The 144,179-nt window shown below is 36.8% G+C and overlaps 1 protein-coding gene and 1 long non-coding RNA gene across 3 annotated transcripts; one reads left to right on the top strand and one right to left on the bottom strand.

The window, feature by feature from the left end:
• Positions 1-74,200: 74,200 nt before the first annotated feature.
• LOC131962481 (receptor activity-modifying protein 3-like) lies at positions 74,201-130,371 on the bottom strand. Of its 2 annotated transcripts, XM_059327495.1 has the most exons (5): positions 129,959-130,371; positions 123,715-123,798; positions 90,232-90,261; positions 89,287-89,443; positions 74,201-74,959 (listed from the first exon to the last, which is right to left on the bottom strand). In XM_059327495.1, the coding sequence occupies exons 1-5, from the start codon at positions 130,071-130,073 to the stop codon at positions 74,704-74,706; spliced, it is 642 nt and encodes a 213-aa protein (XP_059183478.1). In that variant the 5' UTR covers positions 130,074-130,371; the 3' UTR covers positions 74,201-74,703. The 2 variants fall into 2 exon arrangements, with proteins under 2 accessions (XP_059183478.1, XP_059183479.1); XM_059327496.1 differs by lacking the exon at positions 123,715-123,798 and having other exon boundaries at positions 129,959-130,363.
• LOC131962493 (uncharacterized) lies at positions 90,482-92,393 on the top strand. Its single transcript, XR_009389932.1, has 3 exons — positions 90,482-90,529; positions 90,644-90,701; positions 92,328-92,393. It is a non-coding gene; the product is annotated as an uncharacterized LOC131962493 (long non-coding RNA).
• Positions 130,372-144,179: the final 13,808 nt, after the last annotated feature.

Genomic DNA, 144,179 nt, shown 5'->3' with positions numbered 1-144,179 from the left:
AGTGTTAGTTTTAGTTTTTTTGTAATGGGCTATGTGTTGGGTGCGAGATTCAAAGTGGTCATAATAAATTTTGCCTTTATTTCCTTTGGTTTATCATCTCAGCCCCAATAAGGTTATTAACTGTTTAGAATTTTGTTTCGAGTGTAAACATCCCAGTCTCAGTAAACATATTCACCATGTGTTGCATGTTCAAATAGAAACACTGAATTATGAATGAAAAAAGTTGACAAAAACGACAACTAAGGACATTTCCACTATAATTTTAGTTAGTTTTAGTTAGTTTTGTAACCACGCAATACAGTTTCAGTTAGTTATCGTTTTTTTAAAAAACTCTAGTTTCTGTTTTTATTTCAGTTAACGAAAATGTTTTTTCAATTCCAGTTTTCGTTACTTCGTTAGTTTTCGTTAACTGTAATAACCTTGGTCTCAATGACTGAGGTCTGGAAATATCAGGACTCTTCTTGTGCCTTTTGAACAGGCTAATAAGTAGCTGGCACACATCCTCACTCAGATGGTCGACAGCACACCATCCTGACTCCCCATTCCCCTGAGTCATGCCCATCTTCTCACCTTCCTCCACCCTGCAGGCCACTTCTTGGTCTTATTCTTATAAATTAACTTCAATCAGGATGCTACCACAGTTAGCCCTGTCACCTCTCCAGAGCGGGTTACTCCCATACGGTTAGAAAGAGTCATGTTCTTGTTCTAATCTGAATACGGGGAAGAGAAGGGAAGATATACTGAAGAGCTATGGATGACAACCAGATAGATGATCTTTTGTTTGAGAAGGACACAAAGACAGAATCTATGTTGACCAGGGAGGACAAATGTTTTGGCAGGAGAGAGGAGAATTTTGATAATTGACATTAACTGTATGACGTTAATGTCAAGTATAATTTAATCATTCTGACTCAAGGCTGGGTAAAGAAATGACATTCCAGTGATTTTATTAAGTTTCTGCCTCCAACTATTTTTTAATGGTATTTCTAATGAGGATGACACATTTTAAAAGCACTATGACAACATAGCTCCAACGTTTTCTCTGCATTTTGATCATTTGAGTTGGGAAATGTCAGAGCAGAAAAAGTTTGTGCAGAATCTGCATTTACTAATCCTTGGAGAGCCTTAAATATACCTCATTTAATCAGTACTTATAGTCTAATCCAGACTCCAAAAATAGTCTGTGTCCTGAATGTAGGAGAACCTCAATCAAGGGAGCGCTTTTGGTTCTGTGTTGTTTTGTATTCTTGGTGTGTCTTCGGACCTTCTAGAATTTCATAGCTTGTTTATTTATCATTTCTGTCTATGAGAAATCTATTCAGTAAAATAAAGCCTGTCATTACTACTGCCTATCTGCATCTGAGTCCTCCTTTTTGCCCAAGCCTGACACTTAAGAGGGTTTAGAAGATTTATAGATGGTTAGAAAAGGACAAAGATTCAGAGAGAAGAGGAATCAAGGATGACAGAGGGGCCCTGCACGGCTAGCAGCATTGTTGGCTTGTCAAAACTCTACACATCACATTGCTCTGTGGGAAAGAGAAATCTACTGCACTTACCCCATTAAGAGATTATATTCATCTTCACTAAGAGTGTATGGATGAAGAGATTTGCAATATGACTTCTCTTTACACCTTGTCAAACAAAAGGATAAAAGCTGAAGACATCCAATTACAGAGAACAAACTTACACAAAGATTGAATAAAAAAACCTACAAGGAAAAACTAACTGATATGCTATTTCAATTCACATTCAACATTATTTTAAAAGCCATTTGTTTAGCAGAAAGCCTCACAACATGCCATCTCAATCTACTTCTTTCAGTCTGAAAGGAGGTTATTATGTCTTTTTCTTTTTTCTAACCCAAGCCATTGTAGGATCCCATAATCCGTCTGACTGAACCCCTTTGGGGAAATCTTGGATCATTTGTCACAACAGTATATTCATAAGTCATACTCTGCTGGGGGATAATGACTGAATAATCCAAGCTGTGTTGGGAAAAATGTGAGGATGTGTCCAGGAGAATAAATGGTTATTGGAAAAAACTGCGAGATTGGCTGGTTGGATGGAAGCCTTTATGTAATTACACCGTTGCTTCTTCTACCGCTTCTCTCTTTCTAGCTTTCATTTTTCCTCCTACAATTTATTGTTGGAACACTTTTACTCATAGCTTTCATTAATTCTTTGTTGCTATTATACAGCTTGTCTGTCTTCCATTGTGTTCCCACACCCTATTCTTGTTTTCATCTCTTGTCTTGCTTGGTCATTTTCTGTGTTAAGCGCAGAGCGTCTTACACTGAGTCAGCAAAGAAGAGATTTCAGTGCATGTCCCATTCTCTACCATCACTCTTCTCTTACCAAATCAAACACTCTATCCAAGAACCAGCTGGGACTTTTTGCAGCAGAAGCTCTTTCCTGTATGAAAAACAGCGAAAATCCACATAGGCTTTTTTATTTTGGGTTGTGACATGCTTGCTCTTTGCTGTTACTTAAACTATTTTATTTTATTTTTGCAAGAAATTAAGATTTTGACTTAATTTTATAATTCATTTATTCAACGATACACTGCAAAAAAAGAAAAGTTGGGTGAACTCAAAATTTCAAGGCAACAAACTTCGGTAAAATTTTAAGTTGGACAATTAAACTAAATATTTTAAGTTTTGTTTTGGAGTTTGCTCAACTCTGAATTCTGATTTTTGTCAACTCAACTGTAAGTTGTACTAATTTTACGTTGTAATAACTTTTAATCCTTACTTCTGCTAACTTCTGCAATGTGCTGAATTGGCACGATTGTAACGCCGCTATGAAATGTCAGCTAATGTTGCGACCACAATTTTGAGTTAGCATTGATACGCTAATGGCTACTCTTGTAGCTGTAACAAGCAGCGCCGCTAGCATCAGTAAGCCGCTAGCATCAGTTAGCCGCTAGCATCAGTTAGTCGCTAGCTTTCGCTAATGACCGAATTTCACCGATTTCCCGCATTTCCCAACAAAGAAATAAGAGTTATCAGAACTATTGTCCCTTGTTGTGAACCCCAACTTAAAGATATAAGTAACAACAACTCACCAACTTGTTTTTGAGCAGACAACTGGCTTCCTTTGTTGTGCTAACTTACATTATTGCCCTAAATGTCAATAATTTATATTTCCAAGTTTTACCAACTTAAATCACTGTTTTAGGCCAAAAAATATAAGTTGGCTTTTTTGCAGTGCACAAGTCGTTGGTCCGAAAACGCTTACTGTTACACCTTTACTTAAGAGAGAGACGAGGATCAGTTTTTTTATTTGCCTCTTTATAGACTTTATTGACCAAGGAATTCCTTTTACAGGTCAGACAACGGTACCACAGTAACAACATACAGTGACAGACACTCAGTGAGGCCTATTGTTTATGGAGGCCATGGCTGCAGGGATTAGGCTCCTCCCACAGTGAGCCCTTCTGCTCCTCAGTGCTCTGTACCTGCTCCCAGATGGCAGTCGGGTAAGGTTGTTGATTTATTGTGGTTGCAATGCATGCAATGGTCTTACGGTGTGTTCAGACCGGACGCGTAGCGAATTTTCGCGTCACGTTACTCGCGCGAGTTGATTGCGCGAGTAAATAACTCGCGAATTTTCACCGGCCGGCGAGGGCTGCTAATGCTAACTTTGTAGAGAAGTAGCTACAACAGATAGCTGAAATCACATTGTCACAACTTACCAGGCAGACCGGTGACCTCACTCACCCTCCTCCAGGCAAGATCTTTATGGTTCCGGTTGGAGGGTGATGATGTGTCAAAAAGCTCGGGAAGCCCACAGACCGCAACAATAAGTTTCTCCTCCATTTTTCCGGAATAGGCGGGTTCCCGGGATGCATGACGTCACTGTCGTCCAGAATCTCAACGCTGATAGGCTGTCCCGACACAGCGTCACGCGAATGTTTCGCCAAAGTTGAATTTATCGAATGCGAATTCGCGTTGTTTCATTCGCACCACGACATTTGCGCCAATCGCGTCGCGCGAAACCCGCGATTCGCGCCGCCGGCAAAAATTCGCGTCTATTCGCGTGTTTGCATTGACTTTGTATGTAATCTTGTCGCGCGAAATATTCGCTACGCGTCCGGTCTGAACACACCGTTACTGTTTTTGTTCTGCATGGTTTGCTGTGGGAAGACCAATTATCCTGGCAGTGGTGTTGGTTATTCATGTGTTTGGCCCAATTAGTAACAGAAAACATGTTAAAGAAGGAGGCAGAACATTACAGTACAGTGGGTTGAACAATGATCTAGTACAATATATAGAACAATAGCTGGTGGATGACTGATAGTGGCTCCTTTTTACATGTCATTAGTAGGCTGGTCCAAGCTCAGCTCATTGTCCACATTGAAAATGTCAACAATTTCAGCTGTTTGGCTATTGATGACAATGGGATGCTGAGGTTAAGGGGGGCCCATTATTATTTCCTTTGTCTTGCTGACATTGAGGTGAGGACGGTTATCCTCGCACCACTGGGTGAAACGTACAACCGTGTTCTGCTGCCGGAGCAGAGTGGTTATCTGTGTAAAGGCCAAGACACACTGTGTTGTCTGAGCTCTTTCCATTGACTATTCTCTTCCCATTGCTTTCCATCATGTTAAAAATGTCAACGTTGACTTATTTATAGCATAATTCATTTATATTGTCTTTGCTAATGTTAGTTCCATACATTTCTGAAAGCAACATTAAGCATTTGGAAAATTAGTTCACAAATAATAAACAAATAATAAAAAACAAATAATAAACACAAATTGAAACTTAAAACTGTGACAGAGTTTAGCTAACTCAAATTATCTTTTGTGAATCTGGGTTGAATGAATTGGTCATAATCTGAGCTCACTTTCACGTAGAATGAATAACGACAAGACCTGCTGCTAGTCTCCTAAAGGAGGAGTGGTGGCGGAATACAGATACAAGAAATGACCGTATAAAAGACCGTAAAATTATAAATAAGTTAATTCAGTTTCAGTAACAAAGAAACACTGTAAATGTATATATCAGCCACAACAGTATTTTTTACAGTTTTGTTTTTGAAAAATACATTACTCCACTGTAAAATACACTGTAATATGTATTTAATGTAATATATATACAAGCATCACTGTCATTTTTGCATTTGTTTTTTGTAAAAATACTTTTTCTCACTGTTCAATGTACCAAACACCATATTTTTAACAAAAATATACTGTAATATTTAATGGTAAAATCGTTAATTTATGCGTTTTCATTTATACAGTATTTTCTTGTCAATTATATGGCAGAACAGCATTTCTTTTGATGGAAAAACTTTTTATTTATACAGTAAAAAAATGGAATGAAATGACAATCTTAAACATGACATCAACAGTGCCAATGTCTTTTTACCGTAATATTAAAAACAGTTGCACCGTATTTATTACGGTAAAGTTCTGGCAACCACAGCTGCTTGTTTTTCACTGTAAAAACAACAGCTTTTTTTTTTTTTTTTACAGTGTAGGGCTTATGGAAATGGTGTTCGTTAGAGGCAGAAAAAACAGAAATATTAAAGAATCAATTATATTAGTAATCATATAAATGTGAAGCAAGTCATGCAACATACAGTACAATACTTTTTTTTTTAATGTCGATCTGGTTTTGAATGCTTTTCTCAGTTCTAAGTTTACTGAAGTATACTCTTGTGTAAGAAAGGCAACGTGAACGTACCAAAGAGTCTACAGTGGCAAGGCAAGGCAAGTTTATTTACACTACCGGTCAAAAGTTTTAGAACACCCCAATTTTTCCAGTTTTTTATTGAAATTCAAGCAGTTCAAGTCAAATGAACAGCTTGAAAGGGTACAAAGGTAAGTGGTGAACTGCCAGAGGTAAATAAAAAAAGGTAAGCTTAACCAAAACTGGAAAATAATGTACATTTCAGAATTATACAAGTAGGCCTTTTTCAGGGAACAAGAAATGGGTTAACAACTTAACTCTATGGAGTCTTGGGCTATTTTGTCCATTTTTGAATTCTTTTCATGTCTTTGTAAGTCATTTTGTGTCTTTTTTTGGTCATTTTGTGTCTTTTTAGTAATTTTGTGTCTTTTGGTGTCTTTGTAAGTCATTTTGTGTCTTTTTGGGGGCATTTTGTGTCTTTTTTTAGTCATTTTGTGTCTTTTGGTGTCTTTGTAAGTCATTTTGTGTCTTTTTTTAGTCCTTTAGTCCAACATAAAATGTGATTTTGAATCTTTTTTTTACATTCAAAACACTATCATGCTCAATAGAGAATTTTAAATGTTGCAAATGTGCATTCATTTCAGAGTACACTGAGACATTAAACTGCATAATTTTCAATTAAATTCTGGAAAAGTTGGTGTGTTCACAGGGCCATTCAAAGTGCTTTACAGGGGCAAGATTAAAATACATAAAACACATTAGAAGACATTTAAAAGCGAATTAAAAAAAAAAGTGAATGAATAAAACATTTAAAAGCGAATGAATAAAAATTACAGGTTAAAATGGAAACAGAAAAGTCTTCAGACTTGTTTTAAAAGAGCTGAGAGTTGCAGCAGACCTCAAGTTCTCTGGGAGATTTGGTGCATAGAAGATTGCTATAGCAACCTCTTAGAACGGGTCAGCTGGCGAGAGAGAGAAACCATTCTTCTTCCTGTTGCTGATAAGTTTCTGTCCTTGCTTTGTTACTCTTAAGACACAATTGTATTTCCTGGCAAAGCGACACACAAGCACAAACACAGAGAAAGCCAAAGCCCTGACCTGCTTTAATAGCTTCTTTTCCACAGCGTTCTGTCCGGTCGCAGTTCCCATGTGCTGGTGCAGATGGACGAGGTCAGAATCCACTGACCTGTGTATAACTGTAAATGTTTTCCTCGCCGTGGTCACCTTTTCTTATCCATCTGTAGTCAGATGTGTGCTGATGGGAAGGTGCAGTAATGAGCTTTAGTTTATACTGGCAGTGACCACGACCCCCCTCCCGCTGTTAAGGCATTGTGTGTGTGTCTGTGTGAGTGTGTGTGTGTGGAAGGAGGTAAAATAATGAGTCAAAGTTTAGCTTTGCTTATGCACCTGCTGGGTTCAGATCACCCTGCAATGTGCATGATTGAACACATACATCAGGAAGTGATGCGCATGGCTGAACGTGTTGGTGAGTGTGAACACCAAGGTTATAATAGTTTTGGATTTTTCATTAGTTTTAGTTTTAATTTCGTTGTGAATTTTGTTTTCAAATTCAGTTAGTTTTAGTTAGTTTTTAGAGTGAGTTTGCTAGTTTTAGTTTAGTTTTTATTTTTTGAAAATGCTTAGTTTTAGTTTAGTTTTTATTAGTTTTAGTGTTAGTTTTAGTTTTTTTGTAATGGGTATGTGCCTTTATTTCCTTTGGTTTATCATCTCAGCCCCAATAAGGTTATTAACTCTTACAGTTCGGGGTGTTTTGTATTTTGGTTGGAGTGTAGACATCCCAGTCTCAGTAAACATATTTACCATGTGTTTCTGCATGTTGAAATAGAAAAACTGAATTATGTATGAAAAAAAGTTGACAAAGACGAAAACTAAGGACATTTTCACTATAATTTCAGTTAGTTTTAGTTAGATTTGTAACCACACAATACAGTTTCAGTTATCGTTTTTGAAAAAAACTCGTTTTTATTTTTATTTCAGTTAACAAAAATGTTTTTTCAATTTTAGTTTTGGTTATTTTGTTAGTTTTCATTAACTATAATAACCTTGGTGAACACAAGGAGCACGGAGACGAGAGTGAGAGCTGAAGGTCATTCATCAAATGTGTTCTTTTATACACTTATACAGTTAAATCGCTTCATTTAACAGCCCCACTTGCATTTTTTCCCTCATTGGTTTTTAATTTAACGTTAATGAAACATGTTTTTGCATTTTTCAGTTGAAGCAGAAATTGATTTTGACTCGTCGTCAGGGAGCATCAGAATTAACATAAAGCTGTAAGCAAACATCAGAGAATATTAAAAATGTGTGCATATAGACACAAATTCTTGATGCGCTCCCCATTTCTCATATGGATGTGTCTTCTAATTAACGCTACATTTGGCCCAGCCTCCGAGGAATTCTGCCAAGTACAAGTTCTGTTCAATGTCAGCGTTCAGTGCCAGTGAAGGAAGTGAAAAGTAGAATTAATGAATGTTTAAGTGACACAGCGGAATATTGGCCAAAACCAATTTTAAGAGTTTATGAATTATGTTGCAATATTTTGACTCTTTTGTCAAAATGAGAATATATATGTGCTTTTAAGAAAAAAGGCACTACATTAGAAGAGAGTCATGACTTTTTGAGGACAAACCATAAGAATATAAGTATAAAGTATAAGTATAAAGTTACAATATAATGGAAACATCACATCAGAAAAAAGTTATAATCTTGTGTTTTTAACAAAAGATATATATTTTAATTAAATATTTTGAGAATAAAGTCATATTATGTTGAGAATATGTAATAAGAATATGACAATAAAACACAGACTGTATAAAAATTGCCATAGCCAGCATGACATCACCGGTTTGTGGACTATGCCATCTTGTTTTGTTGAAGCCAGAAGTGATTATATTTATATTTAAGAGGGTATAGCTTGGGAAGAGGATGCTAAATTACCAGCTAGTGAATGTCTTTTTTTTTAGGCCAAAAAATGTTACACTTAACTTTCATGAACTGAAAACTCAATGTGAAAGGGTGACATTCTAAGACAGAAACACACAGTGCACCACAGTAGCGACATAGTACACTGCAAAAAAAGAAAAGTTGGGTGAACTCAAAATTTCAAGGCAACAAACTTCGATAAAATTTTAAGTTTGACAATTAAACTAAATATTTTAAGTTTTGTTTTTGAGTTTGCTCAACTCTGAATTATGATTTTCAACTCAGTCAACTCAACTGTAAGTTGTACTAACTTATAATTTTACATTGTAATAACTTTTAATCCTTACTTCTGCTAACTTCTGCAATGTGCTGAATTGGCAAGATCGTAACGGCGCTATGAAATGTCAGCTAATGTTGCGACCACAATTTTGAGTTAGCATTGATACGCTAATGGCTACTCTTGTAGCTGTAACAAGCAGCGCCGCTAGCATCAGTTAGCCGCTAGCGTCAGTTACCCGCTAGCATCAGTTAGTCGCTAGCTTTCGCTAATGAATTTCACCGCTTTCCTGCATTTCACAACAAAGAAATAAGAGTTAGCAGAACTATTGTCCCTTGTTGTGAACCCCAACTTAAAGATATAAGTAACAACAACTCACCAACTTGTTTTTGAGCAGACAACTGGCTTCCTTTGTTGTGCTAACTTATATTATTGCCCTAAATGTCAATTATTTCTATTACCAAGTTTTACCACCTTAAATCACTGTTTTAGGCCAAAAAACATAAGTTGGCTTTTTTGCAGTGTAGACTTCTATACAATCGCACCCCTTTTTGCAACTAGTAGAGTCACACCCTGCTGGCCATTAAAAATAATGCAGTGTAAGGCACTTCTGCATTGGATTCACCTTTTCATACCCAGAGATTTCTCCTTGAATAAAATCATACTTCTGAAGAAGTACAATGCAAAAAAAGAAAAGTTGGGTGAACTCAAAATTTCGAGGCAACAAACTTCGATAAAATTTTAAGTTGGACAATTAAACTAAATATTTTAAGTTTTGTTTTTGAGTTTGCTCAACTCTGAATTTCTCTGGCACGATTGTAACGCCGCTATGAAATGTCAGCTAATGTTGTGACCACAATTTTGAGTTAGCATTGATACGCTAATGGCTACTCTTGTAGCTGTAACAAGCAGCGCTGCTAGCATCAGTTAGCCACTAGCATCAGTTAGCCGCTAGCTTTCGCTAATGACCGAATTTCCCAACAAAGAAATAAGAGTTATCAGAACTATTGTCCCTTGTTGTGAACCCCAACTTAAAGATATAAGTAACAACAACTCACCAACTTGTTTTTGAGCAGACAACTGGCTTCCTTTGTTGTGCTAACTTACATTATTGCCCTAAATGTCAATAATTTATATTTCCAAGTTTTACCAAATTAAATCACTGTTTTAGGCCAAAAAATACAAGTTGGCTTTTTTGCAGTGCAGATTAAAGTGAAGGAAAACTACCTTACAGTGAGTAAATACAAAGTTTTACTATTTTCCTTTGTTTTTAACCTTTAAAAAGTTTTTCAAGAAACACTGAGTCGTGTCTGGGAATAGAAGGCATTAAGAACCTTTACATGACAAGAAAAAGCTATTTGACAGAGTGTCACCGACTTGCTCTGTGGGCTCACTGGCACACACACACACACACACACACACACACACACACACACACACACACACACATTCTTGTACTTCTATCTTTGTGAGGACCCTCATTGTAACAGTGAATTCCCTTGCAAGGTTATTATAGTTTTGGATTTTTCATTAGTTTTAGTTTTAATTTCATTGTGAATTTTTGTTTTCAAATTCAGTTATTTTTAATTCGTCTTTAGAGTGAGTTTACTAGTTTTATTTTAGTTTTTATTAGTGTTAGTGTTTTGTAATGGGGTATTTGTTGGGTGGGAGATTAAAAGAGGTCACAGTAAATTTTTCCTTTATTTCCTTTGTCTAATCCATCTTCATTATGTATGAAAAAAGTTGACAAAGACGAAAACGAAGGACATTTTCATGATAATTTTAGTTAGTTTTGTAACCACACAATACAGTTTCAGTTAATTATCTTTTTTTTTGTAACATTTACCCTGAATAAAAACTCTTAAATCTAAAAAAAAAGCCTTTAAAGAAGTGAGGACCGGCCGAAATGTCCTCACTTTGCAAAAATGTCCTCACTCTGTTGGTTAAAAACCAACCTGGTCTCACAGAAATCCGTGAAATAGCCACGGATTTCGCTTAACTCAAAATCTGTGGAATAGCCACGGAATCACTCAAATTTCCGTGAAACTGACACGGATTTCGCTACAATGCAAGTTAATGACAGTCATATTTTTCTGGCAAGATCTTCACCACAAAGTGATTATGTACATTCACTGAGTGAATATTTAGAAAATAAAACATATATTTCTCGCTAGAAATGTGATCAAAATCCATTTTTATGCAGAAACAAAGTCAAAATATTAATTTTCTCACTAAAAATGAGAGAACTGTCCGCCATGTTTTTTGTTCTGACCGCCGGAACCTTGAAAGTCACGTGACTTGGAACAAACCAATAGGAACAAATATCCATGGAATAGCCACAGGATATGACTGTCATTAACTTGCATTGTGGCGAAATCCGTGTCAGTTTCACGGAAATTTGAGCGATTCCGTGGCTATTCCACAGATTTTGAGTTAAGCGAAATCCGTGGCTATTTCACATATTTCTGTGAGACCAGGTTCTTAAAAACGTGTTCTGGTCCTCACTATGTAGGAAGTACAAGAACACACACAGGAGGTTTATGTGAAACCTTTGTGTAGGCTGAAGCGGCAGGTGTTCAGCTGCTCATACAGAAACTTGGAGCAGAAGCTGTCTCATGTCACTGTGCTGGATGTGTAATTGCATAATGAAAGATGGAGGCCCACACAGACGTAGCTGCCATGAGGCGTTCAGACGGAGCAGTGTGGGAGACGAGGTGATGAGTCAGACACACAGGTCGTATTCACAGGAGGTTTTAAAAGTCTTTTATCAGCACGACACCTCACTGCTGTCTAAATTCTTCACATTTCTTTCCCTGTGTGTGTGTGTTTTGTGATTGCTTTTAAACTCTGGTATCAACCACATCCAACCAGACTTCAAAAAGCCCACAAAGATATATGCTTTCAACAAACTCAGCCTGTCAGATTGACTGTGTTATGATGGAATACAGCAATATAAGTCCCTGAGTTAATGTGAAAATTTGCATTCATAACTCAAAGGCTTTTCTGTTTCCTCTAGGCGTCCATTATTCTTCTCCGTGTCTCGATATAAACAAACCACAGATTTACACTGTTGAGATTGATGTCTTTCATAAGAGCAGATATAACAATGACAAATATACAGCCAACAATCTATACATCTACAAATCATCCAGTACACACCATCTGTAAGCTAACGCTGCGGAGCGTTATCGGTGAGTTAAAGTAATCAGGGACATCTCAGACTGTCAGGGAGCAGTGTAGCATCACGTCACTTGTCACAAAAAAAAACTTTTATTAAGCACACAAACAGACTCCAAGTCTGTTCTGTCAGCCAGAAGCAGTGAGCAGTAAATTGCTGTCATTTGTTTTGTTTTTCCCCGCAGAGAGTTGAGAGCTGCGAGTTTGTCCGGAGGGAGGAAATTAATTTAGCATAAAAGTTTTTACATCAGAGCCAAGAAATATGCAGATGTTTTGATTGTTTCTAAGTTATGGTTTTAATTTAAATGAGTTCCTCATTTGACCTTTCTGGAAATACAGAAAATGCTGCATTTTATTTAAAATTTCAGCGTAAATTTTTCAGACATATGGGTCTCATAATTACATATGGGTTAACTACTGGAGAGAAGGAAGTAAAAAGTCCACCCCTGTATGTAAAAGCAGCTAAATGCGACTCATATTTACGTTTATTGTTATGTGGCGACCTCTAGTGGCTGCAGTAAGGTGACATAGTATAAAAAACGACAAAGTCCCCGGAGGAAGGAGGCTGGGGTGGTTGAATGGGTTAAGCAAACATGATACTTTTACCTAGAAAATGGTTTTGTGCCCCCGGTGAAATCATTAATAATGGTTGACTCATTTTAGGTCACTGTAACCACATCACGGTCTATGTCATAATTTCAAAACTACGACATATACCCCCGATTAAAAGTGAAATAACTTAACTCTAACCTAACCAAGACGTTTTGCTGCATACACCTAACCAAAAAAACTCTAAGCCCTTTATTATGTCTAACTTTAAGCCTTCACAGTTGTCATGAACGGGGAAATTAGCTACAAAGACCAAAACTGTTCTTTTGCACCAAGCTGTAAACATGTTTATCCCTGCGGTAAAGTTAGACATTTTAACATAGAAGTCTATGAGGATTGACTCCCTTTTGGAGCCAGCCTCAAGTGGCCAGTTAAGGAACTTTATTTTAACACACTTCTGCATTAGCTCCATATTTCAGCCCTCGAGGTTCTTCTTTAACATATTTGTTGGATGTAGGTTCCCAGAAAACTACTTTATCAATACCCCATATGTATTATTGTATTTCTTTTACTCTCTGGGTCCAAGACACAGATATACACATCATACAGATATAGGGATGGGTACCGAATTCGGTACTTTTATAGGTACCGACCGAATTCCGTTGGTACAACCGAGTACCGATTCATGTAAAATCAAACGGTACCATGTTTCCGTACCTTAACGGCGTTAACTTTAAACTGATCATTGATTTCAACCCGTTTTCATTTAATGTCTTTGATTAACAAGCGTGCTGACGATCGCACTATTTTTTCTTTTTTTCTTTACCTCCTCGTCTGGTCCTGTCTGCTCACCGCGGCCACTAGCTGCTGCCCTCTTCCACCCCGGCGCAGAGACGAACAGCCGGCTCTAGGCCTGCTAGCCACTAGCTGCTATCTCTCCAATGTCTCTACCCGGGCTTGGCCTTCGTCTGCCTCGAGATTGGACCTTCCTTACTCCGTTTGCTCTCTCCATTCTTCTGTAGACCAGTCATTAGCAGCTAGCAGCTAGCTGCTGCATCTCTGGTCCTCCGCTAATACTCTGCTCTTCAACTCAGGAATATTACCTGCCACTTTCCTCCAAACTGCCTCGCTGAAATTAAATCCCTCAGACTCCTGCGTCATCCTCGGTATGTGCAACTTTGTTTATTCCAACCACGCCATGCCAACCACGCCGTGCCCACAATACTGTCTGACCGGTGCTGCGCCGCACAGCTACGACGTCATCACAACAAATCACACGTGCACTTGCAACCTTTTTTGCCACCTGAGAGCTCCTCTGCATTCTTTGATAACACTGCAACCTTCATGTTACAAAATGCACGTTCGCTCAACAATAAAGCACTGCTCATCCTGGATTTTATATTGTTTTGATATATTTTTTAAAGTTTATATTTTGAGAAATAAATATGTTGAATTGAAAAAAATAGATTTTATTATTAAACAAATTAACATTTATTACCACATAAACAAACGCAAAAGTACCAAAAATTGGTACCGTTGAGTACCGGTACCGATTCCCAGGTACCGGGTATCGGTACCGTATCGGTTCAAATGTGAAAAGGTACCCATCCCTAAACAGATATCATTCTCCATGGGAACCTCAGCCAGTAGCCTCCAATCAACTTCCTGTTTCCCAAGAGATGGAGCAGGCTAACAAACTGTAAAACTGACAAATGTGTGTTTTAAGTTATGTCCCTGGTTTTGTGTGTGTGTGAGTGTTTTTATCACACAGGCCAATGCTCTTTTGTCATAGACCGGGTTAGGTCAGAGAAAAGTTTAGCCGCCTACAGAAAAGGTTATGCAAGAAACATTTAAGGCCAGAGAGGATAGTGTGGTGAAGTGGAGAGAGAGTTAGAGGAAGGAGGGAGCGAATGAAGGGAGTGAGAGGAAAGTTATGGAGAGTTAATTAGCATGTAGTGCAGATTGGGTCTAGACAAGCCTCCTAAAGGATGGCAGCTTCCCTCTATAGCCTCTAATGAGTCTGTGGGATTACTGTCAGTCTCAAAAGATTTTTCTTCGCTCTTCTCACTCTTCATGAAGCTTACTGCAAACTGATTTCACATAAACAGAAGAACTGGCTCTCGATGTGTTTACATAAAACAGCAGTGATTTAAAGTTGCACTATGGACGAGTTTTAAAAAATATACCCATGTTATCATATTAAATCAGGATGTGGGGCTGCAGTAGAGAAGAGCACCCCTTCCTTATTTAATGAGACCCTGTAAATCCTCCTGTTTGCTTATTGAAATGCTGGTGCTGGTGCATGAAAACGTCTCTAAACACAGGAACCGAAGAACTAAAACTAAGAAGAGAAATGCACCACTTTATAAACATGCTTCAACAGAGAGAATGTCCTGTTTTATCATTTCTGGGCAATGAAGTACTCTAAATATCTGAACGTGTAAATTATTGACAAAGCTAAAAGGCCAGAACTAAATATAGATGATAGATTAATCTGAAACCATTCTGTATATAAAGTCTGTGTTGAAATCATAGACTGTATATAAATAATGGACGTAGTCACCGTGACGTCACCCATTGGTTTGTGGCCCGTTGGAAGCCTCGAGTTCAGCGTTATACTCATCGCCATCTTGCGTCGCCATCTTGTTTCCGATACAGGAAGCAGACCATATTTGGACTGTGGAGGAGGAGAGGGATCTGATCACTGACTACAGCCTCTCTACACCTCAACCTGACTGAGAGAAGCTGCTGCTAATTCATGTTAGCATTAACTGGAGCATTAACTGGGATGTTAGTTTTGGCTAGCAAAAAAACAAAAACAAAATGTATCTTTCTTACCTCAGAAAACTGAGCAGCGACTCCTTGGAGTGTCTGTTAGTCCAACCAAACACTGAACAAGACATTTACTGAACAAAACGTTCAAATAAACTGTCATTAAGTGAAAATACAGTGAAAGGGTCAAAGTTATGAGACCAAATCGGTAAACGTCCTCTTTTCTATCTATATAACGTTATATATAACTTTATTGACACGTTGCCGTGGATACGCATTGTTCTGCTTCTCTCCTGGTGACGGCTCGCCTTGTCAGTGACCTGTCAATCAAAGGTAGCCCCGCCCCAAATCATACGATTCTTTATCTTCTATTTTCTTCTAAATGGGGCCATTATTAGAACTATTGACATCAAATTGTCTTGAAGATGATTTTTTACTAGCGATTGAGACCATAATGTTGTCCCTAAAAAAAATTTCTGAGGTAATAAATCAAGTGAGAAGTTTTCAGATTTAGCACTGAAATGAATGGGCAGATTTCTTTTGCAGCCAAATTTAGCGCCCCCTACTGGAATTTTCGGTGAATTGCAGGCTTTATGCACTTCCTGGTGGCCTCCATGCTCAGACACGGAGATTGCCGCCTGGTTGAAATACGGTATTGTGTAACAGATGTCACGCTACTAATTCTGAGGTGAAGCCAATGCTAAAGTGCCTTAAACCTTCATTTTTTAATGGCCAGCAGGGGGCGACTTCACCATTGCAAAAATAAGTCAGATTACTTCTAAGAGAAGATCACCCATGGTTTATTACCTCAGTAAATATGTTCCTAATGAGTTTATGGTCTCAATTGCTAGTATCAAGGCATTTTTAGCATGATACTCATTTTGTAAATTATGATCCCATTTACAGTAAAATATATACAGTATTATTATTTACCAATGCTTTATAGAAAAATGTGTGCGATATCCCATTTGGCTACCGTCCTGTATGACACCTGACACGCTGAATGTTTTAATTGATGCCGTATAACTAAATATAAAGCAATGGTGTATTCAGTGGCGGTTCTAGACCAGTTTTACTGTGGGGGCCAAGCAGGGGCCAGTATTTAATCAGAGGGGCACATTAATCCTCTGGAGTCTATGATTTGTTTGACGTTCCGAGGTCGTGTAAAACCAAAGAAATTATCGTTTTAATTTGATAGTATAATATTATGTATTCAAGTGTAAAAGTAGGATGGGACGAGGCAGGCAGTGCATTTGGCAAAAATGGAAAAAAGGGCTCTAATCATCCAACACTGTTCCTATAAATAAACATGTTTTTATGGTCATTTTTTGTGTATAGTTTTATTATGTTTGAATTTTACCTTTATATGTTCATATTTGTAACCTATGTTTACATTTTTTCAGGTCTGAAACAGTTCATTGAGCATATTTGTGGTTTTATTGTCTTAAATTGTGTAATTTTATTTCAGATTTCATGATTTTTGTGTATTTTTGGGCTCAATATGTCAATAAAGTGGGTTAAAGTGAAAAAATAATTGTCAGATCATGTTGAAGTTGTGCTGAGAAAATACCAAATACCAAACATGAGTGTAGTTAATATTATGTGGTACATAAAGGGCAAAGAGGCTCAGACCCCAGAGGGTTAAAAAACGACAAAGATTATATTTAAGCATTCAAAACCTTTATTTTAGCTCATTTAAAAAAATCTCATTTAAGTATATTTGGAAGATACAATTATCTTTTTTTTTATATACACAAGCTTTTATTGCACAATTACAATGGACACATTCTGGGTTCCTTTTGTGTACAATGAGATATTGTTTGAACAAAAAATAGGTAAGAATTGTTCCGTCATTCATGGTTATAAATTGATCATTTTATTATTAATTTGACACAGGGGCCACAGCGGGGGCCAAAGGCTTCTTCACAGGGGCAGGGGCCCCTGTAGGCCCCTGTGTAGAACCGCCACTGGGTGTATTACTTTCAAATCCATTAATTACATTTAGCTCAAAAATCAAATTTAAAAGTGGTTCCATATTATTGTCCTGTGTCCAACAACTTAATGTAAGCGCATAAATTGGGTTCAGAGTGTCTAACTGCCTAACCATCTACAATTAGCAATGATGATACAGGTGCATACCAACTACTAATGGCAATAAATTAAAATCTGACCTGCTTTTAGCACAACTCATCTTCCTTTCACTTCAAACTCTCCCTGTTGAGTGGTGTTATTAAACAAGAATGCCTTGAATAATCTGAGCAGGAGTTTTGTTGAATATAAAACACTTCTGACACTCGTTCTAATCATAACACACAAGTCCCTCGACCATTAATCTAGAGGAGCAGCACACAGTACATTAGGTCTGATGAAGTTCAGTGATCTGGAGGAATTCAATGATAGACTTTGTGTGTGTGTGTGTGTGTGTGTGTGTGTGTTCTTGTACTTACTACATAGTGAGGACCAGAACACGTTTATAACCAACAGAGTGAGGACATTTTTGCAAAGTGAGGACATTTCGGCCGGTCCTCACTTCTTTAAAGGCTTTTTTTGAGATTTCAGACTTTGTTTTAAGGGTTAAAGGTTACATGATAATGATAATTAACTGAAACTGTATTGTGTGGTTAAAAAACTAATTAAAATTATATTGAAAATGCCCTTCGTTTTCATCTTTGTCAACTTTTTTCATACATAATGAAGATGGATAAGACAAAGGAAATAATGGCAAAATTAACTGTGACCTTAATCTCCCACCCAACAAATACCCCATTACAAAACACTACAACTAATAAAAACTAAACTAAAACTAAAGCATTTAAAAAAAATAAATAAATAAACTAAAACTAGTAAACTCACTCTAAAAACTAATTAAAACTAACTCACTTTGAAAACAAAAATTTGCAACAAAATTAAAACTAAAACTAATGAAAAATCCAAAACTATTATAACCTTGCAAGGGAATTTACTATTACAATGAGGGTCCTCACAAAGATAGAAGTACAAGAATGTGTGTGTGTGTGTGTGTGTGTGTGTGTGTGTGTGTGTGTGTGTGTGTGTGTGAGTGACAAGCAATTGTAAATTCACAAAGACCTTGACCCTTGAGGTTTCACTCCCTTCAGTGTAGACGGCGTCTGTGTGTCTGTGTGTCTTTTTATGATCACAAGCTAATTGCAAGTAAGTAACTTCATTAGTGGCACGAAGCCCAAATATCACACAATAACTATGACTATAGACTTAAGTCCATTTTCACTGCAGCAACAACTACAGTACTACTCATACAGTACACGTTGTCAAAGTTCTGGATGTTTGACATTTATTAATATGCATGACTCACTGAAAGACGTGCATTAGACGAATAGAAGATCAGTGTGACTCAGCTAATTTGCAAGTTCCATCCACCTCTCTCGAGTTAATGTATTTTTCAGTTGAAATCCTTAATATCAAAGAAATGTATAAGCTATAGAGGCTATTCACTTTTATATTTATCATTTTTTTTTTACTTTTTCCATCTCTTTACTTACTGAACCATCCAAAGGTACATGCAGTCCATAATTGGAATGTAAATAAAACATTGCACATCTACCAAAAATATGAAAGTACAAGCTTGGAACCTGCCAGATGCACTGCAAAAAAAGAAAAGTTGGGTGAACTAAAAATTTCAAGGCAACAAACTTCGATAAAATTTGGACAAGTTAAAGTTGAAGTTGGACAATTAAACAAAATATTTTAAGTTTTGTTTTTGAGTTTGCTCAACTCTGAATTCAGATTTTTGTCAACTCAACTGTAAGTTGTACTAACTTACAATTTTACATTGTAATAACTTTTAATCCTTACTTCTGCTAACTTCTGCAATGTGCTGAATTGGCACGATTGTAACGCCGCTATGAAATGTCAGCTAGTGTTGCGACTAAAATTTTGAGTTAGCATTGATACGCTAATGGCTACTCTTGTAGCTGTAACAAGCAGCGCCGCTAGCATCAGTTAGCCGCTAGCATCAGGTAGCCGCTAGCATCAGTTAGCTGCTAGCATCAGTTAGCCGCTAGCTTTCGCTAATGGCCGAATTTCACCGCTTTCCCGCATTTCACAACAAAGAAATAAGAGTTATCAGAACTATTGTCCCTTGTTGTGAACCCCAACTTAAAGATATAAGTAACAACAACTCACCAACTTGTTTTTGAGCAGACAACTGGCTTCCTTTGTTGTGCTAACTTACATTATTGCCCTAAATGTCAATAATTTATATTTCCAAGTTTTACCAACTTAAATCACTGTTTTAGGCCAAAAAATACAAGTTGGCTTTTTTGCAGTGTGGGTCGACTGATTGAGCTTCTACCGCCAGATTACAAGTGAAGTTAGTAGATTTTATTCATGCAATTACAATGCATGCACTACAGTGTGACATTTTATAGTGGATAAAACAAAAGTGACCTTCGCACGCACATAAGTAGTAAGTAGTGCATTTGTCATCTGACACAGCAGACATAAACTCTCCCGTTTTATTCATCACTTAACAGAAAGCCAGGAAATCATTTTGACAGTGAAGGTCAGAGATGTAGTGCTCTCCCACTGCCTCACTCACAGATTTAATCAGAACAGGTTTCCAGCTGTAGAGGTGGGTTGTTTTTATATCAACAAATATGAAATACCAGCTGTTGGCTCAAGTTGTAGCGGGCAGTGAATCAAAATCATCTTATCTGACATTGATCCCAATCATAGCTGTAATAAAAAAGACTAGCAATAGAAGAACAATACTGTTTCTTTATCTCCATGTCTTCAGAAAAGATTTTCAGTGTATGAGGATGCTGAAATATAGCTTCACATCAGTCTTATATGCCATCAATCTTATTTTTTCAGGAAAGGTTTTATTCAACATCAAAAAAACAACGGCAAATCAGAAAACACAACGACAAAACAGAAAACACAACGACAAAACAGAAAAAACACAACAACAAATCAAGAAACACAACAAAACAGAAAACACAACAACAGATAAAAAACACAACAACAAATCAAGAAACACAACAAAACAGAAAACACAACAACAAATCAAGAAACACAACAAAACAGAAAACACAACAACAAATCAAAAACACAACAACAAATCAAGAAACACAAGAACAAAACAGAAAACACAACAACAAATCAAGAAACACAACAAAACAGAAAACACAACAACAAATAAAAAACACAACAACAAATCAAGAAACACAACAAAACAGAAAACACAACAAATTAAAAAACACAGCAACAAAACAGAAAACACAACAACAAATAAAAAAACACAACAAAAAATCAAGAAACACAACAACAAAACAGAAAACACAACAACAAATCAAGAAACACAACAACAAAACAGAAAACACAACAACAAATAAAAAACACAACAACAAATCAAGAAAACACAACAACAAATCAAGAAACACAACAACAAAACAGAAAACACAACAACAAATCAAGAAACACAACAACAAAACAGAAAACACAACAACAAATCAAGAAACACAACAACAAAACAGAAAACACAACAACAAATCAAGAAACACAACAAAACAGAAAACACAACAACAAATAAAAAACACAACAACAAATCAAGAAACACAACAGCAAAACAGAAAACACAACAACAAATCAAGAAACACAACAAAACAGAAAACACAACAACAAATCAAGAAACACAACAAAACAGAAAACACAACAACAAATAAAAAACACAACAACAAATCAAGAAACACAACAACAAATCAAGAAACACAACAACAAAACAGAAAACACAACAACAAATCAAGAAACACAACAACAAAACAGAAAACACAACAACAAATCAAGAAACACAACAAAACAGAAAACACAACAACAAATCAAGAAACACAACAAAACAGAAAACACAACAACAAATTAAAAAACACAACAACAAAACAGAAAACACAACAGCAAATAAAAAACACAACAACAAATCAAGAAACACAACAACAAAACAGAAAACACAACAACAAATGAAAAAACACAACAAATCAAGAAACACAACAACAAAATAGAAAACACAACAACAAATCAAGAAACACAACAACAAAACAGAAAACACAACAACAAATCAAGAAACACAACAACAAAACAGAAAACACAACAACAAATCAAGAAACACAACAACAAAACAGAAAACACAACAACAAATCAAGAAACACAACAACAAAACAGAAAACACAACAACAAATCAAGAAACACAACAAAACAGAAAACACAACAACAAATCAAGAAACACAACAAAACAGAAAACACAACAACAAATTAAAAAACACAACAACAAAACAGAAAACACAACAGCAAATAAAAAACACAACAACAAATCAAGAAACACAACAACAAAACAGAAAACACAACAACAAATAAAAAAAACACAACAAATCAAGAAACACAACAACAAAATAGAAAACACAACAACAAATCAAGAAACACAACAACAAAACAGAAAACACAACAACAAATCAAGAAACACAACAACAAAACAGAAAACACAACAACAAATCAAGAAACACAACAACAAAACAGAAAACACAACAACAAATCAAGAAACACAACAACAAAACAGAAAACACAACAACAAATCAAGAAACACAACAAAACAGAAAACACAACAACAAATCAAGAAACACAACAAAACAGAAAACACAACAACAAATAAAAAACACAACAACAAATCAAGAAACACAACAACAAATCAAGAAACACAACAACAAACAGAAAACACAACAACAAATCAAGAAACACAACAACAAAACAGAAAACACAACAACAAATCAAGAAACACAACAACAAAACAGAAAACACAACAACAAATCAAGAAACACAACAAAACAGAAAACACAACAACAAATTAAAAAACACAACAACAAAACAGAAAACACAACAGCAAATAAAAAACACAACAACAAATCAAGAAACACAACAACAAAACAGAAAACACAACAACAAATAAAAAAACACAACAACAAATCAAGAAACACAACAACAAAATAGAAAACACAACAACAAATCAAGAAACACAACAACAAAACAGAAAACACAACAACAAATCAAGAAACACAACAACAAAACAGAAAACACAACAACAAATAAAAAACACAACAAAACAGAAAACACAATAACAAATCAAAAGACACAATGACAAATTACTTAACACAACAATAAATCAAGAAACACAACAACAAATAAAAAAACACAACAACAAATCAAGAAACACAACAACAAAACAGAAAACACAACAACAAATCAAGAAACACAACAAAACAGAAAACACAACAACAAATAAAAAACACAACAACAAATCAAGAAACACAACAACAAAACAGAAAACACAATAACAAATCAAAAGACACGATGACAAATTACTTAACACAACAACAAATCAAGAAACACAACAACAAAACAGAAAAAATACAACAACAAAACAGAAAACATGATTTGCCGTTGTGTTTTCTGTTTTGTTGTTGTGTTTTCTGTTTTGTTGTTGTGATTTGCACTTCAGGGCCACCGTAGCTTGATCACAGCTAAACAGTACAAAAGATCATTTCATTAGAAAATAAAGATAAACATCAGTGAAAGATAAACCATCAGTGCAATCATGCTTCAATTTGTGTTCAATTTCAATAGTGACAATGTTATCTTTCATTTGTGGTTTACATGACAACATCTTGTTGACCTTTTATGCATCCTTGGTTCCCAAACAAGCCATAAGTCAACAAGAAGGCCCCACAGAGGAAACTAAACACTAAATGGATAATAAATGTCAAAAGCTAATAATGAAACTTAATGAATGGTCCAGCCCTGCTCATAAATCAGCTTTACTGTCAAGCTGGCTGGTTGAATTTCCTTTCACAGATTCATTAAAGATGAACTACACAAATGTTTGTATTTAAGAGGGAGGGACGTCACACGACTGGATGAGCAACATCTCATCCAGATGAGATTCAAATGAGCATCTCTGTTACTCTGGTGATATGACATGCAATTAAAGTGAGTTGGTTAAGAGGGAATATTAATGAGTTAATGTAGACTCCAGCTCCCTGTCTCCCCCAACAGAAAAAAAAGGATGGACAAAGGACAAAATGAATGGATGCATAGTTAATGCAATATCTTATCTCAATGTCTTCCTCTGCCTATATTAAATACAAAGGCAATTTAATAGTGTAATACAATTAATAATAAAATTAAGTTTCCTTTTATTCTGATGGATGAAATATTATAGGTGGTATGTATAAAGGCCTTTACACACTGGTGGCAGTTGTTTTCATGCTATTAGTTTGTGCATGAATATATTTAGTTTGAAGAACTTCAACAGAAAGTGATTTCAGAGTTAAAAAGTACATTATTTTAGAAAAAAATTAAATGAAACATTAGAGTAGAGAACAAAAGTTCTGAGAAAACTAACACAAAAACAAAAACAAACTTCTTTCTTTCTTAACTCTAAATGGTGTAATCCGTTGGGTTCAAGGTTATTATAGTTAACGAAAACTAACAAAATAACGAAAACTAAAATTGAAAAAACATTTTAGTTTTAAAAAAACCCATAACTAACTGAATAAAGTTTGCCAGTGAGAATAATTCAATTTTGGACTCATCTGTCCAAAGAATATTATTCCAGAAGTCATGGTCTTTGTCTATGTTCTCACTGGCAAACTTTATTCTGGCCTTTATGTTTTTCTTAGAGAGCAATGGTTTCCTCGTTGCACACCTCCGATGAAAGTTAAACTTGTGTAGTCTCTCTCTGATTGTAGAGGCATGCACTTTCACATCAACAGTAGCAAGAGCCTGCTGTAGGTCCCATAATGACATTTTAGGCTCTTTGGTGACTAATTTCAGCATCTTGCGGTCTGCTCTCCGGGTGAACTTGCTTGGACGGCCAGACCTGGGCATGTTGGCAGTTGTTTTGAATGTCCTCCACTTATAGATTATTTTCCGGACAGTGGAATGGCTGATGTCAAATTTGTTTGAGATCATTTTAAATCCCTTACCAGACTCACTAGCTGCTACAATCTTCTTTCTGAAGGCCTCAGACAGCTCTTTTGATCTCACCATGGTCTTCACTCTCACGTCAACAGTCAGGAGCACACCAAACTAAATGTCTGAGGTTTAAATAGGGCAAGCCTCCTTCAAAATGCTGAGTAACGATGTTCTAATCATGTGCACCTAATGTGATACACATGTGTGTGATTTTAGCCATTTAAGTGGGAATAAATGTGGGGGTGTCCTAATTTATTCCCCACCAGAAATTTCATTTTTTTTAAATTATATTTTACAGAAGGTTTTAAAAAATAATTTATTCAGTTTAAATTGTTTAGTTGTATTACTTGAATCTCTCAGTATTGTTGAAATTGATATTAAATATCCGTATGTCCAAATATGTGAAAAAAAAACACTTCTTTCATAGGGTGTCCTAATTTTTTCACATGACTGTATATGTGCCACTGAGGATCCCGTATGTGCGATAACATCATGTAATATTTGCTAGACCACATAGCCTGGATTTGACCCCCTTCGGTAATTACAAACACAATGACTGCAAATGTGTTTCATTGATGGCCACACGTCGAGAGTCAACACGATCTGTAATCACCACAACATGAACTGAATGTAATGTCCATCTATCTGTGCCATCCACATCACAGTGGGTCAGTGCAGTGTCCCACTCGTTGGAACAAAGGCATTTTTTGTGTGGGATGCTATAATTAAGCATGTTGTTCTGAGGGTCATGTGTGCTGATCCTCGCTCCTTTTGTCTCCTTGGGGTTACACTGCGGTCAGTGTAGTTAATAGCTTTGCAGCTTTAATGTTGTTGCACTATTCAAGCGCTAAATTGCTACACTGGAGATCTCCCCAAATGCTGTTTGACATATCTACTAGCACTGTGTGTTTTTTTTTTTTTTTTTGTTTTTTGTAGATGAGCAGAACCATGACCACTGGTTCACTGGTAGCTGCAATAACGGTCAGATGCAGTATCAGCCAGTCTGATCACACACTAATATGTCAGTTATGATCAGGTATTTCTTTGTGCATGTACACATTTCAGAAACAAAGACGAGCCCTTTGGGGAAAGGTGTGGGAGGCAAGGTTATAATAGTTTTGGAATCACCCATATATGAGTCATCCTTTTTCATTTAGGATCTTCAGTGTGAGTCACTGAGGATGTTTTAATTAATGTTTGCCTTTTTTAAAGATGTGCTAAAATGGGAAATAACTTGATTGTTGAACAACTTGCACCACTTTGCGGTAAAAGGGAGGTCATACTGACATACAGGCCTATTTGTGCTTTTATCATAAGATAGAACACATCATGATAAACACCTTGAGATGTATCATCTTGTTTTCCAAAATGACACGAAATTACATGAACATGTGAAATCATCCTCTGCTAAGATTTCCCATAAAACCTATTTATTCTGGCATTGATGCAAATTTGCGACAGTTGCAACAGTTGTAAGTTGTTTAGGAGTTTGTTGCACACACTGAATGACCTCCTGCTGTAGAGCTTCAGTGTGTCCACCAAGGTTATAATAGTTTTGGATTTTTCATTAGTTTTAGTTTTAATTTCGTTGTGAATTTTTGTTTTCAAATTCAGTTAGTTTTAGTTAGTTTTAAGAGTGAGTTTTCTAGTTTTAGTTTAGTTTTTATTAGTTTTAGTGTTAGTTTTAGTTTTTTGTAATGGGCTATGTGTTGGGTGCGAGATTCAAATAGATCATCATAAATTTTGCCTTTATTTCCTTTGGTTTATTCATCTCAGCCCCAATAAGGTTTATTAATTTAAGTAACATGAGCCTCAGTAGCGTTTGGAATAACCATATACAGCCACAACAGCCTGGCACCTCCTCCTCATGCTGGTCACCAGCCTGGCACCTCCTCCTCATGCTGGTCACCAGCCTGGCTCCTCCTCCTCATGCTGGTCACACGCTGCTGTGAATGTTGAATTGTGTTGGTCACTCTGGCAGGAACAGCACGCCCAGAATGTGGAGATACGGGATTGCCACTGGTTGCAGAATCTCATCTGGATATCTCTCTGCATTGAGATTGCCTCCAATGATAACGAGCCTCGTTTTTCCAGTGAGGGAGATACCGCCCCACTCCATCACACTGCCTCCACCAGTGTGATGGTGGAACAGACACCAACTGTACTGACTGTACTGACTACATACTGTAGCAGGGCCCATTCTCCCAGGTGCTGCCAATCAAGTTTCTGATTGGCACCTGATTGGCATCACCTGGGAGTACCAAAAGCTCAAAATAAGAGTCAATAGCAACAGCAAAATAATGAGAATTTTTGGCACATTTTTCTTGGGCACAGCCTACATACTCAGCTCTGCTGCTTATCCCACAAATGGATGTTCCTTACAAATGTGGTACCATTTAAAAGGGGAGACTTCAGGCTTTCCAACGGTATAAGATTTATTGCCAAAAAGCATTGTTGCAATCACAAAATAATCTACCCGACACAAATTGCCTTACTTTTTGTGCGTAGTTTTAGTTTACAGATGCGAGTTGATGGTACAAATGGTCTTTTGAATTAACTGTGATGTCCCAACCAAGCTAATGAGCTAACAGTTAGCATGCCGACTTGGACAGCTCTCCTTCCTTTTTTAATAACTTTTTATTGAATATAATCACGTACACATTCCGAAAGCAAACAAGGGAAAGGAACTGTTAGCTTGGCAAAGGAAATACTGTCTGGATCCTAAGCTGAATGGAAATCCACCTGCATCCACTTCACTGTTAGTGTGTGGGCTTTATTTTTCCCCATTTACAAACAAATTACTGATACTGATAATTCAGTTTATGTGCATTAGATATCTGAATCAATGAACAGCTCAGATATCTGAATCAATGAACAGCTCAGATATCTGAATCAATGAACAGCTCTGGAAGTGACTGAAAGAGGTATTCAGTATATCGGAGTCAAATCCACACTGTAAAAAAAATGTTTTGTTTAATTTACGGTAAAATACCGGCAGCTGTGGTTGCCAGAATTTTACCGTAAAAAAAAAAGTGAATGGGTTTTCTACTGTAAATTTAAATGTAAATGTGATCAAAAACTGTTTAGACTGAATATTCCTGTTGTTTTTAGGGTAATTGTGTCCTTGTGACATTATGGTATGTCTCCATTAATTTTACATGAATTGTTTTATATTTTTACAGTAAAACTGTGTGTTGTACTATTCCTTGATTTACGGTAATTTAAAGTGTCTGTTACGGTGATATGCAATTTTTTATTTTACGCCCTATTTCTCATGCAATTTGACAGAGTTTTACTGTAATTTCTACAAATATTTTTTACAGTGCATACTCACATTCACAAGCAAATGCATACAAACACTTTTTCAACTTTTTCTGTTTTCCCATCTGGGTTGGAGACCCTGCTGTGCTGTTTGGAGCTGGAACACATCTGCTGCTCTATCTTTCTGCAGTAGATAACATAATCAAAAGGAAAAGAGTTCTTTTTTTTCAAAGGTTCAAATGTTAAACATGTTGAACGTGTGTGACCTAGATTTATGCAGCTGCTAAGCCCTTTAAAGGTTAGGTCTTCCTTTTAACCTTTAAGGACAAGAAAGGAAGAGCATTAGCAGATTTTTCTACATCACTGATTGCACTGTCTACAATAGAAGCAGTCTATAATGTGAACTGTTCATCCACAGAATGTATGCAGCAGCAGAACGCCACAGCTGGGGAGAAAGGAGACTGTTTCTGCCCTGCTTGCTTTTGAGTTAAAAGATAAAACTTTTGCTTTTGTTCTCCTTAAATTCGGCGCGTCTGAAACGCCTTATCATCTCATTTCAGCGGCTATCAATCCCTCGCAGTTATTTCCTCCTGGGTGTGAGGAAAACCCTGACAATGAATCAAACCCAGTGGGATACAAGGCCGTTTCAACAATGCATCTGGCACACATCCCAAAAACCAGTGGCTATGCCCTAATATAAAAAGCCAATGCATTATTGATATCATATGGTGGAAATCAGACAAAATGCAACTGCAACATCTTGAGAAATGTGTGGAAAAATTCCTTTTGTTTTCCAAAATCAGAGCTCTGCAGGCCAGACTGTAGCACAATGTGCTGTTTTAACCATAAAAGCAATCACAATCAAGGAAATATTGCCTAGCCTGAGGGACAGATTCAAATATATCCCAGAACAAAGTACAATAACTGGTTCTGTTTGGTTATTGTTTTCTTTTATGTGGCAACAAGAGAAAACATGGCTGAGAAATCTTTTCAAAAGCTAACAAGAGGAGGCTGATATAATTAGCTCTCCAGTTGTCTGGCCCCATTAAATCGACATGGACTGACTCAAGGTTGTTTATTAATAATGACCAAACATCAGGGAATCTCTCCTATATGAGTATTATTTCTCAAACACACACAGCAGTCAGGAGCCGTGATGGCTGACAACAGTTCACTGAGTAAAGAGCTGCTCACTGCAGCAGCATTAAAAGCATGAGTAACTCCAGTAGCTCACCTTGTGGACACTGTGTGTGTGTGTGTGTGTTCTCGTATTTCCTACATTGTGAGGACCAGAACACGTTTTTAACCAACAGAGTGAGGACATTTTTACAAAGTGAGGACATTTCGGCCGGTCCTCACTTCTTTAAAGGCTTTTTGTGATTTCAGACTTTGTTTTAAGGGTTAAAGGTTACATGATAATGATAATTAACTGAAACTATATTGTGTGGTTACAAAACTAACTAAAATTATAGTTAAAATGTCCTTTGTTTTCATCTTTGTCAACTTTTTTCATACATAATGAAGAAGGATAAGACAAAGGAAATAAAGGCAAAATTTACTGTGACCTCTTTTAATCTCCCACCCAACAAATACCCCATTACAAAAAAATAACACTAATAAAATCAAAACTAAAACTAAAGCATTTCAAAAATAAAATACTAAAGTAAAACTAGCAAACTCACTCTAAAAACTAACTAAAACTAACTGAATTTGAAAACAAAAATTCTCAACAAAATTAAAACTAAAACTAAAATCCAAAACTATTATAACCTTGCAAGGGAATTCACTGTTCCAATGAGGGTCCTCACAAAGGTAGAAGTACAAGAATGTGTGTGTGTGTGTGTGTGTGTGTGTGTGTGTGTGTGTGTGTGAGCATGACCCCATGGAGATTGGCAGTCTGTGACGTTTCAGCAAATGGAAGTAAGGAGAGCTAGCTCAAGGAAAAAAATAATGCTGTCAGAAAAAGGAAAAACCTGGTTATAAGCAACATTCATACAGCCGAAGCTGCTGCTGACTCAGTTTGTTTTCTCATATACAATTTCTATATTGCAGAGGGATATTTGAGAGACAAGAAATAAAAAAAAAAAACAAGTCTCAACTGGACTCAAACTAAATAAGTTGCAATTACAACCCCAGCTATAGGAAAAAACTGTGGACCCCAATTCAGAGCCACTGATGCATAATATTGTTATATTTATCTAAATGAGGTCTAATCATTGAGGTTAGTTATATATATATTTGCGTGTCTTTTGGCGTATTGATGAGCAAATTCCCATTACACCCTCTTCAAGTCCAGACTGCGCGCATGTCAGTTACAGGTAGAGTGAGAAACAGCTTAATAGCCGTGGCAACATCAGGCACACTTGCTAATATGGTGCTTTATGAAAAGAGTGTGTGCCAAATCTTGAACTGAGCCACGCTCGATTTCTTTTATGGTGGACATGAATGCGGTTCTAAATGAAAGCACTTGTTCTGGAAAATCCACAGACAAGTCATCTTTGTATTGGTCGGCTAAAGCACTTGCTGATTTATACAGTTCATCACTGGATTTTGACAAAAGTTCCTGTGGGCGTAAAAACCCAAACCTCCGTGGGAGCCACCTCTTGCATGCCCTGAAACCTGTGTGTCACCTGCACAATGGCAATGTCTCGAGCTGCGTAACATACTGACACTTTGAAGTGCTCCTCTGCATTCGATAGCCTTTCATCCTCGCATAACTCATCAAAGTGTCTTTTGGTGCGCCTTGCGCGTTTTTGTGGAAATGAAGGCGGAATACCCCATGACTGGACAAGATTTTGCGCAGTTTCTTTAAGGCTTTGAAACTCCCCTCTGAGTGACACAAGGGTCTCAGATGCACCTGCTAGATATTTGCTTGCCTGCAAAATATCAATATTTTGTTTTTGGAGACTTTGTGAAACAATAGTTTCCAGAATTTTACCCTGTATCACTGTTTTTATTTTAAATATTTGTTTTATTTTACGCTCAAAATACAGACAATATTATGACCTGAACCCTAAATGTTACGGTAAAAAAAAAAAAAAAAAAAAAGTTAAAAAAAAAAGATATTTGTTTTACAGGCAGGGGCGGGGCCCTATGGTATGGGGAAAGGAAATGAGAACAGTCTCATCAGAATTTGAACTGACAGATAAAAAGATGCTAATAATTTAAACAGAATGTGCTGTGATCTGTAATCCAGGGTGTGTAATCTCACAGAATCCCATCACTGTCAACAGAATGATGAGTGACTCAGTGGACATCTGCTGTCAGAGACGTAAAGCAGAGAGCTGCTCCATCTAATCTAACGCCACTGGGCTGACAGCTGAGTGTTTCCCTGGGGTCATCCAGTGGTCTCCTCCCATCACTAATGCTTACTTGACACGTCAAGAACACTTGACAGCGATATCTTGCCGAACCAAAAACAACTGCTCTCTGCGCCAAATATGGCCGGAGTCACTTTAACTATCCTGAACCTGGACCTTTCCCCTAGTTTGTCACATTCTCAGTCAGTGGCGGTTCTAGACCAATTTTACTGTGGGGGTCAATGAGGGGCCAGTGTTTAATCAGAGGGGCACATTAGCACATGAAAAAAATGGCATTCATTTAAGCATTCAGAATCTTTGAATGTCTTGAAAAAGACAGAAAATTACCAAAAAAGACACAAAATGACCAAAAAAGACACATAAATGACAAAAAAAGACACAAAATAACTAAAAAAAGACACAACAACAGACACAAAATTACCAAAAAACGACACAAAAAAGACACAAATGACCAAAAAAGACACAAAATGACTTTCAAAGACACGTAAACACATGAAAAGGATTAAAAAATGGACAAAATAGCCCTTTAAGACTCCATAGAGTTAAACTATTATACAATGTTCACATTCTGGGTTCATTTTGTGTACAATGAGATATTGTTTGAACAAAAAAAAGGTTAGAATTGTTCCATTGTTCATTGTTATAAATTGATCATTTTATTATTAATTTGACACAGGGGCCACAGCAGGGGCCAAAGGCTTCTTCACAGGGGCAGTGGCCCCTGGAGGCCCCTGTGAAGAACCGCCACTGTTCTCAGTGACTCCCATAATAGATACAGGCTGAACAGACAGCGTTGCTCCACGGTGTTTCAGGATTCAAATCAACCGTTGGTCATTAAAGGAATACTAATCCTCTAAGTTTATCATTTGTATATCAACCACTCATGCTATGTCACCTTAGCTTGGCTAACAGCAGACTGTATCACAAATGAGATAGTAGCTGTATCCCAATGTCAAGGATCCTTCCTTGGTAGGATCCTTCCTTCGGAGTCGGGTCCTCCGGAGGCGAGGCAAGAGTCCTTCCTTTTACTGGTGTAACGCATAAATGGGACAGCCTTCAGAGTGTGCAGCTGTGCGTCATTGCGTAATTGGACGTCCTGCTTAAATTCACCGTATTCAACATATTTGTGAAAATGGAAGAAGATGCTTTAAGGTTGAATCTCCACGATTTATCAAGTAAAAACCATAAAGTGGATTAAACCTGAATATTTAAGTGATCCTGGCTGAATTCGGCCGCTACTTAGTGCCATGAATGCAGCGGCGCATAATTCATCATGGAAATATGTTCTGTGATTTTTTATTTTTTATTTTACAGTACAGTACAATAACAGTTATTTATAAATAACAATAACGGATAATGGCGGACTTTCGGTCCCTGTAAACATAATAAAGAAATGTATAACTTTCTGAATGGCACAGTTGCACATAGTACATCATCATCTGACGCATATAAATTAATTAACAATAACTTTAGCGACTGAGACGGCATTAATTAACTTAACCGGCAATGTATCATCCTCGACATTGGGACAGTCCTTCGGCGGATGTCGATGACGTAGTGTCCTTCAAATCCAGCCGTTTGAGCATCCTTCCTTGACTTTGGGACACAGCCTTTGTCTTCCCCTGTCCTTGTTGCCAGAGTATTTCATCATCCTGTCGTTTGCTTCCAGCCCTGTTCACAGTCCTGTATTGAGTCAAAGTTAAGTGTCAAGTTTTATTTTCTGAATTGTCTTTCCTCTGAAACAGAGTGATTTTTTGTTCATAGTTTTCTGGTTAGCTTTTTATTATAGTAATTTTTGTAGCATTGTTTTCCTCCTTTTGGAGCGTTTTCTGTTTGATAATTTTGTAACATAGATTAGAGTAGATAATTTCATAGCCTGTGTGCTTTTTCTCTTCGGAGTGATTTTTTGTTTCAAAATTTTCATAGTGTTTTCCTGATAAGATCAGAGTAGTTTATTTTCCTCCTTCGGGAGCGTTTTTGGTTCTGTGTTATTTTGTGCTCTTGGTGTGTCTTCGGACTAGAATTTAATAGCCACGGGATATGACTGTCATTAACTTGCATTGTAGCGAAATCCGTGTGAGTTTCATGGAAATTTGAGCGATTCCGTGGCTATTCCACGGATTTCGAGTTAAGCGAAATCCGTGGCTATTTCACGGATTTCTGTGAGACCATGTTGGTTAGACTGTTATTTCAGATTTCTATATTACTGTTCATATCTAAAACAGTATCACTTAAGAGAAAAATCACTACCCAACACTGTATAACCTAAGACTACAGGCTGCAGGCACTGAAAGCTTGAAAAGAGCACACACACACACACACACACACACCAAGGGACCTCTGTGATAGACTGTTGACCTGTCCAGGCTGTAAATCCCTCTCACCCATTGCATGCTGGGATTGACTCAAGCTTCCCGTGACCCTGAGCAGGATAAGCGGATATAGAAAATAGATGGTGGGTTAAAGAGAATATAAACACAGCACTTGATGTCATATACAGTACACACACCAAGCATACACACACACACTGCTCCAGCAGACAATAAAGAAGGCCTTCAGGCATTTCTGGACTGAAAATGGAATCAGGTTAAGTGGTGCTTGGCCCTCCAGAAAAACTGAGACACTGTGCTGTTGCTGTGTGTGTTATCCTGCACACAAACACTGTTTGTTTATTTCACCGCCTACTGAAATAAAGGTCTTATTGCATACGTTTGATGTCTTCATCTCTGCACATTTCATAAGCCTGGTGGTTGTTATGGAGTCTCATGAGTGTCTTCAGTCCTTCATCTTTCTCCACATAAGTGCCTTCGTCTCTGGCAGCCTTTTCTAGAAAGCTTCTCTGGGAACCACAAACACAGTTCAGTGGTTGATGGACAGGGAATTATACAGTACATGGCCATAAAAACAGGAATGTTTTTATTTATTTTGATCATATTTCTATAAAAATGTATTTTTTTTTACATATTTCCTGTCATGTTATATTCAATAAAATGAGAAGCCATGGGAGTTTCAAGTCCCTGATATTTTCCCTCTTTTTCCTAGATGGAGGTTAATATTAAAGACTGAATCTCTTGCTCGCGATATTGCATTATACATTATAATGTCATTGAAATGTGTCTGTCTGCAGCAATATGAGAGCACCGTGGTTGTGTAACACAGATTTTGTGTGTCCATTAAAGAATATTAGTTTTAGCACATGTGCACGCAGTGAAGAGTGATGACGATGGTGAGTAGTGGAGGAAGGGTTTTTAAATGTAATGACATGAAGCAGAATGTACATGGTAATCTCTCGAGAGCAATATCTACATTTGAACGCAAAATCTGTACCCAACTGGACAAGCATTCTGGTTTCCATTTGTAGTCTGTGTAGAATTGGCCAATCCTGTTTAGGCAGGGTGTACCTGAATGCAGGTAAATTAAATTCATTAGCCAAAAATGTGGTTAAAGGCTGGATTGTAACCCAAGGTTGTCAAAAGTCCTGTGAGATGGTTTAGGTTATTGAGGTATTAACCTCAAATATTTAGGTTAGGAAAAGTCGTCAGGCAGCAATTGAGTTTTCACAAATCTTGGGTTACCATCTAGAAACGACCCTTAAATACAATCAAGGAACCTATCGGCTATCATCTGATAACATTCAAATGCAGTTATCTTTTAATAATTGTCAAGAAGTTTATTATTTATCATTATTTGTAGCTCTAAATAATTGTTTAAGGGTTTTGTGCCTCTCCGTTTTATTTTGAAAAGTCTGTGTTGCTTCCTGTGTGTTTGCTTGCAGCAGTTGCATACAGGTTTTTGACAGGAGCACATCGCCCATTGGTAAGCTGCAGCTAGCTAAGAAATAGACTGCTAATAATGTGTGTCTTATAAATATAATGTATTGTTGATGTTTACTGCACTGTTACTGCTTGAGAGTGTTATTTAGCGCTCGCGGTTAGCGTTAGCATCGCCGCTAGCTCGCGGTAGCATTGTCGCTAACTCCCGTCAGCATAGGGCTAACTTCATTAGCTTTCAGGCTAGCACTTAGTTAGGTGTTGCTAGCAGTTAACTGCTAATGTTTAGCTAAGACACTGTGTTTAAGTTTTTGGGTTACTATGTTACTGCAATTCATTACTTTAATTCATAAGAAGACATTTGATTATATTTAAAAAGAGTAAATGCTTGTTTAATGTAAAAAGTAAAAATAGCTATTTAAAGCTACAATTTCATTAATATTATTGTATGTAACTTGTTGTTTTTGGATTAATCATTTCAGGTTTATGACCTGTGGTCATTTTGTAACAAATAAAAGAAGACCAAGGATAAAACACGAGTTATTGCTTCAGTGTGCTTGGTGTCAAGCCTTTTCGGAGGGCTGAATTTTTAAAATCCGAACAATAATAAGATTAGCAGAAATGTCACATGGACTTAAAACACGTACAAAAAGTTTCAATGATGTGCTAACTGTTTTCAATGACCAGCAAACAGAGAAGAAAGTCTTGGCCAGATTCTCCAAAGATCCGCTGGTGACATCAGAACAGGAAGTTTCCTTAAGAGGCTACACTGTCGTCAGACCAATACTGATTGGTTCTGAGATTGGCTACAAGGTCCATGAAAGCAACACAATAATAGACTTATGTCTGTGATGGAGGTTACTAATCAAAAATGATTTAATCATAGAGCACAAAGCATCACAGAGGACATATTCCACTGTAGATGAAGGACTTTCATCTTCTACTCAGGGGGCTTTACAACCCAGCGCCAGGCTGATAAGGAGGCTGTTCAGCCACTTTTACCCACAGAAACAGTCAGTAGTAGTTCTCAACATGATCTCCCACACTGAAGTGGCATTCATTGTGGCTTATGGCTGTGTAAAGTTCTCATAAAACCAATCTCCACCTAGTAATCGCCTCTTTATATACGTGCAGAACGCGCCTGCACACACAGGTCCTATAAATCACAAACAAACACCATTGAGCTCTCTGTCAAACCTTCCAACACTGTTCATGGTCTCATTGATTATTGGCTGTGAGATGCCTGAGGGGGTGAATACCAATGAATAGCAATGAAAATATGAAATCATGTTAAGTTGAACTCAAATATGTTAATACATCTGCATTGAACGTCATGGTAAAATTTATGCTTACCTCGTATACTCTACTCTATAATCATGTAACTCTTTTTATAATCATACCTTGTACTACTTAATTTATATTATAATCATGTTAATATACATTATAATCATGTTAGGATGAATGACTTCATGTTATTATCTGTGTAAATGCTGTAATGATGTAATTGTGTAATAATTGTTTGATTTAATGTGGACCCCAGGAAGAATAGTCTTCATCTCTATGAAGACTAATGGGGATCCAAAGGATACAATAAACAATAAACAATAAACAATAAACCAAGCATGCAGCAGTCACAAAGGAATCAAAATACTGTAGAGAAAAGATGGAAAAAGATGAAAATGAATAAAAAAGTCAGAAGCTCGTGGGAAATAAAACGACAAGCTAAAACTGAGTGGATTGTCTACTATGCAGAGCTCACTATGACATGGTAAGATGTGGTAGATGAGGCATGTAAAATAAATGAAACACAGAAGAACACCACAGTACACTGAGTGATGTTGTGGCTTTGTTGCCACATCTAAAACAAGTTTGGGATTTGTGGTCAGGCCATAACATTCAGCTGCTCCAGAAATCAAACGGAAGACATGCAAGTTGTGGTTGAAATAAATATTAACAAGTAGGAGAATATGTAGAGAGGAAATGATGGGGTGAAGTGGGTGGTTAATGCTCTCTGCTGCAGTTTTCTGAAGGTCACATTTAAGTAGAAATTGCAACTGAGAGCTCTTCCCACCACAAGGATCCTACACTAGACCTACTACTTGAACCCAACATCAGCATGCTGGTGTGCCCATCTTCACAGTAATTCCATGTTGATGTTCAACAGGTAAATTGGTCACACCAAACAGAAAGCAGATTTTTGCTTTGTGCTACTTATGCAAGTTTGATCACAGGATCAATTGTGTCTGTTTGCATTTCTCGTGTTACGGCTGCCTGCCGTTCTTTATTTCTTGTATTGTTTCGCTGCATTACTCTGTCATTTATGTAAATTCAGCTGTGAGGTTGCCTGGAGTTGGTTGCACCTTTCTGGAGCTGAGAGACCGCCTACTTCCTGGTTCTACTGCCTCTACTCGTCTGTGATTGGTGCGGCAGAGATTCCTGCGAGGCAGCCAATCAGTAGTCGTCAATCAACAGGCTGCACCTTATAAAAGGCTCATGTGTTCACAGTTCATGGCGGCTGTGAGACAGTGAGCAGTCTGCCTGTGCTGTTGGGTTATATCAATTAGTATAAATTAGGAGTATTGTATTAGTGTGTGTGCTGCAGTATTGTTTGACTGTCTGAGGGGTTTCAGACATCGTGTTATCTTGGACACTTTGTTAATTTTGTAGTTTAGAACTTTGTTAGTTAAAGAACACCAAGACTTTGGACACCCTTTGTTTAAAATCCCAGTTTGTTTTGTTGTTTTGTGTAAGCTCATGGTTGCTGACCTCCTTTTGTTCTACAGTGTTTTCTTTAAGCCAAGAGTTTGGTAATTTATTTTATTTGTATATTGTATTGCCTATTGTCAGCCCCATACAGCCTCTTTTTGTTAGATTTTGTTGTAAAAGCTTTCTCTTACTGGTTAATAAAAACCTGATTTAACCAGAACCTCCCAGTGTTACGTTCCACCTTCATTTCTATACCTTTTTACATGTTACTTGCAAAACCAATTTATTCTCCTTGGCGTTCAGTCCCAGCTAGGCAAGAATCCTTGGCTTTCTTTTTTACTTTTTTTACCCTTTTATTTGTCTTTTTTATCTCTAACTCTGTTTTGGATTGAGCTTTTATTACTATTTTATTTTATTGTTTTGCTGTTTTTAGTATTTTATTGTTTTTCATTGTTTTTATTTATACCTATTTGTGTATGATGCATTCTATTTTAATAACTGTACAGCACTTTGGTCAACTGAGGTTGTTTTTTTAAATGTGCTCTATAAATAAACTTTGACTTGACTTGAAACAGCAGCATTACATGGTGTATATTTCATGCCCAGCAGCATGAGAAACCCATGTTAGGAAAGGAGCAGAAACATGGTTTGGGACCCCTGAGTACGATCTCTGGGGGTCTATTGTCTTCCTCTAGTTTAGTCAGCGACAGGCAGGATGCAGGCCTGTGGTCAAACCAAACTGCATTATCTGTGTGTATACACAATAAATCTCCACAGGACCTTCAGGCCAAACACAAGATAAAACTAAACATCCTTCCCAGAACTGCAATACAGTAAAGAGAGGGGGTGGGGGAGCTGTAACATCTGCACACAATGTGAGTAACAGTGGCCTTTCATTTTTTCCACTGAGGCTGTGTATTTGGTGGTAGTTGTATGTTGGCATGAATATCAGTGTGAGGTCACACGAATTCCCACCTCCCTGTATTTTTGTGAAGAAGAGGGACAAGATGTACTGGTTTCTTGTTGAAAACCTATCACACTGTTCAGGAAGTGCTGTTAAGAAAGGTAAGAAGGGATGTGGATTGAATACAGCAGCCTGGAATCAACAGCTTCACCCATGTACAAAACATTACAACCAATGCTTTTCAGCTTTTTCGCCTTGGCTTGACCCCAATATAGTTTTGCCTGTGTTGTATTTCCCAAAACTCTGCAGTAGAGTAAAAATAACTAGAACATTTCCTCTGGGGAAATTCTGAAAGGGCCACGGGGGCTACTGCCGGTGTGTGTACACTATGATGAGATTCTCCAGAGATTTATAACTATGGCCTTTAACCTCAAAATGTGTGTGTGTGTGTGTGTGTGTGTGTGTGTGTGTGTGTGTGTGTGTGTGTGTGTGTGTGTATGTGTGTAGCGAAAATCGCATAAAGTTACCTGTGTGTGTGTTTGAAGCATATGTATGCATGTGTGAGGAGTGTGCGCGCTTACGCTCATGTGTGTGTGTATCTGTAACTGTAATCACATCAAAGATCAAAGGCAATCATATCAAAGCAATCAACAGAATTAACTGACACCTGTTAATGATAGTGACAGCAGCCAGAGGTGGACTGGAATTTCTGGCCTCGAACAGAAAGCATTTTTGGCAAAACCATAATACCTATCATTGATCCGACTTCACTTTGAGCGTCCTGAGTTCTTCCTGAACGTCTACATATGTTTTTTTTTTAAGAAAAATGAAAAAATAGCTTTGTTAGAGCGATCTCAAAAAACTGTTCTATCTTTGTTGTTTCGAAATCGTCCTGCTTTTTTAATATGGGAGCCAATGAGGCTGTTGGTGGTGTTGGTGGATCATCTGTGCGTCCTACACCCAAACTATAACTCTGACAGCTTTACCAGAGGATTGTGAGTGAGAAGACAAATTTTCCTACGTTTCTATGTATAAATTATTTCTGTAGAGTGGAATTTGCGGCCTGGAGCACAGTTTTAAAATGTATTTTTTGACAGTTTTACCTCTCCCTCTACACTCTGGCGATGACATCACACACTCTGACACGAACATTCCGTGCAATACACACCCATTATAATCTCAGAATTTCTCCAAAAATGATCATGGTCATTGAACAGGGATTGATAAAAAACTATATGACCTATCGAAACGTGGATTAATACACCGATACACAAGACTTGTGTCTACTGTTTAAAGTTTAAATGGAGTCTCTAGGTGAAATTATGCCGGAGAAGTAGACGTTTAAAAATCTCCAATTATTGTTCTTTTTCGCTCATTTTTTGTCGGCCGTCCCATTCATTTCAATGCAAAATTTTGGGCAGTTTTTCGCAACTTCGCAACTTTTCGCAACTTCGTCTTTCGCAAGTTTTTCGCGAAAAATTCGTATTCTGTAGAGAAAAGTAATAGCACACCGATCCCGATCAAACCGCATGTTTTGATATATAATTTGTCCTGCAACTCTTCAAGTTGTAGGACTAGTAGCGGGACGAAATTGCGTCCGGAAGAGGAAGAAGAAGAAATCCACAGTATAACAGTAGTGCTCGGTGCGATTGCCCCGAGGCCCTAATGACCCAAAGAAAGAAGGGACGCATTTAAAGGCTCGTCTGACCAGCAGTTAAAATGGCAGTAAATCCATCATATCTTTTTGTAGCATCAAGTTCAGCTTTGGTGAACTTTGCCCTGCACCACTGACCAATAACAAGCTGTCTTCTGAGAGATGGAGAGTCAGAGTATTCAGCCTGTTCCATTTCAACTGTGTGATAATAGTGTCAGCCCATCAATTTAAACATGTTAATTCTATGAATGCTAATTTCAGAGGGATTTCAGTTTCTGTTTCCATTCATCATTGACATCAAACTCTTCCCTAGTTAAATGGGCATTAAAATGAGCAAATGCTGAATCCAAATCCTTTCCAAATCATCCACTGATCAGCCTGGATTGGAATTCATTAGCTAAGTTAGAAGCTCTTTGCTAGAATTGAAAAGAGATGAAAAAATGCTTTGTGTGGGGGGTAATAAAATATGCCACGTATTCAGATATAATAGCAACTTTTGAAATACAACAATTTATGTCTTAAAGGTGCAATTTGAAGTTACTGGCCACATGCTCTAATGAAATATAGGGGGCAGTATTACCCCTTGTGCTAGTAATGCATGGTTTACTAAATACAACCATGACACTGGTACAGTTATACACAATAAACCTTGCAATTTATTTTTTTTAAAGTACTATAACTGAGACAAAACTGATATTCCCTATTTCACACTGTGATGGACAGGTCCCAAGGAGTCTTCTCTCCATCCCAGGAGAGGTTGCATGCTCAGTGCTGCAGAGGTAAACAGCCCAGCAGAGAGCAGTCACAGGTGGATGCTATGCAGAGTTGGGTGTGGTGAGACTGCTAGCTTCAGGTCTAAGCTATGTCTGGTTGTTTTCATGCAGCTGTGATAGTATGATTTCATGTGTGGTTAAAGACACAGAATAAATAGAATAAATATGTTTGGTAAAATTATATTAAAAAGGGTTAAAAACTCATAATTCATTTAAGGTATTAAAAATATGTGTTCATAGGTTAAAAATGGAGTAAAATGCGCTAAAATACATGTTCAATGGTAAAAACTTCATAACAGTGCACAGTGATGTTAAGAGGATGTGTTTTCGGTGATTGATTAATTTTGCCTACAGGCCTGAAGAGGGAGCCCTTGCCGCTCGATGCTTCACTTGTAATGAAGCTGGCAAAAGGGTTCAATCGTGTCCTGTCTTTCCATTTACATTTCCCTCTTCAGGTACGAAAAACACAGTAATTGTGTAATGTGGTTGTAGGTATATTTTGTTAATAATTCATGAGTGCCCGGACGTAAAGCAGAGAGTTGTCGGAAGTGTTATTTAGTATCTTTTGTTGTGTGTCGCTGGTGAAGCACTGTCAAGTAGCAGTAGCTAAGCTAACTAGCCACCTGTGGCTCCCGTGTTAAAAGTCTGAGAGAAATACTGTGTGTACATTCTCAGTAATGTTATTCTCGTGTAGTATTGTGTGTTAATGAGTACATAAGAATGTTAAATGTACGAATTATGTTTTCTTCACTTGTAATGAAGCTGGCAAAAGGGTTCATTACATTACATTACATTACATGTCATTTAGCAGACGCTTTTGTCCAAAGCGACTTACAATAAGTGCATTCAACCTGATGGTACTAGACATAGACCATAGGAATCAAGTAAGTACATAACTTTAAGAGCTAACTGTCATTGCTAAGGAGTGCTATATGTTAAAGAAGAAAAGAAGAGAAAAGAATAAGAATTTTTTTTTTTTTTTTTTTAAATATATATATCTGTTAGGTGACCATGACTTAACCGAGGTATTGTTGGAAGAGATAGGTCTTCAGCCTGCGGCGGAAGATGTACAGGCTGTCTGAGGTCCTGATGTCGGTGGGGAGCTCGTTCCACCATTTGGGAGCCAAGACAGAGAAAAGTCTGGAAGTGGTTTTGAGGCGAGTTGACCCACGGAGGGTGGGAGTCGCCAGCTGTTTGGCTGATGCAGAGCGTAGAGGACGGGCAGGAGTGTAGAGTTTGACAAGGTCCTGGATGTAAGTAGGACCTGAACCATTAGCAGCAGAGTACGCCAGAGCTAGAGTCTTGAAGCGTATCAGCCACCGGTAGCCAGTGGAGGGAGCGGAGGAGGGGTGTTGTGTGTGAAAATTTGGGAAGATTGAAGACCAATCGTGTCCTGTCTTTTCATTTACATTTCCCTCTTCAGAGAGGGCGCAACACAGCTAGGTGTCCAATATCACTGTAACGCAGCCGTCAGTGCAGTGGTTTGTAATACACAGTACCATGTCCTCGAAAGATCGGCCAATGGCGAGAAAAGAAACTGTACAGGAGTTTTATGCAACAGTTCACACAGTATTTAGAAGTCTTTAATATAACATTAAATAAAACGGTGATAACTGTCACCGTTTACATTCTGTTGATAATGTTAGTTCATTTTTTGAACGTTTTAAACTTCATAAACAAAAGACAGCTTCAGTGATTTTAGGACAAATGCAAACATTGAGTTGAATCTCATTTCTACCAAGTGGTGATAAAAAAGTTGACTCCATCAGTGTGAACCCAGAGTGTTTACCATTCTCTCCGAGCTTGTTGAGTTTTAAAATGACAAATGAGCATCAAAAAAAAGGATAAAAGATAAACATGACTGTGTCACCAACAGGAGGTCAGCGGCACTTCTGACCCTCAGATGGGAGAATCTGCGTCATGCCTTCAGACGTCATTACTCATTTTGATGGAAAAAGCCAATCAACGTACTGGCAGACAGAAGGTTTGTTTATCCTTCTACTGTATGTTGTTGGCCCTCAGCTGGATTTTTCCACTCTTATTTCCTGTTCCCAATAAGATAAAGAGGATTTCATGCTAAACCGTGTCCATTAAAACAGTCTGCTGTGACTGAGGTCTTTTATAATGTGAAAGGAAAGTCGAGGGCAAGAAATATCTTTTCATCTTGTGTCATTGTTGAAAACACTTCAAGGCTGCTGTTGTTGTTGTGCAGCCAGTGCTGTGAGCTTTACAAGTTATGGTGCAAATACTTCATGCATTTCATAGAAATAAACATTTCAGCAGAGTGCAGCTGGCTTTGCAGCATCAAATAAACTAAGCGTTTGACTATACTGTTACAGGCACAGTGCAAAAAAAAAGTTTGCTTCACTTTGGTGTGAACACAAATTCATCTTCTCTAGTCTTTAATTTTCATAGCCTAGCATGTTAGCATGCTAACCATACCTTATTAACAATAAACACAAAGTACAGCAGAAATTGAAAAAAAAAAATCAAAAAAAGTTTGCTTCACTTTGGTGTGAACACAAATTAATCTTCTCTAATCTTTAATTTTCATAGCCTAGCATGTTAGCATGCTAACCATACCTAATCAGCAATAAACACAAAGTACAGCAGAAATTGAAAAATAAAATCAAAAAAAGTTTGCTTCACTTTGGTGTGAACACAAATTAATCTTCTCTAATCTTTAATTTTCATAGCCTAGCATGTTAGCATGCTAACCATACCTAATCAGCAATAAACACAAAGTACAGCAGAAATTGGAAAAAAAAATCAAAAAAAGTTTGCTTCACTTTGGTGTGAACACAAATTAATCTTCTCTAATCTTTCATTTTCATAGCCTAGCATGTTAGCATGCTAACCATACCTAATTAGCAATAAACACAAAGTACAGCAGAAATTGAAAAAAAAATTCAAAAAAAAGTTTGCTTCACTTTGGTGTGAACACAAATTAATCTTAATCTTTCATTTTCATAGCCTAGCATGTTAGCATGCTAACCATACCTAATTAGCAATAAACACAAAGTACAGCAGAAATTGGAAAAAAAATTCAAAAAAAAGTTTGCTTCACTTTGGTGTGAACACAAATTAATCTTCTCTAATCTTTAATTTTCATAGCCTAGCATGTTAGCATGCTAACCATACCTAATTAGCAATAAACACAAAGTACAGCAGAAATTCAAAAAAAAAATTCAAAAAAAGTTTGCTTCACTTTGGTGTGAACACAAATGAATCTTCTCTAATCTTTCCTTTTCATAGCCTAGCATGTTAGCATGCTAACCATACCTAATTAGCAATAAACACAAAATACAGCAGAAATTGAAAAGAAAATTCAAAATAAAGTTTGCTTCACTTTGGTGTGATCACAAATTAATCTTCTCTAATCTTTCCTTTTCATAGCCTAGCATGTTAGCATGCTAACCATACCTAATTAGCAATAAACACAAAGTACAGCAGAAATTCAAAAAAAAATTCAAAAAAAAGTTTGCTTCACTTTGGTGTGTACACAAATTAATCTTCTCTAATCTTTAATTTTCATAGCCTAGCATGTTAGCATGCTAACCATACCTAATTAGCAATAAACACAAAGTACAGCAGAAATTGAAATACAAAACAACTAATCACTCTAATTACATTATTATGAGAAGTAGTCTTACTCTGGTGATAAAAGTCGGTCTCAAATCAACAGTGACTTGACTAACTAGCACCAGTTTAGATAACATTTTTCTTGAAACAGCAGCATTATAAAAGACTGAGGTCTTTTATAATGTGAAAGGAAAGTCGAGGGTAAGAAATATCTTTTCATCTTGTGTCATTGTTGAAAACACTTCAAGGCTGCTGTTGTTGTGTGCAGCCAGTGCTGTGAGCTTTACAAGTTATGGTGCAAATACTTCATGCATTTCATATAAATAAACATTACAGCAGAGTACTATCCCATGGGAACAAGTATTTAAGTTAATGTTCAGAACAACAGTAAACACATTTTTAAGATCCTTTAAGTTAAAGATTATTCATAATTTTTTATCTACTAGGAAAATGCTTAAAATTTGGGGTATTGTTGAGTCGGATGAGTGTCGTTTTTGTTCAATGGAACCTGAATCAACAATACATCTTTTTTGGTATTGTCATGTTGTCTCTGTCTTTTGGAGGAAGGTTCAGAGGATGTGTACAGCAATGAAGTTGAGTTTTGAATGTGATTTCTTTTCTGTTATACTAGGTGATGTTACAGAGACAAGCAGTTATATTATTAATTTAATTATCTTGTTGGGGAAAAGATTTATTTTTATAACTGTCAATGCAGATTCTTTGAATATTAATCAATTTAGGATGCTTATTAAACGTTATTTTGTTTTGGAAGGTTATGTTGCTAATAGGAATGGTGATGTTGGACGGTATTTGGAAAGGTGGGAAAGGTTTATTGAAGTGGAAGACTGGCATTTAACATAACCCTTTATTATTTTCTATTAGGTGATCAAGTTTACTGATATACTGTATGTTTTATGTGGTAATTATGATTGATGTTTGTTTGTGTCTTGTTTAGTTTTGATGTGTTAAGGTTCTTGTTTATTATTGTGGTTTTATTTATTTATTTGGGTTGGTTTCGTGATTTTGTTGTTTTTGTTTTTCTCTCTGTGTTTATTCATTGGTGATTTGTGTTGTGTTTTGTCTAAATTAATTAAAAAAATTAAAAATTAAAAAAACATTACAGCAGAGTGCAGCTGGCTTTGCAGCATCAAATAAACAAAGCTTTTGACTATACTGTTACAGGCATGTAATCTAGAGTTGTGTGGGGTTGAGTGTGCATTCGGCTGAATTCATGTGAAGATTCTCAAGCTTCATGTCAGAGCTCATTGTTTATGCACATCTTGAAATTTAAATTTTAAAAGAGGATAAAAACTGCTGCGCAGCAGGGAGCTAAATGGGATTAAAGGAGCTTGTGAAGGCTTGATAAATTGCTCTGTTGGCATTAGAAAGTACTTTTTATGACACATCCTGAAGCTAAAGTCATAGTTGAGACTGTTTGGAAGCTCTGGAATAATGATGAGACGACATTTGTTTTCACAAAATCACAACCACCTTTTAGATACTTCAGCGAAAATGCAAGTCATTACAGAACAAAGGACTAGTTAAATGATCTCTCTCTGATGTGCTCACATCCTGAAAGTAAATTACAGTATCACAGCCTCATTACATGCTGAGGTTGATTTAATTTAACTACACCAGCTGTTCAGCAGCAAACATTTTTAGTTCAACAAGATTTTTTAGCCAATTTATATAATTTGACAATTTTACTCCTTCCTATTTATCTGCATATAATTGAAAGTCAACCAAAAGTACTGTAATTTGACTGGATACCTTTTTTCTTTTTTCTACCAATGTCTTCACATAATATTCTAATTTTGTACCATCTTTCTGTGCCTTCGTTTTTTTACGTCTATGTCAGTGTGCAGCCTGTTCTTTCAGGGCAAATAGAGGAACGGAAAGGTTGCCATGATCTTGTTTCTGAGAAAAACAAATCATAATGATGGGTAGGTGGTAAAAAATACCGAGGTTTAACAATTACACTGACAGTGATTGCAGTTATAAATATCACCGGTAGCACATTAAGTGTTTCCATCCTCTAAAGCTTTAGTTTCCCTGTCGCTCATGTTACACTTTGTGTTTGCTCAATAATTCAAACTGCTGCAATGCCTTCACACCATGTCAGAGGGAAAATCAGTTATTTCTTTGTCATGAACACTTTTAAGCCATTTAGCTTTCAGGTCATATAATACATAGCACACATCTTCATACACCTCCTGAGAGGATAAAGAACAGTGTAAGTCTCTCTGGTGGACTCACTGCTTTCCTTGATGCCACACTGTAAAAAATGTCTGTAGATTTTACGGTGAAAAACTGCTAAACCATGACAGTAAAAGACTGTAAAATGATAAATGAGTTAATTCAGTTTCAGTAACAATGAAACACCGTAAATGTATATATCAGCCAAAACAGTATGTTTTACTTCTTTTTTTTTTATTTTTTTTATAAATTACTCTACTGTAATATTCACTGGCACTGTGTTTGTGTCAAAAATACACTGTTATATATAAACAAACTTGAATATCATGAATAAAGATTTTGCTTTTTTCTTGACGGATATCAAGTGGTAAATCATTATTTACAATCCTGTATGGGGACCAGCCAGCATCCCACTGGAACTTGGATTAAGTGACATGCATGACATATGTTTTTGCACATAAAGACGCAGAAGAAAGAGAAAGAGAAGATTTTTATCAGACACTGTGAGAATCTGCCCTGAGGCGTAGATTACTGTGAAGCCACAGAAGAGGAAGAAATGCACAGACATCTGTGTGCATGTTAGTGTGTGTGGCGTTCCAGGAGTTATATATTACATGGTCATAAGTCATCCATGTGTCATATCACTGGCTTTAAGTTGAATTATAACCTGACATTACTCAACGAAGCAGAGAGGCAATGATCTATGAGGACATGGATGATGTTTCAGATCAGTATAGATGATGGTTGCTGGCAGTAAGCCTTGTCTCCATTTCTGTCTCAGTCCACAGCAGAGACAAGAGAATATATAAATATATATAAATATATATAGATAAGACTCTTCCTCCCTTGTCTCCACCGTCTGGATGCTTTAGGAGCAGCTTGATGAACATAACAACAGTTACCAAGGGGACGGAGCTTTTTTTAACCTTACTTTTTACATCACAGTCACTTAAGTTATCCCTTGCATATCCCTTGCATTTCTTTTTTCAAATTTTATCCAAAAAGTGTCCAGTACACTGTAAAAAATGTCTGTAGATTTTATGGTGAAAAACTGCTAAACCATGACAGTAAAAGACTGTAAAATGATAAATGAGTTAATTCAGTTTCAGTAACAATGAAACACTGTAAATGTATATATCAGCCAAAACAGTATGTTTTACTTCTTCTTCTTTTTTTAAATTACATTACTCTACTGTAATATTCACTGGCACTGTGTTTGTGTCAAAAATATATAAACAAACTTGAACATCATGAATAAAGATGAAAGTGGCAAAAGACAAAAACTCAAATTTCTGAGAAAAATAAATCAGATATTCTTTAAGATTAAAACCACTACATTTACGAGTAAAAAATCAAAATATTTTCTGAGATGTTAGATGTAAATTTAAGTGAAAGCAACTGATATTCTGAGATAAAGTTTTAATGTGTAAGCCATCACTGTAATTTTTGCATTTATCTTTTGTAAAAAAAATGTCTTTAAAGTGGAATTAGTCAAGATAGAGTCGTCTTGTTGTTAAAATCTGCATATCCATAACCATAATCCATTAATTATAGTAACAGCATGATTTTAAATGCAATCCTCATTATGCCAACACTTCTGTTACAAAAAAAAAGGTTTCTCTCCTGGTGCTCCAGCTTCCTCCCACAGTCCAAAGACATGCAGCTTAGTGACTCTAAATCGCCCGTAGGAGTGAATGAGAGCGTAACTGGGTGTCTGTCTCTGTGTGTCAACCTGTCCAGGGTGACCCAGGTTTGGATAAGCAGTTAAAGATAATGTATGAATGAAATAATTCTATTTTACAACACAGTTATGTGTTAAAAAGTCCTTCACACAGTTTGTTGTTTCACAGTTCTTCTCCAAACACAACTTGTGAAAATCCTGTTTCATTACAACAATAAAACAGACAAACAGGTGCTTGGCTTGTGCATGCAAATATAAAACCGACATATTTAACGCTCCTTCGTCTGCTGTAAAACAAAGAAAAATCCCATTTACACATCAGCAATATTTTTATGCACACAGAAACAAATGTGTTGTTTATACATGCTGGTTATCATGCAACATGTATACAAACACTACTTTGGATTCCAATGTTTGTGCTGACATTTGAAGTGTCCTGCAGGGACAGATTCACCTTCAACTGCTTCACCCTGTGTGACACTTGAATGTTTCTCCCCTCCGCTGTGTTGAGGGCTCACTACAAAGACTTGGCAGCTATATGTGTGTGTGTGTGTGTGTGTGTGTGTGTGTGTGAGCTCTGCTAGGTCAGTGAAACCTATTCTGTATTCATTTTATGCAGTGCATCCTGACTGTCAGCAGCAGCCCTCACAGCCTTTATAAGGATAATACATGAAAATGCTGCAGGCTGCTGCTGACATGTTGATTATAACCCATGAGGACACACACACACACACACACACACACACACACACACACACACTTGCATTAAGCCTATAAAATGGGTATGTGAATGCAGGACTGATGAGGTAAAAAAAGGTAAAACTGATTTTTCATCTTATGCTTGAAAGCAGTTAAAATCAGAGTTTATTTTAGAACAAGAGCATTGTTTTCTTTCGATTAAATATTAACAAGCTTAATTATTTATTTATTTTTGGGCGATTTATTCTCCAAAACATCATGTTTTGAATCTATGTAAAATGTGGATGTAGATACTGAAGCTGCAGTCGCTGCAGTAACTCCAGAGACAAACCCAGCGACTGTATCGTTGAAGAGCTTTAGGGCACATTCACACACACACTAAGTGGTACTAAACATCTTATAGTGACCATCTCACTTGATAACCTCTCTGGTTGCTTGGTAACAGGCGTTTAATGTGGCTTTTATTGGAGGGGAATGACACCAGCAGCACCAAAAGTATGAAGTTTCTCTGAATCATCACCTTAACTCCACTGAGACACAATGATGATGTTTGCCTTCACTAACACATTTAAAATGCAATTGCAAAAACATTCACTTGGAACATTTATTCCCTACAGTTCCAGTCTTAAAGTAATACAACAGCTTCTGCATAAACCACATATGAATTCACAAAAGAAGCAATCAATTTGTAGCCACTTCTTAAAAGCTGTTTTATTTGGTGCTCTAAAGAGCATTACCAGGCTGAGTGTTTGAGGATCATGCCATAAAAAGTGATGCATTTTACATTTCTAGCAACAGAAGCAGTTTGTTGGAATAAATAAAAGTTCCGCATGATTGCATAAGTGTGGATAATGTCTCCATTACTGAACAGGCAGCAAGTGAAAGTCAAACTTCATCAAAAAAGAATCCAAGGGCAAAGAAGGAAATACTTTTTCTTTCCTTTTAACCATCTAGCAGGGTGGCATTCTGCTCCAGACTGAAAAATCAACAACTATTGGATGAATTGGTCATAAAATGTTGTACAGACATGCACATGTTCCCATATGGTTCCCAGAGGCTATAGTGATATTGCCATAAACCTCAGCTGTGCTGTGTTTACTGCTAATTAGTAAACATCTGTTTTCATCCTCTTATCATCCAGGCCATGTTGCCACATTCCAGACCCTTACCCCAATGTTCTCCAGCTCTTCTTTGGGAAGCCCAAGGTATTCCCAGGCCAGGTGGGATATTTTAATCCAGACTTTCTTTATTGTTTTTTTCTTTCTTTACAAACAGTCAGGATCTCAGTTCTTACAAAAGACAATGGTTCCAAAACAAGCTTAAGATCCAGTTATTATGGACATATCAGCCCAGATGTAACCACCCACCCTGAACTACACACATTCAATCCATTCATACTCACGACATACGTGTGCAAGGCACAGGTCACAAACAAGGGAACCGAAAGTGAAGAGACATAATACTAAGGAAAGATACAGATACATAGCCATTAAAAATAAATAAATAAAAATAAATAAATAAAAACATACATACACATATGAATATTGAAAATAAAGTAATAAGGAATAAATAAGTAAAACAAATTAAATAAGTAAATTAAATTAAAAATAAATTAAATAAATAGTAAAAAAAAAAAGTGTGTGTGTGTGTGTGTGGGGGGGGGGGGGGGGGGGGCTTAGGTTTCTGCTACAATATTCAGAGATTCAATGTATGTGGTAAAGGGCTGCTACATCTTATAGAAACTGCCTGAGGACCCTTTTAAGGAAAGCCTAATTTTCTCTAGTGTAATGTATTGCAGAACGTCCTGAATCCATTTATTATGAGTCGGGGGGGAAGAGTGAGACCATTTTTTAAAGAATAAGTCTTCGAGCAAGTAATGTGGTGAATGCGATGATTTTTCGTGTACACTTAGGCACATTGCGTGGAGAGTACAATCCAGGTGGGATATTTTATCTCTCCTAAATGTTCTTGGTCAAACCCAAACCAGTTGGAGGTGCCAAGAGCATTTAGGAAGCACCCAGGAGGCAGAATAACCCCAATCAGCTGGGCCCTTTAGAAGAAAGGAGCAGCGGCTCCCTCTGGATGTTGGAGCTCCCCATCATATCTCTACAGCCAAGCCCAGACACCCTGTGGAGAAGCCAGGCGGCAATCTCCGTGTCTGAGCCTGGAGGCCACCAGGAAGTGCATAAAGCCTGCAATTCACCAAAAATTCCAGTAGGGGGTGCTAAGTTTGGCTGCAAAAGAAATCTGCCCATTCATTTCAGTGCTAAATTTGAAAACTTCTCACTTGATTTATTACCTCAGAAAACAATTTCAGGGACAACATTATGGTCTCAATCACTACTAAAAAATCTTCTTCAAGACACTTTGATGCCAATAGTTCTAATAATGGCCCCATTTAGAAGAAAATAGAAGATAAAGAATCGTATGATTTGGGGCGTTTCTAGCTTTGATTGACAGGTCACTGACAAGGCGAGCCGTCACCAGGAGAGAAGCAGAGCAATGCGTATCCATGGAAACGTGTCAATAAAGTTATATATAACGTTATATAGATAGAAAAGAGGACGTTTACCGATTTGGTCTCATAACTTTGACCCTTTCACTGTATTTTCACTTAATGACAGTTTATTTGAACGTTTTGTTCAGTAAATGTCTTGTTCAGTGTTTGGTTGGACTAACAGACACTCCAAGGAGTCGCTGCTCAGTTTTCTGAGGTCAGAAAGATACATTTTGTTTTTGTTTTTTTGCTAGCCAAAACTAACATCCCAGTTAATGCTCCAGTTAATGCTAACATGAATTAGCAGCAGCTTCTCTCAGTCAGGTTGAGGTGTAGAGAGGCTGTAGTCAGTGATCAGATCCCTCTCCTCCTCCACAGTCCAAATATGGTCTGCTCCGCGTATCGGAAACAAGATGGCGACGAGTGTAACGCTGAACTCGAGGCTTCCAACGGGCCACAAACCAATGGGTGACGTCACGGTGACTACGTCCATTATTTATATACAGTCTATGGTCTCTATACTTTTTACTGTCCGCAAATTTAAAAGCAACAAGCAGCAAGACTTTCTGTGCAGTGTGTGGCAATAAATAAACAGTGTAGGTGACAGTTTGTACATGAAAAACACACAGCAGCTTCTCCAGAGCAAAGAAGTTCCTGTCTCGCTTTCCAGCTGACAGTGAAAAGTGAAGGGAGTGTCTGTGGGATTAAAACCAGAGCAGAGTGTGCAGCTCTCTGGCTCTCTGCAGAGACAGCACACATATTGCAGAATTTAGTCACATATATTTATTCAGTGCCTTTTTATTTGACATTTACCTCACATTTTCACATAGACTTGAAGCATAAATAAAGGAGTCACACTCCATTTTACCCATGGAAAAGACTCCAAGATGCTTGTGCTCATTAGCTTGAGGCAATAATTCACTCCCAACCTGGAGAAAGCAACCCACTATTTTACAGCAGAGAACCATGCTATCAGAGTTAGCCTTTAGCTCCAAGCATTGCTGTGCCAACAGTCTTATAGCGAACCTGGTCTCACAGAAATCCGTGAAATAGCCACGGATTCGCTTAACTCAAAATCCGTGGAATAGCCACGGAATCACTCAAATTTCCGTGAAACTGACACGGATTTCGCTACAATGCAAGTTAATATTTTTTCCTATTGGTTTGTTCCAAGTGTAGGGGTATCTGGTTCAGATACACATTGCCTCCAGCAGGGGTACCAAAATATTTAGAGGTAAAGCTAATTTAGGTCAATTTTGCTATCGGAAATTGACTAAATTAATATTTAATACTTTAAATGAATTAAAGTTACTCGAGGGGCACCACCTATTCACTTAGGAATAGGAAAAGATAGCAAATCATAGTTAATCAGTCTCATAAAGTTAACAAATTATCAATTTGGAACATTGATTATTAATTATGAATATAATTATAATCGAATTACCTTATTAATATTTAGTAACGGTTGAAGGAATTTTGAGTTCTTTCCATAGCAGAGGTTAGCAAATCACTCATTCATGTGCAACATTAAAGGGAGAAGCATATTAATCCAAAAACATTTATTCTAAATAAAGCAAAGCAAACAGAACACACAATAACTAATCTAAAAGACTATTTACAGTGGAAATGTGGATGAGAAAGATTGTGTAACAAAATGGCTGCCGAAAGGCGGTCATTTAAATGAATCAAAATGGCGGAAGCCCTTTTGTTCTTGAAGAACAATAGACCATGCGGTCTTGAAGGTCTATGTGTTGTAGGAAGCCAAATTAAAGTATATTTCATGTGGATTAGTGTGTGAGCAAATCAAATGAGTTATAGTTAATTTACATGTACAACTTGAGATATGTAGAGCAACATTAATCATATAACTTCAAATGATCTAACTACACAAAATATCCCAACAAATATACTTAAACACACAACAGATCAACACCATTGATTAAAGCTTAACAAACTTGTTCTTGCTTACTAACTGCCCAGTACTATACCACAGAGTCCAGAGTTGAAAGGGGAAAGCAGCACTCCTTTTGAGGAAGAATCTGGTTCCTGGTTGGGTTCTGGTGGTTGTAGCGTTGTTGCTGTTGGCTCCAGAAGCTTGGTGAGGGTCTCTGTGATTATGTCCAGTATAGATCACAGGCAGGAAACTTAGAAGCGTTGTGGTGGGCCCACTTGGTTTGGGTCCTCACCGGCCTTCTCTTAGAGCTGGAGACAGAGGGAAGTCTGGTCTTCCTCCTGGAAGATCAGACCAGGACAGCAGGCATGCTGTTCCTCAGGGAGTTGAGAAGAGAAAAGCAGGGATGGCTGCACAAGACTTTTGTGTCCCAACCTGGAAGTTGTATTTCCTGTTGGTATCAGCCAATGAGACGCCTTTAGGTATCTCCAGATACCTGTGGGGGTGGGGTCGTTTGTCTTTGTTTGGAGGGGGACAAAGAACGACCTCCATCTTGAAGCATGGAGAGAATTTGTTGACAATTCTCACTGAATTCAGTCTTTAATCCAAATGAATCTTTTGGAGTAGCTGTGAGCCCTACACAAGTCACGTGACTTTCAAGGTTCCGGCGGTCAGAACAAAAAACATGGCGGACAGTTCTCTCATTTTTAGTGAAAAAATCAATATTTTGACTTAGTTTCTGCATAAAAATGGATTTTGATCACATTTCTAGCGAGAAATATATGTTTTATTTTCTAAATATTCACTCAGTGAATGTACATAATCACTTTGTTTGTTGGAATAGCCACGAGATATGACTATGCTACTTGCATTGTAGCGAAATCCGTGTCAGTTTCACGGAAATTTGAGTGAATCCGTGGCTATTTCACGGATTCCTGTGAGATCATGTTGCTTATAGCACTGCTAGTGTGACTAGCAGTCTGCATTTAACAAACTGTTAAATGATGTAATGATGTAAAACAGTTTGTGTAAACATTTAATCAGATGTTATATAAATAAATAAAAAGTAGGACAGATCAGAATGCCCCCCCCCACCACACACACACACACACACACACACACACACACACACACACACACACACACACACACACAAATAATCCCATTTTAAATTATGTTTCTCTGTTATTTCTTGCCCTTCTTTGTTTTTCTTTCCTTTCTATGTATTGCAATCTGAAGAAACGCAGCTTTGTGTTGTAAAAAAAGAAGGAGAGCAGACACACAAATGTTAAAAAGGAATCTGAGGGGATTTTACTGTCAGCCTGTCTTCTGTACTTTTTTTTTCCATCTTCAACCCAATCCTTCACTGTGAAGTAAGAAAGAATGAGCAATCTTCAAGCTGAGTTTTCCCCTTTAAAGAAAAAGAAAAACCTTTTTACAGCTTCAGGCAACATCCGTATGTGGTGTCTTGGGATTACTTTTTTGGGTCCAACGTGACTCATCTGAATCCTTGTCCTTCCTCTGACACTATTTCTGTCTCCTGCTTCTGATCCAGTTTGTCCTGGAGCCAGACGTGCCTACAGAAAGGTAAGTGTGTGATGTGAATGAATGCCTGATTTAGTGACACACTTCTAAATCAAACCCCTGCTGCATACCACAGCAAGTGTCATTCTTTGCATGGATGTAAATAAAACAAGCTCCATACTGTACAAGAGGAGATGCAAGGACAGATGATGTCACAGGAAGTCCTGTTTAGAGACGGTTCAGCTGACTTAGTGGTGCGTTATGGGAGGTCACACAGGAGGCAAAACACAGGGAAGAGCATAATAATAGTGTGCAACATGAAATATTCACAGAAATGCAGCACAATAAATGTGGCCAGGTGTGCGTGTTTGTGTTTGCGTGCAGCTGTTTGCATCTGAAAAATATGCATATTATGTGAATGCAAGTCAGAAATGATAGGTTTCAAACTGATTAATATACATGTACGTGTGTGTGTGTGTGTGTGTGTGTGTGTGTGTGTGTGTGTGTGTGTGTGTGAGAAGGGGTGTAAACAGGAAGGCAGATCTGGAGGGAACTCTGCTTTTAGAAAAAGGCTTCTTTGAATCCACTTTTGTACTGGCAGCAGCAGGATGCAACACCCAGAATACAACAAGGCACAAACACGTCACCGGAAAAGTGAAACTTACTTCTGAGGCTACAAATACCTCAGAGATACACTCCTGCCTCTCCATAAAAATCATAAAACACTTCCTACTGACAAATTTTATGTCATCCATAAACGTATTCACACACTGCTTGCAGTGATCTTGTTTTGCAGTTGAGAATAAAAAGCATTTACTTTAGAATATATATTTAGATGGCTGGTCTTTGAGGAAAAACTTCCATCTTTTAAGAAATATCAATATAGTAGTAGAGGTAGTCTGACTCCTTGATATTATATATACACTACTGGTCAGAAGTTTTAGAACACACCAATTTTTTCCAGAATTTAATTGAAAATTATGCAGTTTAATGTCTCAGTGTACGCTGAAATTAATGCACATTTGCAACATTTAAAATTCTTTATTGAGCATGATAGTGTTTTGAAAGTAAAAAAAAGATTCAAAATCACATTTTATGTTGGACTAAAGGACTAAAAAAGACACAAAATGACCAAAAAAAGACACAAATGACAAAAAAAGACACAAAATGACCAAAAAAAGACACAAAATTACCAGGAGGAATTGGTATCTTAGTATCTATAGTATCTATGTATGATTCGTCATTAAGTACAGAAGTTTTCCTTTTTATAATCCAGTTTAACTTGAAGCGAAGAGGAATTCCTGAATCTAAATCTGTAAAACTGAGATAAGATGAAAGATGTGATGAAATTTTAATGATTCCCATTTGAAAACTGGGTCAATGCTGCAGTGAGAATTGGACGTGTTTGCTGTAGAGAAAACACACTGGAGATAAGATATGGGCTTATGCTGGCTTCCTGTCAGTTTGAGAGAAATCTTATTAAGTTCTCTTTCTGACAGATTTACAGGCTGCCAGATGTTAGCAGTTTCCACATCTTGTAACTTCTGCGCCCTGTTGATGTGTCCCAGTAATCATTCAGCTGGCAATATATCCTGTTAGCGGAAGCTTTTATTCAGGCTGCTGGATGCGTCTTTAGTAGAAAGAAAACTCTGGGAATGATAGAAAACTAGTGGAGATATGCGTCAGCGTCTCATCACATGACTCTACACAGCATCATGCATCGTTAACATTTGCTATTAAATTTACTGCCAGACTTTCTATCAAATCTTCATGCAGGAGAGGTCGTTTACTGAAGGAGAAACGAAAGCTTACATTTTAAATACTCATTCATGTCTGAAGTACTTAAAATAAATAAACTCTGTCAGCGAGCCTGAGGACCATGTTACTGCTGTTATTGGAATAACTTCCAATCAACAACAACTTATATTGTTTGTTCCTATCTTCTGATAGGACCCACAGGAGCATTCCCTAAATAAGCTCTCCTATTGGTGGCAGGACACCAACCATTTGATAAGGTGAAATGGTTGCAGTTTGGTAAGGTTCAGGCCCCTAAAATACTTGATAAGGGACAGAAAAAGATTGTGGTTTTGGCTGAAATAAGTGTATTTGTTGTGTAACTTGCGCATATAAGTATATGACATAGTTACCCAGTCTCAGTGGCTTGTACAAAAGACTTATGAGCTTGTTTTTTGGAGGACGACAGCCTCATTCAAGTGGCCCCAGTCTGTTTTAGGAATTGAAAACAAACACTTTTGCATACCATGTCTGTGCTTATAATATGGTGCAAATTCATTTAGTAAGTCCCTGTTGGATTGAGCTCTGCGGTTCCAGCCAAGTGTGTGTGTGTGTGTGTGTGTGTGTTCTTGTACTTCCTACATAGTGAGGACCAGAACACATTTTTAACCAACAGAGTGAGGACATTTTTGCAAAGTGAGGACATTTCGGCCGGTCCTCACTTCTTTAAAGGCTTTTTTGAGATTTCAGACTTTGTTTTAAGGGTTAAAGGTTACATGATAATGATAATTAACTGAAACTGTATTGTGTGGTTACAAAACTAACTAAAATTATAGTGAAAATGTCCTTCGTTTTTCATCTTTGTCAACTTTTTTCATACATAATGAAGATGGATCAGACAAAGGAAATAAAGGAAACATTTACTGTGACCTCTTTTAATCTCCCACCCAACAAATACCCCATTACAAAAAACTACAACTAATAAAAACTAAACTAAAACTAAATAATAAAAAAAAAAAAAAAATTCACAACGAAATTAAAACGAAAACTAATGAAAGCGAAAACTATTATAACCTTGGTAGGGAATTCACTGTTCCAATGAGGGTCCTCACAAAGATAGAAGAACAGGAATGTGTGTGTGTGTGTACTTGTACTTATTACATAGTGAGGACCAGGTTTTCACTAACAGAGTGAGGACATGTTTGGGAAGTGAGGCCAGTCGTCACTTCTTCAAAGTCCTATTTGAGGGTTTGACTTGGTTTCTAGATTAAGGTTAGGGTCCTCACAAAGATAGTAGTACAAGGTTGTGTGTGTGAGAGTGAGCGAGAGAGGAAGAGAGAGAGAGAGAGTGTGTGTGACAGAGTCCAGCTGTGTGGTGAGCTGGCCAGCAAAAAGGGGAGTCAGACAGAGGAGGGCATCAGGATCACTGGGGAAAAGGAGAGAGGAGGAGGAGGAGGAGGAGGAGGAGGAGAAAAATATGAGAAAGGTGAAAGCAGGAAAGAGGATTAGAGAGTAATAGATAAAATGTCAACATTGGGTGATAGGGAACATGGTGGTGGTGAAACAAAGATGAATGATTAAGTAAGGAGGCCAAAGGAGAATAAAATGGAGCAGTGGTTTTGTGTTTTGGCAGCCCCGTTTTCTAAAAGTTTAATTCAATTACAACTAATCTCTCCAACAGATATCTGAAGTGTTCTGTTTGTCGTCTGAATTAGTCTGAGCAGTATTGACCAGTCATGTCTATTGTTGGTGGCTCCAGTAATCTGGACAGAAACCAAGGCGGAAGTTAAATCGTATGTAGAAGTTACATGTATTTTAACTTCTGTGAGTAGCTCCATCATGTTTTTTTTTGTAAACTGCATAACTACTGTAACTTCCATTACTACTTTATGTTCAGCAGCAGCTATTTTTCTGCTGACCATTATGATGAGGTATGAGGACGTGTTGATCTCCTGCACTGCAAAAAAGCCAACTTGTGTTTTTTGGCCTAAAACAGTGATTTAAGTTGGTAAAACTTGGAAATATAAATTATTGACATTTAGGGCAATAATGTAAGTTAGCACAACAAAGGAAGCCAGTTGTCTGCTCAAAAACAAGTTGGTGAGTTGTTGTTACTTATATCTTTAAGTTGGGGTTCAAAACAAGGGACAATAGTTCTGATAACTCTTATTTCTTTGTTGTGAAATGCGGGAAAGTGGTGAAATTCATTAGTGAAAGCTAGCGGCTAACTGATGCTAGCGGCTAACTGATGCGAGAGGCTAACTGATGCGAGAGGCTAACTGATGCGAGAGGCTAACTGATGCGAGAGGCTAACTGATGCTAGCGGCTAACTGATGCTAGCGGCTAACTGATGCTAGCGGCGCTGCTTGTTACAGCTACAAGAGTAGCCATTAGCGTATCAATGCTAACTCAAACTTGTGGTCACAACATTAGCTGACATTTCATAGCGGCTTTACAATCGTGCCAATTCAGCACATTGCAGAAGTTAGCAGAAGTAAGGATTAAAAGTTATCACAATGTAAAATTATAAATTAGTCCAATTTACAGTCAAGTTGCCAAAACTCTGAATTCAGAGTTGAGCAAACTCAAAAACAAAACTTAAAATATTTAGTTTAATTGTCCAACTTAAAATTTTATCGAAGTTTGTTGCCTTGAAATTTTGAGTTCACCCAACTTTTCTTTTTTTGCAGTGTGCTATCAGGAGTTTTAATTTAGGAAACACCACTGTAGGTGTGGAACAGAATGGCCTAAATGCACTCTTGGAGCCCATTGGCTACCCAGTTTTGTTTCTTTTTGTTAAAAATGAATCTTCCTTCATATGCAGATATCTTTTTGTGAAGATTAGCCAAAATGTCATATCAATATATATGTCAACACATATAGCATGGAAGTCTTGGCTCAGATATCCACTGGCTACAGTGAACCCCCCGACTGTTTTCTAGAAAGGCTAAATAGCTGTCAATAGGTTCTGAGAACATTTTAAGATGTCAAATTATTTTGTAGCCAAAGTAGTGCTACCTGGATCACAGTTTTCATCAACATAAAAAAAGAAAGTGTCCTCAAATGTCCAGAATCAGCTAATGCAGCTTTAACTGACCATTTTAGCAGCTTAAAGTTAACAACACATGTGGCACGTTGCCATGTTCTAGGAAACATGGACACTGTCACGTCCTTATTGGACTCCAATGTAACCCCATGGCTCTCATGTTGTTTCTGACTTTGGCTTTGGATTAAAGAATCTGAAAATTTAAATTGTAACTTCGTCATTGTAAAACACTTTAAAGTCAGTGAGTGAATGAAAGGTTGAAGAGTTCTCCAACAGAAATGACTCAACTGTTACTTCGTTAGATGCTGACATTTCCTTTAGAACTCATTTCCAGGCCTTGACTCTGTTGCCTTTCAGAGGAAATTAAATGGATTCTTTTTTTACAGGTCTTTAATGTAATGGTGGTTTATTACCTCAGTCAGTTATAGTATTTTGTTCTACAGCTCAGACGGAAAGAAAAGGGCATGGAAAGGGATGTCAGTATGAAGGGTACATTTCTGTATTTCCTCATCTGTGCAGGATAATTGAGTAACTTCTGCTGAGGTAATGTTGAGAAAACACAAGTTTGCTCATTCAACATTTTAAGAAATAAAAGTGAAAAACTGGGAAAGAGTGGTTTATGTGGGTGGAGGGGCAGAGTGGGAACTAAAGAGGGTGAAAGATTGGGAGGATGTCCTGTTTGGGTCATGTGCTGCAGAGCTTTTTACTGTGGGAAAGTGTCTGTGTGTGTGTGTGTGTCTGTGTGTGTGTGTGTGTGTGTGTGTGTGTGTGTGTGTGGTCTGGTTGTGAGAACTGACTTTTGAGGGCCCACAGTTCTTGTAAGGACATTTTGGATGGTCGTCATGGTGATCAGTCATTGGTAGAGGCTTTGGGTGGAGCTGGGCATAAAGAGTTTAAGCCCAGTCACATTAATGTAAGTCAATACAATGTCCTTAATGTAGTTAGCCACTAACAGTGTATATATGAAGTATGTATTCCTCCCCCACTCTTTGGCCTACACACACACACACACACACACACACACACATTCTTGTACTTCTATCTTTGTGAGGACCCCCATTGGAACAGTGAATTCCCTATAAAGGTTATAATAGTTTTGGATTTTTCATTAGTTTTAGTTTTAATTTTCTTTGTGAATTTTTTTTTCTCGAATTCAGTTAATTTTTATTTTTTGAAATGCTTTAGTTTTAGTTTAGTTTTTATTAGTGTTAGTGTTTTGTAATGGGGTATTTGTTGGGTGGGAGATTAAAATAGGTCACAGTAAATTTTGCCTTTATTTCCTTTGCCTTATCCATCTTCATTATGTATGAAAAAAGTTGAGAAAGACGAAAACGAAGGACATTTTCACTATAATTTTAGTTAGTTTTGTAACCACACAATACAGTTTCAGTTAATTATCATTATCATGTAACCTTTAACCCTTAAAACAAAGTCTGGAATCTCAAAAAAGCCTTTAAAGCCGAAATGTCCTCACTTTGCAAAAATGTCTTCACTCTGTTGGTTAAAAACGTGTTGTGGTCCTCACTATGTAGGAAGTACAAGAACACACACACACACACACACACACACACACACACACACACACACACTTAAAGACATAAACCATTAATTATAAAACCAAAACATACCACTTGACCCCTGTAGCGATCAGTCACATTGTGTACATTAGATCAGAAATAGACCCATTTAAAAACATGTCTGTGTGTGCATTATACATGCTGGGATCAGAGAACAGAACAGAGGAAATTTATGGAGGATACTGGGAAACAGCAGCTGATTAAATAATAGATATCAGATGATATAAGAAGGTATGTTTTTTCCATACAGAGGGCCTCACGCTGATATTTTACTGTAATTCTGTTCTTCTCCAGATTGAAGCTGTCACAATATCACATTTTCTTTGGATGATAATTGCAGCCAAAAGATTTCACAATAACAGCACTATTGCAATATCTATAGAAAAAAATCCATCAGTCAAATTAATCTTTAACTTTTATTATTGTACATTTTGTCTCTCTACACTGCAAAAAAGCCAACTTGTATTTTTTGGCCTAAAACAGTGATTTAAGTAGGTAAAACTTGGAAATATGAATTATTGACATTTAGGGCAATAATGTAAGTTAGCACAACAAAGGAAGCCAGTTGTCTGCTCAAAAACAAGTTGGTGAGTTGTTGTTACTTATATCTTTAAGTTGGGGTTCACAACAAGGGACAATAGTTCTGATAACTCTTATTTCTTTGTTGTGAAATGCGGGAAAGCGGTGAAATTCGGTCATTAGTGAAAGCTAGCGGCTAACTGATGCTAGCGGCTAACTGATGCTAGCCGCGCTGCTTATTACAGCTACAAGAGTAGCCATTAGCGTATCAATGCTAGCTCAAAATTGTGTTCACAACATTAGCTGACATTTCATAGCGGCGTTACAATCGTGCCAGAGAAATTCAGAGTTGAGCAAACTAAAAAACAAAACTGAAAATATTTAGTTTAATTGTCCAACTTAAAATTTTATCGAAGTTTGTTGCCTTGAAATTTTGAGTTCACCCAACTTTTCTTTTTTTGCAGTGTAGGTTCTATAGAGAACTGAAACGTAATATCAGCCCTTTTCACAGTGAACATTTTAACCTGTCAGAAAATCACAGGTGTTACTAATAACATTAATTTTTCAAATGTCCCAGTTGAGCTGCAGTCAGAGCAGATTTCCGTCATGTGAAATGTACTTGTGCTTTGTGGCAAAAACGCATGCAGGACAGGAAATAGCATGTGAGGACTGTAAACAGCCGTGGTTAGCGGGCTAACAGCAGCTGTCCACGGAGCACAGCTTCTTATCAAACACTTTACTGTCATTAACCTCATGAGCCATGACAGCGTGTACCAGGACACTGCCACTGAAGCAGCTAAATGGAACTCAGCTGCTATTAAATGTATTATTTATACCTTTCTTCCTACATAGACATGCCAGTCAATACAAAAATGCCCATAAACACAGTGGAAAAACTAGCTTTCAAAGTATCGTGTTGAAGTCACTGATGGGCTCAAATTAATTGAGATAATGTGACATGAACTGAAGAGAGACATTCATAATTAAAACATTCCTGATATGCCAATAAAATTAATCAGATCTGAACAGAGAAAATGGTATTAAATTCCTCCAACAAATACAGGAAACTGCTGTAAAATATGGATTATAAATCAGGAATTCACCTTTATTTTCCAACCTGACGTTGAATGTTCAAGTAAATATTTTAATGAATACGCCATTTATAAAAAAAATGTAATGTTACTTTTTCAGCCGGATGTAGCCTGTCCATTATTGTGACTCTGAAGAATATCAGACTATACTTTGTAACTAGGGCTCCGTTCACACGAGGACGGTCTGAACAGAAGACGCAAAAGTGGCGTTGCATCTTCACTTTTTATTCCTCGTTTAGACGAGCGTTTTCGGGAGGAAATCTGCTGCATACGGTGACGCAAAAGTGTGTGAAATTGGATTGTATGCAGCCAGGCGGCATCACTTAAAGCCATAAGAGCATCTTTGGGCATTTGGATGTTTTCACACCACGTATTTTCATCAGCTACTCCTTCCACAAAGTTCTCCACCATCACTAGATCTCCCAGGTCTCGTTCACAGCCGTCTGGCTCCTCCCACCAATCGCTGCATCCAGAATGTGATGGAGGTAATTCCAGATCCTTCTCTGTTCACTAATACTATCTGTACATATCCTGGACATTTGGTGGAAAGACTCCTGTAAGTTTATTAGAGCTGCCAGAGCAGCTTGAAGGTCCCACCATGGAAATAATCCCACGTTTCTTTATTTCCTGTCCTGGAGCATGTATGTGACGTAAACACATACGTGACGTGAGCAGATCAGATCAGAGTTTTGTGTCTTGTCAGTGTAGACGACACGCTACGGAGGAGAGGATTACACTTTTACACTTTGGAGGGTGGTTTCAGATTTTAGCGTTTTTAAGCCCCAAAAACACCGTCACCGTCTAAACCAGACCTGGGCATTGGGCGGCCCGCGGGCCACATCCGGCCCGTCAGCTGTCCTTGTCGGACCCCATGAGGTTACCCAGAAATTAGAAATCAATACAACCGCAGTGCTTTTATTTTGAAGGCGATTTACGTATAACTGAGTTACCCGAGTTACCGAGGTACGTTTTTCATTTAACTGTTCCACCTGTTATTTCCTGTCACTACCTTTCAAAATTAAAGCACCCGTTTCACACTGGATAGCATCTTTTCAAAATAAAAGCATCACAACATTGTAAAACACCTAGAAAATGTACAAACCTGAAAAACAAACTATACAACACAAAAACACCAATATCAACCTTGCTAAATGTAATTTAGAGTTGTGTTTAAAATAAATGGAAAAGTGATATAGTGATAGGAGTATTTACTACTTTTTACTGCTATATTTTATTTACTCCACATTAACAGTCTCATCATAACATGTGTTGTTATCAGTAGCAGCTCAAAACCAGATAATTTACTGTATTTCATTAAGCGGTTAAATTAATACTGAGCAGAATTTAGTTCAGAGTTTTGGTCCGGCCCCTGTAACCTTTGTGGTATTGGTCATGTGGCCCCTTGGGAAAATTAATTGCCCACCCCTGGTCTAAAGGAAAGGCACTTCCCATAAAATATTTTGTCGTTTTTACGTTTTTTTGAAGGAAACCTAACAGGAGCTCTAGAGACTCCAGTGTCTCTTTCAGGTGGAGGATCTGAACTGATCAGTGACATCACCTGCTGAAGTGATTGTCTCTTAATGGGCGTTGAAGCGTGTGTGTTTGAAAAAAAAACTCTAAGCAGGATTTCAGTAGTTTGAGTATTACAATGCGAGCAGAAAATAACTTAATAAAAGGCCACAACTTGACATGAACCTTGAGAAGCCACAGCGCTTTGTGCCTCGCCAGCATTCAGCCGTCACAACAGAGCGGCGCTGCGTGGAAGCATGGCACTCTCCACTTCCTGCGCCGCTTTTGGTAAAAACCGCTGGGTCAACCCACTTCCCTGTATTCTTCTGTCAACTCTGGGAAAAAGCTTTAATATCCTTCCTGGCTCTAAGAGGCTGGCCGTGGAGGCGGCCATCCTTGAGGGCAACTGCACTGCGAAGCGTCCCCTCACCGCACGGTGAACTATTGTGTCCTCTGTTTGTGTCTCTTAACTGTTGTTTTGCCCCTCAGAAGGAACAAAAAACCCTTGTTCCACTTCCTGGACAGTTTGAGATGGGATAAATATTGCCTGATATGTTGCCGTTTGTTTGTTTAGGTGGAGCCCGTAATGATACTGTGATTGTTTTGTGGTCATTGAGTTTGTCTTTTCCGGCTTCGAGCCTCACAATCCAGACTGGACAGCAATGTCAACATCTCTGGCCGTCACCCAGTGACAGTGATGACTGCATTGTTTGACTCTCAGTTTATTTACATGATGCAATGATAAGATTTTAAACTGCAGCACTGGGTTTTCTTTGTATTGTTTCAAAGGTTTACACAGACACATAGTCATGGATTCAGCTGTCCGGCTGTTTGTATACGTCCAGATAATATTGTTTTCTTAATAAAAGAATAATGTTCTGGATGCACGTACACACGCCTGGCTGAGCCGACTCTCCCAGGGCTTCATGCTCGCAGCTCCTGTCACTGAACAAAGTCAAGGCTTTTTACAGAAGATTTTCTCTGGAGTGTGAAAGAAGTCGTACATTCTGTTTTCTATTTTATCTATTAACAAAGCAAGAGACAGCATTTACAAAGAAAATAAACAGAAACAGAGTCAGCAAGAATATGATACAATTTGAACGTGATGAATTCTAATAATAAACCCAAACAGCAACTTTTTGTGCTGCAAACATTAGAGACACTGTACCTATCGTATATCTGCCATAAAGTATATGGCAGATACCCATAACATATACCATATACTGCCATATACCCATAACATTTAGGGTTGAGGTCATGATATTGTCTGTATTTTGAGCGTAAAATAAAACAAATATTTAAAATGAAAACAGTGATACAGGGTAAAATTCTGGTAACTATTGTTTCACAAAGTCTCCAAAAACAAAACATTGATATTTTGCAGGCAAGCAAATATCTAGCAGGTGCATCTGAGACCCTTGTGTCACTCAGAGGGGAGTTTCAAAGCCTTAAAGAAACTGCGCAAAATCTTGTCCAGTCATGGGGTATTCCGCCTTCATTTCCACAAAAACGCGCAAGGCGCACCAAAAGACACTTTGATGAGTTATGCGAGGATGAAAGGCTATCGAAGCAGAGCAGCACTTCACAGTGTCAGTATTTTACGCAGCTCTAGACATTGCCATTGTGCAGGTGACACAGGTTTCAGGGCATGCAAGAGGTGGCACGGAGGTTTGGGTTTTTACTCCCACAGGAACTTTTGTCAAAATCCAGTGATGAACTGTATAAATCAGCAAGTGCTTTAGCAGACCAATACAAAGATGACTTGTCTGCGGATTTTCCAGAACAAGTGCTTTCATTTAGAACCGCATTCATGTCCACCATAAAAGAAATCGAGCGCGGCTCAGTTCAAGATTTGGCACACACTCTATTCATAAAGCACCACTCCATATTACCAAATGTGCTTGATGTTGCCACGGCTATTAAACTGTTTCTCACTCTACCTGTAACTGTCGCAAGCGCCGAAAGATCATTCTCAAAACTTTAATTAATTAATTAAGACTTATCTGAGAAGCACCATGGCACAAGAGAGACTGTCGGGGCTGGCCATACTGAGTATCGAAAATAAACGTGCGCGCAGTCTGGACTTGAAGAGGGTGGTATGGGAATTTGCTCATCAATACGCCAAAAGACACAAAGCTCCTGTTTTCAAAAGTTAAAAGCACATGAAGGGTGGAGGTCAGTGGAATCAATAGTACAGGGTGTGCAGATAGTGAAATGGTATTATGGCTCCATGTAAACAAAACAATAAAAAGACCTGCAGAGGAGGTAAAAGCTGTGGCAGAACTAAATGTGTGCCTGCAGAGAACAAAAAAAGAAGGAGACTGTTAGTGGCAGCCAAGGCTTTATACATTTATATATATTTTATACAGTCTATGCTTTATACACTTCATTAGTGAGTCCTGCTATCAGGTGTGTGATAAGACAGGCAGGGTGTGTCATATGAGGGACATTCTGTATTATGAAGCATTATGAGGGCTATGGGAATTGTGAGAAAAGTTTGACTTTCTGAGTATACTTTAAAACTGATGTTGACAGGAGTGCTAAGTTGGAAACTCTCAAATATATACAGCCCACCCCCCTTTGGTAATGAAGTAAATAACAGGAATAAAAGTTGCTACAACACAACTAATAAGTTACAAAATCTTCCTCCATTTTGGACTCGCTGATTCTCAGTCCACACTGTTGATTTAATTGTAATAATCAACACAATTTTAAAAGCTGGTCTGTCCCAAAAAAGTCAGGCCACTGCATAATGCACCAAATTCAGAATTCAGTATATATATTTTTTTAAAGTTTTCAGTTTGAATACAAGATATGATTTGCCATTCATTGCATTAATTTATTTGGATTTTCCAGTGTCTTTGACTGACTTTTTGGGAATCACGTTGTACTTTTAATCAGACAGAATAACTGAAAAGGTTCTTTAAAAATCTGTTGCTGAAATATGCCACTTCATCATACTGCCATTTCAAATGTGTTGAGATTGTGAGGCTGTTAACTTTTGTTCTGGAGGTCTTGCCAAGCATGGAAGTAAATAGGTATGGCTTAATAAAGTTGAGAAAAGCTTAATTTCACGCTCTTATGGCACAATGCAGATTGGATAGATCAGAGATTGGATGTGGCAGCAGCTTTGGGTTTTGTGCCAGTTTTTCTTTCATGTGGTCTGTTCTTCAGATCAAGAAGCAAACTGGGACAGAAAAGCACAGTTCTGGCTTTGATGTGACCTTAAATAGTCTCCACACGGTGAATAATTCAGCGAGCAGATCTTCAAATGATCAAAAATGAAGATGGTGGTGTGAGCCGGTAATGACTGTGTTCCCTTTGGCCGGTGATGGATGATTGGTCCTCCACAGGTCACAGATATTTACCTCTCAGATGACACATGACATGGATTAATGAGAGGAATTATATAAGCAGACAGGCTTTATTTGTACGCAGGGACCTCTGAGGAGGGTGGAGCAGCTTCTGGATGACTTTAGAGCGGATAGATTCCAGGCGGGTTTGTTTCATGGAGGAAACACCTGTAGACCTTGTGTTGAATCATGACACTTACTGAATGTGGAGTATGTGAGTGTTTGTATTCAGTAACTTTGAGAGGGTTTAATGATGCTTAATGCACCTCATGACCCTCTTTCAATAGTAAAACAATGCTTCTACAAACTCCCCATAGAGTCTAAAAGGTCTAAAAGGAGTCGACAGCACACGGGCCAACCTTGAGACCAAGGTTATTATAGTTAACGAAAACTAACGAAATAACGAAAACTAGAATTGGAAAAACATTTTCGTTAACTGAAATAAAAATAAAAACTAGAGTTTTTAAAAAAAACGATAACTAACTGAAACTGTATTGTGTGGTTACAAAACTAACTAAAATTATAGTGGAAATGTCCTTAGTTTTTGTTTTTGTCAACTTTTTTCATTCATAATTCAGTGTTTCTATTTGAACATGCAACACATGGTGAATATGTTTACTGAGACTGGGATGTTTACACTAGAACCAAAATTCAAAACACCCAGAACTGTAAGAGTTAATAACCTTATTGGGGCTGAGATGATAAACCAAAGGAAATAAAGGCAAAATTTATTATGACCACTTTGAATCTGGCACCCAACACATAGACCATTACAAAAAAAAACTAAAACTAACACTAAAACTAATAAAAACTAAACTAAAACTAAGCATTTTCAAAAAATAAAAACCAAACTAAAACTAGAAAACTCACTCTTAAAACTAACTGAATTTGAAAACAAAAATTGACAACGAAATGAAAATTAAAACTAATGAAAAATCCAAAACTATTATAACCTTGCTTGAAACTTCAGACATAGAGAGGATTTTGAAACCAAAGTTGGCAAACATTGTTTCCTGCATTCGGGTGACTTTTACAGAATGAAAAATTAAAAAAAAAAAGTACAATAAGATACGAAACACTATTATACATTACATATTATTAATGTAAGTCATTATATTGAATGTTCTGAGTAAATTTAAGTTAGTCTTTTATTGTGAAGGACAAAAACAAAAGAAGTGAATCTATGCGCCGCTGTTGATGATGTTCATGAAGTTGTTCTCTAATGGACGACCATGTTTTGTTTTATTCATCAGTATGAGCTCAACCCTTAGCTGCACTTATAGCCAGTTATCAGTTTACATCCATTAACTTTGAGGCCCTTTCCCTTTGAGATTATATCTTTCTCTTTGTATCTTACTCTCCATTTACGGAGTTAAATTGTGGAATAAGTTAAGTGTGGAAGTACAGAAAAGCCAAAGCATAAGACAGTTTAAAAACAAATATAAAGACATCATCTTCACAAAGTACAGAAATTTAGAAAAGCCTCTGTAACATTGACATATGTAGACTGTAGTTTTGTAATACAAATGGTAATTGTACTTATGTTTATAATATTTATATTTATATAGTAATTTACAATATACATGTATAGGTACTTACAATGTAATATAAATTGTTTATAGTATATATATATATATATATATATATGTTTATAATATTTGTATATGACTATATTGATTATTCATATACAGTGGTGGAAAGTAACTAAGTACATTTACTCAAGTACTGTACTTAAGTACAGTTTTGAGGAACTTGTACTTTACTTAAGTATTTCCATTTTATGTTACTTTTTACTTCTACTTCATTTCATTTTTAGGCAACTATTGTACTTTTTACTCCACTACATTTAGCTGCCAGCTTTAGTTACTTTAGTTACTTTTCAGGTCGAGATTTAACATAAAACATAATAGATTTAAAATTTGTACTAATTAAACAACACAACACAAGTATATTAAGTAGTTAAAATGAGCCCTATGTTGACAACAGTAAATTCAAAGCTAACATAAATGCATCAAAAATAATAATACAATAATATATTTGGACAATCTGAGTGAATCCATTATGCATTGCGAATACTTTTACTTTTGATACTTTAAGTACATTTTGATGCTGATACTTTTGTACTTTTACTTCAGTAAGTTTTGAATGCAGGACTTTTACTTGTAGTGGAGTAATTTCACAGTGTGGTATTAGTACTTTTACTTAAGTAAAGGATCTGAATACTTCTTCCACCACTGTTCATATATAATATGTATATAGATATAGAGACCTGTTAAGGGACTCGATAAGTTTTTTTACTTCTTCCTACTCCCTTTTGAGCTTGCAGAAAGTGTCTGTCTTCTCAATTTTTTTTTTGCTTTTTTGTTTTGTTTTTTATTTATTCATCTATTAATATTTAAACTTTTTTTTTTTTTTTTTGTTTTTTTACTTGCTTGCATGTTCGAAATAAAGACAATCAATCAATCAATCCATTTCTCTCTCCACCTCCCACTCAATGAGGAAGACAAGGCGTCCTTTGGCTTCAGATAAGGAAAAGGTGTGAAATTGTGTCCTGGCCAAATTTGAAGGGTTGGCAACTATGGTCCAAGTGGAAAACTAAAGGAAGGCGGAATTAATTCTGCACGGAAATGGCTCCACCACTAACAATAAAAGCTATTATATAGAGAGGTCATTACAGAATATAAATACATTGAGTGGTTATTGCAGACAAAATGACGACCATCAAAAATGGGATTTGATTTCATGAAAATCTTGAATAGAATTATGACTTTGAAGTAATAGTATGGATCCTTTGATGGACCCATTCTCTACTCCCTATATTTGTGTGTGTGTGTGTGTGTGTGTGTGTGTGTGTGTGTGTGTTCTTGTACTTCCTACATAGTGAGGACCGGAACACGTTTTTAACCAACAGAGTGGGGACATTTTTGCAAAGTGAGGACATTTTGGCCGGTCCTCTCTTCTTTAAAGGCTTTTTTGAGATTTCAGACTTTGTTTTCAGGGTTTAAGTTACAATTAGGTTTATGTTTAAAAAATATATTAATTAAGTAACTGAAACTGTATTGTGTGGTTACAAAACTAACTAAAATTATAGTGAAAATGTCCTTCGTTTTCGTCTTTGTCAACTTTTTTCATACATAATTAAGATGGATAAGACAAAGGAAATAAAGGCAAAATTAACTGTGACCTCTTTTAATCTCCCACCCAACAAATACCCCATTACAAAAACACTAAAACTAATAAAAACTAAAACTAATGAAAAGTTAAAAACTATTATAACCTTGCTAGGGAATTCACTATTCTCATAATGGTCCTCACAAAGATAGAAGTACAAGAACGTGTGTGTGTGTGTGTGTGTGTGTGTGTGTGTGTGTGTGTGTGTGTGTGTGTGCAAAAATACCCCCTCTACCAATTTTAATGACATAATTCTTAAACATTGTGTGATTTTAAAATGGTGCAGTGAGCACCCGAGAAAATCAAGATGTTTGTAGCTTTCTGAAATATATTTGAGTTTAGCTGGCTTCTAAGGGGCTTTTATGTAAGGCAAGGATGTTTTTCCAAATCAAGAGATACACTGTTTTCAGTTGAATCAAACAAACTGAAGACAGCCGACATCTCATAAACTCATAAACATCAACTCACAGACATTGCATAACAAAAAAGACGTTTGGAAAGTGTCTCTGTACTTGCTTTGTTCTATGTAAAGAAGGAGAGCAACCAGTTATGTTAAGAGCAATTTAATCAGTTTCCATAGACAAAAATGTGCAGGTGAGGGCTGACAAACAGAGACTGATGCTTTATGCTTTGGAAGAAAATAAAAAAGCAGTGCTTGGTTTAGTTTGCCTCGTGGCTGTGAGGACTGCGGTTCAAAGAACCCATGAAGTGCGTACATGAAATGAAGCTTTCCTCGAAGGAATTCACTTCAAAGCATCACTGTGTATTCCTCCCTGGTCTGGTAACACTGGAAGCAATGCAGCTACAGTAGACAGCACAGACAGAGAGCAGAACTGTACAGTATGAGGTCTCAGTTGCACTTCAGTCCTTTGTTTTGCTTCGAGAACCCCATTTTTTAAGTATTAATAGTATTTTATTCAACAGTATCTGATAAGTTACGCTGTTTAGAGAACAGTCCCTTGAGGCTCACACAAGATATCACTCATCATGTTGTCTTGTCTTTGGGTTTACCACCAGTGTATCCTTTCCAGTGGTGACAGTCCACTCAGGAACTCAACAGTAACATTAAAACTTGCAGAATCAATAAAAAGTCCAAATTTGGCTTCTTTCTTTTTAAATCCAAGTCATCATACAGTATCATGTTAAAATGTTTAACAAATGGTTTCCTCTGGGAGTCTCAGTTCCCATTTCGGTCACTGCTTCTGATGCTTGGTGGATACTTTGGCCTTCAGCGACGGTTCAGTGCTCCGACAAGAATCTCCGAGGTCAACGGTCCGGATCCATGAGCTTTAAGGAATGCACCAAGATCTGGTTGATTGTCCCACTGGTCAATTTACCCAATAAATAATGTCAATGTCAAATGAACAAACTCCTCGAAGGAATACTTCAATGATGAGGGAAATAGGCTTATTCACTTTCTTGTTAAGAGTTACCATCATAGTCATAGTCCTGAGACTGTAGCTTGTAATAATGGATATTTGTCTGTAAAGGGGAGACTTGTGGGTACCACACAACCATTTAACCCATTTTCATACAGATATCTCCAGGTGAGAGGGACCCCTTTTAAAATGGCCATGCCAGTTTTACCTCACCACAATTGGACTTAGAGCAGAGGTGTCAAACTCTGGCCCGTGGGCCAAATTTGGCCCGCAGTATAATTATATTTGGCCCGTGAGGAAATACCAAATGACAACCAGAGCTGGCCCGCCGGTATTATACAGCACAAATAATACTACAAATCCCAGAATGCTCTGCTGGTGTTTTGGCTTGAACACAGTAGATCAGTGTGGAGCAAACTGAGCAACAATTAAAGTTGTCTTTATGCACTTTTTCTTGCTAGTCCAAGGCTTGAATGGCTGCACATTCATTGAAGGATATTATTATTAGTCATTTGGTTTATTATTGTTATTTTATTCTTACATTTATTTTTAGCTTGTGGAAAAAGATTACTGTTAAATTTAAATTTAAAGAAGGCCGCATATAAAATAAAGGGACATACGATTTTTATTTCAATTTTATTTAAGAAATGAATGCCATTGATGTGTTTGTTTGTTTTATTTAATATTCCATTTTGCATGTTTGCAATATTAAGTTATATCAAGCTTTGCTTGTTCCATTTCGTTTGAACTTGTTTGCATCAATTTTTTCAATAAATATCAATGTTGGCCCGCGACTTTGTCCAAGTTTTAAATTTTGGCCCACTGTGTATTTGAGTTTGACACCCCGGACTTAGAACATTATTTACACCCTTCATGACATAGTGCCAGTCAATTTCAAACCTTTTCTAGTTTTATATGACAGTTAAGTATTATCACTGTATCTTTAAAAAATCAGACCGCTACAGCCCGTGCTGTACTTTTTTTTTTTGTAACATAATAATAAGTTTTGAGAGCATTTGTAAAGAGTACTAAGTCTGGAAACAATCCAATCAATTAGGAGATAGATCATGACCATGCTGAAAACCATTGATTTGGACCGGGAAAAAACTGTACATCTCTAAAAAAAAATAAAAACAAACAAAACGCAGCAGGTATTGCTGCATTTTTTTTTTTTTTAAATCAAAGGTGTGATTTCCCAAATGAAAAATATTTTTTCCCAAAACAAGGTTGATATCAGACAGACTTCTACAGGAGCATTTACCATCATTTCAGAATCTCACAGCTTGAGGTAAATCCACTTTGGATAGTTACGACATTATGGCTAATAGTCAAAGACCTCAATTCAGATTATGAACAGGATTTAAATTTCCGGAGCCTCACTATTGCGATTTGAGACGCTAAAGTCAGCAGCTAGTTAGCTTAGCTTAGCTTAAGACTGAAAACAAGTGGGAACAGCTGATGTGGCTCTATCCAAAGGTGACAAAACCCACCTGCCTGCACCTCTTAACATCACTATTTAACATGTTTTAACCAACGATTATCCCCCCTTTCCAGTCTTCATGCTAAGCTAAGCTAATCAGCTGCTAGCTCCAGCTACATATTTACCACACAAGAAAGCGAATAAGCATTTCCCCAAAATTCAACCGTTAAGCATTAACACATACACTACTGGTCAAAAGTTTTAGAACACACCAACTTTTCCAGAATTTAATTGAAAATTATGCAGTTTAATGTCTCAGTGTACTCTGAAATTAATGCACATTTGCAACATTTAAAATTCTTGATTGAGCATGATAGTGTTTTGAAAGTAAAAAAAAGATTCAAAATCACATTTTATGTTGGACTAAAGGACTAAAAAAAGACACAAAATGACCAAAAAAAGACACAAAATGACAAAAAAAAGGACACCAAAAGACACAAAATGACTAAAAAAAAGACACAAAATTACCAAAAAAAAGACACAAAATGACTAACAAAGACATGAAAAGAATTAAAAAATGGACAAAATAGCCCAAGACTCCATAGAGTTAAGTTGTTAACCCATTTCTTGTTCCCTGAAAAAGGCCTACTTGTATAATTCTGAAATGTACATTATTTTCCAGTTTTGGTTAAGCTTACCTTTTTTTATTTACCTCTGGCAGTTCACCACTTACCTTTGGACCCTTTCAAGCTGTTCATTTGACTTGAACTGCTTGAATTTCAATAAAAAACTGGAAAAATTGGGGTGTTCTAAAACTTTTGACCAGTAGTGTATGTTGATCAGTTAAACATGTTCAGTGATAGTAAATCACTGTCAGAACTAATATATTTAAATATTACAGCAAATACAACTCTGTACTTCCAGGCACTACTTTCCTCATCTCCACAGAAAGTTTAATGACTTTGTGCCACCACTTATGGCGTAATTTGACCAGCTGAAACAACCTCCCAGAACTTCTGTGCACTCCTTTGTACAGTATTGTTTTGGTGGAGAGGTTGGGACCTTGAACTCCGTCCTCTCCTCCATCGTTCTCTCCTCTTAAGCCAGGATATCACTCCTCTTGCTGCACCACACCACCAGAGCGATCATGGCCAATGTGAGGAAAACAGGGATGAGGATGAGGATGGTTAACGTGTCGTCCGGTGGGTCCACCCATACCACCTGCTCCATGGTGCAGTTGGAGAAAAAGTGCTTGTGTATGCGGATGATGAAGCTCTCTACCAGCGGGTTGGGCCAGTAGCAGCTAACCATCTCAGACTTTTTCTCTGTGCAGTGGGTGAAGTGGTGGTACTCACTGGGGAGAAGAAGAAGAGAGCAAAAGGATTAGAAGAAAATCAAAGCTGAATTCTGTTTTAGCTCCTGGAGGGTCAGATTTCTGATTTTAAGGGTACTTAAAAGGCAACATGGTCTCACAGAAATCCGTGAAATAGCCACAGATTTCGGTTAACTCAAAATCCGTGGAATAGCCACGGAATCGCTCAAATTTCCGTGAAACTGACACGGATTTCGCTACAATGCAAGTTAATGCCAGTCATATCCCGTGGCTATTCCAACATACAAAGTGATTATGTACATTCACTGAGTGAATATTTAGAAAATAAAACATATATTTCTCGCTAGAAATGTGATCAAAATCCATTTTTATGCAGAAACTAAGTCAAAATATGGATTTTTCACTAAAAATGAGAGAACTGTCCGCCATGTTTTTTGTTCTGACCGCTGGGACCTTGAAAGTCACGTGACTTGGAACAAACCAATAGGAACAAATATCCATGGAATAGCCACGGGATATGACATCATCACGTCATTAACTTGCATTGTAGCGAAATCCGTGTCAGTTTCACGGAAATTTGAGCGATTCCGTGGCTATTTCACAGATTTCTATGAGACCAGGTTGTTAAAAGGACACAATTCAATGGATGAAATGCTTATTATAGTGGGGGTGAACAGTTACCGCTCTATTAACCTCCTATGACCCTGCGTCCTCATATGTGGACATTTCATTTGAGGTTTTCTGGACCTTATATTTCATTCTGCTTAACTATAACTATGCACTCTAGAATAAGAACAATACATCAATCAGTGTAAAAACCAGATGGCAGCATCTTGTTAAAGTCAATTAACAGCTTTTACCCAGACAAAAGTGGACCAGGTACCAAAGCTGATCAGATTTTATGGCTAAAACTTGTGTATTTGTGCTTAATAATGTTTGTAGTTTGATATTCTGTGCAAGTTTGACTATTTTTAGCATTAGCAACAAGTTCCGACTCTGCTAATCAGGAAGTATTCATTTGAAAACGAATAGACTTTTACTATCATTCTTCAAATAAGAGGATGTAAATGTAAGGAAATAAAAAGTTTTATTCACTGATGAATTGATTGCGTTATACACTGTAAAAAATGTTGGTAGAAATTACAGTAAAAAACTGTCAAATGACATCAGAAATAGGGCGTAAAATTAAAAATTGTATATCATCGTAGTAGACACTTTTAATAACCGTAAATCTAAGAAAAGCACAAAACTTTAACTTTTACTGTCATAAATTAGGAAACACACAGTTTCATGTAAAATGAATGGAGAGATACCAAAATGTCAAAATGACACCATTACTCTAAAAATAACGAGATTATTCAGTCTAGTATATTATTATTATTATTATTAGTCTAAATTACAGATATTTACATTTAAAAGCGCTATATAAGTGCAGATCCATTTTTTTTTTTTTTTTTTTTTTTTTTTTACAGTAGAAAACCCACTCACTGTATTTTTTACGGGGATATTCTGGCAACCACAGCTGCCGGTATTTTACCGTAAATTAAACAGATTATTTTTTACAGTGTACAGTAAAATGAACCCATTCTTTTTTTTTCAAAAACTAATTCCTGTTCAAAGACCATGCTTAGTTTTTGTATTTATCAGGTCCTACAAATCCAAAATATCTAGGAGAAACTAACAATACATACCAAACAAAAGCTTGAGTCTAAGGAGGTTAAGACTCAAAATGATCTCTCTTATTGTACCCAAGGTTCTCTGAAGGACAATTATTCAAAACCCTGCTACGGTATAGCTAGTATTAATCACAGCAAGCATTGCAGGTTGGGTCAGTAATCCATCATTCTGACTGGGGATATACTGCCTTTTACTTTTTTAACCCACTACCTATTTCAACCTCATTCAGGGCCGTTCAGAGCCTTCATGCAGCTTTTCAGGCTTACAGCTCTGCTTTGATGAATCCATTCACCCAGCCCTAATCCCTCTTTCTCCATCCTGAATTCTCAATCCACCAGCACCAAATTTGTTTCTCATGGTCTACAGTATCCATTGGTATTCTCACCAGCTGAAGAATGAATCCAGCAGCAGTCATATTGTCTCCATCGACGCCCACACGGGCTCCAAATCTAAATCTGAAACGTCTTGTTTACATGCTTTGGATTTGAATCTCTAGACGCTGACTGTGATATTAAAAGTGCAAAAAAGGGACAGCAGGCCCGACTCAATTATTTTTTAAGTAATATGGGCAGTCCGTGGCCTAGAGGTTAGGATTCGGACTTGTGACTGGGTCACAGGGGCCTCCAGGGGCCACTGACCCTGTGAAGAAGCCTTTGGCCACTGCTGTGGCCCCTGTGTCAAATTAATAATAAAATGATCAATTTATAACAATGATCAATGGAACAATTCTAACCTTTTTTTGTTCAAACAATATCTCATTGAACACAAAAGAAACCCAGAATGTGTAGTCTTATACATTTGTGTCTTTTTTGTGTCTTTTTTTGGTAATTTTGTGTTTGTTGTTGTGTCATTTTTAGTTATTTTGTGTCTTTTTTTGGTCATTTTGTGTCTTTTTTTGTCATTGGTGTCATTTATGTGTCTTTTTTGTGTATTGTTTTTGGTCATTTTGTGTCTTTTTTGGTCATTTTGTGTCTTTTTCAAGACATTCAAAGATTTTGAATGCTTGAATATCATCTTTGCCAGTTTTTCATGTGCTAATGTGCCCCTCTGATTAAACACTGGCCCCTCATTGGCCCCCACAGTAAAATTGGTCTAGAACCGCCACTGCTGAAGGGCCCTTGAGCAAGGCACCAAACCCCCCGCACAGCTCCCCAGGCACAGATATGTGCTGCCCTCGGCTCCTTGCATGGTGTGTTCACTTGTGTGTAAACTTGTGGGATTAATAAATTAATTAATCATACTAACCGTAATATAAGTGTGTAGACCGTGAGAACAGTGTGCCAGAGATAAAAGCTTAAAAATATGGTTGACTTCTCAGTATCCAGATGTGTTTTATCTTTCACAGCTTCTACTGGCTGTTATACAAGTTGACAAATTTGCTCTGTAGTAGCTTGTAAAATGCCATACAGGGAGACTGATTTAAGCAGACGGCTTAATTTTGCTCTAAACTTTGTCCCATTCTGTGTGTAGAAGAGATTCTCTACTATTCTCAACATCATCAGCTCTTCATTTTGGGCCAACGGGGAGAATTTATGGGCTCTCTCCTCAGGGGAAGGGATGCTTTTCTCTGTTGCAGGCCAATTTTGGAGACTGAATAAGTAGGAAAGCATTCCAAAACCTATTTTAAGAATTAATCAAACAGGTACAGTGACTCCCACGCTGTTGAGCTCAAGTCTCCTGAAGAACATAAGGAAGGAGTAGTGTATGTTATGTGTATGCTTTTTTTTTTATTATCACAAGCAATAAAGAAAAATTTAACTTCTTAAGACTGGGTAAAATGGGTAAAATGGGTAAAATGTTCAGTTTGGGTAAAGCTAAAAACATCATTTTCCCCTAAGAATAAAAAAGCACTCCTAAGACTTTCGTTGTAGAAATAAAATCACATTTTGCAATTGCATTCAATATCATGAGTTTCACATAATTAATGAACAAGGCAGGACAATGGAAGAGAACACAAACTGAGATAACTATCTTCACAAGCTGTTCTTTGCACTGCAGCCAATGGTTTGAGTTAAATACATCGGTCGGTTTAAGAAGCTCGTTATTTTTATATTGCAGCAGTGTCCTTACATGCCTGCATGGTGGATCTTTCAACCAGTTTGGAATTTACTGACCAAATCTGGTCCTGAGAGAAGTTACAGTTGTGTCACTGTTCTGCTCTGCAAAGCTTAAAAGCACAGTACCTGGTGTACATATTTGGTCAAAATTGGGTTCAGACCACAATCTGACTTTTTGACATGTTTTATTACATAAGAGTTATCAGTGGCGGTTCTACACAGGGGCCTCCAGGGGCCACTGCCCCTGTGAAGAAGCCCTTGGCCCCTGCTGTGGCCCCTGTGTCAAATTAATAATAAAATGATTAATTTATAACAATGAACGACAGAACAATTCTTACCTATTTTTTGTTGTGCACAATGAGAACAATATCTCATTGTGCACAAAAGGAACCCAGAATGTGTCCATTGTATAATAGTTTAATTGTGCAATAAAAGCTTGTGTATATAAAAAAAGATCATTCTCACTATACTGCACTTTCAAAATAAAAAAAAAGTAATTGTGCACCAAAATGAGAAATGTCATTGTTGTGCAAAAGTAATTATTGTTGGTAAGTCTCTTTGTTTCAATCAGTGTATTTGTATCTTCCAAATATACTTAAATGATATATAATCCCAAAAATAAAGGTTTTGAATGCCTAAATATAATTATAAATATAAAGTTTTTTAATGTGCCCCTCTGATTTAACACTGGCCCCTGCTTGGCCCCCACAGTAAAACTGGTCTAGAACCGCCACTGAGAGTTATTCCACCATTATGTTTGTAATTTTGAAACAAAACATGTTCAAGGAGCTATAACACAAAAGTAAAAACAAACTGCAATGTCAGACTTTGCACAACAAGTTCCATCAGTCAGGGGTTAGGGAAGCGTGTGTGTAGCCTGAGAGGCAAAACAAAGGGCAAAAGCACACAATGTACTGCCTGCTGTTACAGCTGAAAAACATACATAAACATAAGTGTTGACCATCAGTCTCTGACAAGATAACATCCAGAACATGATGTAAAATGCTATATTTAATCTCCACTCTACTAATAGCCTTTACGACATCTAATTTATGGCATATATGTACAGTTTCAAGGCGCCGCCCTCTCTACAGCACATATAAGAAGGCTCTGACGTCAAACTGGAGCCATTGTTTTGAAGGATCTTTATTGAGGTGCTGTAAATCACATAAACCTTGCTGTCTGGGGACGTATATACTGTGTGTATGCTTCATATAGATATATAGTGCAGTGCATATGGAGCACCACATGCCAGTGATGAGAAAATGGTTTTGCTGAGAAAAGCTTCCCGTCAAATCTGAACTCAGTGATACTTTATTATTGCATATGAGCGGAAGCCTCATATGTTCAAGTGGAAACTGAAAAACAAGTTCAGCACCATTCAGATTAATGTTGAAAGATGCAAGGAAAGGGAAAACTTGCCTTAATATCGGCTTTCAGCGGCAGAGTTTTATGGCTTTTTGTAATGTGCATGAACTTTCTCAATATGATTTACGCCACTGTCGAGGACTGGAGAAATTAGTAGCCGAGGGAGAGTTTGGAGAATGAAGAAAATAAAAAGTACAGCAAGATAAATAACTTGATAGGACATACACTACTGGTCAAAGTTTTAGAACATACTAAAATTTAATTGAAAATGATGCAGTTTAATGTCTCAGTGTACTCTGAAATTAATGCACATTTGCAACATTTAAAATTCTTTATTGAGCATGATAGTGTTTTGAAAGTAAAAAAAAGATTCAAAATCACATTTTATGTTGGACTAAAGGACTAAAAAAAGACACAAAATGACCAAAAAAAGACACAAAATGAAAAAAAAGACACCAAAAGACACAAAATGACTATAAAAAGACACAAAATGACCAAAAAAAGACAAAATGACTAAAAAAAGACACAAAATGACCAAAAAAAGACACAAAATGACAAAAAAGACACCAAAAGACACAAAATGACTAAAAAAAGACACAAAATGACCAAAAAAAGACACAAAATGACAAAAAAAGACACAAAATGACCAAAAAAAGACACAAAAATTACAAAAAAAAGACACAAAATGACTAAAAGAAGACACAAAATGACCAAAAATAGACACAAAATGACAAAAAAAGACGCAAAATGACCAAAAAAAGACACAAAATGACTTACAAAGACATGAAAAGAATTCAAAAATGGACAAAATAGCCCAAGACTCCATAGAGTTAAGTTGTTAACCCATTTCTTGTTCCCTGAAAAAGGCCTATTTGTATAATTCTGAAATGTATGTTATATTTTACCTTTTTTTATTTACCTCTGGCAGTTCACCACTTACCTTTGTACCCTTTCGAGCTGTTGATTTGACTTGAACTGCTTGATTTTCAATAAAAAACTGGAAAAATTGGGGTGTTCTAAAACTTTTGACCGGTAGTGTATATCAGAGGCCTCAGGCAGAAGTGATGAACATGCAGCATGCAGGACTAGAGGGAGTAACAGACTGTTGGAGCTGTAATACAGCAGCTAACAGGTTTCCAAACTGGTTCACACACAATAATCAGCTGAGAGGGTAACACACAACAGCTTGACCAGGTTCACAGTTGATTTACTGAAGAATGTTGCATGAATACATTATATAACTGTGAAGAGGACCACACACACATGCATATAGCAAAGATACAGTCTATGTTGTTTGTGATTTCTGAGGACATACAGATAGAAAGATTATCTTTTGTGCCAATGTTTAGTGTCTAAGATGAGCATTTCAATGCCAAACAGCATCTTTTTCTCTCAGAATGTCATTCCATAACTCCCCCTGAGACATTAAAGCTCCCACCAATAAAACAGCTCGGGGGTTTGTAGCTCTGGAGGGAAAGATAACCCACCACATGGTTAATAGCTGATAAACTCTGCACATTCATATTTCTTAATGGTGTTATAAACGGTTGTTTCATAAACCTTCTAATTTACATTTTTGTGAAGATGCTTCTCATGACTGGTTGAGTATTTGAATGCTGCATTCACACAACAGACACACACATTAACACAAACAATGAAACTTCTATTCATAGGCCATTTTAGCATTTAGCAATAGTTTGCATTTCCTCTGAGACCGATGGTTCTGCTGAACGCTGAATCAGATTAAACAAATAAACACAAACATATTCAAGCAACTAAGCAAATAGGCAAAGCATACATTTGTTTTGGACCTGGGTCCATTACTCACTAAGCCCTACTTCTCTGTTCTGCATGTTCACCCCTACACTGCAAAAAAGCCAACTTGTATTTTTTGGCCTAAAACAGTGATTTAAGTTGGTAAAACTTGGAAATATAAATTATGTAATAATGTAAGTTAGCACAACAAAGGAAGCCAGTTGTCTGCTCAAAAACAAGTTGGTGAGTTGTTGTTACTTATATCTTTAAGTTGGGGTTCAAAACAAGGGACAATAGTTCTGATAACTCTTATTTCTTTGTTGTGAAATGCGGGAAAGCGGTGAAATTCGGTCATTAGCGAAAGCTAGCGGCTAACTGATGCTAGCGGCTAACTGATGCTGGCGGCTAACTGATGCTAGCGACGCTGCTTGTTACAGCTACAAGAGTAGCCATTAGCGTATCAATGCTAACTCAAAATTGTGTTCGCAACATTAGCTGACATTTCATAGCGGCGTTACAATCGTGCCAATTCAGCACATTGCAGAAGTTGAGAGTTGAGCAGACTCAAAAACAAAACTTAAAATATTTAGTTTAATTGTCCAACTTACAATTTTATTGAAGTTTGTTGCCTTGAAATTTTGAGTTCACCCAACTTTTCTTTTTTTGCAGTGTAAGGGTAGGATGTTCTTGTTGGATAGATTGGTGTGGCCCTCCAAACTCAAAAGCAAATTATTACCGTCAAGACGGCAGAAACCAATGGCGGACTTTCACCCAGAATGGGTTTCATGTGCTGTGTGAAAACAAAAACAAAAGTAAATTACTTTTTATGTAACTTACGTTGTTTACGTAACTTCTGTTTTTTTAATGTAAGATTAGCTCACATCACCCTCATAACTACTTCACTTCCGGAATTTATGCACATTTTTTTACGCAGATTTTTGTCAACTCAACACGATTGTAACGGCGCTATGAAATGTCAGCTAATGTTGTGACCACAATTTTGAGTTAGCATTGATACGCTAATGGCTACTCTTGTAGCTGTAACAAGCAGCGCCGCTAGCATCAGTTAGCCGCTAGCATCAGTTAGCCGCTAGCATCAGTTAGTCGCTAGCATCAGTTAGCCGCTAGCTTTCGCTAATGACCGAATTTCACAACAAAGAAATAAGAGTTATCAGAACTATTGTCCCTTGTTGTGAACCCCAACTTAAAGATATAAGTAACAACAACTCACCAACTTGTTTTTGAGCAGACAACTGGCTTCCTTTGTTGTGCTAACTTACATTATTGCCCTAAATGTCAATAATTTATATTTACAAGTTTTACCAACTTAAATCACTGTTTCAGGCCAAAAAATACAAGTTGGCTTTTTTGCAGTGTGTCTTTGTGCATTCAGTGCATTATTCTGTGATTTAAACCATTAAGTCCTCTTCCTCTATGGCTGGCTGCTCTGTGGTTGTTGCTAACAGTCTCCTGCCAGTTCTGTGGAACACATAACCCACTTAAAATGAGTCTTGCTCATCTAAATGGCCAATTAGTTGTCATTAGCAGCAGAAGAAAAAACGCTGATGACTTTAGAGCAGCATCTGGTCTGCACAGGGATGTAGGATAATTCCTAATAGTGAATATATGTTGATTATTATAGTCCAGATAGGCCAACACCACTGTTCCTCTGTTCCTGTGTGCTCAGCGTTAAAGACTGGCTACTCGCGGAGCTGTAAACTGCACCGGGCAGAAAATCAATATGTTATTAGAGGGAAATGATTGAAGTGTTTAAATGCACGTACACACACACACACACACACACACACACACACACACACACTGGTTTTCATATATAATGGGGACTCCAGTGTTAATCATCACTTATGGGGACCACCCTTTCTAGAGGTTGTAGAGAGCTGAAAAAAATTGAGTAAACTTGCCATAGCTTAGTTAGCCTATACACGCTTTCAAACCTCTAAAATGATGAAGTGATGTTTTAATCAGGCTTTATGGGGACATCCGGAAAAACCAGTAAACCTGCTTTCAGGGTACATCATTTACATGAATTAGCATATTTCACACAGATTATTTGGTGACTAATGGGGACCTACTTTTAAAAAAAAAACAATAAAAATTAGATACTTTTATAAGAAGCCAATTCTATAATTGTGACACAAAAATAGTACAACTTCAATTCAAACCTTGAAGCAATCACACACACACACACAGCCTCTTAGTGGTCTGTTTATGCTGGTTATTGTGGCCCGGCGAGCTCATTTCAAACAATAACATTCATGTTGGTCAGCAGCTATCACTGCAGAGAGCCACGGCTCATTTGTCAGAGAGAGGAAGCTTTGCAGGGGTCGCTGCTTGTTTAAACACGAGGCCCCTCGCTTTCCTAGCCGATCCTTCTCACCACTCTCTGGTTCCTCTGGAGCCTCTGCTCTCCCTCTCTTTCTCTCTCTCTCTCTCTCTCTCTCTCTCTCCCTCGCCTTCTTATCACCTTCTTCCAGGCTCTAAAGTAAACCACTGCTGAGAAAGTCTCTGTATCCTCCTCAGTCATGTATGTGAAGGATCGTACACAGAACGCTCAAATTAATCACTCCTCTCGTAAAAAAAAAAAAAAAAGTGGACGCATGCAGGCAAGGTTCCTGGAAAGAAAAAGAGTCAAGCTGTGTTTCCTGCTACACTTTGAAAAGTCATTGTTTATATAGTGTTTCTTCTTTAAATCACATTTGGTACACTACCGGTCAAAAGTTTTAGAACACCCCAATTTTTCCAGTTTTTTATTGAAATTCAAGCAGTTCAAGTCAAATGAACAGCTTGAAAGGGTACAAAGGTAAGTGGTGAACTGCCAGAGGTAAATAAAAAAAGGTAAGCTTAACCAAAACTGAAAGATAATTTACATTTCAGAATTATACAAGAAGGCCTTTTTCAGGGAACAAGAAATGGGTTAACAACTTAACTCTATGGAGTCTTGGGCTATTTTGTCCATTTTTTAATTCTTTTCATGTCTTTGTAAGTCATTTTGTGTCTTTTTTTAGCCATTTTGTGTCTTTTGGTGTCTTTTTTTGTAATTTTGTGTCTTTTTTTGGTCATTTTGTGTCTTTTTTTAGTCATTTAGTCCAACATAAAATGTGATTTTGAATCTTTTTTTTTACTTTCAAAACACTATCATGCTCAATAAAGAATTTTAAATGTTGCAAATGTGCATTCATTTCAGAGCTCACTGAGACATTGAACTGCATAATTTTCAATTAAATTCTGGAAAAGTTGGTGTGTTCTAAAACTTTTGACCGGTAGTGTATGTCAGATATAATTTACAGATCAGCTTTTGATTAAAGGTGGTTCTGACTCTTTGAAACCTGCTTCTTATACTACGGTTTTGAGTGAATAAGCATTATGAACTATGAAGAAAATGTAGAGAACACAGCCTGTATTTTCAAACAAGTGCTAAAAAGGATTTTTTTTTAAAACACTCTGACATTCTGACAGTCCTGTGTTATGATATTTCTATTGAAAGCAGCAGGGAAGAGAGAAAGAAGACAGGACTATCTGTCATTCTCACAGTGAAAGTCAAACAGTATTGTACATCAACATTTCCTCTGTTCAGACACAATCACACTGCCTTTAACTGTCAGACTGTCTGTGGAGGATCACTCTCTGCCTTTTTCAATTAGCACCTTACTTTGGGAGGTGTGATCACATTTTCTTTTATGAATTTCCATTGTTCACTTCCACAGATTTGTAGCACACTTTCACTCCAGTTAGGATCTGTCATGAATTCAATGATTTCAGAAAAGACCTGCTTGTACTTTGACTTCACACCGCTTGAAATTTCCTTTGGACTTTATGCACTTTATAATGTAAAAGACGTGACACTCTGTTACAAGCCCACAGTGGAAGTTGAACCAAACAGTAAAGTTGTGAGCTAGACAACCAAAAAAATGAGCCAAAAGATGCTAAAACGCTTCATTTACCTGCAGAAAACTGCAGAGTTGGGTGATAATTCCCTGTTTGTCACTATGAGCAATCCATTTCAAATACAAGTAGTCCCATGATCCATATATTAATATTGACTATAGGAGCTTTAACTTTGGTAGCTTTGGCGTTAAATGCCTAAATCTAATTTCACAAACCATTACACTACAGTTTTCTTATTTGTTATCCAATTATTGTTTCTTTCAATCTGTGTGATCAGAAAAGAAATGAACACAACACATGTTTACAAAGCATTTATGATATAAATTGATCTAATACTTTAAATGCTATTTAATAAGAGTAGTATTACTACTGTTACTAATACTATAAATACACTGTAAAAAGAAAAAAACTTTAATTTACGGTAAAATACCGGCAGCTGTGGTTGCCAGAACTTCACTGTAAAAAATACAGTGAGTTTATGTAAATGTAAATATAAGCAAAAACTGTAATGTATACTGGATATTCCCATTACTTTTAAGGGTAATTGTGTCATCATGGTAATTCTCCATTAATTTTACATGAAAATGTTATATTTTTTACAGCAAAAATGTGTGTTTCCTACAGTTTATGACAGCAGGAATTAAAGTTTTATGCTATTCTTTGATTTACAGTCATTGAAAGTATCTACTACGGTGATGTACAATGTTTAATTTCACAACCTATTTCTGATGTAATTTGACAGTGTTTTACTGTCATTTCTACAAATATTTTTTACAGTGTACTATTGCTGTTTACATTTTGAAATGGCATTCCTCACTTCGGTGTCACGTCTCCAGTCTTCATTAAGACTTGCCAAACAAAGATGGCTGACAGCCAGGCCGATAGATGGCAGTGGATCATCTGAATTCTTGTGTCAGCTGCTAACTGGCCTTCCAGATGTTTACTCTGACCAGAACGCCTGGAGTCAACCATCTGCCACCATGTGCTTCATGTTTCTCTTCATGTGGTTGATCTTATCCCAAAGCTCATCTTCTCACTTTTTTGCATTTCCTTTAATTTAAATTCACTGAAATAAGAGTGTAAAACTGTGAACCTGGTCTCACAGGAATCCGTGAAATAGCCACGGATTTCGCTTAACTCAAAATCCGTGGAATAGCCACGGAATCACTCAAATTTCCGTGAAACTGACACGGATTTCGCTACAATGCAAGTTAATGACAGTCATATCCCGTGGCTATTCCATGGATATTTGTTCCTATTGGTTTGTTCCAAGTCACGTGACTTTCAAGGTCAGAACAAAAAACATGGCGGACAGTTCTCTCATTTTTAGTGGAAAAATCAATATTTTGACTTTGTTTCTGCATAAAAATGGATTTTGATCACATTTCTAGCGAGAAATATATGTTTTATTTTCTAAATATTCACTCAGTGAATGTACATAATCACTTTGTATGTTGGAATAGCCACGGGATATGACTGTCATTAACTTGCATTGTAGCGATATTCATGTCAGTTTCACGGAAATTTGAGTGATTCCGTGGCTATTCCACGGATTTTGAGTTAAGCGAATCCGTGGCTATTTCACGGATTCCTGTGAGACCATGTTGGAAACTGTGAAACTGTGTTTGTGTAAAAGTGTTGCTGGAAAACAGCGTGACGGATTTTCCTGGAAAGAAATAACTGTTAAAAGGAAAAACAGAAGGAGCATGACTGATGGATGAAGCTGTTGGTTCTTCCCAGAATCAAAATGAAATTATTTCCACAAATCATTGACTCAGATTTTTTATTACTTATGATTTGACGTTGAATTTAAGCTCCCATGCGTATGCTATTTCACAAGAAACCTCAGGTCTCATGGCGCTCTCCCTCCCCTCCTGGCTCTGCAGTCAGGGGTCAAAGGTGAGTGGAAGGAATGAGGTGAAACGCTGGATAAAGATAGATGCAGATGGGTGGTCAGGGCTCAGATGCTTCTAAAGAAACATTTCTGCTGTTGGGAAGCAAACCCCCAGCTGTTCTCCCACCCACAGACACCAACCAGCTGCAGAGATGGATTACAGTCTCTACACTGCAAAAAAAGAAAAGTTGGGTGAACTCAAAATTTCAAGGCAACAAACTTCGATACAATTTTAAGTTGGACAATTAAACTAAATATTTTAAGTTTTGTTTTTTGAGTTTGCTCAACTCTGAATTCAGATTTTTGTCAACTCAACTGTAAGACATTTACATTGTAATAACTTTAATTAATTAAACTTTACTTCTGCAATGTGCTGAATTAGCACGATTGTAACGCTGCTACGAAATGTCAGCTAATGTTGCGACCACAATTTTGAGTTAGCATTGATACGCTAATGGCAACTCTTGTAGCTGTAACAGGCAGCGCCGCTAGCATCAGTTAGCTGCTAGCATCAGTTAGCCGCTAGCATCAGTTATCAGTTAAACTCAAAAACAAAACTTAAAATATTAAGTTTAATTGTCCAACTTAAAATTTTATCGAAGTTTGTTGTTGTTGTTTGTTTGTTTTTGCAGTGTAGTGGCAAGTCAGCCCACGCTACTAATTTGTGCTGTGAAACGCGAGCCGTGATACCTGCCGTAATGTGTGGTACTGACACACGACATCTCCTGCCATTTCTGTTGGAGAACTTGTTGGTGTGTGTGTGTGTGTGTGTGTGTGTGTGTCTAAATGAATGCCCTTTGCCTCCTCTAACCCATACGACTATATAGGTTGATTGTTCCAAAACCCTAATAGAGATCATCACGTCCTCACATCTGAACATAACGGTCACAGTTTTAAAACATATTGTTATTATAACAGCTTGGTTAAGTTTAGGCAACAAAACAACCTGGTTAGGTTTAGGAAAAGATTGTGGTTTGGGTTTGAATCAGCACATTTGTTAGTTTCCTACCTGGTCTCACAGAAATCCGTGAAATAGCCACGGATTTCGCTTAACTCAAAATCCGTGGAATAGCCACGGAATCGCCCAAATTTCCGTGAAACTGACACGGATTTCGCTACAATGCAAGTTAATTACAGTCATATCCCGTGACTATTCCAACATACAAAGTGATTATGTACATTCACTGAGTGAATATTTAGAAAATAAAACATATATTCCTTGCTAGAAAATGTGATCAAAATCCATTTTTATGCAGAAACTAAGTCAAAATATTGATTTTTTTCACTAATAATGAGAGAACTGTCCGCCATGTTTTTTGTTCTGACAGCCAGAACCTTGAAAGTCACGTGACTTGGAACAAACCAATAGGAACAAATATCCATGGAATAGCCATGGGATATGACTGTCATTAACTTGCATTGTAGCGAAATCCGTGTCAGTTTCACGGATATTTGAGCGATTCCGTGGCTATTCCACGGATTTTGAGTTAAGCGAAATCCGTGGCTATTTCACGGATTTCTGTGAGACCAGGTTCTTCATTTCCATATGGAAGATGTAATTATGCAATAGAGAGCAAATGAAACCCAGAAAGTAAGCAGATGTTGTTAATTTCTCCCCAATTTCAGTCAATCACAGTCCTGCTGGACATGTTTTTGGTTTCATTTAGACATACATATACATTTGGTTGTACCTGATGAAGTGTGTGAGGTTACACCAGTACTGTGGGTCTATGTGTCCCATGTCCCGCTTGAAGTTCTCCCCACAGACCTCCACCTCCCACTGCAGACGGGACTCGTTGCAGATCCCTGGCCGGGGGGGAGTGGGCTCGATGTTGAAGCTGTCGGTGGCTGAGGGGACAGAGAGACAGGTCACATGCTGGTTAGTGTGTGATAAGAACCTGGTCTCACAGGAATCCGTGAAATAGCCACGGATTCGCTTAACTCAAAACCCGTGGAATAGCCACGGAATCACTCAAATTTCCGTGAAACTGACACGGATTTCGCTACAATGCAAGTTAATGACAGTCATATCCCGTGGCTATTCCAACATACAAAGTGATTATGTACATTCACTGAGTGAATATTTAGAAAATAAAACATATATTTCTCGATAGAAATGTGATCAAAATCCATTTTTATGCAGAAACTAAGTTAAAATATTGATTTTTCCACTAAAAATGAGAGAACCGCCAGGACCTTGAAAGTCACGTGACTTGGAACAAACCAATAGGAACAAATATCCATGGAATAGCCACGGGATATGACTGTCATTAACTTGCATTGTTGCGAAATCCGTGTCAGTTTCACGGAAATTTGAGTGATTCCGTGGCTATTTCACGGATTCCTGAGAGACCAGGTTGCTGATAAATAGTCCTGACGGGAGAGAAACGGCAATGAAAGGTGACAAAGATGGATCGACTAACTTCTACTCTTGTATTATTATGCATGACATTTTTCTTTTTCTCATTATGTTGAGTATGAAAAAAAGCTGTTTTTCAAACTGTCTATCATGAGTTTAATTTTCACACAATACATTCTTGGAATAGTCAGTTTTATAGACCAGAGACTGACAGTTTCACCTTATTTATATTATAAATGAAATGAACATGGATGGATCGATCGATAGATATGCTTACCTGACAACCCTCTCATCATCAAGGCATTGACTGTAAAGAAACAAAATAAGAGGTCATTCATGTTTAATATACTGAATTAATAATCATTTATTTGTTACTTGATAGATAAATTACATTTCTGCATCTCTTTGTGACCTTTGGCCCTCTCAGTTCACTGTTCGATGAACTAGTCAATAGTTTTTGGATTCAAAATCAATCATGAATCAGAATCCTCTCATTTGAACTGAATCTTTTGCGTTGAGTTACTGCAAATTTTAACTTCCCATTTCTTTTTTTGCACATTAAAAGCTGTGGATAGGTGAAGCAACTGTTGCTGCTGCACTGTGTTTTATAACAAGGTAGCAACAACTGCTGCTCTTTGCATCTTTTATCACTTAATTAATTCTCAGTGGATCTGTTTTAAACAATGCAGGGAGTAATTGAACAGGAGATAACCACAGTGAGCTGTTGGATGAAGAGCTGCAGACAAGGTAAAGAACACTTTTTAACACGCCATCCTGGAAAACTACATAAACATGGCCTTGCATTTTCAGCCATCCTAGCAGCCAAACAACAACAGCAACAACAACAACAACAACATCAAATGTTAGAGCTATTAATTGGGGGCATTTTAACATTAGCATTTAGCTCCTAGCCGTGCTGTCTGGAAACTTAGTTCCTGACAAAGAGAAACTAATATAAACGCTCTCTGTCTGTCAGTCTGGGAAAATGTTTTTGCACAATGTTTGTCTTGTTGTTGTCTTGATTAATAAAAAAAACTGAATTGACATATTGCATGTAATTGTTTTGCTCACATGTAATTTGTAATACTAGAATAGTTAGAATAGTTATTTATCACAACTAACACAGAAAACAATTCAGATAAAGCAATATTTTAGTGGTTAAAAACTATCAATGTGTTGTTTGAATGCTCTGAACAAAAAAAACATCACATCTTCTTTGTAGTGTCAGACAAACAACTTCCCAACTCAGGAAATGGGGCAATCTGCACTGCAAAAAAAGAAAAGTTGGGTGAACTCAAAATTTCAAGGCAACAAACTTCGATAAAATTTTAAGTTGGACAATTAAACTAAATATTTTAATTTTTGTTTTTGAGTTTGCTCAACTCTGAATTTCTCTGGCACGATTGTAACGCTGCTATGAAATGTCAGCTAATGTTGTGACCACAATTTTGAGTTAGCATTGATACGCTAATGGCTACTCTTGTAGCTGTAACAAGCAGCGCCGCTAGCATCAGTTAGCCACTAGCATCAGTTAGCCGCTAGCATCAGTTAGCCGCTAGCATCAGTTAGCCGCTAGCATCAGTTAGCCGCTAGCATCAGTTAGCCGCTAGCTTTCGCTAATGACCGAATTTCACAACAAAAAAATAAGAGTTAGCAGAACTATTGTCCCTTGTTGTGAACCCCAACTTAAAGATATAAGTAACAACAACTCACAAACTTGTTTTTGAGCAGACAACTGGCTTCCTTTGTTGTGCTAACTTACATTATTGCCCTAAATGTCAATCATTTATATTTCCAAGTTTTACCAACTTAAATCACTGTTTTAGGCCAAAAAAATACAAGTTGGCTTTTTTGCAGTATGCGGACAGCATGACTGCAGCATATTAGCTGTCTCATAAAACAGCTAGCATGCTGTCACTTCATTCATTCATAGTAAAATGTCTTTCCAGTATCTGGGTTTGTTTTGAGAGGAGGTGAGGGTCCTTTACTTTCTGCTGTGCCTTCATTCAGCCTCATGTTTGGACTACAGACAACAAACAGCCAAGAAAAACATGTTCACACACAACTGTGTGTTGTTTTGATTGATTGGAGCAGTTTATTTATGACACATAAGAACACAGAGGCAAATAATAATTGAAAATCCATTATTTGTGTCATGCACTGTGTTCTAGTTTCCATATGATCAGTCTTTCGTTGAACAGCCAGCAGAGGTAAAGAAGGAAGGAAGGAGAAAAACTGAGATGGAGTGATAATGAAAAATTACAGCTAAGGAGAGATTACTCCAATAGAACTCATGAACACAAAAGTGCATCCATCATAACAACTTTTAATTCCCCTTCTCTCCCTCCTGTTCTTTGATCCAAACCTCTGCAGACGGCAGCAGTGATGTTACGGATGGCCGAAGCTAAATGTGCTGCTGCACAGGAAGGTGTTTCTTCCTTTGAAGTGCCACGCTTACAAAGTAGAGGATCACTTTGAAAGACGCCCTGCAGGATAAAGACTGTTACCAAGTTAGCGTGCTAAATATAGACTTCCCTTTCTGAGCATGTGAGGATGTTTGGAGGTGGAGTGTTTGTGATGGGATGAGATTATTTTACCTTTTCTGTCCTGGTCTGGTTTTATTTTTGCTGTACTTTAATCAGTTGTTTATGGTGTCTCACCCTGACAAGATTTTAATAAAAATGTAGAAAATGGTTAGGCAACATGATCTGATGGGAATGCATGGTTTAAACACATGGTTATTGTTGTGAATTCAAATAAAAACAACTTGGGTTTGTTTGTACAACAAAACTACTTGCTTAGGTTCAAGAAAAGATCTTGGTTTGGGTTATTCCTAGCATTTAGATGGCCCCAAGCTTTAAGGTTTAAAGATACTGGTATCATATGAAACTAGAAAATCTTCTAAGTTATGCAAAAATTTGGCGAGGGAAATACTGACAGGCCATTTTCAAAGGAGTCCCTTGACCTCTATCCTCAAGATATCTAATCCATGAAAGTGGATTCTATAGGTACCCACAAGTCTTAATTAACTGCACGGATAATCTGAATGTAAATTATGATGGCTTCTGTCAAATACTGTCTGTGTCAGCCAAGTCTATTCTCAGTTTGTCATGTACAGACCAGGCTTGGAATTTTGTCATTTTAGGGGCAAGGCCATTTGGCCTTCCTGTTCACACTTATTTTAAGGGCACAAAGGCCACATGACAGGGCATAAAGGCTGTTTGGTTAAATTACGCTGGTTTTACCTTTCAGATTAATACCTTAACATTCTCAATCACCAATAAACATTAATGCACAATATATTAAATATATTAGAAAGGACCTTTTTGGAAAATGACAAATGAACCTGTTTTGAAAAGATGGCAAAATGAATCTCCTGCCTGAGTTCATCTAAGAGTAAGGAAAGAGAAATGCCTCCTCCTGCCATAAAAAGGAACCTGCTGAGGTGAAATTTACATCAGCTAAATGTGGAGCCCTTGTTCCTGAGGTAGGGAAGACGTTAGCGCTATCCCAACTAGCTAGCTATCGCTAGTTTTCATGACGCAAAAATGTAACGTTAACGAGTCGACTTTAAATTGGCAAATACAATGGTAATTACCTATCAATAGTACTTTCTATAAAAACGTAAATGTTAAGCTCTGTCAAATACTACCACATACTTCAGTCACAACATATCAAAACAGCTTGTCCCGCTAGCTTACCTGTGCTGCATCAACACATGGCTCATTAGAATATTCAAATGAGCCATGTGTTGATGGGCACACTTCTCGAAGGACGGGGAGTGGGTCGGGTTAGCTTTGTGTTTACTGGAACTTTGACAGGGGCGCAAAGGCCACCTTGGCCGTAAATTTAACATTTTTTCACAGGGCATCAAGGCCAGAGTGTGGGGCAACGACGACCATGGCCGTCGTGGCCGTCGTGAAATTCCCACCCTGGTACAGATGATTTGTCATGGCCATTTGTCACACGTATAAGCTTTTTCCTTGACTCTAATGTAAACTAATGTAAAGCAGTCTGATGCATGGGTCAAACAAACCAAGGACTTTGACCCATGAGATGGTGTTCATGTCCCATGTGACACCAAGAGCCAAGTCAACCTGTGTGACTGTGTCCAGTAGTTAAGGGTAGAAGTAGATGTTTTTAAGCCCAACCCTTTTCTTTTACCCTAACCTTAGCCAAGTTGTTTTATTGCCTCGGTTTGAAAAGCCACTTTGCATGTAATTAGTGGGAAGTGACTTGCTATCCTCGACACATCCAAAACCAAAGCAATGGACTTAGATGTGCATCCATTTCAGACACAATGCTTCAGTATGTGAAGAGTTGGCTGAGAACGTGTTGCTGTGATGTGCAATGCTCCGTGCTGTACTTTTACTCCAGTTAGTGACATACATTTTACAAAAAGCCTTGGAAAACTGAAGTGAGTTGCTGCATTTCAAGAAAAGAGCACAAATGTACAATACCATAAGTAGTCAGTATTGGGTTTCAACATAAAAAAAAGCTGGGAAAAGCTTTAAAAGCCTAAAACTTTAAAAGATGACATGGATTGTCTGTTTCAGAAGGAGTTATGAAGGTGACAGACAAGTCTCCCTCGGCTTTATTAGATTGAACAGACAGCAAAGGGCTCTGCTCTGAATCCCTGAGCTAGCCCGAGGTCACCAAGCATACGCTCATCTCTTTCTCTATTGTTATCTTAAGACATTAAATCCACTTCCTGTCTTCTCTTCAAGGCGTACACGGACAGAAAATCTTTTCTCAAGACCACGAGAAATATCCCCTTTGTGTCTGCTAATCAATACATCAAATTAAATATTCTGGCAAATTACAGAGCACTCTAAAGATTGCACTTTAAAAGTTTCAATTTCTGACTACAAAACTTGGCTTTCAGCCCTCTAGTTCCCACAGGTCTCCTCTTGCATTTCATTTCTCTTGACAATAAGCCCCATGCAAGGCAGTCCAAAAATAACATCTCATATATAACGTCCAACATAAATACTTCTTGAGTACATAAGCTCCTGTGCGGCAGGAATCAGCAAAAGCAAATATCCCATGTGTACTCTTTGATAACAAACCACTTACGATAGCACAAGCTCTGCAACAACATTAGAAGAAAGATACGTGCACGGTCTGGACATTTTACAGGTTATTATGTAGCTGCAACACTTTCTAATAAGTTACTGTTTGTCTTTTAGAGACCTGGGCAACAGAAAGAAAGAAGCTGGCAATATCTTTTAATGCTTAACATCCAACACTATTTTTAAAATCCTCAAATAATCATTTAGTTTCCAATATTTCATTGAAATGTTTCAACTAGATAGGGCGAATAATCTTACCAATTACTATTGAAATCACTACTACTAATAATCTCAGTGATGAATAAATATGAGGATAATCTCATGTTATAATCTCATGTGATAATCTCATCAATTAGCCGCTAGCATCAGTTAGCCGCTAGCTTTCGCTAATGACCGAATTTCACAACAAAGAAATAAGAGTTATCAGAACTATTGTCCCTTGTTGTGAACCCCAACTTAAAGATATAAGTAACAACAACTCACCAACTTGTTTTTGAGCAGACAACTGGCTTCCTTTGTTGTGCTAACTTACATTATTGCCCTAAATGTCAATAGTTTATATTTCCAAGTTTTACCAACTTAAATCACTGTTTTAGGCCAAAAAATACAAGTTGGCTCTTTTGCAGTGTATGTTGTTGACAAAGTGACCCACCAACAAGACTTAACTGTTGTTATTATAGTAATATAGTGAATTAAACACAAGCAGGATGGAGCAACTGATGAGAATAACTGATAACAACAGTCTAGCAGCAGGATTCCTTTCAGCATCTCTGCACAACAGCAGGGGGGAGAAAATAAAACTACTCTGTTATAAAGTGAACACAGACAGAATTGGCATCACTGTGACTGAGTGTGTATGTGGGAGATTTGGTTGATTTATACAGTGTATGAGTATGAATTCCAACAGTTCCCATCCTGGTGTGTGTCAGTGCCAAATCAAAAGCACTCTGGATTTAATTAGCAGGTTCAATGTCAGTGGGGTGACCTTTACAGCCAACTTTATTAAGTCTCAACTGAAGGTTTTGGCTGCTTGAAGACCATTTACTGTACACAACCAACAGATACAGAGCAGCATTAGCATTAGCATTAGCATTGTGTTGGAGTTATTTGATCACCTGAAGAAAAATCATGGGACATTGATACAAGCCGACATTGGAATCCAAACACGAAACGTTTTCCTGGCTTTGAGCCGGTTCTTTGGCTGTAGAAAAGCGAGGAACTGGTTTGAGATTAGGCACCGGCTCTGAACCGGGCCTGGAACTGCCTTGGTCAAAAAGGGGTAAAAGGGACCACAAGACTCAAGGAAGTCACAGCTCCGAGCCAAGAAATAGTCTATGTCAGGGGTGGGCAATTAATTTTCCCAAGGGGCCACATGACCAATACCACGAAGGTTGCAGGGGCCGGACCAAAACTCAGAACTAAATTCTGCTCAATATTAATTTAATCGCTTTATAAAATACAGTAAATTATCTGGTTTTGAGCTGCTACTGATAGGAACACTTGTTATGATGAGACTCAAGTATAAATCAAGTATAGCAGTAAAAAGTAGTAAATACTCCAATCACTATATCACTTTTCCATTTATTTTAAACACAGCTGTAAATGTCCTTTAGCAAGGTTCCTATTTATGTTTTTGTATTATATAGCTTGTTTTTTTCATGTTTGTACATTTTCTAGGTGTTTTACAATGTTGTGATGCTTTTATTTTGAAAAGGTGTCGTCCAGTGTAAAACGGGTGCTTTAACTTTGAAAGGTAGTGACAGGAAATAACCGGTAGAACGGTTAAATGAAAAAACGAACGGTAAATAATAACGATTGCGTCGTAATTCATATAAAGTTGATATAAAGTATGAAAAATGCTTCTATAGTGGCTGACTGACAGGACACAAGGTTTGTTAGAGTTTATTTTATTCTGTCATATATATTAGTGGCTATATTTGTTGTCTTAACTATAGTAAAAGTGCTTGTTAGCTCTAGTGCTAATGATAATGCTTCCTATTTTTTTCAAAATAAAAGCACTGCGGTTATATTGATTTCTAATTTCTTGGTAACCTCACGCGGGCCGACAAGGACAGCCAACGGGCCGGATGTGGCCCGCGGGCCGCCCAATGCCCAGGTCTGATCTATGTAATGTTGTGTGTTTGTATGCATTGAACAACCAGATATACTATATTAACTGTGACTTTTAGGGGCACGACTTTTACTGAACCCTCTCCAGTTTTTATTCTAAGCTATGCTAAACCAGATGCTAGCTGTAGCTTCGTATTGAACCAACAGATATCAGTTTAACTCCTGGCAAGAAAGCAAATAAGCATATTTCATAGAATATTGATTCTACAGCAACACTGATGAGAACCATGAGAGTGAACAGAACCAGTAAAGTTAAAAACCAAGGGATAGCTAGTTGATGCTGAAATGTTACACAGAGCTGAGAACTGCAGGTGATACAGTCAAATTCTGTGGAATTAGTACAAGAAACTAGTAATTTAAGCTGTTTACATAAAAATATATAAATTATTTCAGCTTTAAAGTTTGCATTTAGCTTATATATCTGTCTGTTTATATGCCTAGAAAATCTCATCACCACCAACAAATTGCCAGTAACAGCTTCTCAGCAGCTTCTCTCACATGCCTCCGCAGAGACGATGAATAGCAGCAATGCAATTTATCTGTAGCTGCCTCTACTATCACAAGCACGTACAGGCCTGTGAGTTGTAGATTGCAGCAATGTCTTTTCAATTTAGTGAAACCACAGGTGTCCATTTGCAGTATGTGAAAGACATATTCAAACTGCATGAGCTGAGCTGTGACAGAGATGGCTTATGCCTTCTGCATATAACGTTTTAACTTAAAATGTAAATTAAACATGTTAATATTTGCATGTCTTTAACCCTTTGATGCACAACATGGGTCTAAAGTGACCCGACAGAGTTTTTATGTTCTATATCTTTGCAATAATTCATCATTTAGTATTCCAGGTTTTCCACAATTAGTTTGTTTTTGATCATCATACATCCTAATTTTTATGTTTTCCTTTATTCATTTTTGAATAAAATCCCTTTTTGTGTCACTACTCTTCTAATACACAACATGGGTCAAAAATGATCCATATCCATTTTTTAGCTAAGTAGCTTGTTAAGCTAACTTCTTGGCTAAGTATTTAGCTAAGTAGCTTGCTAAGCTAACTACTTAGCTAACTTCTTGGCGAAGTAGTTAGCTTAGCAAGCTACTTAGCCAAGTAGTTAGCGATGTAATAATACAAAAAAAAAAAAATTCTTCATAAATTATGAGAAGCAAAATGAAAATAATGATCTGTTGTTATCAAAAACAAGATATTTAAAGAATATTTAGAATATTCAATCATAAAATAAGTTGATATAAAAAGATAGAGCACAGAAACACACAGGAAGCATTAAATAACATGGGAAATGAATGCGGGTCATTTTTTACCCATGTTGTGCATCAAAGGGTTAATGAAAAATGATCCATATCCATTTTTTAGCTAAGTACCTTGTTAAGCTAACTTCTTGGCTAAGTATTTAGCTAAGTAGCTTGCTAAGCTAACTACTTAGCTAACTTCTTGGCGAAGTAGTTAGCTTAGCAAGCGACTTAGCCAAGTAGTTAGCTATGTAATAATACAAAAAAAAAAATTATTCATAAATTATGAGAAGCAAAATGAAAATAATGATCTGTTGTTATCACAAACAAGATATTTAAAGAATATTTAGAATATTCAATGATAAAATAAGTTGATATAAAAAGATAGAGCACAGAAACACACAGGAAGCAATAAATAACATGGGAAATGAATGCGGGTCATTTTTTACCCATGTTGTGCATCAAAGGGTTAATGAAAAATGATCCATATCCATTTTTTAGCTAAGTAGCTTGTTAAGCTAACTTCTTGGCTAAGTATTTAGCTAAGTAGCTTGCTAAGCTAACTACTTAGCTAACTTCTTGGCGAAGTAGTTAGCTTAGCAAGCTACTTAGCCAAGTAGTTAGCTATGTAATAATACAACAAAAAAAAGTTCTTCATAAATTATGAGAAGCAAAATGAAAATAATGTTGTTATCAAAAACAAGATATTTAAAGAATATTTAGAATATTCAATCATAAAAGATAGAGCACAGAAACACACAGGAAGCAATAAATAACATGGGGAATGAATGCGGGTCATTTTTTACCCATGTTGTGCATCAAAGGGTTAATGAAAATGTAATCAATTTCACATTATTTCATTAATTCCCAGCCTCTCATTAGGAATGGCAATTTAATCCTGCTACTATAGACAACTGAATGGTTCGACCTCTCCTCAGACGGTTTCTATTCACTCATCGAGCCACTCCCACCTAATTTATCAGGTTCCTCTTCATTGAAGTTCACAGGGTTCACTATCATGCTAATGAAGCCTTTCCTGGCCACTGTGAAGGCCACTGGTCACAGTTCAAGCCCAGCTCTACATGATATAAATGCACCAATTATGATTATGAAAAGAGAAAACTGCTTGAATTTCAGCATCAAAGTTTTTTCAAACATCATAGGCAAATTAACATTTTAATAGCTTATTTAACAACCTCCTCTCTGAATTTGAATCAAATTGTTCAAAGGTCTTGTCTTGCCACAGAGACACTTTAATTTGAAAAGTGTACCAAAATTACTATAGCGCAATAAACAGCTCTTAAAAAGGCACAGATGTAATAAAACTGCCATAATTAAGTGTTATTTTGTTGCTCAATGTATTGTGTAAAGGAAGGAAATACCCATACCACAGGATATTCATTAGATTCTCAGCATGTGGGGGTTTAAAATTAGACGCTAACAGGCTGCAATTATTGGCTGCAATTATTGGTTTCCGTCAAGCCTCCACATCAAATCCACAGAAAAGCATCTTACGCTTGAGGAAGAGACTTGTGCTTGTTAGGAAGAATCTGAATATTTCTCCATAACAGCAAGTTTTAAAGGGAAATCTTGTTGTTTTTTTAGTTGGGGTTGTATGAGGTACTTCCATAGTCAGTGTACTACATACACTGTAAAAAAAACCCTGTTGTTTTTACGGTAAAAACCTGGCAGCTGTGGTTGCCAGAAATTTACCGTAATAAATACGGTGCAACTTTTTGTAACATTACGGTAAATCACTGTTGATTTCACATTCAAGATTGCCCTTTTATTCCATATTTTACTGTAAAAAATAAAAAGTTTTTCCATCAAAATAAACGCTGTTCTGCCATATAATTGACAAGAAAATACTTTATAAATGCTAGAGATGTTAGAGATATGTTAGAGATATGGTGTTTAGTAAATTTAACAGTGAGAAAAATACTTTTACAAAAAATAAATGCAAAAATGATGGCTTGTGTGTATATATATATATTACAGTATATTTTTGTAACTTTTTCTAATATTACGGTAAAATGATATTAGCATTGTTGATTTCACGTTTAAGATTGCCATTTTATTCCATATTTTACTGTAAAAAAGAAAAAGTTTTTCAATCAAAAGAAACTCTGTTCTGCCATATAATTGACAAGAAAATACTAATACTAATTATAATTATAAATGCCGCATAATACAAAGATTTTAACATTAAATATCACAGTATATTTCTGTTAGAGATATGATGTTTAGTACATTTAAAAGTGAGAAAAAGTATTTTTACAAAAAAAAATTATAGTGATGGCTTGTATATATATTACAATATATTTTGTGACAAACAAGGTGCCAGTGTATTTTACAGTGGAGTAATGTATTTTTAAAAAAAAACAGTTTTGGCTGATATATATATTTACAGTGTTTCATTGTTATTGAAACTGAATTAACTCATTTATAATTTTACGGTATTTTACTGTCATGGTTTAGCAGTTTTTCACCGTAAAATCTACATTTTTTACAGTGTAGATGGCGGTCGGCACCCCCAGTTGGGAGAAGCAGACAGGTCCACCTCAAAAAAGATCAATATCAGTGTGTACGCTATGTTTAGAATAGATTCAACACTTTTCCTTGCTGTCAGACAGATCTTTCCAATGGGAACTGAAGCTGTTATATCCATCTATTCTCTCTTCAAAGCCACCAGACTTCTTTGACAAAAACAGTAATTTCCCCTTACAAAACACAGGAGTTACTAGTCCACTGCTGCCTCAATGGTTCACTTTGTTTGTGTTGTTGTTGTGTGACTTTGTGAGTTAGTTTGGATTCACCAAACTTACCGGTCCAGACAATAGACCAGTATGTCCTATGATCTGCAAGATAAAGTTGCTGTTTGGTGGCTTTGACAAGAGCATGGGTGGATATAACAGCTTCAGTACCCTGTTGAGACCTGAGGGCAAGGTAAGCCAGTGAAATATATATATATATATATATATATATATATACACTACCGGTCAAAAGTTTTAGAGCACCCCAATTTTTCCAGTTTTTTATTGAAATTCAAGCAGTTCAAGTCAAATGAACAGCTTGAAAGGGTACAAAGGTAAGTGGTGAACTGCCAGAGGTAAATAAAAAAAGGTAAAATATAATGTACATTTCAGAATTATACAAGTAGGCCTTTTTCAGGGAACAAGAAATGGGTTAACAACTTAACTCTATGGAGTCTTGGGCTATTTTGTCCATTTTTGAATTCTTCTCATGTCTTTCTAAGTCATTTTGTGTCTTGTTTTGGTCATTTTGTGTCTTTTTTTAGTCATTTTGTGTCTTTTGGTGTCTTTTTTTGTCATTTTGTGTCTTTTTTTGGTCATTTTGTGTCTTTTTTTAGTCCTTTAGTCCAACATAAAATGTGATTTTGAATCTTTTTTTTACTTTCAAAACACTATCATGCTCAATAAAGAATTTTAAATGTTGCAAATGTGCATTTATCTCAGAGTACACTGAGACATTAAACTGCATCATTTTCAATTAAATTTTGGTTTGTTCTAAAACTTTTGACCAGTAGTGTGTGTGTATATATATATATATATATATATATATATATATATATATATATTCTAAATATAGCCAAAACTTTGACTGCCATCTGCTCCAACAGTCTGACCTGTCCCTTCCCTTCATACCAACCACTCTCTCTCTTGCCCTCCACTAGAACTGTCGAGTTAACTGAAATGTAGCCGTGCTACATTGAAACAGCATTAAACTTGTAAATGATGCAGGCCAAGCAGAGCTATTTTAAACTAAATCAAGGTGTTTGAAGGTGTAACCTGCTGGTTGACAGCGTGCCAGCAGCAGCAGCTGGTGCACTGTCACACTGTCACACTGTCACAGTGTCATGCTGTCATGCTGTCATGCACCGGCCTGTAAGGTTGGCAAGATAAGTTGAAAGGAAATGGAATATGAAGGAAAGTAGATGAGGCCTGTCCAAACAGCTCTAAAGCACAAGCACAAGTGGCAGGACTTGTTTAACAGCCTCCACCTTCATCAGGCCTGCCTCTTCATCATCATGGGGACTGGAGGGTGACAGTGCAGAGGAGGCTTCATCATAACAGATTTGATTAGAGAGGAGAAGGTTTTGCATTTGGCTGCACTTTCTCTGCAAATTTAATTCATAGTTGCATGACACAACATAATGCTTTATTAGTTTAAACACATGTGAAGATGGAGTAATGCATCCTAAACAGGAAATGAAAAAGGTTTTGTCTGACTTTGCATCTATGCCTGCAGCAACAATGTGTCCTGTGTTTAAAATGTAATCAGAGGCATTAAAAAGGGAAGTGAATCAGGTGTCCCTTTGCCTATTTCTCTTCCTGCTGCACCTTCTGTTTTATACTCTGTCTACTACACAGATAGACAGACCGCTGTCACTGAACAACAGGCAGAGAATGAAAGGAGAAAATGAAAAAAAAGAGAAAGAGAAGAAAACAAGAGACATTTAGAGGGTGAAGAAGAGTGGAGGGAATGGAGAGAGAGATGCATACTGGCCTCCTAAACATCAGAAAACATGGACTGTCTGCAATAATTGATCAATGTAAAGAGGAAATTTAATTTTAATGTAAACTTGGAAACAATATATATATATATATATATATATATATATATATATATATATACACACTACCGGTCAAAAGTTTTAGAACCCCAATTTTACCAGTTTTTTATTGAAAATCAAGCAGTTCAAGTCAAATCAACAGCTTGAAAGGGTACAAAGGTAAATAAAAAAGGTAAAATATAATGTACATTTCAGAATTATTCAAGTAGGCCTTTTTTCAGGGAACAAGAAATGGGTTAATAACTTAACTCTATGGAGTCTTGGGCTATTTTGTCCATTTTTGAAATCTTTTCATGTCTTTTTTTGTCATTTTGTGTCTTTTTTGGTCATTTTGTGTCTTTTTTGGTCATTTTGTGTCTTTTTTTGGTCATTTTGTGTCTTTTTTTAGTCCTTTAGTCCAACATAAAATGTGATTTTGAATCTTTTTTTTACTTTCAAAACACTATCATGCTCAATAAAGAATTTCAATGCACAAGAAAATGTGCATTAATTTCAGAGTACATTGTGATATATATATATATATATATATATATATATATATATATATATATATATATATATATATATATATATATATATAGGCAACTGCAACACGAAAATATACCACAAATGGACAAATGGTTAGCATCCTAAAACTAAAAAATGTGGTTAGGTTTAGGCACCAAATGTACTTGTTTATTTTGCCTTAATTATGCCATTCACCAACTAAAGAGCAATGTTGATGTTATACAGAAGCAGTGGGAACCACTTTAGTATTTCTGAAAAAAAACTGTGGACGTTTGAGAAGAATCAACCAAAACCTTCACATTTTCTGATTAAATTTGAGACGTATTTTCATCTGCAGCCAGCCCTCAAACATTCATGAATACCATAATGACCTCCTGCTGTAGTCTGAAGAGCACTGAGTTCTTGGCTGCCCCCCGTGTTCACCATCTGCAGAAAAACAACTGAAACGGACTAGATCAATGAGAACACAAGCCTCCAGAGGAAGTCTTTATTTTGTTTGCATTGCACATGACATCTAAGCAGGCCGGAAGGAAGCCAAGAAATAGAATGGATACCTCAGTTTAGAATAGAGGTCAATGAGACGTTCGTGAGGCATTGTTAAGCAGGAATAATCAAAGAAAAAGACAACTTAACCCTCCAGTTATGTTCGTTTTCTTCATGAACAGCAATAACCAGCGGCAATGTTTAATAATCCAAAAGAGTCAGAAACTAAAAAAATCCCAATAAGCATTGTTTATATTTCATTAATTACTCCATTACTAATCATCTCAATCAATATTTGGTGCAATGATGTTCTCTAGCTGTCAAAGATCATGGTTCAATGAGTATAATTCACCCTTTTTTACATTAAAAGTGCGTGTTTTTTATGTACACTGAAAAGACCTACATACACTGTAAAAAAAAATACTGTTTAATTTACGGAAAAATACCGGCAGCTCTGGTTGCCAGAACTTCACCGTAAAAATTACAGTGAGTGGATTTTCTATTCTAAATTTAAAAACTGTAATTTAGACTGAATATTCCCGTTATTTTTAGGGTAATTGTGTCATTCATTCACACATCATGGTATTTCTCCATACATTTTGCATGAAAATGTTATATTTTTACAGCAAAACTGTGTTTCTTCCAGTTTATGACAGAAAAAAGTAAAAGTTTTGTGCCATTCTTTGATTTACGGTAATTAAAAGTGTCTAATACGGTGATGTACAATTTTTAATTTTACACCCTATTTCTGATGTATTTGACAGAGTTTTACTGTTATTTCTACAAACATTTTTTACAATGTATAAAACACAATAGTTTTACATGACATTGATTTTTTATTTTTTGCTTGAAAAAAATACTTTTTACTTTTTCTTTTTTTTTTTTTTGATTTTTAAACTTTGAAATGGGTCAATTTGACCTATTTGAACATAAGAGGAGGGTTAAAGAAGCTGTAGACTCCCATTTTGTCACACAGAAAAGCATTCAATACCAACTAAATATTTCTAAGAAAGATGATCAAAATCTTTCAGAAGTGTTTGCCCGTTCAAGGGCAACATTTACAGCTCCTCCAACACTGACGGAGGCTGTCAGACTGAGGTCACTGCTTCTTTTAACAAACATTTTCAATGCCCTACAGATGAATAGAAAGCCTTTTAACGTGAGCAGACGAGTTAAAGTGAACACCGGTTGTTAAACAGGGCAATGTGGGCTCACAGGGACATATGGTGGTCTCACAACTAATTTAACAATGTCATCAAATTAATCATGATGAACACAAAACTAGGTGATGAACACATTGTTCACAGAGGCCCTCCTCCTCCTTCAGGTTTTCTCTTCGGCTGTACACTGCAAAAAAGCCAACTTGTATTTTTTGGCCTAAAACAGTGATTTAAGTTGGTAAAACTTGGAAATATAAATTATTGACATTTAGAGCAATAATGTAAGTTAGCACAACAAAGGAAGCCAGTTGTCTGCTCAAAAACAAGTTGGTGAGTTGTTGTTACTTATATCTTTAAGTTGGGGTTCACAACAAGGGACAATAGTTCTGATAACTCTTATTTTTTTGTTGGGAAATGCGGGAAAGCGGTGAAATTCCGTCATTAGCGAAAGCTAGCGGCTAACTGATGCTAGCGGCTAACTGTTGCTAGCGGCTAACTGATGCTAGCGGCTAACTGATGCTAGCGGCTAACTGATGCTAGCGGCGCTGCTTGTTACAGCTACAAGAGTAGCCATTAGCGTATCAATGCTAACTCAAAATTGTGGTCGCAACATTAGCTGACATTTCATAGCAGCGTTACAATCGTGCCACTTCAGCACATTGCAGAAGTAAGGATTAAAAGTTATTATAACTTATAATGTAAAATTATAAGTTAGTACAACTTACAGTTGAGTTGATAAAAATCTGAATTCAGAGTTAAGCAAACGCAAAAACAAAATTTAAAATATTTAGTTTAATTGTCCAACTTAAAATTTTATCGAAGTTTGTTGCCTTGAAATTTTGAGTTCACCCAACTTTTCTTTTTTTGCAGTGTTTGTTTCAGTTGAGGCAGGGATATTCCATCAGTTTTTGCTCTGAAGTAATACATTATCCTACCCTTATCTTATTCATTTATGATATGCATTACATCAAAATTAATGTGTTAATATGTAATTCATGCTGAAAGAGGAGGTGAAGGAAGTATGAATGATAGAAGACTGATTTCAAGCCTTTCAGTGGTTTGTCCTTGCAGCATCATAACTCTTTGACAAACAGAGTGATACACTGCAAAAAAAAAGAAAAGTTGGGTGAACTCAAAATTTCAAGGCAACAAACTTCGATAAAATTTTAAGTTGGACAATTAAACTAAATATTTTAAGTTTTGTTTTTGAGTTTGCTCAACTCTGAATTCAGATTTTTGTCAACTCAACTGTAAGTTGTACTAACTTATAATTTTACATTGTAATAACTTTTAATCCTTACTTCTGCTAACTTCTGCAATGTGCTGAATTGGCACGATTGTAACGCCGCTATGAAATGTCAGCTAATGTTGCGACCACAATTTTGAGTTAGCATTGATAGGCTAATCGCTACTCTTGTAGCTGTAACAAGCAGCGCCGCTAGCATCAGTTAGCCGCTAGCATCAGTAAGCCGCTAGCATCAGTTAGCCGATAGCATCAGTTAGCCGCTAGCCTCAGCTAGCCGCTAGCATCAGTTAGCTGCTAGCTTTCGCTGATGACCGAATTTCACCACTTTCCCGCATTTCCCAACAAAGAAATAAGAGTTATCAGAACTATTGTCCCTTGTTGTGAACCCCAACTTAAAGATATAAGTAACAACAACTCACCAACTTGTTTTTGAGCAGACAACTGGCTTCCTTTGTTGTGCTAACTTACATTATTGCCCTAAATGTCAATAATTTATATTTCCAAGTTTTACCAACTTAAATCACTGTTTTAGGCCAAAAAATACAAGTTGGCTTTTTTGCATTGTAGACCGTCACTCATCTGTAATCTGCACTCTGACAGGAAGATGAGTGACCTTGCAGAAGAGTGCTACCGTCGCGTCCTCATCTGACAAACAACAAGAAGAGGATGTTGTTGTGATAGGAACACTGACCTGTCGGGGTCACGCTAGATCACAGAGAACACCACCAGTTGTTGTTGGGTGGTTGGAGCGGATCTCTTTAGGTCAAAGGTTAGAAAGGAGCAGAGAAAACAAACTCTTGAGTAACAATATTGGCAAGAGTCTTGTGAAATGTCAGTGTCTGTATAACAGTGAATTGGCATAATAGGCTTTTAGAGGAGGCATTTTCTATTCATGGTCTGCACCAACTCATTTATACTATTCTAATGAAAAATATATTTGTCCTGAAACTGCTGATTGCATTTTGTGTGGCTGTTCAGCAGCTTATATTGTAAATTCCTGCTGTGTTCCCTTTTTATATAGCTCATAACACATTTTCTTCTCAGGGTTGAAAAACCTCTTAGGCACCATTTAGGCTATCGAAAGTAACAAAACTCTTGAGAAGCACAGGCTTATAAAAACGTATCAGAGAGAAAGTCTTTTTAAAACTAATTTTCTGTAGCTGTGCTCATAAAGGGCTCTGCCCTAACTGTATCATATCAGATATTAAACGGGAACATTTTCTACATGCAGTTAAAATAGTTCCATAAAGAAAACAATTGACAATAAGGATTGTGGCTTTTTCTAAATAAAAAAGACAAAAACATTTTTTCAAAAGAGTTAGGCTCAAGCCTTGATGACGCTGATTGTTTTTTTGTTTCTTTGGTTTCTTGTGCCACTTGGCAGCAGCACAACAAGCTTAAAGTCCAATATGGTCCAATATATTTTTGGTCTCCATATATAATTATATATTTGGCTTTTGGCTGCTAAATGCTCCGCTGCTATTTAGTGATGAAGAGGTAGCAAACAGTGGGCTTATCTGAGCATTTTGCTTTAACAGCCGCCTGCTCCTGCAGGAAATAACACTGATAAGAGCGATTAGAGTGAACCGAAAACAGAGAAATAGAATTAGAGGAAAACAGCCTCCGCATTCAAATCAACACAGCAGGAAGGTCAGAGCGTAGGGAGTCTGGATCCTCAAACCTTAATCCACATGCATGTGTACATGTTTATGCACGCACCATAGGTTTTCATCTGGATGGGATGAATTATTTCACCTACTAAGCCCACCTTTAAACATGATGAGAGCCATGAACGGCACCTTTAATGGTCCCTCTTCCAGTCTGATCAGTCTGTAAAATAGCGGCTAACTGATGCTAGTGGCTAACTGAAGCTAGCGGCTAACTGATGCTAGCGGCTAACTGATGCTAGTGGCTAACTGAAGCTAGCGGCTAACTGATGCTAGCGGCTAATTGATGCTAGCGGCACTGCTTGTTACAGCTACAAGAGTAGCCATTAGCGTATCAATGCTAACTCAAAATTGTGGTCACAACATTAGCTGACATTTCATAGCGCCGTTACAATCGTTCCAGAGAAATTCAGAGTTGAGCAAACTCAAAAACAAAACTTAAAATATTTAGTTTAATTGTCCAACTTAAAATTTTATCGAAGTTTGTTGCCTTGAAATTTTTCTTTTTTGCAGTGTACTGTTATTCTATTTCCTTGACAAAAACAGTAAAGTTGCTGGCCAAGAAAACTAAAATAAATAAATGTGCCCATATTACTTTTTACAGTGTCATTTGATCCATTATATATATATATATATATATATATATATATATATATATATATATACATATGTTATATACAAAAACTGATAACCGCAGCTTCAACTTGTCATAATGAGTCATATGATCCATTTTCTTATAATGGCACACTACATGTTGTGTAGTTCTATGTTTTTCTGTATTTTGTCAGTATTCTGCTCACTTGGAATGGAGCCCAAGTACCTTTATTTTTAGCGAATGGGTGACTCAAAGGTTTCTGATGAAAAACTTTGAATTAGCTCGGAAAATCAGTAGATGACACAGTTGCTGTTTCTTCTATTTCCTGTATGACTCAGACTGTATTTGTCCCCCTGTCCCCAGTCTCTGGGTCAGATTTATAGCAGCCAGGATTTAAATCTGTCTCTACTAATTAAACACCTTTACAGTAGGTGGTATGAAAGTGAGCAGCAACGCTTTTTAAAGCACTAAAATGTGTTAAAGCAAGCTGTCTGATTACCTCTAATGACTGTTTGTCAGCTCATATCCAATAAAGTTTAAACATCCTTCTAAAGCTGGATGTGTCAGCTGTCAATTACTGAGAGGACTGCTACTAAGACAGGATATCTAAATCTTAATTTCTGCTCAGTCAGCCACCACGGCTACCAGCTGTCTGCTGCTGAAGCCTTAAAGACAAGCTTCGGATGTTTACCACATCTATTAAAAAGCCCACAGCCACAGGAGAGACACACCTGCCACACACACCATGTGAGTTTTTTAAATATCCACGGCATACTTTTTAAGCTATTCTTCTCACAGACAAAACTAATCACTTCCCATTGAGTGAAAACAGAGTGAAAACTACGTGATCCGTTTTTATTCTCACATAAACAGCCTGTGGGAGTCACAGTGACTGACGGGGGATTATTATTATTCAGCAAACAGAAAGGAATTCAGAAGCTCTGTGAATGAGACTAAACAAGGAAAAAACTTTGAACAGGTGAAACTGGAGAGTGAAAGGTGTATTTGCCAGAGTCCCTTTCAATCCACAACTGGTTCCTCAGGGATAAAACTAGAAACACACAGAGAGCACCGACCTCCACCGAGGCCAGTGGTGCATTGAAATGCAGAGTTTGGAAGTCTTACTCTATTTTTATTTCACTGATTCCTCGTTTAGACGAGCATTTTCGGGAGGAAATCTGCTGCATACGGTGACGCTAAAGTGTGTGAAATTGTATTGTATGCAGCCAGGCGGCATCACTTAAAGCCATAAGAGCGTCTTTGGGCATGCAGAAGTTTTCACGCTACACATTTTCATCAGCTACTCCTTCCACAAAGTTCTCCACCATCACTAGATCTCCCAGGTCTCGTTCACAGCCGTCTGGCTCCTCCCACCAATCGCTGCATCCAGAATGTGATGGAGGTAATTCCAGATCCTTCTCTGTTCACTAATACTATCTGTACATATCCTGGACATTTGGTGGAAAGACTCCTGTAAGTTTATTAGAGCTGCCAGAGCAGCTTGAAGGTCCCACCATGGAAATAATCCCACGTTTCTTTATTTTCCTGTACTGGAGCATGTATGTGACGTAAACACATATGTGACGTGAGCAGATCAGATCAGAGTTTTGTGTCTTGTCAGTGTAGACGACACGCTACGGAGGAGAGGATTTAACTTTTCCACTTTGGAGGGTGGTTTCAGATTTTTGCGTTTTTAAGCCCCAAAAACGCCGTCACCATCTAAACGAAAGGCACTTCCCATAAAATATTTTCTTGTTTTTACCCGCGAGCATGTCACATACATGCTCCAGTACAGGAAATAAACAAACGTGGGATTATTTCCATGGTGGGACCTTCAAGCTGCTCTGGCAGCTCTAATAAACTTACAGGAGTCTTTCCACCAAATGTCCAGGATATGTACAGATAGTATTAGTGAACAGAGAAGGATCTGGAATTACCTCCATCACATTCTGGATGCAGCAATTGGTGGGAGGAGCCAGACGGCTGTGAACGAGACCTGGGAGATCTAGTGATGGTGGAGAACTTTGTGGAAGGAGTAGCTGATGAAAATGTGTGGCGTGAAAACTTCTGCATGCCCAAAGATGCTCTTATGGCTTTAAGTGATGCCGCCTGGCTGCATACAATACAATTTCACACACTTTTGCGTCACCGTATGCAGCAGATTTCCTCCTGAAAACGCTCGTCTAAACCAGTAATAAAAAGTGAAGACGAGACGCCACTTTTGCGTCTTCTGTTCAGACCGTCCTCGTGTAAACGTAGCCTCAGTTCAGTGATAGTGATACGCAGTCATAGATTAATTAAAATTTAAAAATTCCACAAACATTCTTAACGACCATTAATGGATCATTGATTCATTATTTCCATCCCTAGTGTTGTGTGTATGCTGCATACAAACGGATGTGCGATAGCTACAAATCCAGAGCATTACTTTCTGTAGTCGTCACTACAAACCACTCATGAGAACAGTCTGTTCCAGTGTTGTTATGACAATAAAGAACAAATTAAATAGATGAGCCATGAATTGTTCTGACAGCACATGAACGCAGAACAAATGCCCCATCTCGCAAAGTTCACGTAAGTGAAAATGAATTTGTTGGTTCGCCCCGTGATTTGAATCCGCTTCAGATTCGTTGGGATCTGCTTCGGCCTTTCACCCAGTTCCATCAACGTTGGGCCAGTAGTTGTTCTGTAATCCATTTTACAGACAGACAGAAAGACAAACTGCACTGGAAATATAATCTCCTTGGCAGAGACAATGAAGACAAGTATCACTACTTCACTTTAAGACAAACCCAGGCTGCTTCTGTCAGAGTGGATCCTCCCTGTGGGGGGATCTCGGGGTTAGGAGGAGGAGGAGGGAGGAAGAGGAGACTGGAGAATGACACAGATGTGCAAGACAGAGGGGAACTCTGGGTACTTGGCAAACAAAAGCAGGAAGAGGGGGAGGAGGAGAGGTGGAGGAGAAGAGGTGGAGGAGAAGAGGGGGAGGAGAAGAGGTGGAGCGCTGGACAAGGTTATAATAGTTTTGGATTTTTCATTAGTTTTAGTTTTAATTTCGTTGTGAATTTTTGTTTTCAAATTCAGTTAGTTTTAGTTAGTTTTTAGAGTGAGTTTTCTAGTTTTAGTTTAGTTTTTTTTTTTTGAAAATGCTTAGTTTTAGTTTAGTTTTTATTAGTTTTAGTGTTAGTTTTAGTTTTTTGTAATGGGTATGTGCCTTCATTTCCTTTGGTTTATCCATCTCAGCCCCAATAAGGTTGTTAACTCTTACAGTTTGGGGTGTTTTGTATTTTGGTTGGAGTGTAGACATCCCAGTCTCAGTAAACATATTCACCATGTGTTCCTGCACTGTAAAAAAATATTCTGTTTAATTTACGGTAAATTACCAGTCGCTGTGGTTGCCAGAACTTCACCGTAAAAAATACAGTGAGGGGGTTTTCTACTGTGAATTTAAATATCAGCAAAAACTAATTTAGACTGAATATTCTCGTTATTTTTAAGGTAATTGTGTCATTCATTCACACATCATGGCAAATCTCCATGAACTTTACATGAAAATGTTATATTTTTACAGCAAAACTGTGCGTTTCCTACAGTTCATGACAGTCAAAGTAAAAATTGTGCTATTCCTTGATTTACGGTAATTAAAAGTGCCTACTACGGTGATACACAATTTTTAATTTTACGCCCCATTCCTGATGCAATTTGACAGTGTTTTACTGTAATTTCTACAAACATTTTTTAGAGTGTGCATCTTGAAATAGAAACACTGAATTATGTATGAAAAAAATTGACAAAGACGAAAACTAAGGACATTTTCACTATAATTTTAGTTAGTTTTAGTTAGTTGTGTAACCACAAAATACAGTTTCAGTTAGTTATCGTTTTTTAACAAACTCTTTTATTTTTATTTCAGTTAACGAAAATGTTTTTCCAATTTTAGTTTTCGTTATTTTGTTAGTTTTCGTTAACTATAATAACCTTGGCGCTGGATGACCATGACAGGGACAGACAGAAATAAAATACAAGTGGTGGAGAAGAGAAAATACATGATGGGGGACTTCCCGGAGAGAAATGCAATTTCTTTGAACCTATTACTCTGTTTGTATGTAGGGCAGGTGGTTTGTGATTGTGGGTTGGTGGTACGGCAGCATGTTGTGGGTGAATGTGAGGCTCCGCTGAGGGCTTTGGGGATAACGGCTCTATATAAATGCAGTCCATTTACCATGTGGAGGGGAAATTAGAGCGGGAAAAGGCCCCGTGGAGAGAATCCATCAGTCTGTCAGCTAGCAAGGCTTGTTTGTTGAGCTGCTGCACTGAGCATCTCATGAACATTCTGTCTGAAGTGGAGCGTCCAAACAAAATAGTGTAATTAAAAATGTTTTTCAGAGTATCTATGTGCTCAGTCTGTTGGTGACAGATAAGGATTTGTTTGGTGAATTGGCGGAATCAGAAAACATTAATTCCCTTTTGTTTTTTTAAGCAGAGGTAATTAACCAGAAAAAAGAGTATCACAGAGGCAATGCATTTGCTTTCATCTGTATTCCCAATGCACTTCTCTTCAACTCCAAGTGTATAATTCAAAAACATAAAAGGCAAAAATGTCCATAAGCCACTCTGTCTCACCCCTCTCTCCTCTCTGACAAAGCACAAAAATTAGCTCCAATGGAAAGCTTGCCTCAAACAAAAAGCAAACATTTGTTGTTTGAAATAACATAATAACAGCAGGCATGGATTATCCACTTTATGTAGGCTTTTAGACAAAACAAACGCTTCTGACAGGAGTCACAGCGGCATGGCGACACCAAGACAAAGCTGTACATTAGGAGGTTCACTAGAAATGGGTCGCTTATTCTTCTCAGATAATTAAGCTTTTTGAATTAGAAGACTGGGCTCAATGACAAATGCAGAACACTTGACTACTTCTCTGCCTTCTTTGGCCAAAACAACACAACATTGATGCTCCTTAAAAGGCCAAACTAGTGAAAATACAGCAGCAGTAAATACTTTACCCCTGTGAGTGATGCCGTCCCCCACAGCCCACGGGTTGTAAATATGTCAACTTGTTCTGACCATTAATTACAGCCTCTTGGCACAATCTGTGTGATAAAAGCCAGAGGACAGCGCAGGAATGCATTATCACTCCGACTCTGGCCAAACTCTCATCAGGGATGTAATGGATACAGGAGAGGACAGACACATGGAGGCTGATAAAACACTCAGAGGTGGTCAAACCCTGTCACATCTAATATCACAAGAAGCATTTTACCTCACTGCCTGAAAAGAAAATAAGCAAAAGAAGGTTTTATTTCTGTCAGCTGCACTGCAAAAAAAGCCAACTTGTATTTTTTGGCCTAAAATAGTGTTTTAATTTGGTAAAACTTGGAAAAATAAGTTACTGACATTAATGCAACAAGAACTCCAACCTTAACAACAGAATAGAGCGTTTGACAATACCGCCCATAACCACACATATAGGCGGTTAAAAAAAAACTATATACATGTACGGTTTGCGGTTGCACTGCAAAAAAGCCAACTTGTATTTTTTGGCCTAAAACAGTGATTTAAGTTGGGAAAACTTGGAAATATAAATTACTGACATTTAGGGCAATAATGTAAGTTAGCACAACAAAGGAAGCCAGTTGTCTGCTCAAAAACAAGTTGGTGAGTTGTTGTTACTTATATCTTTAAGTTGGGGTTCACAACAAGGGACAATAGTTCTGATAACTCTTATTTCTTTGTTGGGAAATTCGTGAAAGCGGTGAAATTCGGCCTTTAACGAAAGCTAGCGGCTAACTGATGCTAGCGGCTAACTGATGCTAGCAACGCTGCTTGTTACAGCTACAAGAGTAGCCATTAGCGTATCAATGCTAACTCAAAATTGTGGTCACAACATTAGCTGACATTTCATAGCGCCGTTACAATCGTGCCAGAGAAATTCAGAGTTGAGCAAACTCAAAAACAAAACTTGAGTTTAATTGTCCAACTTAAAATTTTATCAAAGTTTGTTGCCTTGAAATTTTGAGTTCACCCAACTTTTCTTTTTTTGCAGTGTGTTAATGAGCAGTGCCAAAGACCTCTGCTTCAGTGAGGACAGAGCCAACAAGCCGTTCATCTGCCTGTCCGACAGACAAAAGACAGCAGAGGAGGCAGAAAGGGAGAAAGGTTGGTTTGCAGAAACAGAGACACTGTGACAGAGTCATAAATTCAAGTTGCAGCACAGAGTCTGAGACTGTGACGACAGACAGGAGTGTTAAAGGTTATTAATGAATCTAAGACCTTCGTTGTCCAGGTCCAATACCAGAGAGAACTGCTACATTACTGGAGGAGAAGTGTCTTTGCTCTCTACACTGTATTAATTAAAAACCAACTACATCCAAATCTGACTCACTAATAACCATTACAAGGTCTACACATGAATAAATACACAGTCTGGCTTAGGGGTGTGCCATATCGTATCGTTCATGATAATATCGGTATATTTTTTTTATGGTTAAAAAAAATGCATATCATGATATTGTCAACGTTCCTACTTCTTGATGTAGTGGCGTAAGGTTAAGTGTCTGTCACCAGTCAGTCAAGCTTTCAAAATAAGAGCACAGTGTTTTAAGAGAATCCACCACAGAATTTACAAGAAGATTGTCAAAATAAGATAGCTTGAATAAAACATACAAGAACCTTTATTCTCATTTACAAAATGTCATTAAAATATGCCCCCGGAACCCCCAAATGGTTATTTTTTATTATAAATATAAAATTATATTAGTATTAAGAGTCAAGAGTAATTTTTTTGTACTTGGCAACTGTTGAGATTTGCACTTCAAACTACATTTTAGATTTTTATTTATTTATACAGGCTAAAAAAAAAATCATATTTTCTATATCTTTTAAAGTATTTCCTAATATCGTCTAGAATATCGTTATCGCAAAAATAGCCTGCAATATCGTGATATTCTTTTAGAGGCATATCGCCCAGCCCTAGTCTGGCTGCCGTAGCTGTTTTATAGAGCAAATTGGTGCTAAAACACTTGAAAAAAAAAATTACTTTAAAATGTAATTGATTACTCATTGTACAGACTGGTCTCTTCTCAAAAACTTTAAACTTTCAAACAAACGGGTTCCAGTTATTGGCACTCTCTAGTGGCCGTAGTTATTATAAATGTTGGCAAGGTGCAGTATAAAGCATAAAAATTGCAGTTTGGGTGGATGGATCAAACAAACGGCGGACTTTCACCCAGGAGAACGAGCTTCATGTCCCGTGTGAAAACAGAAGTAAATTACTTCTTTACGTAACTTACGTTTCTTTTTACGTAACTTCAGTTTGCAAATGTAGTTTTTTTTACATAACCTCGCTCCGTAACTACTTCACTTCCAGCATTTACGTACATTTATTTTCTGTTTAAACTGTCTTTTATAACACCTAATCAGTGGTTTTGTAGCCTAAATTCACAGAAACTGCAGCCTTTCTACACACTGCAAAAAAAGAAAAGTTGGGTGAACTCAAAATTTCAAGGCAACAAACTTCGATAAAATTTCAAGTTGGACGATTAAACTAAATATTTTAAGTTTTGTTTTTGAGTTTGCTCAACTCAGAATTCAGATTTTTGTCAACTCAACACGATTGTAACGCCGATATGAAATGTCAGCTAATGTTGCGACCACAATTTTGAGTTAGCATTGATACGCTAATGGCTACTTAGCTGTAACAAGCAGCGCCGCTAACATCAGTTAGCCGCTAGCGTCAGTTAGCCGCTAGCGTCAGTTAGCCGCTAGCGTAAGTTAGCCGCTAGAGTCAGTTAGCCGCTAGCTTTCGCTAATGACCAAATTTCACCGCTTTCCAGCATTTCACAACAAAGAAATAAGAGTTAGCAGAACTATTGTCCCTTGTTTTGAACCCCAACTTAAAGATATAAGTAACAACAACATGGGGTCCCATGATCAAAAGGACACTGTGCCAGAAATTCAGGAAAATGTACTTATTTTCTAGGTAAAACTTCAGCTACAGTCAAAACGCCTTAGTCATATTTTAAGCAGCCCTGAATCGAATCCAACAACAAGAAATTCAATAAACTGACCTCTTTAGTACATTATTCACCTGCAGCCTAATTATTTAAGCAAAACAACACTGTTGACTTAAATGACAAGTGACATAATGTCTACCCAGTTTTTGTCAATCCCTTAATATTGTGTTAGTGCCCAACACTAAAAACTGATGGTGGATCATGTTCCAAACCAACATGAACGCTGCCAGCGAGCTGGATGAATAATCCTTGTAATGTTTTTACAGCTTTTTGCAGCTGTTGCAGACTATTACCACTCTCTGTGGTAAGGAAATGTTAACAATGTTCCCAAAGCACTCCTAAGACCTCAACAAGAGTCCGGATCTGATTCTGAATGTAAAAGGCTGCTTAAGTGTTAATTAAAGGTTAACGTCTGCACACTTGAAAGTATCGACCAACAGCTGATTCACACAGTGGAGAACTGGAACAGGCAGGCCAGAACAGAGAGTATTCTTCTCATTCAGTTTGTCTAACAGCTTCAAATCATTTCAATGTGTCTGTTGTAGGGTTGCAAAATTCCCGGAATTTTCAAAGAGGAAACTTTCCATGGGAATTTAAGGGAATTAACGGGAATTAACGGGAATTTATGGGAATAATTTTTTGCATTTTTGAATGAGTGGGGTTAGGGGATGGGTGATATTGAACCCAACACTCCTGTTTTTGTTCATCCATGAAACAAGTAATTAGAACGTGTTCTACTCTACTTACAAATAAATCTGTTGAAATATCTGTTGAAAACATTTTGTATGGATGTTTTCTTATGACTTCTGCTTATATTTATGCTTCTATATAATATATTCCCAGTTAGTTCTCCTAAATTCCCATTAATTCCCATAATTCCCATTATTCCCATGGAAAGCTTCCAATATGGAATATTTCCAAAAATCCCAAGCTTAACTTCCCATGGAAATTTACCGGAAATTTTCCTGAAATTTACCGGAAATTTTCCGCCCCTTTGCAACCCTAGTCTGTTGTAGTCATTTTTGCCCATTTCACAAAATTACTTTTTGGCTGCACAACCAATAATGTGAATAAAATAAATAGTGATAATTGCGTGTGGCCCTATCCTGTCATCATTACTTCATTTCATCTCTCATTCACTCCAGGCATCAGTTACACCTTCAATGCTCAGTTTAATGGTGCTCATTATAACCTATTTTACTCTGTGATAGGAAATGTGTCTGTTCTCAGGCAGAAACCACCTCGCTGTCTCATCTCTGATATAAAGAGACAACTCCCCCATCCTCAGCAGCTCTGAGATCAGATAATGAGCTCCGTTGGCTTCCTCCGACGCTGTTTCTGCAGCGTTTTTAAGCATGTTTGACGTCATAAGGATGATCATTGATGCCAGCTATTTCACAAATACAGGAGCATTAACTCTAGTGCAGGGGTGTCAAACTCAAATACACAATGGGCCAAAATTTAAAACTTGAATAAAAGCTCATTTGTGAAGTTTTACCATTATTGCTTTTCTTTGTGTCAGAATGTCTGTTTATTTTTCTTATTGTCATTAACGCTAATATATTTGGGACATTCTAATCATGTTTATTTTTATTATTATTATTTCTTATTGATTTTATGGTGTGCGCACAATACATTTGAGTTTCTGGATGTGTTTGAGTTCATGGATGTTCTTGTGCTGTATGTATTATAAAACCCAATAAAAAATATTCACATAATAAAACTTGAATAAAATCGCGGGCCAACATTGAACAAATAACCCTTTCAATATATACCAAACATGTTTTGCTTTAACATTAAATATGGAACCAGCAACGCTTATAAACATACAATATATAACTAAATAGTGCAGACATGCAAAATCAAATTTCAAATAAAAAACACATCAATGTCATTCATTTATTAAATAAAAATTAAATAAAAATCGTATGCCTCTTTTCTATTTGCATCCTTCTGATTGAAATATCAAAATAAACTTTTTCAACAGGTTAATAAATTTAAAAATAAAATAACAATAATAAATCAATCAAGTAGCAAGAAGAAGGGCATAAAGAAAAGGTAAAACCTATTGCTTTTTGGGAAGGGGTAGCTGGGAGACAGCTCTAGCTTGAGGTTGCTATGACGACTGTCACAGAGGAGCGTTTCTGGGTCCTGTCCTGATTGACGCGCCAAAACAACAGCAGGGCATTGTGGGATTTGTAGTGTTAGCTGTAAATGCGCCGTATAATACCGGCGGGTCAGCTTTTATAGTACAATAATAAGATAATAATTTGGTATTGCCTTGCGGGCCAAATAAAATTACACTGCGGGCATTTTGGAATTTTGTTTCCTTTCTTGGGTAATTTTGTGTCTTTTTTTTGTCATTTTGTGTCTTTTTGGTCATTTTGTGTCTTTTTTTTTGTCATTTTGTGTCTTTTTTTGTCATTTTGTGTCTTTTTGGTCATTTTGTGTCTTTTTTTGTCATTTTGTGGTCAATTTTGTGTCTTTTTTGGTCATTTTGTGTCTTTTTTTAATCATTTTGTGGTCAATTTTGTGTCTTTTTTGGTCATTTTGTGTCTTTTTTGATCATTTTGGGGTTTTTTTTGTAATTTTGTGTCTTTTTTGGTCAATTTGTGTCTTTTTTTGTGTCATTTTGTTTCCTTTTCTTGTAGTATTAGTGGTAAATGCGCCGTATAATACCGGCGAGTCAGCTTTTATAGTACAATAATAAGATAATAATTTGGTATTGCCTCGCGGGCCAAATAAAATTACACTGCGGGCCAAATTTGGCCCGCGGGCCAGAGTTTGACACCCCTGCTCTAGTGCATTAGGTGGAGCTTCTGGAGTAATTAATTGATGATCATATTTGAGGAGCTGGCTATATTTGTGCTGTGAGGTCAGAGATGAGATGAGATCTAATCTCAACTGACAGACACATGCTGCACCTTCCACTATCTTTTTTACTGAAACTTTTACATAAGGAGTGGTCAGATGGAACAGTTATCAGATCAGCAATGAGTGAATAGGTGCCTCTATAAATTATAAAATGCCTCTGCAGTCTGCTGACCATATGGTGCTGAGTCTCCCTTGGAGTCAGCATCAGACTTTGATATGAGCAGAATGAGAGAGGAGACAAAGTTCAAGCCCCTTCTGGTGCATGAATCTTTAACAGGTGACTGAAAGATTAATAATGCTTTTAACATCCTGGAGTTAAGCTATATGGAGAAAGCCTGAATGTAACTGTGATCATTTTATCTGTAAAACTATAGGCTTTCTTACACCAAGCATGTTTGCAATTGTTTTAACTCAATACAATATGCAATACAATCACAGGGATGAAGAGGTCTGAATGCTGAACAAGGCTCGCATGGCAGAATAAACCAAGTACACTGAAAAAAAAGAAAAGTTGGGTGAACTCAAAATTTCAAGGCAACAAACTTCGATAAAATTTTAAGTTGGACAATTAAACTAAATATTTTAAGTTTTGTTTTTGAGTTTGCTCAACTCTGAATTTCTCTGGCACGATTGTAACGCTGCTATGAAATGTCAGCTAATGTTGCGACGACAATTTTGAGTTAGCATTGATACGCTAGACAAGCAGCGCCGCTAGCATCAGTTAGCCGCTAGCATCAGTTAGCCGCTAGCATCAGTTAGCCGATAGCATCAGTTAGCCGCTAGCTTTCGCTAATGACCGAATTTCACCACTTTCCCGCATTTAACAACAAAGAAATAAGAGTTATCAGAACTATTGTCCCTTGTTGTGAACCCCAACTTAAAGATATAAGTAACAACAACTCACCAACTTGTTTTTGAGCAGACAACTGGCTTCCTTTGTTGTGCTAACTTACATTATTGCCCTAAATGTCAATAATTTATATTTCCAAGTTTTACCAACTTAAATCACTGTTTTAGGCCAAAAAATACAAGTTGGCTTTTTTGCAGTGTACACACAATATAATTGTATCAAAAATGCATTGTTAGTTTGGGTCTTTTATATCAAAATGTTAATTTTTCCTCTGATCACATTTAATGGAAGTTTCATAATCTGCCCTTTTCCTTTTGTCTGACTCAAAACAACATCTCATATATATACTTTTGCACAGCGCAAATTGCTTGCCTTGACAACTAAACTTGAAAGCATTTCATTTGTGGAATGTGCAGGTGATAAACACCACCGTGCATAACAACATCCATGTGTAGAGAAACAGTTGGACATATGGACATCAGCTTGAACTGAGCTCATCGCGCTGACATCCCAACACCGACTATGAATAGCATTTTACTAAAGAGTTCACAAGAATGCTATGTTTCAGATGGCAGTAGAACAGAAGAGCCCTGAGGCCTTTCCCCTCACCGTGAGAGTGTATGAATATGTGTTTATTGGGGTGAGCAGATGCTTCACAGTCAGTGGGAATCACTGGTTTTTCTGCTGTACAGATGGGGATTCTCTAGTTCCTGCAGCATCAAACACACTGGACTTAAACTGAAAGTGACAAATCAAAATGATCTAGTTCTCTTTGAATGTACTGCATCTGGCCTCCACCTTTCTTCTTCCCAGTGGAGATCTTGATGGGAAACTTTTAGTCTAGACAAGAGCTTTCACAGGAAACTACTGCTGCATGTCTGCAGCATGGGAATAGAACCTCTCACTGCTCTGATAGCAGCAGCTGCAGTAGAATCTGTCATTTTTGGACTCTCAAAACGTAAAGAACTCAGTTTGATCACTTATTTCTTTTGCTTTCCATTACACTAGTATTTATGAGTGAGCATACTATAGAATGTGCTTTCGGATAGAAAAGCACCATCTGAGCTGGTTTTCTGCTGGGCCGCACAGTGCTGCGGGGCCACAGCTGTTCCATGGCAGAGGTCCAGGGGAGTCCAGGCCAAAGGTCTTGGCAGGACATGGACCACATCCTTCTATCTACCGTACATCGAACTCTTTAAACTGACAAAAGATTCCTAGCGAGTGTTGCAACCAAGGTTATAATAGTTTTGGATGTTTCATTAGTTTTAGTTTTAATTTCGTTCTGAATTTTTGTTTTCAAATTCAGTTAGTTTTAGTTCGTTTTTAGAGTGAGTTTTCTAGTTTTAGTTTAGTTTTTATTTTTTGAAAATGCTTAGTTTTAGTTTAGTTTTTATTAGTTTTAGTGTTAGTTTTAGTTTTTTTGTAATGGGCTATACGTTGGATTCAAAGAGTTCATAATAAATGTTTCCTTAATTTCCTTTGGTTTATCATCTCAGCCCCAGTAAGGTTATTAACTCTTACAGTTCTGGGTGTTTTGAATTTTGGTGCGAGTGTAGACATCCAAGTAGTCAGTAAACATATTCACCATGTGTTGCATGTTCTAATAGAAACACTGAATTATGAATGAAAAAAAACGGGGGAAAAAAACGAAAACTAAGGACATTTGCACTATAATTTTAGTTAGTTTTAGTTAGTTTTGTAACCACACAATACAGTTTCAGTTAGTTTTATTTTTATTTCAGTTAACGAAAATCTTTTTTCAATTCTAGTTTTCGTTATTTCGTTAGTTTTCGTTAGTTTTCGTTAACTATAATAACCTTGGTTGCAACCATGCTGTTGTGCTGTTGATGCTAGTTATCCACTGTTTCATAGTCGCAAGGTTACCAGACCAGTTATTCCCAACTAGTAATAGTGAAAATACTATTATGATTTCATTTAAAAAAAAAAAGATTATATCAGCTGTTGCACCGAACCTGGTCTCACAGGAATCCGTGAAATAGCCACGGATTTGCTTAACTCAAAATCCGTGGAATAGCCACGGAATCACTCAAATTTCCATGAAACTGACACGGATTTCGCTACAATGCAAGTTAATATTTGTTCCTATTGGTTAGTTCCAAGTCACGTGACTTTCAAGGTCCCGGCGGTCAGAACAAAAAACATGGCGGACAGTTCTCTCATTTTTAGTGAAAAAATCAATATTTTGACTTAGTTTCTGCATAAAAATGGATTTTGATCACATTTCTAGCGAGAAATATATGTTTTATTTTCTAAATATTCACTCAGTGAATGTACATAATCACTTTGTATGTTGGAATAGCCACGGGATATGACTGGCATTAACTTGCATTGTAGCCAAATCCGAACAGCTAATGTTGCAACCACAATTTTGAGTTAGCATTGATACGCCAATGGCTACTCTTTTAGCTGTAACAAGCAGCCGCTAGCATCAGTTAGCCGCTAGCTTTCGCTATTGAATTTCACCGTTTTCCAGCATTTCACAACAAAGAAATAAGAGTTATCAGAACTATTGTCCCTTGTTGTGAACCCCAACTTAAAGATATAAGTAACAACAACTCACCAACTTGTTTTTGAGCAGACAACTGGCTTCCTTTGTTGTGCTAACTTACATTATTGCCCTAAATGTCAGTAATTTATATTTCCAAGTTTTTACCAACTTAAATCACTGTTTTAGGCCAAAAAATACAAGTTGGCTTTTTTGCAGTGCAGTAACTATATAATATATAGCTTGCCCGTTTAGAAATTGGCCAGCTGTCCTCCCCAAAAAACCCACCAAAGGTCTTTTGTAGATACAGCAGTCTCGTGCCCATCGTTAATATAAAGGAAGCCAAGGCGGATGCAACGTTATCAAAGTAAAAGAGAAGGAGGAAGTGAGTAAAGAACGACAAGGTCCTCTATAGGTAGGAGGGTCCCGGAGGAACAATGAGCTGCTCACGTGTTGTTAAATCTCTTCTCTGAGATCAGTTTGAGCTTCTTATATTCGTATCATTCTGTGATCATTTGTTTCTGAATTACTTCTCCTGGGGGACCCTTAGGAGCAAGACATAAACTAAAAGAGACATCACTAAGACAAAGGAGGTTGAGTTCTGAAAAACCATTTGAGGAATACTTGAGAAGTGGATAAACTGAGGAGATCTCATAGTTGTATATGCCCCTGATCTCAATTCTGTCTCGGCTATTTTGAAGGGAAATTCTCCTTCGTATTATATGGGTCAAACAATAATCACTGCTTGCTGTTTCATTGTGTATGTGTAAAAAGAGTCGTAATCTTAATTTAATCTTAATTCAATCCTACCTGCCCATTGTGGAGTTCTGGGCTCGTGACTGCTGCTGGGTGGCTCGCTCTCCACAAACTGGTCTAGAGGCTGCTGCTGCTGGGCTACAAGACAGAGTCTCACATTCAGCTGGCATCGCAACAAACTATGTAAAAAGCACTGATTTGTATCATATATGTAACATGTCATGACATCACACAATTCATTGCCTTGACTCATACAGATTGTTTGCTGAGTGCTGTATTTTGTTTTATGCATGCTGGCATCAAGGTTATTATAGTTAACGAAAACTAACGAAATAACAAAAACTGGAATTGAAAAAACATTTTCGTTAACTGAAATAAAAATAAAAACTAGAGTTTTTAAAAAAACGATAACTAACTGAAACTGTATTGCGTGGTTACAAAACTAACTAAAACTAACTAAAATTATTGTGGAAATGTCCTTAGTTTTCGTTTTTGTCAACTTTTTTCATTCATAATTCAGTGTTTCTATTTGAACATGCAACACATGGTGAATATGTTTACTGAGACTGGGATGTCTACACTAGAACCAAAATACAAAACAGTTAATAACCTTATTGGGGCTGAGATGATAAACCAAAGGAAATAAAGGAAACATTTATTATGACCACTTTGAATCTCGCACCCAACACATAGCCCATTACAAAAAAACTAAAACTAACACTAAAACTAATAAAAACTAAACTAAAACTAAGCATTTTCAAAAAATAAAAACTAAACTAAAACTAGAAAACTCACTCTAAAAACGAACTAAAACTAACTGAATTTGAAAACAAAAATTCACAACGAAATTAAAACTAAAACTAATGAAAAATCCAAAACTATTATAACCTTGGCTGGCATAATAATAATAATAATAATAATAATAATACATTTATAGCATCACTGCTCCTCGCTCACTGGTCTGATCGTTTGGTGCTTCTTCTGTCTCAAACCGCCAGATGGTTTGAACAGAAAATGTTCTCAGTTTGGCACATTTTTCCACATCAGTTTGTAGCTTTTCTTTTTGTTTTTAATCTAGCCTTTTCAACACCTCCTTTGCTTCTTCTATTGTCCATTTTGCTCGACTTCAACTACGTTTTATTGAGTATTCCACCATTGAGTATTTCAACCCAGTGCCTGCTTCTCCTCCAGCCCTCGTGGCCCCAAAACATGACCAGGAACTTTCCTGTTTCTCCCGATTAGCCACTCCGGGCCTGCCTAAGCATAAACCTTTTTTCTAACCTTAGGGAAGTCGTTTTGTTGGCTCAACAAAACTGTTTCACAAGCAACATGGTCTCACAGAAATCCGTGAAATAGCCACGGATTTCGCTTAACTCAAAATCCGTGGAATAGCCACGGAATCACTCAAATTTCCGTGAAACTGGCACGGATTTCGCTACAATGCAAGTTAATGCCAGTCATATCTCGTGGCTATTCCAACATACAAAGTGATTATGTACATTCAGTGAGTGAATATTTAGAAAATAAAACATATTTCTCACTAGAAATGTGATCAAAATCCATTTTTATGCAGAAACTAAGTTAAAATATTGATTTTTTTTCACTAAAAATGAGAGAACTGTCCGCCATGTTTTTTGTTCTGACCGCCGGGACCTTGAAAGTCACGTGACTTGGAACAAACCAATAGGAAAAAATATCCATGGAATGACTGTCATTAACTTGCATTGTAGCGAAATCTGTGTCAGTTTCACGGAAATTTTGAGTTAAGCAAATCCGTGGCTATTTCACGGATTCCTGTGAGACCAGGTTCAACCAACCTGCACATTCACAGTTCAGTTGAATGAAAAAACTAACAATATCCACCTTTATATAATAATATTCTATACACAGTGGGAATGTATTATATGGACCCTCTGACAGCGCTGTGAAGACGCCTCAAACTATAAATGTTGGACCACATAGATAAGCGCCTTGGTTTGAAGTCCTTCTGAACCACAGACCTTGAAATTGAAATCCTGTATCGCCGGGCTCATGTGTCCACATAGAAGAGAGACAGGCAGCTTCAATCAGACCAGGTGGCACCAAGACCAAATATCAGCTCAACTACGTCTCACTAAGAGCTCTCAGCCTCCTGAACCAGCTCACTATCTGAACTCCTCTTCTAGTGTTTTGAAAGTAAAAAAAAGATTCAAAATCACATTTTATGTTGGATTAAAGGACTAAAAAAGACACAAAATGACCAAAAAAAGACACAAAATGACAAAAAAGACAAAAAAAAGACACAACATGACCAAAAAAAGACACAAAATGACTTACAAAGACATGAAAAGAATTCAAAAATGGACAAAATAGCCCAAGACTCCATAGAGTTAAGTTGTTAACCCATTTCTTGTTCCCTGAAAAAGGCCTACTTGTATAATTCTGAAACGTACGTTATATTTTACCTTTTTTTATTTACCTTCACTCAGCCTACTGAACCAGCTCACTATCTGAACTGCTCTTCTAGCTTTTTGAAAGTAAAAAAAAGATTCAAAATCACATTTTATGTTGGATCAAAGGACTAAAAAAGACACAAAATGACAAAAAAAAGACACAAAATGACCAAAAAAAGACACAAAATGACTTACAAAGACATGAAAAGAATTCAAAAATGGACAAAATAGCCCAAGACTCCATAGAGTTAAGTTGTTAACCCATTTCTTGTTCCCTGAAAAAGGCCTACTTGTATAATTCTGAAACGTACGTTATATTTTACCTTTTTTTATTTACCTTCACTCAGCCTACTGAACCAGCTCACTATCTGAACTCCTCTTCTAGTGTTTTGAAAGTAAAAAAAGATTCAAAATCACATTTTATGTTGGATTAAAGGACTAAAAAAGACACAAAATGACCAAAAAAAGACACAAAATGACAAAAAAGACACAAAATGACAAAAAAAAAGCATGATAGTGTTTTGAAACAAAAAAAAAGATTCAAAATCACATTTTATGTTGAACTAAAAGACTAAAAAAAAGACACAAAATGACAAAAAAAGACACCAAAAGACACAAAATGACTTACAAAGACATGAAAAGAATTCAAAAATGGACAAAATAGCCCAAGACTCCATAGAGTTAAGTTGTTAACCCATTTCTTTTTTTCTTCCAAAGATTCAAAATCACATTTTATGTTGGACTAAAGGACTAAAAAAAGACACAAAATGACTAAAAAAAGACACAAAATGATAAAAAAAAAACACCAAAAGACACAAATTTACAAAAAAAAGACACAAAAAGACACAAAATGACCAAAAAAAGGCACCAAAATGACCAAAAAAAGACACAAAATGACTTACAAAGACATGAAAAGAATTCAAAAATGGACAAAATAGCCCAAGACTCCATAGAGTTAAGTTGTTAACCCATTTCTTGTTCCCTGAAAAAGGCCTACTTGCATAATTCTGAAATGTACGTTATATTTTACCTTTTTTTATTTACCTTCACTCAGCCTACTGAACCAGCTCACTATCTGAACTCCTCTTATAGTGTTTTGAAAGTAAAAAAAAAGATTCAAAATCACATTTTATGTTGGATTAAAGGACTAAAAAAGACACAAAATGACCAAAAAAAGACACAAAATGACCAAAAAAAGACACAAAATGACAAAAAAGACACAAAATGACAAAAAAAATAAACAAAATGACCAAAAAAAGACACAAAATGACAAAAAAGACACAAAATGACAAAAAAAGACACAAAAGGACCAAAAAAAGACACAAAAGGACCAAAAAAAGACACAAAATGACCAAAAAAAGACACAAAATGACAAAAAAAGACACAAAATGACAAAAAAAAGACACAAAATGGCCAAAAAAAGACACAAAATGACAAAAAAAGACACAAAATGACAAAAAAAAGACACAAAATGACCAAAAAAAGACACAAAATGACTTACAAAGACATGAAAAGAATTCAAAAATGGACAAAATAGCCCAAGACTCCATAGAGTTAAGTTGTTAACCCATTTCTTGTTCCCTGAAAAAGGCCTACTTGTATAATTCTGAAATGTACATGATATTTTACCTTTTTTATTTACCTTCACTCAGCCTACTGAATCAGCTCACTATCTTAACTCCTCTTCTAGTGTTTTGAAAGTAAAAAAAAGATTCAAAATCACATTTTATGTTGGATTAAAGGGCTAAAAAAAGACACAAAATGACCAAAAAAAGACACAAAATGACAAAGAAGACACAAAATGACAAAAAATGACCAAAAAAAGACACAAAATGACTTACAAAGACATGAAAAGAATTCAAAAATGGACAAAATAGCCCAAGACTCCATAGAGTTAAGTTGTTAACCCATTTCTTGTTCCCTGAAAAAGGCCTACTTGTATAATTCTGAAATGTACGTTATATTTTACCTTTTTTTATTTACCTTCACTCAGCCTACTGAACCAGCTCACTATCTGAACTCCTCTTCACCACTGACTCACTGCTCTACTACTACTACTGTTATAGGAGATCACAGGTTATCAGGATCCATGCTTCTTGAATCTGAATCACTCTAGTGTCACTATGACACATGCAGAGCAGCAAATACAAACATCTAAAACTCCGTGACAAGAGTTCAACTAGTGTGTACTTTTCAGCAAGTGGATTCGTCAGTTTCACACACATGAAATATAATTTCATACATGATTTCATCCTTGTACCACCAGCTAATGAGCCAGATCCAGAAATTCCCATTGGCCACGATATAGGTCAGGTCTGTGCACTGGGGCATGATGACATGGTGCAAAACTGTATATCCCCGTTCACTGCATGTGCTCTGAGATGTGACTGATCCTCCTGACACTTCTTACCAAGCCTTATTATGTGCACTTTGCAGCCTGATACACTCAGACAGTCCTCAGGGACATATAATGTGATAGAAGTGTGTCAATTTGCAGTAATACGTTAGAGCAGCTATTCTCAACCTTGGGGTCGGGACCCCAATTGGGGTCGCGAGATGATTTCTGGGGGTCGCCAAATCATTTTGGAAGTCTGCTCTGTCTCCACTGTGTTAAAGTGTTAATGTGTTTTAGTCTTTTTGGTCATTTAATGTCTTTTTCTGGTCATTTTGTGTCTTTTTTTGGTCATTTCATGTCTTTCTTTGGTCATTTTGTGTCTTTTTTTGGTCATGTTGTGTCTTTTTTGGTCATTTTGTTCCATTATTTGGTCATTTTGTGTCTGTTTTGGTCATTTTGTGTCTTTTTGTGGTCATTTTTTGCCATTTTGTGTCAATTTGAGTCCTTTTTTGCTTCATTTTATGTAATTTTTTGATCATTCTGTGTCTGTTTTTGATCATTTTGTGTCATTTTGTGGTCAATTTGATTCTTTTTGGGGTAATTTTGTGTCTTTTCTGACAAATCCCAAAGTATCAAGTTACTTTCCAAGGAGTCTCTGACTTGAAGCTGACTGTTACACACTCAGGAGGTCAGAATGGACCTTTAAACTGATAGCAAAGCACTTAGATTAAAAGTAACAATAAAATATAAAGTGAGCGGGGGTCGCGGACAACATGCATGTTAAATTGGGGGTCGCGACTCAAAAAGGTTGAGAACTGCTGCGTTAGAGAACTTATATAAATGCATTAACCCTATAAAGCCTGAACCATGAAATAATTGCCAGAAAATTGTAATTTTTTAAAACTGGAATGATTAGTGAACCTGCTGACAAATAAGAAAAAAATCAATGTCAATTTTGCATACATGAATTGTAATTTGTATCATATTTGACACATCAGGTCTTTTTGTGCAATTTTTTGCTTTCAGTTTGTTTTCTTGAACTAACAAAAACATATAACATTTTTATCCTATTATCCTAAAACTTTGAATTTCCTTTTAACATTTTCCTCAAACATGCAAAATATTTTTTTCCATATAACACAACATCATACATCTGCTGATATGAAGTTTTCATGCTGCAATGACTGATCCACCAGTGGAACCTGCATATCATTTTTGATACATCTGGTATTTTTGTGCAATTTGTTGCTCAGTTTTTTTTTAAATCTTCAACACATGTATAAAAAAATAGCACACTGATGATGCGGAGGTCTCAAAAACGTGTGTCTCAAATGTAATACACTTGGCTTTATAGGGTTAAATGAAGTACTGTGGCTGTGTTAGATTGTAATGATAGTGGGATAAATGCTCAAACAGCAGGAGATTTAGTGATGCTATGACCTGTAATAACACACTACACAGCTTCAGCTCGTTAACATTTGCTCAGGAAATTTAGAAAAATACAAAATAAAAGAAAAACAACTACACTTACCCAAAATCCCAACAACAAAAAGTTTCAGCACTGCGAACACATTTATATCCATCACGCTGAGAATCCAGTCGCACTGTGAATGAAAGCTCAGCTGCAGCTCCGTGGAAAGGTACATTTGAAGCGAACCATTATTAAAATCATCCCAAATGTGCAAGTCCGAGCTCCGTCATGCTCTCGTGAGTCAAGAGGAAAATAGAAAATAGTGACAGCTTTGGAGGGGGAGAAAAGCCACGAAGAAGAATAAAAAAACAACAACAATAACAAAAGGTTTCTGATCCCAGAAGCTTATTTTGGGACTGTCCTCGTGATGGTCGCGGCCACTTGTGTGTGCCGTCAGGAGTCAGGAGCACACACACTGTCCTGCATCCTCAGTGGGAGGAGGAGGAGGAGGAGGAGGAGGAGGAGGATAGGGTTCCTCCAAAGCTCCGACACTGGATTATGTTGACTGAGTAACTGCGCAGACTGAATCCGATCCATCCTCAGCATCAACTGGAGATATTTAAAGGTGAGTTAGGAACTCATTGGTTGGTAAAAAGGACTCAAATAAAATAAAAAAAATGGTTACTATTGCTTTTTCTTTTCTTTTTTTTATTATTATTATTATTATTATTATTATTATTATTATTATTATTATTATTTTTATCAACACATGCATACACAGATAGAATTTGGTTGGTAAAGAAGAGCCAACAGGACTCAAATAAAAACAAAAATGGTTACTATTGCTTTTTATTTTATTATTATTATTATTATTATTTTATTTATTTTATTTTTTTTATCAACACATGCATACACAGATAGAATTACTAAAACCAACATTTTGCGAATACCATTTATTTGTATACTGCTATAAAACATAATGTGCCTTAATCATAATTATGATATCATCATTGTGTATTCATGATCTAAACTCAACGAGATTAAAATTAATCTGCAGGCTGCAGCAGGCTTCAGGCTTCTGTAGAGCAACACTCCCCTCTGGTGGTTTCTTTCTGAACTGCAGCTCCATCACACAGCACTACTTATTGAGAGCAGGGTCATTATGCACAAATCATTATTAAATATATAAACAGAAGAACTATTGGTGTGTATACTAATGAAATGTACAGATTAATACAAGTGACATCATTCTCTAATAAAAACTTGTTATTCTCTTATTTATACACGACCGGTATATAAGAATAATTTAAAGCTACTGAGAATATCACTAGATGATCAAATAGATATGTTCATTTTGGCCATGTCTTTACATAATTATTAGATTCCAAACATTTTCATCTCAGGATTCCCTGCTGCAGCACTTGAAGCGAGTTGCCTTCCAGTCTGGGTGAAAATGAACATTTCTATTTGATCAAATAATCATCCAGTGATATTCTAAACAGCTTTAAATTATTCCTGGACCCAGAAAATGTAGATTTTGACACCAAGATTGACCTTCTGAATGGCTTGGAAGATGTATTGGTTCTCATAGACTTTATATGGGTGCCATCTCGGATCGGCCATCTTGATGAAGTGGCTCCTACCAAAAATTGAAGCCGCCTGACTATTAGGAGATCTCCTCCTAACATGCTTCAGATGGAAGAGACAGAGATCACTATCCACAGGCTTGATTCTGTGCAAATGTGTTTTCCAAAATGAATCTAAAGTTACTATGAGGCTTCAGCAGTCTGAGTCTGACAAATCATGTGGATTTCAGTACAGACTTCCCTTTTTGTGCTCCTATCCTCCCCTGCAGCTCAACAAGGGAGCAGTGTTGGGAAACACAGAGGGAATTTTGTACTAAAAGACTGTAACGTTGGAAGATGTCCACTGGATTTTATTAAGACTGCTGAAGCCCAGTGATAGGGTGAGACAGACTTGGAAAACATGTGAACCTATAAGACGTCTGGAAAAGTTCTCACTAAACTTCACCTCCAACTGTCTTGTCCGCTAAGTGGAATCTGGATCTACGCATGGCAGGTAATTATACATAAGGAATATGTTTTTAGACGACATATTTTCACAGAAGAACAGACAGATTTGTGGCCATCTGGAGATAATAATAATATTATGAATAATATATTATTATTATTATTATTATTATTATTATTAATAATAATAATAATAATAATAATAATAATAATAATAATAATAACTGTTGCTTTCATTTCTGCTGGCAGAAAAAAGATAATTATTATTATTATTAATAATAATAATAATAATAATAATAAAAATAATAATAATAGGCTAATTGATTGTGATGATGATATAAGAAATCATGACTGTTTATGTCTTATATTACTTTATGCGTCGTTGAGTACCCTGAAAAGTGCAATAAATACAATGTATTATTATTATTTATTATTATTATTATGATAATTTTTTTTATTATTACAGTAGGCTAATGAGAACTATGTCTTGTTCTTCCAGTGGTCATATCATGTTAGCATCTTGCTAATGGGCATGTATTAGTATTATGCATAGGATTTTTTATTCAGTCAAATGTAACATTTGCTGAGTTTGTTGATTTTTTAAAAAACTTTATTGAAGGTTTGGACAAATAAACTCAACTTCATATGAAAGCCACGGGTATAAGCTCTCAAATACTTTTTGAATTTCATTTTTATCTGCTACAGAGGCTGAAAAATCTATTATTTAGTAGGTGTTGAATTTCCAGAAAAACTTCAGGTTTTAGGGGGTCATTTGAAAATCGCCCAGAGGTTTTACAGGCATTTTTTTCCAGGCGCTTTAGGCCTAAATGGGTTAAAGTACAAAATGTAATCTTTCTGCCAGCAGAAATGAAAGCAACAGTCAGTCAGGACAGGAAGAGGGCAGTGTTCTCCTGCTCACACTGAGCCAAGCTGAGCTGGCAGGTGGAGGAAGGTGTGGAAGCCTGGTGGACATAAAACATCTTTCAGCATGTTCTCCAAGACAAAAAAGAACATAATTACCATTTGAACTCAGTTCTCTGGAACACAAAGTCTTGCAGAGATCACTGGAATTATGCACCACTTTTTAACCCATAAGAACCCAGACCCAGACAGATCTTCTATAAGTGGACCACATAGAACACATTTCTGATGTTTAAAAAAAAAAAAAAAAATACTACCCTTAAATGTCAAAGATCTGTGATGTGACATATATATATATGTTACAATGGGCTTTTATGGCATTTCTGTTTATAATATTTATTTTGAAATAAAATAAAAACTAGACACATTTTCTGCTTACAGAGACACAAATGTGCCTTTTTCTTTTGCATCTCCACAACATTTATCAAAATTGTGACTTTAATTTGTTCAGGAAATATTGTCAGAACAAGTTAATGAGTTAAGGTGAAGCATAAAGCTGAATATGGGAGATTCTAGAAGACTTAAAATGTTTGTTACACCTTTGTCACCGTGGGTTCTTATGGGTTAAAGATTAAAACAATAACAACTATGTAAGCATGAATAAGCACATGTGCCAAAACATATTTCTATACTTCCACATTGTCTTGAGATGTAACACAGGTAAAGGTCATCAAGTAAATGACTAATTATGAGGTTGAGGTCTGATTTCTGAAGTACCCCGAGGCCATATTTTATTTTATTTGTTTTGAGATTATGATGAGTGTGTGATGCCTTACTGAGTATTAGGAAATGCATGACATACAGTACAGGCCAAAAGTTTGGACACACCTTCTCATTCAATGCATTTCATTTATTTTCATGACTATTTACATTGTAGATTCATCAAAACTATTAATGAACACATGTGGAATTATGTACTTAACAAAAAAGTGTGAAATAACTGAAAACATGTCTTATATTCTAGTAAGCAAAGGGTGGTTACTTTGAGGAATCTAAAATACAAGACATGTTTTCAGTTATTTCACACTTTTTTGTTCAGTACATAATTCCATATGTGTTCATTCATAGTTTTGATGCCTTCAGTGAGAATCTACAATGTAAATAGTCATGAAAATAAAGAAAAACGCATTGAATGAGAAGGTGTGTCCAAACTTTTGGCCTGTACTGTATGACTTCAGTGGTGTTATGTTTTCTGAATTAATGCATGTGCATCTTCATTTATAGAGTTTGTATTTAAGCTTTTGCACATGCAAAAAATGTGCAAACACAGGAATATCTCTGATTATAATTCAGGCAAATTAGCTCTTTGTAGCTGATCAAAAGCTTTGTGAATTTGTCTTCTTCTTTTAGGAGAGACCACCACAATGAATCTGTACATGCCATTGCAGAAAGGCACCAAGCAATGGTGCCAAACTCAAAAAATCACTATGGATGTTTTACACCTTTGTATTATTTGTTTTGTTTGTATTTTATTTTCATCTAGCTATGTAATTTAAGTAAAGTATAGTTATTTATAGGTTTAAGAGGGAGCCTTTGGGCTTTTTGATCTTTTCTGCATTTTTTTTTTTACTGTTTCTTGAACTGTTCTTTCTTTATGATTGCATTTAATAACTGAATGTTAATTTACTGGTATTCAATACACAATAAGCAAAATCATGCATGCATGTAAATTTTGCATAAATAATTAGTATAAAAGCAGCATCATCCTGTTAAATTAGCAGTAAAGGACGCTATAATCTTCCACTTTAAAATGTGTTTTTTTTTTAATTACTACACTTTTAGGCAGTGGTGGAAAGTAACTAAGTACATTTACTCAAGTACTGTACTTAAGTACAATTTTGAGGTACTTGTACTTTACTTGAGTGTTTCTATTTTCTGTAAATTTATACTTCTACTCCACTACATTTTGAGGCAGATATTGTACTTTTTACTCCACTACATTTAGCTGACAGCTTTAGTTACTTTTCAGGTCGAGATTCAACATAAAACATATGATCAATTTAAGGTGATTAGACTTTTTTTAATTTATCAAATCTTATAACAGTATATTAAGTACTTAAATGAGCCATATCTTTACAAAATTAAAACCCTGCTTACATAAAATCATCAATACAAATAATGTAATAATATATTTAGAATATATAAAACAATCTGAGTGGGTCCATTCGGCATAACAAGTATAAGTATAAGTATAAGTATAAGTGTAACAAGTATAAGTATAAGTATAAGTACTGATACTTTTGTACTTTTACTTAAGTAAGTTCTGAATGCAGGACTTTTACTTGTAGTGGAGTAATTTCATAGTGTTGTATTAGTACTTTTACTTAAGTAAGGGATCTGAATACTTCTTCCACCACTGCTTTTAGGATGTAAAATTTACAAGTTGTTCTGTAAAGATGTTGACATCTGCAGCTGAAGTGTCCTGAGAAGGAAATGACCGCAGGGGGGACTTTTTTCTCCTAAAGGGGACGCAGCCAGCACTAACTCATGGTCGCACTTGTTCCGCTCACCTGAGCAACAGGAGGTGTTGAACTTTCACCTCCACGCTGACATGGACACAGACTGCCTGCTGCAGGACAGCTGCTGGGGGGAAATACCACACGACATTTTTCAGATACACTGTCTTGTCAGCCTGAATAATGAGGACTTACTGAACCGGTTAAAATAGGATGTCAACAAGTGACGCAGGAGAGTTGGAGCAGAGAATAGTAGGAGGAGAGACTCTGCACAGGACAGCACGACTCACACGGACTGCTGCTGCAAGGTAGGAAAAACCTCTTTAAAGGGCATTTTACCAACATGTTTCTACTAAAATATATGTATTGTGCTGCTCATCCACCTGTTTAATGTTGCTGCGCACTTTATGTGTCTCTTTTTGCTCGCTGGATACTTTGTAGCGTTTTCGTGACGTGCCCAAGCCGAACCGCGTCTATAAATCTGAGTGTTTAATGTCACACCGCGAAGAAATAGTTCTGTCACAGTTAAAGAGAAATGTCTCACGATTCATGACCTGATTTCAGTCAAAACGGCATTAATCTTTTCTCTGAATGTAACGTTGTAGACGTGGTTGACCGCTCACTATACCACCGAGGTAAAGTTGGTTTGTTATTGGACATTGGTTAGACATTCGCTTTATATGGAAACAGTATGCATTTAATAACTGAACATATTCACTAAAAAATCACTAAAATGACCTTTTACCATTCTTTTTGCTGTAGTAGATCATATTTGCAATGCCCTAACTACTACAGGTGAGATTATCCTGAAAAAACACTTAATATGGAAACAGTATGCATTTAATAACTAAAAATATTCACAAAAAAATCACTAAAATTACCTTTTACCATTCTGATTGCTGTAGTAGACCACATTTGAAATGCCCTAACTACTACAGGTGAGATTATCCTGAAAAAACACTTAATATGGAAACAGTATGCATTTAATAACAAAAAATGTTCACAAAAAATCACTAAAATGACCTTTTACCATTCTTTTTGCTGTAGTAGATCATATTTGCAATGCCCTAACTACTACAGGTGAGATTTTTCTGAAAAAAAAAAAACCTTTTCTATGGAAACAGTATGCATTTAATAACTGAAAATATTCCCTAAAAATGTGACAATGTGGAGACGCTGTTTTCTGGTAAAACTTGAAATAGTGAAGATAGTTAGTTACAGTAATCTTATAGTATATAAAAGTATGATGATGATTCTATAAGCTACACTCTTTAATTACGCATACCTTGCCGTAGTCTCCGATTAAAAGCACAGATAAACCGAATGTCAAGCCAATATCCAATAACGAACCAACTTTACAGCGGAAGGAGGCGGGAGAAACCTGCAGAGAAGTCGAAATTTGACTAAAAATGTATTTTACATGCTGTTTCGGGTAAATATTGGTGTCATGTTTGTAAACTAGTAGCTACTTGTGATTGGTATTAAACCTTGGTGTTGGTTTACGTAACTTGACAGATTATTAGATGAGGTTTGGTGTGACATGCTCCTTCTATAACTCCTGTAAAACATGACGCACCTGGGCACGAGCACACTCCACGAGGTTAAATAAAGAAACTATCAGGCAGATTGTGAACGTGGGCTGTAGCTAGTATGTATCGTGTATGGATTTGTTATGTGTCAATTTTATACATGCATAACGTCACACTGTAAAAATAATCGCCTAAGTCATTTTTTTGTCAAAATTGTTTGTTTTTTTCCTAAACCATCTCCTCATAGCCACCTATGGTAAAATCACCTCCATCCTCAGCTGATCAGATCATGATTTTACCCCTTTAAGATAATTTTATATTATTATATTATGCCTAAGTCAAGATAAAATGTGACTTAGGCAATTTTTTTAACATTCCTTTGTGACTTAAGCAAGATATGGTAACACTTTATTTTGAAGGTGTCTACATAAGAGTGACATGAGCGTGTCATAAACATGACATGGGATGTGTTATGAATATTAATGGCACTTTGCAGTAACATTAATGCAAATGATACTTGTCATGTCATGTTTCTGACAGGCTTGTGTGACTCTTATATAATATATTATATAATATCTTGCTTAAGTCACAAAAGCATGTTTAAAAATTTGCCTAAGTCATTTATTTCTCTTAAGTTACATAATTTACACACAGTGTTATTACTATGCCAATAGCCATCCTTTGTTCCATCCTTTTTGAGTGAAATGGTCAATAAATGTTATATGTTACACTTTTTTTGTGTTTTTTTTTCTGCAAAACTTGAAAAAATGAGTGAGGCGATTATTTAACAGGGTGATGATAAGCTACACTGTAAAAAAACAACTGTTGTTTTTACGGTAAAAAAAAAACGGCAGCTGTGGTTGCCAGAACTTTACCGTAATAAATACGGTCTAACTTTTTTAATATTACGGTAAAAAGATATTAGCACTGTTGATTTCACATTTAAGACTGCCATTTTATTCCATTTTTTACGGTAGAAATAAAAAGTTTTTCCATCAAAAGAAACACTGTTCTGCCATATAACTGACAAGAAAATACTTTATAAATAAATTAAAGATTTTACCATTTAATATTACAGTATATTTTTGCTAGAGACATGGTGTTTAGTACATTTAACAGTGAGAAAAAGTATTTTTTACAAAAAATAAATGCAAAAATTACAGTGATGCTTGTAAATATATTACAGTATATTTTTGTTACAAACACAGTGCCAGTGTAATTCATAGTAAAAAATTAAAAAAAAAAATACTGGTTTGGCTGATATATACCTTTGCAGTGTTTCATTGTTACTGAAACTGAATTAACCCATTTATCATTTTACGCTCTTTTACTGTCATAGTTGAGCAGTTTTTCTCCGTAAAATCTACAGACATTTTTTACAGTGTACCTGGGCCTGCATGTGTATGGGTGTATGCATTTGTCATACAGCTGCAGCAGCATCAGGTTGATGTATTTTAGTTCAGTTTTAGAGGATTAGCAAATATTTATAGAGTTTGTATTTAAGCTTTTGCACATGCAAAAAATGTGCAAACACAGGTATATCTCTGATTATAATTTAGGCAAATTAGCTCTTTGTAGCTGATCAAAAGCTTTGTGAATTTGTCTTCTTCTTTTAGCAGAGACCACCACAATGAATCTGTACATGCCACTGCAGAAAGGCACCAAGCAATGGTGCCTAACTCAAAAAATCACTATGGATGTTTTACACCTTTGTATTATTTGTTTTGTTTGTATTTTATTTTCATCTAGCTATGTAATTTAAGTAAAGTATAGTTATTTATAGGTTTAAGAGGGAGCCTTTGGGCTTTTTGATCTTTCCTGCATTTTTTTTTTACTGTTTCTGGTGTATGCATTGTCATTAGCAGCAGCAGCATCAGGTTGATGTATTTTAGTTCAGTTTTAGAGAATTAAGCTAGCAAACGAGCTCTTACATGCACACAAGGCCTGCAGTTATGAAGAGTTATGAATAAACAAATGCTGCTGTCTGTGCATGTCCAGAGCCCTTCCCCTGTTGATTATCTGTGCATCCTCCTGCTAATACCCTCTAAACCCTCTACTCTATACCATCTATAGGCTCTAATAAACTGCTCCCCTGGAAGTCTGACAGCTAGCCGAGGGCGTGGCAGCAAACAGAACAAGTCTCACTTTGTCCTGGCCACCTTTTGTTAGCGCTGCTAGTCATTGCTAAGTCATTAAGTTGTCTTTGGATGAATCTTCTAAAGAAGTTTAGGGTGTTAATCATTTGCAGTCGTTGGAACATTACATGCGTTTGCCAGTGTTGAGTGCACACCCACACTTGAGTTCAGGCTGATCCATGTGGTTATGTAAGTGTTAGCTGCCAGATATGGGCACACACCCACAGTGAGGCTGACCTCCAGTGAAGAATACACCAACATACTTGCATGAGACATACTGGGCATACTGGAACCGCTTCACAAAGATAACAATTAGTCATCAGATTCAGCTAGCTAACCATCAAAACAAACTGAGAGACAGCTCACAGAAAACATGCTACATGAATGTTATGTGCAGGTTGTTTATGTCTAGAGGTCATAATGCCTTAAATAAGTTACATTTTTTTAATAACTTATTAATTACTTATTCATAATAAATCATAGTGTCTCTTCACCACAACACATTTGAAAAAAGTACAGCTGGAACCAACAATTATTTTCTTTATCAATTATATACACTGTAAAAAATAATCTGTTTAATTTACGGTAAAATACCGGCAGCTGTGGTTGCCAGAACTTCACCGTAAAAATTATAGTTAGTGGGTTTTCTACTGTAAATTTAAATGTAAATATCAGCAAAAACTGTAATTTAGACTGAATATTCCTGTTATTTTAAGGGTAATTGTGTCATTATTTCACACATGGTATTGCTCCATTAATTTTACATGAAAATGTTATATTTTTACAGCAAAACTGTGTGTTTCCTACAGTTTATGACAGTAAAAGTAAAAGATTTGTGCTAATCTTTGATTTACGGTAACTAAAAGTGTCTACTACGGTGATATATAATTTTTAATTTTACACCCTATTTCTGGATTGAGTCACAATCTGAAACTCAAAGACAATTTACAACGGAGAAAATTTGTGAATCCTCACATTTGAGTAGCTGGAACTAGAGACTGAATAAAACCATTGATTTATTATCAGAATTTGGTATTGAATGATAACTGGTAATACTTGTTTTGCAGGAGCTTTTTTGGCAGTTACTAGGAGGTAACTGGCAGGTTTTAATGAGTCGTTAAGATAAATTAAAAAGAACAAAAAAACAATTATGCTTTGATTTAAAAGAAAACAATGAGCTGAAATGATGCAACATCCACAGGTTCCAGCTTCTCTAATTAAAAAAAACCTGCTGGTTTGCCTATGTGATGATAAATGATTAATTTCTTTAGGTTATGGACTCATTTTATTGACCAAACGATGAATGGATTAAGGGAGAAAATAGTGAGCAGATTAATCAACGTTGAGAATAGTCTAAAAACATATAGACACATTTATGTCAGTAAAACAAGCTGTTAAAGGATAAATAAAACCAGTAAGTCTGTTGATTTTTACCAAGTTTTCCCTCACATGGGTGAGGGTCAAAGGTCAGATGTGATCTTGTTTGTGTTTACACCAGCAGTCAGAGATCTACCACAGATAATGTGCTTTATCTGTGATTAAATCTGGTTAGGGCTGAAATATTTAGTCATCTTGATTCATTGATTAGTCAAAAAAAAAAATCGTCATCAATTTTTCTCTTGATAATAAGTAATTTTAAAGAAAAAGTGACATTTCACTACTTTTTTACTATCATTGGAGATATATTATTGGGTCTTATACTGTTGAGATGAAAAAATGACCAAATTGAAAATGTAAAAAATCATGATAGCCTTTTTTAATTTAATTATTGTTCATTTTTTACTTTTTATAGGCTTAAAAATGATCAACAGATTGACTCACAGATTCAACGATAATGAAAATAATCCTGAAATGTCAGTCTTTCTGTCAAACGTTTCCAATCTAATACAGACTGCACCTTTGTGTTTCATATTTTTATTGATGTGTATACAAACAAAAACAGAGGGACATACCTACACCAGGGTACATTGGTGTCGACATTAAACATGTTATACACATCCTTAGATTTAAATTGTATGATTTTAAAGAACAAACAACAGTCACACAAAACGAAACCAAATAGACTATACAGTATTTAGATATTTAGACATAGTCTGTATAAAATGAATAAACTGACCACATAAACATAACAGATAAAATACATAAATAATAATAAAAGAGAGAGGGGAAAGAGGAGGAAGTAAAAAAAAGAAAAAAATTATATATATATATATAATAAAAATAAATAAATAAATAAAAAGGGAGAAAGAAAAGAAAAGAAAGGAGTGTGGGGGTTACATCGTCACAAAAAAGTCCATAAACGGTTGCCATTTATCGTAGAATTTGCTCAAGTTTCCCCTTCTTGAATATCTAATTTTCTCTACTTTTAAAAAGGACATAGCCTCTTTAATCCATTGCGTGCTGGAAGGAGCTGTTGTGGATTTCCAGTTCAGAAGGAGGTGACGTTTAGCAATAACTGAGGTAAAAGCTATCACTACCAATTCTTTAGTAGAATATAGGGTATAATCTTCCAGATGACCAAAAATGCCAATGTGTGGCGAAGTGTGAATAGTTCTAGAGAAAACCTTAGACATGGTGTTGAAGTAAATTTGACAGACTGAACCTTTGAGCTGACTCAGGTGACCACAGGACCATGGAGCCATTGGTGTATCAGATGATGTAGATATGAAGACTGATAGCGATCATTGCAGTGTAAACTCTGTGGTTTCAGTTTGTGGTATGGCTGTCTAACAACAGCTTGTCATCACAGACTGCTAAAGCTATCCACACATGGTCAGACAAACATTAGCATTAGCTGAGGTTAGTCTTGTTGTGTACCATTGAGTTGTGTTGGGTGTTTGTGATCAGACTCAGACAACAGTAGCTTCTATCTGCTGGTTAGAAGAAGAAGCCTGGGCACGTTGCATGATGTCAGAGAGCGACAGTGATCTGCTGGATGGTATCCAAGGGGCTTGGAGGTTGTGGTCCCGTCGTTCCTGCAGCTAAAACCTTAAAAGCTGCACTGTGATGATGAAGTTGTGGTATTTTAGCAGTAAGCCTCACTGACTTAACTAAAATGTAGCTGGATTTCCAGCAGTGTGAATCCCTCACAGTAGCTTTAGTGCTGGATTTGTCTGTGGAAAAGAGAAAAAAAAAAAAACTTGCCCTTTCTTGGTGCATCCTGAAAAAATATTCAGAGAATTTCCTCATGTGATCCAGGAGCTTTGTGGTTCAAAGCTTTGTTTCTGACTGGACAAAGGCCAGTTTGAAAAGTTAAAGGCCCAAGAAGAGGTCAAAGATAGGCCTATTCATGTTCCTAATGACTTTGACACCGCTATCAGTGCATCCCTAATGTTTACCTACAGGCTTAAAGCATTAACATGCTGTGATGTAATATATATTTTCTTCTGTTGCCTGAGGCAGAGGGAGGATTAATAACACTCTGTACCATGGAAGTCATGGAAGGCGTGTCAGCCTTGGCATTGAAGATCTCCCGCCCTCCCTCCTCTACCTCTCCCTGCTCCTCTCCCATGTCATGTCATGTCATGTCAGACTTTTATAATAGCCTCATAGAGCATTAGCTCTAATGAGGCTCCAATGCATTGCCCCTGAAGGCAAGGTGGATCGGGAGAGGTCCTTGTTTTAAAAGGTCGAGGAGGAAGAAATAAAAATGCTTCACTTTGGGATTGCACGAAGCACCACGGCAAGGTTATAATAGTTTTGGATTTTTCATTAGTTTTAGTTTTAATTTTGTTGTGAATTTTTGTTTTCAAATTCAGTTAGTTTTAGTTCGTTTTTAGAGTGAGTTTTCTAGTTTTAGTTTAGTTTTTATTTTTTGAAAATGCTTAGTTTTAGTTTAGTTTTAGTTTTTTTGTAATGGGCTATGTGTTGTGTGCGTGATTCAAAGAGGTCATAATAAATGTTGCCTTTATTTCCTTTGGTTTATCATCTCAGCCCCAATAAGGTTATTAATTGTTTTGTATTTTGGTTCTAGTGTAAACATCCCAGTCTCAGTAAACATATTCACCATGTGTTGCATGTTCAAATAGAAACACTGAATTATGAATGAAAAAAGTTGACAAAAATGAAAACTAAGGACATTTTCACTCTAATTTTAGTTAGTTTTAGTTAGTTTTGTAAACACAAAATACAGTTTCTGTTAGTTATCGTTTTTTTTTTTGTTTTTTTTCCATATATATCTTTATTGGGTTGTCAGGACATAATACATATTCAATCAGAAAAGGTACAATTCACCCATTTTTCCCCCTTTTAGAACAACCCCCCGCCCCCCGAACCAGAGAGTTACATTCACATAAAATAAGCAAAAACAATAAATAGTAATGATAATGAGAAAATACAACTCTCTCCCCCTCAAAGAAAAACAGGAGGGATGAACAGTAGCCAAATAAACAATAATAAAAACGAAATAGTTATCGTTTTTTTTAAAAACTCTAGTTTTTATTTATATTTCAGTTAACGGAAATGTTTTTTCAATTCTAGTTTTCGTTATTTTGTTAGTTTTCGTTAACTATAATAACCTTGCACCACAGGTTACATAAAGACTCTGGATCTTTATGAACTGCTGAGTCAGATTTCAAAGAGGATCCTGGATGTCTTGTGACAGACAGGTGCTGTCTAGTATTCATTCTGTTTAATGGACAAAGGTTACAGTGACACGTACATACAGCCTCATTTAGATAACCAGCTCATCTCTGTTCTCCTGGTGCTGTTCTGTGGCGGAGCTTCAGCATGTTTTAGTGACTGTGTGAGTGGGTGTGTTAGCTCTAGTTGTAACAGAAAGTGTGGAGTGAGCAGGGAGGAATTGTTACATAACTGCTGCTATCAGTCCAGCAGAGTAGAGCTGATAAGATGAGGGAAGCATGGCTTCCTGCTAGGGCTGGGCGATATGGCCCTGAAAGAATGTCACGATATTTCAGGCTATTTTTGCAATAACGATTATTCACTATAGAAGCCAACTTGTATTGACTATAAAAAAGCCAACTTGTATTTTTTGGCCTAAAACAGTGATTTAATTTGGTGAAACTTGGAAATATAAATTGCTGACAAAGTAATTACTGAGTAATGTAAGTTAGCACAACAAAGGAAGCCAGTTGTCTGCTCAAAAACAAGTTGGTGAGTTGTTGTTACTTATATCTTTAAGTTGGGGTTCACAACAAGGGACAATAGTTCTGATAACTCTTATTTCTTTGTTGGGAAATTTGGTCATTAGCGAAAGCTAGCGGCTAACTGATGCTAGTGGCTAACTGATGCTAGTGGCTAACTGATGCTAG

This window comes from Centropristis striata, chromosome 23, assembly GCF_030273125.1.
Source record: "Centropristis striata isolate RG_2023a ecotype Rhode Island chromosome 23, C.striata_1.0, whole genome shotgun sequence".
NCBI lineage: Eukaryota > Metazoa > Chordata > Actinopteri > Perciformes > Serranidae > Centropristis > Centropristis striata.
Note: the sequence above shows the minus strand (reverse complement) of the source record. Positions and strands in the feature narration are given on the sequence as shown.

Excerpts from the sequence above, each read along its gene's own strand:
- LOC131962481 (XM_059327495.1), bottom strand. The coding sequence starts at position 130,073 with ATGTACCTTTCCACGGAGCTGCAGCTGAGCTTTCATTCACAGTGCGAC. Across the intron at positions 123,799-129,958 it reads TTTTGTTGTTGGGATTTTGG|CCCAGCAGCAGCAGCCTCTA; the intron begins GTAAGTGTAGTT and ends TCTGTCTTGTAG. Across the intron at positions 89,444-90,231 it reads GATGATGAGAGGGTTGTCAG|CCACCGACAGCTTCAACATC; the intron begins GTAAGCATATCT and ends CTGTCCCCTCAG.